Source organism: Falco cherrug, chromosome Z, assembly GCF_023634085.1.
Source record: "Falco cherrug isolate bFalChe1 chromosome Z, bFalChe1.pri, whole genome shotgun sequence".
Classification (NCBI taxonomy): Eukaryota; Metazoa; Chordata; class Aves; order Falconiformes; family Falconidae; genus Falco; species Falco cherrug.
The window spans coordinates 44376146-44520324 of record NC_073720.1 but is presented as its reverse complement, the minus strand read 5'-3'; the positions used below and the strand labels follow the sequence as shown (position 1 = coordinate 44520324).

Genomic DNA, 144179 nt, shown 5'->3' with positions numbered 1-144179 from the left:
AAAATACATTGCAAAATAAACAGTCAAAATGACCAGACTTGAAAAGGTGTGGGTTCTGGTGTCACTGACAAATCTGCTCTTATCCCATGCCCCACTACCAGCTCACAAGCTGTAGTTCAGTGCTTTGGTGGATAGAGTAGGTCACTGCTGCAAAGGCTTTGCATTCAAAGAAAAATCTATTTTTCCAGCCACACCTGTGTTTCCAGATGGCACCACTTGAGTACCAATATTAAAAAAGCTATTTCAACTAGCTGGCTCTTCAAGCAAAAAATATCTTTTCTTAAAGACAGATGCTGTTTGAGGCACTGTACTGGAAAAGACAAAAGTAATTTGTGATGAAATTTTAATCTGTTTACCGAATAAAACTTGTGGCAGTATGTTTTAGATGGTATTCCAAGATGGTTTTTGCTAATAGCATTAATAACCCCCAATATTGCCAGCATTTGGCATTTTTGCCTGTGCTCTTGCCTAAGTGTTTTCAGGATTCAGATCTATGTCCCTCTGAAGGTTTTGGCAGTTGTCTGTGCCTTTTTTTCATTTACTGTAGTAAAACATGCAAGAAGTAGTGGTTTCTGAAGTTACGTTGTTCCAAATGGGCTCCAACTTCTCCTGATTTATCAGATTCAAGGAAGGAATGAGAGATTACTGCAAAGTGCAAGCAGGGAGATGAGAATAATGTAGCCTTAGGAAACCCAAGGCTTTGTTCCAGGTCTATGGATGAGGACAGACAGTGTGAAGCAGAAGATGAAGGTGCATATTGAGGTCTGAGTGACAAACAGCACAGATGGATCTCTCAAGGTGCAGTATGCCCTCAGAGCCTTTCAGGAGAATGAGTTCTTGTATTACTTGGCTGCCTACCTGCTATTGTCTGGATGGCAATGGATAAGATCTTGCTGAGGCCTGTGAGAATGATTGAATTCAACCTCAGGCAAGAAGGTTGCAATGATATAGATAATTTGGTCCCTGAAGTGAGCTTGGTGGCCTCAGCTAATTCAATTTATGGACTGCTTTCCTTATTGCGGAAATCCTAGAAGAAACTTGCATTCATCAGAGGCTTGATCTATAAAAGGTGCTAAGTTTTGCCAGCTCCAATTAATTTCATGTTAGGCTGTAGGTGCTTTCACCTCTGAAACTCAAGCCTTACATGTGATGCATGAAGAATCTGCCACATTCAGTGTGTCATTATCCAGAAGCATAAAAATTGTTGAAAGACAGGGAAAAAACCAACAAACCCAAACTTCATAAAAATTCATTGAAGTCCATCATTGTTATCTAAGCAGCATGATAGCATAACAATATGTCAGTTGTCACTTTGTAGCATGCAAGTTTTATTCCCAAATTACTCCAGTAACCTAAATAAGAAAGGCAAAATGCACAAAGAATATGGCCATCTGGAATACATAATGTGGAAAGATCTGCAATGCATTACATGGTCTGGAAAGTGGCTGGTCGAATTCCAGAGAGCTAAGATAGACTTCAAAGTCTGGCCGCACATCAATGAAACTGCTGATCAGCTCAGATATTTAAAGTGGGTGTAGATGAATGAATTTATTACATTTTTTATCTGTTGCATTCATATGGGAAAACATGACTGTAGACAGGTTCTCCATTGATTTCATGCTTGGTTCTTTTGTTTTTAACTGTATAGCATATTTTAAAAAATTTACATCATATTACAGTTTTACAAAAAGACTATTTTCCCATCATTTATAATGCCATTGTACAAAAGAAAAAAAAATAACCCCCAAAACCTGTAAAGAGTAAGACATGACTCAAATACTTTAAAAAAATAGTTGGACAATTTTAATTTTTAAGTAATGAAAGACAAATCAGGCTGGGTCTCCAGCTTTGCTTGTTTTTAAACCCCAAAACATCCACCATTTGGGATTATTCATATTTTTAATTCAGAAAGCTTTGTCCTGAATTAATTGTTGTGTCTGACTTATTTAGTCAGACTTTCAGCTTCCCTACCTTTTGTTGGAGTAAGAGAAAGAAAGATGAAGTCATACACTTCATTGTTTTCCATATGTTGATCCCAGGATCACATGCATCAGAACCTGGATTTGATGTGTTCAAAGCATATTTTACCCACCCTGTGAATGAAACCATGAATCTCCAAACTTTGATCATCTTTCATGGGACAATGGGATTATTCGGCTCTTCCTTTCTTGAATATTGTCGTTCTTACAATACTTCATACTTATATACAGAGTCTTTCATGAGGCTCTCCAAATGTAGAACTACTCTAACCAAGCATGATTTTACTATTTTACTTATTATTTAGATGCTATATTTAACTATAAGTAACAAACAGAAGATTTTTAAAATAAAAAAATGCTGCTCATGACACTAAATTAGAGTATGTCAACTTTTGTATTGAGCATTCTTCACTATGTAATTGTTTCCTGTTTATGCAGCACAAGTATTAAGTATACTGAGAGGAGGACAGTTTTTAATTGACTTCTAATTACTATGCTATACATGATAGAAATTATAGTGTAATACATGCTTAGTACTGGCTGCAGTGGGGTAAGAGAACTGTCCATGGGAAATGAATCTGCACTTGGGTTTTTCAGGTTTCCCAGAGCCCATAACAAAAACCCAGTATGGTTCATGCAGTTTCCCATCCTCCAGCTATGCTAGTACACACTCAGGAAGATGCAGCAAAATGCCTTCAAATGCTGTCAATAGATAGATCTGCACATACAGCCAGCAGAAATCACACTACACTATTAAAACTGTCTTTTCATTTTCAGAAAGATAACTGTCTCAAAATAGTGAGATACAAATTGCCTTGGAAGGTAAACTATTTTTTCCATTAACGAAGTCACTGAGGAAGAAGGATGTGTTCTGTCTGGCTACCTCTGTGTGCAGGTTTGACCTAAATCAGTCAAGTTAGTGGAGATTTGATGCTGTGATGTGGATGTGGGAAGAAGAATGGGCAGGAACAGCAGCAAGAAAACATGCCCATTACTGAAAGGGTGTTTTGGTTAGGGACCGATAGTTGTTACAACTAGAGTGGACTTAGACTACGACTAGAGATTACATGATTATGGTAACACCGTCTCCCTGCTGAGGGCATTCCTCCAAAGTCCTCTGTTGCCTTTTCGGCAATGCATTCTTCACCAAAGCCTCAAGAGCTGAGGTCTGAGGTGATTTACCTCATTCTTTCCAACATCTTTGAAACAACCATAAAGGCAATCCCTATGGTCGTTTGGCTCATCAGCTTCCTGTTTCTTCTGAAACCCAGATGTAAGGAATAATCTAATATAGCTGAAGAAAAAAAAAAAAAAGTTGGCTAAGCATTTCAAAATCTTCACACACCACAGAAGTTTGGGTGTCATTTTCCTCATGTTTCATTCATACCTTTAAAAGAAGAGGAAAGGAAAACATGTACTTAATCAAAATCCCAGCTGCACTTCCTGAGTGTTTTGCAGATGGGAAGATTTGGAAGACAGTCTGATTTTTAATCAATGTTACATAAAGAAAAGCATCTGCTTCATGTAGCAAAAATGTACTCTATGGGCCTAGTCGTCTGACTTGGCTGCTGATGGCATCATTGTCTGCATGATAGGGAAAGTATGGTGGTAGCACCATGCACACCACCTGGGCAAAGGATGACCTGGGGTAGAAAATATCTAAAACTCAGTGCTCAAGACTTCATTTACCACACCTTGGTATTAGAGACTGGATGAAAAGAATAATGTGTCATAAAATCCATCAAAAGATTCTTCATTATAGAAACAGACCCAAAACAGCCAACTGTTCAAATAGCTGACATTTCCAAACATGACTGCAGACAAGGTCTAAACCTTGTTGTCTGCTTGCAGTCTCATTGTCTTTTAAGCAAAGGAGTGTGAAAACAAAAATGGCTTGGATAAGTTGGCTGGAACATTTTATTGCTCCATACAATGTGCTATTTGGAAGTGAAGGGATTCCTATTTGAGGAGAAGAAGTGGAGCTTTATTTGCATTTGAGTAAGACTATGAGTACACTGGCATGATTTATTATAGTTGTTTTCATGCTTTAGAAAATAAAATTACAAAAAGCATAAAACCAAGGTGGTTTAGGAACCATGAATAGAAAACAAACATAACAGTTGATATGACAGATATATCAGTAACTTGGAAGCTGGCAGCCATCCAGGAAATATTTGCAAATTATTTTGATGTTTACAAAAATAGGTTCACTTTGAGAATGAAGCATCCACAGAAAATAAGTATTTCCTGGATAACTACTTTCCAAGAAAAATAGTTCAACTGTCTGTACAAAGGTATGATAAACATGCTAAACTAAGAACAATAACAGAAACCTGAGTGCAATAATCTGCTAAAAGGTCTGAAGCTCACTGGATGTGTCTACTTTGGGAAGCAGTTGGGAACTCAGGCCAAAAGCTGTGAGCATTTAGAAAGCTGAGAATTGCTCCATTATAATGGATTTGACTTTAAAACCTCTCCAATCCTACTTTATAAATTGGACTACTGAGGGCTGCTTAGCAAAAGCATAAGCTAATATCATACCCCATCCTCAAAGAAAGTGCTAGCAGGTAAGTGGAAAAGTCTTTGCAGGGCAGAAGAAGCCCCCAAGGCACAGGGATCTGTTGCAGAGTAGTCACTAGGAACAGTAGTCATTTTTTGGAAGCATTTTCTGGAAGGCCAATATTTTGTTTTGGCAGATGTTAACCCAGTAAGTTTGAAGGCAAAATAAAGCCTTGACTTTCTTATCAACTAGCTACTGCAATATTAGGAGTATACCCAGACTTGCCTGTGCTTGTTAAAAGATGTTATTCCAAAGACTCTAGAGTAACTTTTGGAGTCACTTTTAAGGATACTAATGATAGATCTTTCAAAGAATTTAAATTTAAAGAAAACCCAAATTACCTTCACCACCATTTAAAAGAATAGAGGGGGAAAATAGATGTATCCTCTCCTTGCTACCAAAAGGAAAATTGCTGTATAGCAGCCAGAAAAAACGATCTGACCCTCCTTCTTCCTGGGGGCAGAGTACGCCTATTCCCCTTTCCCAGGAGCTGCAGCTTCTAGCTCTTGCCTAACACAGACGTGGGTTTTGAAACAAAACTCTGTATTATGAAACTTAGGAAGGGGTATGTAGCAGAAAAAGTGCCCATATATAAGAAATATATTAAGGACAGCACTGAAGAAGAAAGGGAAAAGTTGAGAAAAGTAGTAACTAACTCATCTGAGGTATTCCTTGGGCTATAAGGCCTTGCATATCTCTTAAAATCATAATATACAGCAGTTAGTCAAGACCAAGCTTGCCAGTCAATGTTTACTGAAAGTCTGAATGCAGGACACTTATCTGTTGGGTTTAGTTTTATATGCATGCCTTTCCCTTTTGTCTTCCTGTCCTGCTTCATGTTTTTCCTATTCTTGTTTTAATGTTCCATTTTTTAGAACAGTTTAATAATCCTTCAAAGCATTTAATTTCCTCTTTGCCAATATAAGCCAAAACACAGGCTATATGCCATTTGACTGATGTTCGACCATAAGGATTTTTTATATCTTTACACACACACACACATGCACGCATGCATGTGGGCACGCGCACATACACTTCAAAAAACCACCAATCTGTTACAAATCTGAAAGCAATCTTCAACCCAAATTCCTCAGGAGCTCATTCAGGGACTTTTTCAATGGCAATAGGAAGAATAATTCTTGTGTTCACAATTATTTAATGGAGAAATATCTAGATGGCTTTCAGAGCACCATCCAGCAGAGGATTGTGTGTCCCATTAAAAAAATAAGCTTTCTTTGAGAAGCACTGATGATGAAAAGCTGTACTTATTTTGCCATGCAAACTATGCTATTTATTGTGTGTTCCCCTTAGGAGGTGACATGGAAAAATGACCTAACTAAAGTCTTCTGATCTAATGCCCAAAATTTATGGCATTATGTGCTTTATATATTTTAATTTAAAAAGTCTTTCAAAAAGGTGCATATTTAGACATAAAAGAACCCAAATAATTTAAAATAATTACGTTGTAAAGGTCAGCTCTTCATAAATGAAGCAATGAAGCACACAGAGCAGGAGCAGAGATACACTGTCAAGCAGGTACCCCTTTGTAAAGCTGCATTCCAGCAAACATTTAAAAAAGTAAGTCATAACATCTTGAAGGGATATTATCTTTCTGTGGTTGAAGTCCCTTTCTTTTCTCTTTTTGTTGGTTTTGAGGAAAATCTCATGGCTGTTAGCACGTTCTCATGGCAGTTTTGCAACAACCGACCTCCGTGTGCTTCTACAGTCCCCGGTCCTGGGCTAGAGCTATGCAGTTCCCCCACTCAGCCACAGCCACGCGGTTGGGTGAACAGCCAGAAGGGAAGAAAGGGCACACAAGGGGAAAACCCTGTGAAAGCTTAATTCTTCTACAGCCCTTCTCTATGGTGTTTTCCTTTGTAGCCTGTAGAAAAAAACTTGCAGAGCAATAAAGAGCTCATTTCTCCAGATTCCAACAGTATATGGAAGGTTTTATGCAAAACGCCCCATTTTTTTCTGAAAGTCTGACATAAATTTGCATCTTCTCCAGTAATTTACTTCTTTCTGTCCCGAGTAAAGAGTCACAAACATTGCTATTTGTTTCTGATATTCAAAAGGCTGTTCCACAGCACAATCAGTACATGACACGAGGCATTACCCAAGCAGCATGCTGCTTTTTTCCCAAAAACCAGCCAGCAAGATACACACGATGCCTTTTCTTCGTAGAGAGGGAAGGTCACTATAATATGAAAAGGAAGCCCAGAAAGAGTACTTCTTCCAAATAACCCACACTCAATCCCAGATGAGCTTTCCTTACATCTTTCCTCAGGGACCCCCAGCCTGGCTGCATACCAGCAGAAATAAACAGAAAAACTGTGTGGCTGTGTGTAACACACCTGCACTCTCTCAGGAACACAATTTAAGTGTGCTGCCTTCTACTCCAAAATGTATTTGGCAGGATGCTTACTAACTGTTTTTTTGTTTGTGTTTTTGAATCTAGTTCATAAAGGATGCAGGAAATAGTGAAGCTCAGACTCCAGCCTGAAAGAAGAGGATCAGTAAACACATATACATTTTCTACTTTATGTCTGCTTGAAGTATGATCATTTTTTGTCCTCAGCAGCTTCACAAAGATGTCACAGGCTCCCAGGAATGGACTCGCCCTGCCCAGACACAGCATCAGGTCCTTTCTGACCACCAGGTCTATTCCTAAAAGTTGCATATGGCTTTAGAGGAATTGCGTGTAGCTAAGACTATTTCTAAGATGTAGATTTTGCTTTACAGGAATTATGTGTAGTAAATATTTTCAAGGTATATAATTTTCCATTGTCCTTGTACTCTTCTGAAAACATCAATATAATGGAAAAGTGAAAAATTACTGCCATTTTAGCTGTAGTCTTGCATTCTTGAGAAAATTCAGCTCCCCTGCTTTCCTAAGTGCACTTTATCTCATAGAATTAGTTTGAAAATGACCTTTAAAATCACTAAGTACAACCATTAACCTGAGAATACTAGGTTCATCACTAAACCACGTCCCTAAGTACTGCATCTACACATTTTTTTAACAATTCCAGGGATGGTGACTCAGCCACTTCCCTGGGCAGCCTGCTCCAATGCTTGACCACCCTTTCAGTGAAGAAATTTTTCCTAATATCCAGTCTAAACCTCCCTTGGTGCAACTTGAGGCCGTTTCCTCTTGTTTCTTTGGATATAGACAGAAACAGAACAGCCAGGGCTTTAAAGACATACAAACCTATATAAATAGCAGAAATAACTTTTGGCTCTGAAATTCTGTTCACTTTGTGCACCCAAGTAAATTTATCAGCAAGAGCTAGAGTATAGGGTGAAAAAGACTGGTGTAAATCAGACAAAACTCTGTAGCAGAAGACTTCTGTCATGTAGATGATATTCCACAAATGAATGGAACTTTTGAAAAGCTATTACTAGCCCCATGCTATTCATCAGAGAGAGAGCTTTTTTAAACAGCTGACTTGCAAAGCTTAATGCTACTAACAAACGTTTTCTTAATAAAACCATAATTAAGCAAAGACTTCCTAAAACCTACATTCCCTAACAAATATTACCAGATGGTTTTTGTGTCTAAATGAAGGCTTTTAGAATTAAAAGTGCATTCCATAGGTAAAACAGATTTTTAATTTATCCATTTGCTCCACCCCTTTTGGGCTCAACAAGGTACTTTATAAAATAGGCACAAGTTCTGCACAGAGATTTTGTCTTCTCAAAGTAGTTACTTCATATGTTGTAGTTACCATATAAAGCATTTCTTTTCTGAAATGAAAGGTTTTCTGGTTTTCTTTTTTCTTGTGAAACTGAGAGTCTTGCTGAAGCTTTTTCTTGTATAATGTTGGCTCCTTCTGTGCTAGTTAATAGGTCAAAATGTTTGCATAAGGTATTGATCAATGCACAAGGGTGAGACCAAACCTGAGCTTTTGCTTGGGTTGTGCTGCATGAAACAGATTCAAAACATGCTTGAGTTATGACCTCTTTCTTTCTTCAAAGGGCTGTATAACAGCTGAGATTACCATAAGCTTGGAATAAAACCTAGATTTTATTAGAGTATGAAACCTAGAAAACAGGTCCTTGATTCAGTTCCCATCTATATATGTGTGTAGCTCTGCTCTCTAGGGACAATAGGCTGTAATGTTTTTAATAATTTAAGTAACCCAAAGCCTGTTTCTTAGTCTAGATATTGGGCTGTCTCTTAACTCAGAAGACCAGTTCTTCAGACAGAACCCCAAAGAGCAGAAGAATGAAGTAGAAAGGCTATTCAAGAGCTTCTAAAATAACTGATAAATGTTTTTCATATTCCTCTATCTCTGTCAGGTTTGATGTTAAACATTCTCTGGTTGACACTGGCTACAGGAATTTCAGAAATTTAATAAAGTCATAGTTCTGCATTGAAATCATCCATGGTGTGAGCTAGTTGAGATTTGAAAAATGATGGGTTTACCTGCTGTATGGAAAAGCCAAGAAAGTTCTACTTTGTGGATTTTCAAATGCATAAAATATTTTATTGTTACTACAGTTTCTGCTCTGAGGTGTGTTTCTAACAATAAATCCATTTTAAAACTCATTCAGGATGATACAGAACACAAGAGCTTCTGGATGCTTGGAATTATGCATTTAAAATATATGTGTGTTTCTAACTGAGCTTCAGAATACATTGCTGTCCTTTAGCTAGTATGCATTTAGCCTATCAAATTACAAAAATAAATTTCTTCACTGTCTTTTTTTTTGCAGATTAATTACTCCCTGACAAATAAGTATAGGTATACAATATATTATAGAATTCTCTCATTGCTTTCCCTATTGTGGACATCTAGTTATTGCTAGATTTCTCACGTGTGGACAGAGACTGCATGAAGTATCCTAGGTGTAGATATCTGCATGTATCTTAGGAAAAGCAGTGTCACACAGTCATATTTCAAACATACAAGTGTTCAGCTACAAAGAGAAATAAGATATTAAAGATGGGTTGTGGGTTGCTTAAGGAATTTTTGTGTGCAAGCATTGCCCAATGAAGAGAGTAAAAAAAAAATTGTTCTTAAAGTGGAACAACTAAATGTACCCAATAAACCGTAAATGACGCAAACACATCTGGCTTCAGGTTTTGCAATGCACTCCATAAATGAATTTTGATTAGTCACAGGTTTACAAATCTACAAAGCAAACTTGTGTCCAGTGTCTTTTCATGTGGAACCCACTTAAAGTATTCCACTGAAAACCTTGCAAAATTTGTATATCCCCAGCTCTGTGAACTTTTGTGGTTGTATCTGAACTACACTTTGATCTTTATTTTTCTCAACATAAAGCAAAAAGCAAAATCACAAAGCTAAAGTTCTGTATGTGTAGAAGCAGGAGAAAATAATCATGTGAACAGACTATGGCTCCATGGCCAAATTTGCAGAGGACTACTCCTTTTTCCCCCCTTTCAATGTACAAGAAATCCGTATATTGAAACACAGGCCCAAACATTGGAATCAAAATTTAAAGCGTGATATGCATTCACTTTTCTTATTTGACCAACATCATATTAGAAACTGAAGTTGTTCTGCAAAATTTTATCCTCTGGAGTAAAGCCATACTTTTAGGCTTTACTCATGCTTGTGTTGTTCCAGATGGGTTGGACTCCTTTTTTAGAAGAATAGCTTTTGGAGTTGAAAAAGAAAAAAAAGTTTAGTCTGTGAAGTAGTGGAGGGAGACAGATTACCTTAATAATTTATAACCTTTATATAAAATGGAATAATAAAAGCCCAACTTTTCTTTTACACAATGTACAGTTCAGATTTTGGAGTCAAGCAAGAAAAGTGGCTGTGCCTGTGTGTTTTTAAAACTTTAAGCCAAGCATCCCAAAGCTGCTTAGATCTGTATTGCTGTAACTAACATTTTTGTTTCATTTGTCATTAAGAAAACCATCTCCATCTACTACTTTGCTATGGCTCCAGGACTGTCAGAAGGAATTTGGGTCCATATCTGGCAGTAAGAAGGTGATTTCAGTAGAGAGGAGTACAGAATCACATGTGGCCAAAGGGCAGCCTTGAGAAAAGGGAAAGCAGGAAGGGAGGGTGCTTGAAAGGAGGTCTCACCTGCAGAAAGTGAATATCCAGTCATTCCCTTCCTGATGCTCAGTAAACATTGTGCCCATCAGAGCCAGAACTTCAACGTGGCTTTTCTTTTGCTAGAAGAAACAGAAGAAAATTTTCCCATAATGAGTTGTGCACTTCAGTGCAACTGGAAGAAGTAAGCAGAGGAACTTACTGGCATACAGTTTCCCAAAAGGACAGAAAGCTGTAGGAAGTGAGGGGAACAGAGGATCAAAAACATCCTTGATTTCATCCTTTACCTCATCTAGTCTGGTTTATCTCTTTGAATGGTCTGGAAGAAATGATATGTGTAACCCATTTTGTGACGTTTCAAATATATCCCAGATCTCAGCCCTCAGTGAGAGAGTGGGGAAGTCTATTTGTTTATAGGGAAATGTGATAGCTGCAATTTATGGTCTGAGAAAGTCACTTTAATAACTGATTAGTGAGTTAGTGGGTTTCTGGTACTCTTCTTCTGCTAACCACTTTTCTGCCATTAATTGAGATGTCTCATTTTATGACTTCAAAGATGCTCAGAAAAATACTAGAAGGCAAATGGACTAAGAACAGCCGATAGAGCTGGATTCTAATATAAACAAAACAAGAACAAATACAAGTACTATTTATCCCAGCTAGAAATTTACCTTTTAAAATATGAAAATCACCACTAAACTAAGCTGTTGTTTCCATTGCTTAGGCACAACATTAAAAAGTTATTGATTTTAATAAAGGTCAGATTCTTTCACGATTGGAAAACATCTGTCAGAGAAGTTTGGTCAAACCAAATAGGCATTTCCACAGTCCATCACTGCACTGGCCAATAATAATAATAATAAAAAAAAAAGCAAGAAGCAGCAGATGTTGAGATCATATCTTTGCCTTTTCCAAAGCTGCAGAAACAATCAGATGAGAAGACCTGTTCATAATATGTTTGAAATTGATTGAGGAGGCTGAAATTATTTTGCATAGCATTGTTGCATTCCCAAGGTCATAAACTCCTCTCCACCTGAAATACACCGTGCCACAGGTTTTTAGTGGAAAGAAAGGAGTTTATGCGGGAAGCCAGAGACAAGGCTCAAGGCTGAAAGAGTGGAAACGACAGGATGAAAGAGACAACTGAAGAGCAAAAAGGAGGGGCAGGACTTTTCAGACAGGATTGAGCTGTGTTGCACAGGTATGCAAGGGAGTATAACCATGACAGCTACATGATGAGTGGTTTGGCAATGTCAAAGTAAGAAGTGGTAGCTACACCTATGGCTCTGCAAAGCTCAGCCTTCTGACCAAGCTGTGCCACCATGGGCACCTCTAGTGTCATATTGGATTCATAGCCCCATGTGTGACAAGGTGTTGATGTGCTGTGCCTGCAAGGGTGGAACAGAAAGCCTGGATACTCCACTCCTGTCACAGGTATACTGAGTCACAAGGCAAGCAACTGAAAGCCTACAAGGCTGAGAAGATCTGCTCACTCCAGCAATGGACTTCAGGAGAAGTCTTCTAGACAGCCTGGCTTTTTGGCTGTGGAAACTGCATGGCACCCATCACAAAGACCCCATTGTGCTGTGCAGTAATTGGGTCCAGGCTCATGCAAGGTGGTGGGGGGGGGGGGTTCTGGAAAAAAAACCAAACTCAGCTCCCTGAGAGAGACTGGGTAGAGACTCCAGGAGTTAAACTGAAAACAGACTTGGGTTCCAGAGCCGCTAACAAATATGAGTAGATGTTAATCTATTTTTGTACACAAAGCCTGTCTAATGTAGCTTGTAATGGAACATAAGATTAGATGAGAAGACATGTGTGTGTGTTGTTTCAGGACTCATTGGTCTCCGCTGCCCCACAGCAACTGTTAAGCAGGAAACAAGTCCTAGAAGGTACCTTCTTGCCTGCTGGCATTTGTCACACATTCCAAGACACAGAATACAGGTGTATGTAGCACAACTTGACCTGCACAATGATGAGTGGCTGGTACATGTGGGGACAAGGTAGACATCTTCCTGACTAAGAAATGGTGAGTCCTTCCATGACAGCAAAAAGCTTAGAAGGTCTGTCTGGGGCATGCATTCAGAAACCCTCAAACCTCAGTGACTTCTAGAGTCATGCCATGATCTGCCAAGCAAAAGAAGAGGATGGGTCTCAAAAGATTTCAGGGGACATGGCTCTACCCTTATCAAAGTGGAGAAAAGACTTGAATACCATGATTCTATAGAGACCCAGTCAACTCAATTGTAATGTAGTCCTCAGAATGGGAGCGTACATGAGGTTCCAGTCATTCATTTTTGACAATGAGAAATTAAATTTCTCATCCCTGCTTTTTTTCCTCTGGCTCCCACACGTGTGGGTTGCCTGCAGCTGCTTTGCATTTGTGGGAGGGTTTGACTGGATCTCCAGAGAAGTGTCTAGAGGCTGTCTGAACTCTGGTCCTGGCAGAAGATTTTGTGATGAAAGCCCAGAACTGGAAATGAAGAGAACCCATGCTGCCAGCAGTGTGCTGTCCTGTGAGCCCAGGCAGTCTGCTTAAGGTTTCAAATAAATTCTTCAGAACTGGAATAGTTTCACTCCCTCGTCTCTTAGGAGTGGCTCAGATTGCACGGATGCAGAAGAGGTTGAAACAGTGTGCAGACCACTTCTGCTCCACAGTCACAAACCCAAAGACAGGCCTACTGTTGTTTTGGTATTGTGGAAGGACAAAGCAATTAGCATTACTGTAGTTCACAGGCTAAACTGTGTCCCCTGGCTCCAGACACTTTCACTTTCCTAGGAGGAAAACTTCTCTGGGGCTGGGTTATTTGTCCTGTCTAGACAGGCTGAGAAGAGGCCTTGTACAGCCATCCTATCCCATGAGACAATGGGGGAAAACTTGAGGGTTTGGCTTTGCATGCAGTGTTTTTCACCTGTAGAGAGATGTCATACCTTCCCTGGGCAAACTGCTTATTAGCTATTGGCTTTTCTATCTTAACTTCTCAAAGCAGTCCAGTTTCTAGAGAGTCATAACTGTGCCTTCAGAGTTGTGGGATCTAGCATCGGTACATTTCTTAGGAATTGTCCACATCTCCCTGCTTCATTTTTCATTATTTTGGATCCTTTGCATAATCATCTCCTCGAAGGCTTAAAACAGATATTGAAAAGAAGATGATGAAATATATCCTTAGGCGAACAAATAATAGAAGAGTCTGGAAATGTGATCATGTCTTTTCGCAAGCCTGTGTTATTTCATTCATCCAGACTACTCAGACTTGCTATTATCTTTCCCCCAGTTTTACTGTGGATAAAGATTTTTCCTGTGATGAAACATTTCCTTTAATTCAGCAACTGATATCTCACTAGATAAGAACTATCCAGCTACATAGTGAGACACATTCTTGGCCTGCACCTGTCTGCAAAAAATAAAAATTAAAAAATATATATGTGGTTGTTTACAGAGAAGCCTGTCAGCACTTGCCAATTAGAAGCAAAAAACTCAGTCTGAAGCATGGGACAGAGAGAGGATTAATTAAAACTATTGGGAAAGAGTGATTATCTTCCATACATATTTCTGATTGCCTGGTGGTATGATTTCTTGCAGTTGAAAGACATAAATGTGATAGGCTGCATTTAGCAAAGTGTTGAAATTAGCTGATTTTTTTCCTTTTTCAACAAAATTCTTAAACAGATATTTAATTTCAAATCAAGTCCTTCAGAAGTCAATGGCTGATACACCCAAGGTTAGTCACATGCCATCTTAGTTTGGGGAATAGACTGCCCTACTGAGGTTCAAGGATAAGAGTGTATTTCATATGCTAGCACCTATCTGGATGATCATGGTGGTGGTGATGAGAGTATAAACCATTTGCAGCTGTGTCATAACAGTGCCAGAGGGATAGTTTGTGTTATGTTGCAAACAGAAAGGTAACCAAAAGCTTAGAAAAACCATCAAACCAAAGGCTGACCTAGCCTGACACCCTGTCTGCAGCAGTGTCCAATGCCAGAAGTTCAAGAAAGAGGCATATTTGTATTGAATACTTTCCTAATATCCAACAATAAGCAGTTCAGTAATTTCCTGGGCCTTCATAAGCAGTAGCCCAGATCTTTGTTCTCGGAATTTGTGCAATTCTTTCTTGAAACCCTGCATTCTTAACATGCACACTATCATGAAGCCCCCTGTGGAGCACCCCAGCTTAACCGCACACTGAGTGCAGAGATATTTTTGGGTTTGTTTTTGTCTGCACTCATCTCATGTGATGTCCCTTGGTTCCTGCTACCTGCTAGGAAATGGTGAATGCTCTTTCCCTAGTATTTTTTCGCATTGCACTGATTATTAGCAACTACCAACAATAACCCCAATTGCTGTTCCCATAGTGGTCTAGTCTATTCAATTGTTCCTTGAACAAAAGCATTTGATCATTCTTTTTGTTTTTCTCCTTGCCTTTTCCATTTTTTTATGTCCTTGAGGGACCACACTGTACTCCAGGTGTGAGAGAATAAAGGTTATACAGTGGCCTAAGGACATCTTCTACCATGCTATTTATTCTTTCCCAAATAATTCCTAGCACTCGATTTGCCATTTTCACCCATACAGAACAGTAGTTAATTTTATTTATTTATTCATCTGTAAAAAACAAGATCCTATTTCCATACAGAAACAGGTACACCAGAGCTGCTCATACTATAAGTATAGCTGGAACTTTTTTTCTCCAACATGCACCAGCTTACAGTTATCTAGGCTGAATTTCATCTGCCACTTCCTTGCTTTATGTCTTAGTGCTGTGAGGCCTTTATGTAGTCCTGTTTAATCAGGCTTTATCTTTACCCCCTAAACAGCTTATACAATCAGCAGTTTCTAATATCTTTCACTCCCTTTTACAGATCAGAAATCCTTGTGGACCCCCTTGCCTCCTTCCACTGTGAAAAAGAACTATTAGTTCCTGCCATCTAATTTTATCCCTTTTTCTAGTCTATGTAAGCCTTATCCATCTTATCCTGACACTGCTTAGCTTCATGAAGAACCTCTGCTGAGGGGCAATGCTGCTGTCTGATACCAAGTCAAAAGCTGTACATCCTCCTTGACACGCTGGCTGGTGAAACAAGTAATAATGGTGCCTCAAAATCCCATTGGTCCTAGCTCAGGTTCAGCCCCAGTTATCAGGACCCTGTTAACATCCTCATGAGCATAGGAGTTCGGTAGCTCTTGGTTCAGTGCAATGATGAGGAGATGCCCGTGCCCTCTATCCCTCAGGAAGAACACTCCCTTCAGTCCCAGACACTGTGGCAAGCAGCAGTCCCAGCCAGTGTAGCCTCACCCTACCAGGTTCCTCACAGGGAGCTTTTCTTAGCTTATTACAGACCTCTCAGCCTTCCATGCGATCTATCAGCCAAACTCCTCAGGTATCGCTATCATCCACACTACCCTTCCACCTTTAACTTCTTGCAATTGTAAATGTTCATTAGCTCAACATACAGCATAGCTCCTGTTCCAAGTGTTCGTCATAGTGACAGGGCAGTTGTTTCCTCTCTTTGGGTTGTGTGAGCACTCAAAGAATTTTTCACCCACAGGGCAATTGCTTGTGGAAAATTTAGCATATTTGGGCAAGTGTTAACTAGAAACAATTGTGTCATCCTCCCTGTCACTTCATGGGAGGGCAGTTATGGCAGAAAAAGTAAGGGCACACTTCACTATAGAGAAGCCAGGTACTTTATTTTCAACAAAAATGGTTTAGAACCAAGGTTAAAAAGATATTGAGAATATTTACATGTTGTGGGATTATTTGACTGAAAAGCTTTTAGCCATAGCAAGGCATACAGTGGTTGGCCCTAAAGTCATGCCCTCAGGTAGCTCTTTTGCTTGCTTGCTTCTCTTGTAACACCAGAAACTACCATTGTTACAGGTAAGTAACGTACACCATCTGAAAACCAGAAGTGACCGTTTTACATATTTTTAGCCTTGCTGTTCTGGGGATAGTGTCAGGTAAAGTTGAGTTTAAATTAAAATAAGGGCCTTCGTGCATGGAAGCTGAGAGTTAGGTCAGTCACTTCTCTGATGCCCGGTTCCAGGTCTGAGATAAAATAGCCACAATCTAGTAAAGACACTGGTCAGAAAGTGAAGTTGGGAGAATCTGAGCTGAAAGGAATTAGACTTATATTTGGCCATTGCGGCCACACTAACAATATCTGGACTGTCACCGTACCTGACTGAAAAATAGAAGCTTCTGAAATCTCTTTGATACTGGCAGATATGTCTCCACTGTTATATTTCCACTGCTTATTTGCCTGCATACTTATTAACTTGTTGCAAAGTATTTGAAGTCTTTACCACTTTTCAGGGACTAGCACAGTGCCAGTAGAGTGACCTCCTATAATTCTAGCTGCTTCCACAGCGGAAAATCAGAGTAGAAAAAATATTTTCTTTGTGGAGAAGCATTATTTACTCACAAAAGCAAAAGCAAATTTCATGCTGCTTTCTTCTAGAAGAGTTTCCCCTGGTGGGACTGATGGGGACATCCTCCACTCATCAGATCATGGTTTTCTCTTCTGGTGTTTCCATTTGCTGCAAGTCGTCTGTCAATAGAGTGAGACAGAGAAGAGGAAATAGCTCTGTGCTGGCTCTTCAGGTTACCATTTACAAAGGTCTCCTCTTTGCATTTTGGCTGGTTGGTTAGGAAATCTTCTCCCTCTGAAAGGAAAAAGTATCCTGGGATCAACATATCCTTAAAAAGAGATTCTGCGGTTATTTTCCCCTGACGCATGGATGCAACAAGGTCTACACTCAGGGCTTTTTTTAATACAACATGACAGGTCACAGTAGATTCCAGCTCAAAACCAGCATTTTCTCTCCACCCCAATCTATTTAGCTGTAATGAAAGAAACTTTTGGACTATGAGATAACAACGTGTTACCTATGAACATACAGGATCATAAATATGTTATCATAAATCTGCAGGAGTTAAATAAAACTAAGAAAATTGCAGTGTCTTTATTTCACACCACATATTGCCCACAAGGCAATCTTGAGATTGCAGATGCTGAGATGGTAAGAAGCTCAACATGTGCAGTGGAGAAAGCCAAAAACCCTGCCTGTGAGTCTGAGTTGTGTGCCATTGCTATACCACTGTGCAGTCTCTGAAGTCCAGGTTCTCATTAAGTTCAGTAGACTTTGGCTGTGGTCTGAAATGCACAGTGTTTATATATATATATATATAAACTCATATGCATGCTACATCTTCCCTCTCATCAACCTGCAAATGGCTGCAAGCAGCTCTTAGGCCAGGATAGTCATGACTCCAGAGCCATGCCCATTTTCTTTCGGCTTTTAAACAACAGACTCCAAACCCCAAATCTGATCTTCACTTAGTCTATGAGCGTTCTCCTGCTCTGTGGAAATCATCTGGAGACCTGGGAACCACACTTAATCTTTCTGCTTCTTCACAGCCTCTCAAACCCAGGCTCTAAGCACTGCAGCAGAAAGCAGAGGTGTTCAGGGCCAGGATCTCAAAGGGTGAGGGCTGTGTTTGTGCACAAAATATTTGAATGCACACTCACTGCATGCTTAATCTCACTCATGTGCAGGAGAAGAGGGGTGGATTTTCATTTGTAAGACAGCCACAGCGTGCCCCGAGAGCTCATTTGGCTGAGGCTGCCATCTCCCACTTGTGTCCACCTGCAGTTTGCTTTTGTCCATTTTGCTGACAGCCGGGGGGAGTGTGCAGCCCCAGGAGGGATAAATTAGACTTTAGTCTTTGACAAGTTGCCCTTGTGTCTTTGCTAGCCACCTGGGCACTTCCTGTCCTGACATTGCCCCTACACTACAGCTTCTGCTAAGGCTTGGGTGCTTTCAGCCATGGATGATACTCCAGTGTGAGACTTCATTTCTCTGTGCCCACATGTAGCATGGAAGGTGGATCAATCTTTCCTCCCTCCCACTGCAAGGACCTGAGGCCAAAGGATCATGCTGGGAGAAAATCCACCCTGGTCATAAGCACAGAGAGGTAGATTTTCTGCAGATATGTTTTAAATAAATGACACCATACCTCAGGGCATTTTTTAGCATGATATTCATCCAGGTGCTTTCACCACATAAATGAACTACTCTCCTGAATCTTACAGAAGAAATAATAAATGTAAGAGGAGGGAGAGAACAGACAGTATGCTCAAACCATTGGCATGGTCTTTACTTGAGACAATTACACTGACTTTGTGCCCTTTTTGGCTTCATATTGTATGGGTTTCACGTAAATCTTTCTGTTTCATTCCTACAGAGACATTCGCATAGTGGTTCATAGGTCCCCTGCTCTTTTCTCAGCAATGATAGGTTGTGCATCAGCCCCAGAGTTTCTCTTTCGTTCTGCTTCCAGGGAGCTCTGAAAAGGAGATTAGCAAATGCTGCAAACCCATCATCAGTTGCATTAGCCCACAGGGAGACATGTTGCAATGAGTGATATCCGAGGGTGGAAGATATTTATCTCTATGGCCGCATGAAGTTTACAAATACACCAGCTGTAGCACAATCACCCTTTTTCTGGCTGAAACAAGTGTACTGTATTTTGAAGATAACTGATAAACTGTCAGACTTGTGGTCTTTAAAGGGTTAAAAGGCCAGAGGCAGTGTGAGAAAGCCTTTTTTTTTCCACATTTCTAACAAGCTGAACAAAATCCAGGCCTTGTTTAATGAGCACATATTTTATACAAATAAGCTCAAACGAGCTTACCCATCTCTAATTAAACTAGAAAGGAAGCCTTTGTCCTAATTGGACTGCATAACTGAAGAATTAATTGTGTGGCTGCTTAGAATTGCAATCTTACAGCCCAATTCACAGAAAATACCTTCATGGTAGGACATACTATATGCAAGTTTGTTCGTGTCTTTTTACTAACACATAAGCCCATAGGTGATTTTGATGCTTTGATTTCGTTTTTCAAAATAAAGACTGTTCATGCAGACATACATGGGCCTTAGTGGAGGCTAAGTACAGTATTCCAATATTCTAATTAGGTTATGAAAGGATAGTTCTCCATTGCTGTAATTAGGTACTCGGTTAACTCCTACAGTGAAAATGCCATGCTAACTTATTTACAAATATCAAAAGGGTGACTATCCCACTGTCTTAGCTAGATCTGCAGAAATAAAAAGCATGGCATGGGAATTTGTATTTCCTTCTAGTAAGGCCTGGCACTGTGCATGGCATCACAAGAAGATCAAGAGTTGTTGGGGTAGCATCTGTTGTGTTCAGAGAGTGCTCATTAAAACAGAGGAGGAACGTTGCTAAGTGCCTTCTCCCTGTGAATCTTACAGGTCTCTCCTACTCCATTTACCAACCAGAGCGAGTTTCGACGACCAACCATGCTGTACAGCCAACTCTGCTGTGAGAGAGGAACGACATGCACCCTGCCCTGAGCATTGCCAGCAGGACTGTCAGTGCAGCTCCCACTCCAAGTTCTGCGCCGATGATATGTGAGACAGTGCAGCACAGCTGTCAGACACAAGCCAGGGCATGCAGCAGGTTGGCAGTCATAGGAATCTCACTTTGGGTCGTAAACTAAATAACTTCTATAGGACCCCCACCTGAAAGCTTGCTTCTCTCTCATCAAGCTCCTATGACTTCAGTTTAGTCCTTATAAAGTAGTGTGATTTAGGTGCATGGCTGTCTTTTGCACTTTGCTGTGAACAAGATGTTGAACTACTTCAAAAAGGCATGAAGTTCCCAGGCACACTATTGAGAAAAGGTAGCTGTGAAAACACTGCCCTTAGTGCTTCATATGCCTTAGCACTAGCAACAATATAGGGCTAATGTCAATTTTGTATTGGCAGGGGCTGAGTATTATGTAGGTCAAGACTTGAATATTTGGCTGCATGTGAATGTGAACAACAGAGAATAAACTATGAAGCACTGAGTGATAAGTTTTGCAGGCTCCTTCTGATTATTCTGCTTGCTAGGAGAGTGCTGTTCTGCAGCATAGGCAGTAAATATGTGTTATATTAACTGCTCAACTTTTGATTCCATTTGATCTTTCAACACATAGGAAGTTTATTTGTTAGACTCATTTCTTCTTCCTGTATCAGGTTTTCATTTAAAAGTTTCAAAAGCGCCTATCTGTCTTTTCCTTATTTAGAACTTTTTATTGCTTGAGTCATGCCTGTTTTCATTTATTTTCCAAGATGTATGTGGAGTGGACAGAAAACCAGAGGATATTCCTAAATTAAAGCCACTAAATAGAAATGCAGACCTGAATATGATACAAGACAAAACCAAAGGCCTTCAAAAATAGTCTGTATCATACAGTCACATACATCCTGGAAATGCACAGAACCTGGTATAATTTTTCCTTCTGGCTCCAGAGCAAACACTTCCTCTCAAACAAAACTTGTACCAGGTATGTCAAAGGTATGCATGCACTTTTTCACATCCTAAATTAAAAGGCAAAGAACATGAACTACAGGCACTAGAACAAGAACCAAAGCATACTTCTTATAGGTGAAGTTCTGCTCATAGCACTGTAGAGTTCCACTTCTAAACCACCAGCACCAAGACTTTCTGCAGTTCCGGGTCCATGCTGAGATGAGTGCTAGGACCATAGCAGTTATCCGTCTTACTAGCTGGGAATTGACTTCTAACATATGCCATCAAGAGCATTTGCCATGATACTGGGATATAAACAGAGGTAGCAGCCTGTCTACTCCTCATTTAAAGGGAGTCCTTATAATGAATCTCCAATGAGCGTATAAACCAGCAGTCATTCTTCAGGTTTAGTAACTAAATCTTAAAGTTCGAACCCCTCAGCTAAGGTTCTGTGGTCTGTAATGAGTCACTGCTAACCAAACACTTCTGTTATCATTTTAGAGAGAGAATGAAAATAGGCTTCGATCCTCTTTGCTTTTCTATGTTCACTCATAATGATTCACACCCAGAATTTTAAATAGATGCACAAAGAGAATGAATGCACCTCTTTGTTGCCGGTAAAGCAGTACAAAAACATCAAATCTACTTTCTAGGATATTTTTTTTAAATGAAATTCTGAAGCAGTAGATTAAAAAAAATGTTTACTTGTAGGATGTGTGGACAGTGTTGTCAAGGGCCTGGGGAGGATTATAGCATTGTTTTTACTCTGTACAACTGCCAGTGGTATGTGACCGCAATAATGGAAAAAGAAGTCCCCATGTAAAGTATCAGATGAAACATGAGCTTCTCTATCCTGTATAAAAGAGCTCAATGGTTGCAGTCCAGTCAGTAACTTAAATGAAGAGTGCACATCTCTGTTTGGTCTTCTGTGGGAAATACTTTGCACGGCCAAAACCTTGACACATAATTTGGCGCGGCTGGCCAGTCTGCTGCAGGCAGAGGAGACTGGAGCAGTCCAGAGACCAAATTGACTCACAGTGATAGGGAAGACAATTGCTCTCTTGAGAAATGTCTAGTCTTTGCCTTGCAGCGTGTTTGTACTATCTGAGCCCTGTCAGTAGGGGAAATAATACTTTACCGAGTTTAAGGGAACATATGTTAAGAACTTCTGGGTTTATCCATGGGAGAGAATCATTGCAATACTAGGTAGCAGGCAAAAGGGTACTTTTTAGCCACCACTCTTCATGACTACAGCATCCTCAGGCAATTGTCAGTGTTTTTAATTTAGTCTCTTCAAATTATTGTGTAGCATTACTCATTGCTTTCCCAACGCAGTCTGTATATCTTGGCCTGTAGTCCATCTATCTCACCACAGGAATGAGGAGTTAAAATCTGCCATCACTCAGAGTGGTGTAAATGCTGAGAAAGTTCTTGAGGCCAGTGGAGTCATACTGGATTTATGCAGATGTAAGTGACAGCAAAATTATTAAGTGTCTGTTTAATCCCAGCAAAATTCTATGTCGTTTTATGATTTAGGCTCCAGTCCTCAATTTTTTGTGTTGGACAAGTTGAAACAATATTTGACACATTCTTAAACAGCAGGGTATAATTTATTACAATCCAATTACAAAAGCATCACAAGAGAAAGGAATCAATTAGTTAGACTGGGAGGGCATAAAAAGCCACTGATAAGATACACAGAGCCAAAAAGGAAAAGCAAAAAAACCTCTCAGGGTCAAATACAGGAAGGTCTTGCCTCTTCATGAAACTAATCTTTCTTTTTTGGTTGACAAATGATCATAATTCAGCAGTGTTGGAGAAGCACCTGCCTCTCTCCAGGTCTTGGGACAGAGGCAGCGTGTGTTGACTCTCTAAGGCTGCCTGAAGGTAGAGCAGGCCCAGACTATTTTTGGAGTGGTATATTGACACTGATTTATGTCTGGTATGACAGATATGGCAGAGAAGACAGACTTTTTGTTAAAAGGAGGCTCTCACAGAACAGCATGTTCTGTGTAACCCTCTGCTGTGAAAGAGCTTGGGGATACAGCGTGTGCAATCAAAATGCAGCTGCAGGCAACGTATGTGATAAGTGAAGACATGTTGAGCATGGGCCAATCTCAGGAAAGCTGTAGGTGATATTTTCTCTGCATATAGATGAGGTCTGCCAGTGGTAACTTGTGTCTTGAACCAATTTCCTGTTCAGAAATTGTACGCTCAGAAATTGTTCAGAAATCATAGGTTGTGCCTGGAACAGCACCTTCCTTCACATGAAGGGCCACTTTAAATTATGGTTGTGGGGACACAAAACCCCCTAAAATGTCTTTGCATGGTTTGTGCTTTTCTGCCACAATGAGAATGTGAGTTCATCATGCAAGACTTTCTGGAGCCAATGTAAACGATCCAAGCTGTGCTGAAAGCATTACAACTGTGCCTTTCTCACACCAATGGAGCGTTGCCTGTGTCTCTTTAGAAAATCACATCTTCGCTTGGTGCTGCAGCTAGCACATAGACCTGGAAATGAGGAATCACTACCTCATTGTGTGCATCACCCCGTCTGGGCGCACCTTCAAAATGTGACTGAAGAAAAGACTCTGAGGTGGCTCAGAAAGGCATCAGCCTTTCCTCTAACACCCACTGTAAATGCTGTTTCTTGTCCTTTGCATCCCTGTCTCTCTCTTACTCCGTACACTATTTCCAAACATCAAAACACTCTTCAGCACTGATAGAGACAGTCTCCAATTGTTCAGCTTAATGGCATGAGCCTTCTTCTTGGCTGCCTGTTGCCAACATGCCTCCTTTGCTGTGATGAAGTTTTCAAGAAAGATCTTGCACCAACATGTCAAACAAGGCAGCCTCTTTCCTGTGCACTCTAATTTAAGTCTTTTAGTTGCTGGTGTCCCGGTCACAGAAAACCTTCATAACAGCTTGTGCTTGGTTAGTATTTCAGATTGCACTACTGGGAAAAAGGTAGAATACAAATCAGAAAAGACCAAAATCTAAAGCAAATGGGGTACAGTCAGATGGCTCAAGAAAAGAAAGAAAACATCTGCAGAATCTAAGTTCACCTTCTTGGTGAGAAAAAGTTTAAAATTACTTTAAACTTTGAAGTAATATCTTTCATTAGCCTAACTGTGAAACACTAAAAAAACCCCATAGGTGCTTTAAAATAGCTTTTTAGAAGTAGCAGAAAAATCAGAGCTGTTCTTTTAGCTTGGTTTCCTGTGAGTGTGATATTCAGACAGTTACGTTCTGTGAGTGAGTGTGCATAAATGCACACTAATAAAATACGTGAGCGGGCAGAGGAGGTAGAATTTATCAGTGCCTCAAGGTGAGAAACCTTTCAGAGCTGCTTTTGGAAGCTCACCTTCAGGGCACAAAGTTAGAGGAAAGCCCCCTGTGGCAATTATTTTTTTCTTCTGTTAAAATCAAAATTAGAAGAAAAGGATAATTTTATTTTAGCTAAGCTGCACAACGGAACTGCTTGAACAAAAAGCACACAAAGATAAAACACATCCTTCATTCTGCAAGGGTTATCTTCTAATTTTTTTTTTCTATCAGGTGGTACACAAACCCAGAAAAAAAAAACATCTGAGTCCTATCCTTAGCGGCCTACTTGTCATCCCCCACACTCCAGCTGTGTTAGTTGAAATGGATAGGTGGGACAACAATAAAAGATGCTGCAGCAGACCCTGCTTTATGAGACAAAATGAATACTATGTTCATGGTCAAATTCTGGATTCCTTGGCATCTCTACCCTCTAGATCATCTGTTTGTTCCTGATTGACGTAACATAACATGAACTAATTTGGAAACTGCCAGCGAACACCCCAGCTTCTGTCCTGTTACTTCAGAAAAACAGTAAAAATGATGCAATGTGATCACTGATTCAGGAGAGAAGACAAAAAGTAACATGGATATGAGAAACCGAAAGATGATAAGGCAAAGTTTAGGAGCTATGACACTGCCTACTGCTTCCACAGTTGCTAAGGGATTTTAAGATTTGAGGTTCCATTGTTAAATTGCCTCTGACGGTAGAAACTCTAGACTACTTGAACTTTCATCCTAGAAAGAAAGAAGATCATCAGACTGAATGAAGTTTTCAGGTCAGTTTTGTCCCACAAGCTTGCCCAAGGCAAAAGACTTCCTCAGTATGCCCTGTAATTTGTCAAAGTAGTATTGTGCCAAGTTCCTTTGCAGAAAGAACTACAAATCATAGAATCACTTGCATAATAATGTATAAAACCCAGATGTTTCCAACAGAGACATTGGCACTTTTCCTTAGTAGTAATGACATCATTAGAAACAATTACAGATCAATAAAGCTTTACCTGATTAGCAGAGTAAGAGTCTCTGTTAAGAGCTCTGCTAAGACACCAGTATTGCCTGGTACCATTAATTTTTTTTTTTATTTTACCAAATGCTTCTACACTTACCTTGCTCTGAAACATAATGTTGTGCATGTAGGACTGCTTAAACAGAAATTCTTCAGTTTATATTCAAATGAACAAGAACATTCTGTAATAAGTTGCAGTAGGAAAAAGGTGTCTCCAGATTGTGAAGCTGGATTTTAAGATCTTAACTAAGAGGAATCATAGAATCACAGAATTTTCAGGTGGGAAGAGACCTTAAAGACCACCTAGTCCCAAACCCCCTGCCATGGGCAGGGACACCTTCCACTAGACCATGTTGCTCAAAGCCCCATCCAGCCTGGCCTTGAACGCTTCCAGGAGGGAGCATCCACAGTTTCTCTGGGCAACCTGTTCCTGTGTCTCACCACTCTCACAAGAAAGAATTTATTCCTAATATGTAATCTAGATCTACTCTCTTTCAGTTTAAAGTCACTCCCCCTTGTCCTGACACTAGATGCCCTTGTAGAAAGTCCCTCTCCAGCTTTCTTGCAGGCCTGCTCTAGGTACTGGAGGGCTCCAAAAAAGTCTCCGCTGAGTTTTCTCTTCTCCAGGCTGAACAAACCCCAACTCTCTCCATCTGTTTTTGTTTAAGAGGTGCTCCAGCCCCCTGATCATCTTCGTGGCCCTCCTTTGGATTCATTCCAACAGGCCCATGTCCTTCTTATGGGGGCCCCAGAGCTGAACACAGCACTCCAGGTGGAGTCTCACCAGAGCAGAGCAGAGGGGGAGAATCACCTCCCTTGACCTGCTGGCCACGCTTCTTTTGAAGCAGCCCAGGATACAGTTGGCTTTCTGGGCTGCAAGTGCACATTGTTGGGCCATGTTGAGCTTTTCACCCACCAGCACTCCCAGGTCCTTCTCCTCAGGGCTGCTCCCAATCCATTCTCTGCCCAGCCTGTATCGATACTGGGGATTGCCCCAACCAAGGTGCAGGACCTTGCACTTGGTATTGTTGAATTTCATGAAATTAGCTCAGGCCCACCTCTCAAGCCTGTCAAGGTCCCTCTGGATGGTATCCCTTCCCTCCAGTGTGTCAACCACACCATACAGCTTGGTATCATTGGCAAATTTGCTGAGGGTGCACTCAATCCCACTCTCCATGTCACTGACAAAGATGTTAAACAGCACTGATCCCAGTAGAGACCCCTGTGGAATGCCACTCTGCACCAGTCTCCACTTAGACATTGAGCTGTTGACCACAACTCTTTGAATGCAACCACCCAGCCAATTCCTTATCCACTAACTGGTCCACCCATCAAATCCATGTCTTTCCTCCAGTTTAGAGACAAGGATATCATGTGGACAATGTCAAAAGCTTTGCAGAAGTCCAGGTAGATGATGTCCGTCACTCTTTCCTGATCCATCAACGTTGTAACCCTGTCACAGAACTTGTCAGGCATGACTTGCCCTTAATGAAGCCAAGTTGTCTGTCACCAATCACGTCCTCATTTTCATGTGCCTTAGTACAGTTTTGAGGATGATCTGCTCCATGACCATGCTAGGCACCAAGGTGAGACTGTCCAGTCTGTAGTTCCCTGGGCCTTCCTTATTTCCCTTTTTAAAAATGGGGGTTACATTTCCTCTTTTCTAGTCCATGGGAACTTACTGGACTGCCATGTCTCCTCAAATACTATGGACAGTGGCTTAGTCACTTGATGTGCCAGTTCCCTCAGGACCTACAGATGCATCTCATCAGGTTCCATGGACTTGTGCACCTTCAGGTTCCTTAGATGTTCTCAAACACGCTCTTCTCCTGCTGTGGGTTCTTCATTCTCTCAGTCCCTTTCCCTTACCTGGGCAATGTGGCTGGAGCACCTGCCGGTGAAGACAGAGGTGAAAAAGTCATTGAGTACCTCAGTCTTCTCCTTGTCCCTGGTAACCAGGTCTGCTGTTTCCTTCCAGAAAGGGCCCATGTATTCCCTAGTCTTCCTTTTATCACCGACATACCTATAGAAGCTTCTCCTGTTGCTCTTGATATCCCTGAACAGATTTAATTCTGTCAGGCTTTTAGCTTTCCTAACCTGATCCCTGGTTGCTCAGACAATTTCTCTGTATTCCTTCCAGGCTGCCTGCCCTTACTTCCACCTCATGTAAGGCTTCCTTCTTGTATTTTATTTTGTCCAGAAGCTCCTTGTTCATCCATGCAGGCCTCATGGTGTCTGTGCCCAGCTTTGTCTTTGTTGGGACGCATTGCTGCTGTGCTTGGAAGAGGTGATCCTTGAATATCAACTAGTTTTCTTGGGCACCTCTTCCCTCCCGGGCTCCATCCCATGGTACTCTACCAAGCAGCTCCCTGAAGAGGCCGAAGTCAGCTCTCCTGAAGTCCAGGTTAGTGATCTTGCTGTGCATCCTCCTTGCTGCCCTAAGGATCTGGAACTCTACCATTTCATGGTCACCGCAGCCAAAGCTCCCCTTGAGCTTCACTTTCCCCATTGCCTTTCTTTGATGAGAACAAGGTTCAGCATGGCACCTCTCCTCGCTGGCTCCTCTATCACTTGGAGAAGGATGTTGTCATCAATGCATTGCAAGAACCTCATGGATTGCCTAGGCCTTGCTGTGTTTTCCCTCCGACAGATATCAGGTTGGCTGAAGTTCCCCATGAGTATCAGGGCTTATGGACGTCAGGTAGCTCCTATCTGCCTATAAAGGGCCTCATCCACTCAGTCTTCCCGGTTGGGTGACCTGTAGCAGAGCCTCACTATAATGTCGCCTGTCCCTGCCCCTGCCCTCCCTTTAATCCTGACCCATAAGCTCTCAGTTGGCTTGTCATCCATTCCCAGACAGAGCTCCATGCACTCCAGCTGGTCACTGACATGGGGGGAGACACCCCCCTCCTCTTTTCCCCTACCTGTCCCTCCTAAAGTGTTTGATGCTTTCATACTTCCAATTTAGAAGATTTTTTTTTTTTGGTATCTGTTGTTACATCAAGAAGCAAGCATGATAATAAAAGCAGAATGGAGATAATGTTTTTACTTAATCTCATTTTCAGCAAGATATTGCAATAGTGCCTTTCCTTTCCTACTCTGCCTGTCTTCTTCACTCACCACACATCACCCTGAAGTGATCTTTCCCTGCTCCTGTTCCTCCTTATGCTCCTCTTCATGTTCTTTTCATCATCAATGTGCCCTTCTACTTATTTGTTTATGAAAAAAAAAAAAAGGAAAATCTCTTCCATGGTTTGCTTCTGGCCTTTCTCTGTCAGTCTTTATTTATTCTGTTTTCTACCAAAATTTATTAATTTACCATTTGTAAAAGACTGCCAGCTGAGTAGGGGGATGAGTATGCCTTTGGCTCCTGCCTCTTTCTCCTTGGCATGGGAGGAGAGCTAGACTGGATGAGACAGCAGCTACAGGGTGATGCCATATGCGTGGTCTAGCTCCCTTTGCCATCTTGAGAAACAAATGCCAGGCAGTGAAGGACCTCGAGCACGCAGAGCAACATTGCACTCTGTGTCCAGCATTGGAAAAGAATTATACACTGACAGTTTCTGGCAAAGCTACTCAGGCAGGGCTCTTGTCTTTGGTTGGCTTTTTGCCCTTTAACACTTCGTGAAACTCATGGCAAAAAGTAGGGACACCAATACCAGGAATGCCAGCTCATATCCTCACTTTTCTCCTGAGGTCTTCCTGTGCTTTTGCCAGAACCTGACTCACTAATGATGCATTTGATAGGTAGCCCGACAGCCAGAATCCCATGAAAATGCCACATATCTGATTGGCTCTCCTGCTTGCTTGTATAAGCAGATTTTTAACAGTAATGCTTTCCATTCCAAGGCAGTCACTGTTTACCCTGAAAAACATGGCTGTACAAGCCAGATATGGATCACTTTATTTTATCAAGTATATGCACTAAAATCAGTGGAGCTACTGGTCTGCTGAAGGCTTTTTGATCAGAATGAGGGTCATAGTTCTCTCAGCCTAACTCCCCATGAAGGTGGAGGTACCCTGCCTTGTAGGGGCACACTGGGTACCCACAGGAATGCTGCAACAGTTCACCGAGCCCACTCCTCCATCTCTGACAGCGGCCAATTACCACCACTCAAGCAAGTCGGTAAGGGCAAGCATCGACAGTACAGGGGTGCTGCAGTTTTGTTCCAAATGTGGTGTCTTTGTGCTGAAACAAAGATATAAAATTAGGACCTAGTGCTGGCCATGTCCTAGTACTTCCACACAATGGAGCTGATTCACTGGGACTTCAGCTGCAAGAGTTAAGATTATTCTGTGCAACAGCCGCATCAGGTTAGCCGTGCGCCTCTGTGGAGACACAAACCCTCGGTGAAAATGGAACAGTAGTGCCTGTATTTCAACAGCTTCCAATTTAGATGCTGACAGTGTAATTGTTCTTTGAAAGATTGAAAGTATATCCTTAAATTCAGCAATGTCAAACAAAGCAAAGCACAAATCTTTTGATGCTTAGTGAATACATGGGGCCAAATGTGGTTTTCAGCCAGATTTTTTTTAACTTCGTTGTTTAGTAGGTTTACACAAGTATGACTGGAAACAAAACTGTCTCTCAAATGCTGATCTATATTAAAACTCTAGTCGATGTGCACCTATGTTGGTAACAAATATGCTGGTTGATATGTTTTTTTTTTCCAGTGTACCTGGATGTAGAAATATTTTACCTATTGATTCTTTTACAGGTCAAACATCCCTGTTATTATTTTTGAAAGCCCTGAGTAGCACTGGTAAATCAAAAGTTCGAGCTGAAGCTTTACAGGAAAATACCAACATTGGTGTCCTTCATCTTTTCTCACAAGTCCAGTTAACATCAGTAGTACCTCCATCTACAAAGTGATTCAAGGTCGTGGCTCAAGGCTCAATATCCCAGGTGATGACAGATAATAGAAAGTTGGAAGGAGCACACCACAGCCCATTTGTTTTTTCTCTTTGCTCTCTGAAATACTTTGGAGCACATTTGAAATAATTAAAATGAATAGAGCACATCTTGTTTCCTAAAAAAGTTTTAACATTTGTGGTGATTGTTGTTTCTTCCTGAGAGACTGCTACCTGTACCACCGGTCTGACTGAGTCCTGTCAGTGTAAGGTTACTTACACAGGCTGAATCAGTACTTATGTTAGTGGCAGTCATTTGCTTCAGTACTTTTTCCACAACCAAAGGAGCTTAAAAAGACAATGGAGTGGAATGAACCTCTGGTAGTTCATCCAGTGACATTTCATTGTATACTCTGTCAGAGACTAAAAGAAATGAATGGGAGGAATTGCTAACGCTGCATACTTTTAGGCAACCAATAAATGAGTCAATTAACTAGTTGTGCCTGGGGTAATTTCTCTAGAAGGTTTAGTTGCCAAAGTTTATAGCAATCACAGAATAGAAGGAACAAAACCAAGCAGAATGATTAAGTTGTAACTCACAGAAAGCACAAAGCTGAGTTGTCTCATACATATATTTGCAAATGCATTTGGAGCCATTTTCCATTTTGAAACGTTTGTAGTACAAAGTATGCGTCTTGAATAATGCCAATACTAATTTCTCGATAAATTTTGGTTTTGACATTGAGGCTTTCTGGGCTTACTATAAGCAGCCAGGATGAACAGCCCATCATACTGAGTTCTCTTATCCTGAATTGCAATGGGGCAGGATGGTTGCTGTAGGGTTTTTTCAGTGGAGATGTCTCTGTGCCATTAGCTGATGCATGTGCCATTAGCTGTGATGTATGCAGAATGATGAGGCAAATATAGGCATCCTTTTAGGTGCATCTTAGCAACATCAAGGACAGTGGGAGAGGGTGCTGCTTGGCTGAATTTGCCCTCTGTCTGACATGCAGAGCAAAACTGAGGACCAACACCTTTGCAATTCTAGGCAGAAATGTTTGCCTCTTGGAAGAAAAGCATATTGGAATACCCACAACAAGACTGTAAACAATAAAGAAATGTCACTACACTCATTCACTATAATGACAGTGTTTTAGCCATAAGGTGTGATAAAAATGTCTCCCCTTAGCCCATAATAAACACTGCATCAAGGGGTGTTTGTGCCTTCAAGGGAAGAGGTTATGGTATTTTCTTCTTTATGCATAGTTTTCCTCATCTAGAGACAGCACGTCTTCATAGCTGTAGCAAAGAAAGAAGATAATCGAATTTTGTCAACAGCTTGAACTCACAAAATTGTAGGTCAAAGCCAGAAGGGCCAAATATAACCTAGTCTGACCTCCTATGAAACACATGCCATAGGAAGGCAGCCAGGCCCTATAAGCTATGGTTCCCTTCCCTCGCCCTCTCTACTCCCCCCAAGAACAGCCAATACAGTGACTTTACACTGCTGTCAGCGTATTACCATGAAAATGATGCATTACTCTGTGAATGGCAAATCAAACCTGCCTTCAATGGTCTGGGTCCATATCTCAAAGAGCTGCTACAGATCAATTGTACTAAAGAAAAACACACACACACGCACGCGCGCACACACACACACACTTCCACATCACAAGAGAATGGGACTGCAGTAATTGCCTTATGGGCAATGGGGTTAATAAAAACTACCTTGCTGCACAGCTGTTTAAATCCCAGTGACATTGTTAGAGAAGCAGTTCTGCCTTCCAGGTGTATAGCACCTCTGTACCTTGGGGGCCAAGGTACAGGTGTGCCATTCTAATTTCTGGGCCCTCAGACTAAAAGGAGCTAAATCAAAAGAGTAAATTCAGTCTTAAATCAGAACAGTAAATTCAGTCAGTACCTCACAGGAGAAAGCAGAAAAACATTTATTGGCTGAAGATTCTGACTTTTCCACTTTACAGTAAAGGCTAACACCCATACATTAATCAAATAACCAATGTTTTTGCAGCTCAGCTTCTCTCACAAATTACATATCTTCCACTCATATTCCTTATTTGCTCAACTTTTGCTATCCTTGCCTGCAGTTATATACTCCTGAGTACATAACCTCCTGTCTTTCCCTCCTAGTTCATTTCCAAGCAAGCAAAAAAGTCCCCCTTCGTTTTTGACCGTGGCTGTTTCTACTTGAGTTGCTGCTGCCCCCAATGTTTCTGCTGCTCATAACTTCAACTTTGATTCAGCAATAGTGATAAGCCACAGGCTTTGTGCTTTGATAGATCTCATACTGGTTAGGTTGTAATGTTTAGAAGCTGGGTAGATCTCCAGCCAGCCCCTCAGACTGCAATTAATTTGAGTGCTGGGAAGTATTGGGAAGGTCTCTGTTTGGGATGCTGTTTCAGGCTCACCAGCCTCTGTAGCAAGGAGGACCTCAGGGATTTATCAATGAATCTAGAGTACTTCAGGGTTCCTTGGTTAATAAAATCTAAAATAAAATATCAGTTATCATCATTATAATTATACAGTTACCCAAGTTAATCCAATCTGATTAGAAACAGCCCTGTGGAGAAACCACATGTTTTGCCTCTTTTTAAATGGTTACAGTGGAACCACTTTTCAGAGCTTCTATCTAGGGAGGGGGAAAAAAAAAGCTAAAACGAAAGAAAAACACTGATTCAGACTTTTAGCTTGCTCCCCTGGGTGATGTGGGGAAGCAGTGAAGAGAGAGAAATGTGTCTTGCTTCTCACCTTTTCCCCATTTATTAAACTCTAATATTTCTAGCTACAAGAGGGACTAAATAAAAACCAGGCACATACTATCTGTGGTTTTTTACATTAGAACAGCTGAAAACCGTCCTCCTTTACTAGGAAGTGTCTGTATTTGCCAATAATTCTTTGTGTCTGACTCATTTCCTTATTACCTCTCTCTCCTCCTCTGTTTTCCCTTAAGGGATTGACTTTCCCCCACCTCAAACGAAAATAATTTCTTTGGCATATGAAGGTCAAGGACAGATTTTCTAATGTCTGCATGTGTGCGTGCCTGTCTCTCTTTCCTTCTCCCTCCTTCTATCTGTCTACTTTTCTAAGGCACCTATTCTTGTTGTAGGTTCCTGGATCACATATAACAAGCTTTGTTCCACATTGGTGCACTTCTTTTTTTAAAAGAAGATGAACCCAGATATGACACTTAAGATTTCCACAGTTACTGATGTGACCAAGAAGCCTATCTGCAGTATGCAAACCTGACCCCACAGCCATATTCTAACACAAACCAATGCATGTAACAGCAGGAAACATTTATTTCGAGATCTCTCTCAGCTCTTGAGTATCAAAGCAGTCTTCCTTCTTGGTGAATAGTTTGAAGGGGCAAAAGTAGCTTCAATGGGCCATTCTCTCTCATCTCCAACAATACAGTATGACAAAGAACGGTAGCATGTCCACTGCTCTCTATTTTAATGGTGCACAAGTGGAATCTTGAGGGATGCTCTTTGTGCATTACATGGGTGCTGAAAGAGTTTAACACTGCCCATTTACTGACAAATATATGACGTATGAGATACAGAAGTTAGAGCACAGCAAAAAAACAGTGGTAACATATGTAGAGAAGACAAGAATGCTTCCAGCCTTGAGTTTTTATGATTTAACCAGCAAGAAAGCAAGGGGTGGAAGACAAAAACTGCACCCTTATTGCTAGCTAAAGAAATAGATGCCAAGGCACAGTCAATGCAGAACAAGGAAAAGCCAAGAGCAGCGCTTTTTCAGCAGGCAAGAAACTTTTCACATCTTCAAATCCTATTATGCAGTAGTTGCTTTTTGTTTCTGCTCTGGGAGAACATTCGTTCTCTCCATGTTTTTTCTCATTTACATTTTAATTTACTAAATAATCTACAGATAGGTTATTCTTTCTGCAACATTCAGATGGTTTTATCTGGCATTGTGTGTCATCTCAGAGGTAACCAGTAGAAAAATCAGTTGATTAGGCTAGGGTTGAAAGCAACACAGCTGAAGAGCAGAAGAGTGACCAGGGAAGACCTCTGGAATTGCTATATCCTGTAGCAGACTGCTGGGCTAGGAGCACATTTCATCTCTTATAATCAGAGCTCAACAACAAGAAAAAGCTCAAAAGTGAGTAGTGATTTGGGATAGTCATCCTCAGACATTGTAATGGAGCCTGGCCTTCAGGGAACACTAAACCTTCTTCCAGAAGGTCAGATGGGCTTTCAGTATCTCAAACTGGGGAAAACCAATGGAGACATTAGCCATCATTAATCACTTTACAAAATCAAATTCTTGGGGTGCAGGGTAGCAGCCTAAAAATATGTGTTTTTCCAAACTCTGGCCATGCAAACGTTACTGGCCAGGACAGTGCATTAACCACTTGAAATGCTAAGTAAACTTTACAGCATTTTATAGAAAGAGATACTGAAATTATAGACTATAAGTCTTCTCACAAGAACATCGACTCTAAGAGTAATGCTTATTCAGTCGGGAACAGTAAACATGACTGCTACCAAAACACACCTCCTGCCAGTAGTAAGCTATGCAGGTTTTTATTTATTGCTCCTAGAGGGTTATTCACACCATCAAATTTGGACATCTCACTTAGGCATGATTCAGAGGATCAACATTACGTTCCTACAGAGTCAACAAAGAGAGATGCTGGCACTTCCCAGGCACAGGGTAATTCTGTGTAATTAGGGCAGATGTCTAATGCAACATAAAGTATACAGTTTGCATGCTTCCTGCAAGGGCCTTGCTGGAATTCTATGACAGAGGCATGAAAATCCCTAGCTGTCCTGGGTGGGATTTTGGGGTAACAGAGGTCCTGTGGTTTCAATTTTTCCTTCCCCTGCCACCACAGTCTCATCAGCCCATCAGACCCCATCCTTTCATTTTTGCTTCTTACTCCTGTGGCCACTCTGCACTCTGCTAGCTTTGCATGACAATCATGAGCCTCCACGTAACAGTGAGGGCTGTGGAGAGCAGTGGGGGAGGTGGGGGGTGGCACAGGGAGGGACAGGCACATGCATTAAGGATGCAGACACCCATGCATAGGTGTGATGAATGTTGTGGATGCAAACTGCAGCTGTTCCTCATATGTCCTGCAGCCTCCCTGAGCAGCAGCCTTGACTTTCCCTTGTTCCCTGCTTTGCTGTAGCTGTCCGTTCCCGAGATGCTTTGTAAGAGCTGATAAACCCTTCAGGAAAAGGTAGCGGAGTAACCTATATAGTTATGGTCTTCAATGTTCAATGCATAAGCTGAATCAAATGCCTCTGCAGGCACACTACAGCCTGCACAACCTTTCCATGCATTTTGAACTTTTTGATAACTCGCAGCAGGAACTATTCAGGAAATGTTTGCTCCTCCATGGAAAATTTAGACAAAAGTGGCAAAGAGGAGCTTTGATGTCAAAAAAGTAACAACTCTGCAGAGAAAATGTGACTATTATTCTTTATAAAGACTGAAGAAATAGGGTGAAGAAACAGACCATGAAATGCCATAAGTAAAATTACAGATGTTTTGGCCAGCCCAGAATGCTATAGGCCTCATGCTCAGAGCTGAAGTTGAGAGCACGTGAAAGTGCACAAATGCACTAGTTGTAAAAACAGAGATTACAAAAGCAAAAACTGCCTGGCTAAAGGAGGACCTCCAGCTCTCACAGGGCCTGGGAAAGTTAACCCTACCTTTTGTAGGCTGCTATACCTTTAAAATTGTTAATATAAGTTCAGCAAAAGATATTGCCCTAGGCATGACCAATTTGAAATGCTGTATGCGCATTCACTATGTTTTAAAATAACAGTCCGGGTAAATTATTCCCATTTGGACAACATCTGCTCTTTCACAGTTCCCTGCACTCTGCTGTACCAGAAATGAATGTGAATGGAAGATTTTGAAAGTTGCCTTATTCTCCAGAAAAACCATTTTACCCTACTTTAAATAAGATGTATGATAATAATGCTTTGCAAGTGAATTTTAGGTTGTAAAGGTTTAGAGTGTTTTCTTTTCTTATGACTATTGCACCATGTGGTCTGGATATAAAACTGGCTTTGGTTACCAATAGCTTTAAACTGGAAAATAAAGCTCTGCATGACTCAACGATGCTTGAAAATGATTTAATCACGTCCCACAGTAAAATTTTACAATTAAAGAAATACAATATATTTTCTTAAGTTGAGCTCAGTTTTGTTAAAGTAGCAGTAAAGGAGAAGCACTGGAAGGGTTTATAAGCACGGTGGGCAAAATGGTCCCACTCAGGGCAGGGCAGAGGCTGCTGTACATGGGAGCACTATGAGTTGATGGGGTCCCATAGCTCTTAGGAAGCACTGACACCCTCCCAGTCCATCACGTTGGGATGACTGGAGGGTGGTTGTGGTGGTGAGACCTGTGTGATCATGGAAAGACAAAGATGGTTTGCAGAGGCCCACCAGGCAGGGGAAGACCCTGCTCCTCTCATGTGGTCATTTCACCCTCAGTTTCTTGGTGTTTAAATACTATTAAGCCTCTCTGTTGCTTGCATGGGTCAGTTATCCTGTGCTCATCACCATGCTGTCTTGCAGAGTAGAGAAGCGCCTCTGCCCCTCCAGCATGTCAGGGACAGTCATAGTTTGGCTTTTCCCATGGAAACCACGATTTTAGAAAGAGTTGGGTACACCATCATCAAAGTCCTGGTAAGTTCAATTCATAATTCTCTCCACAGACATGGATGCTTGGGTTCCTAGCTTCTTGGTTTTCTCCTTCATGACCCAGCAAATCCAGCTTATTGTCAATTGTGGTAACTGCTCTGGGACCTATCTTCTTGGCTTGAACTGAAGAAAATTCAGCAAAATTTCAGACAAGTGCAGACCAGATGCCATGCTTTGAACATTATGAAATCTTGCAACCTCATTTAAAACAAGAAATTCAGAGTAAATTAAATATAAGGAGAAAGGACCTTTCCTCATCTTCAAGATCAGTCTTGGAGTCTTGTAAACTCTCTGCCTATGTACAGTTGGTTCTAGTATCATCACCTTAACAAAAGTTATACATGAAACCAGGATCATTTGGAGCAGAAGACAGTTGTGCTTTTACATCCACAGAGGTGGAGGTGATCCTTGCAGAGGACTTGGATACACACCACATAATGCATGTGTGTGTGGAGAACAGAATGTCAGAAAAGGAAGTGAAAATCACCAAGAAGTGCTGGACAAGTACTTTTGCTCATACAGCTGATAATTCTAGATAATAGTCATTTTGGCTTTCCCTTCAAAGTCTCCAGCAACAGAAAACTGAAATCAAAACGGGAAAAAGAAGACGAAAGAACAAAATATTAATGATATATTGAAAGATTATGCACGCAAAACAATTTAATCCATAACTGAAGACAAAATGATTGCCAACTAATATTTTAGTCAATCAGTATGTCTCCCTGCCTTATACACAAAGGCCAGTGATTAAAGTAAGTCCTACTTAGATTTAGTAAATTTTCTATTTCAGAGTAGAAAGAGACAATGAGTAACTCCAAGATATGTATTTCGTGAAGATTCAAATGCCTTGTGTCAATCTTAATATCCACTAAGAAAACAAAGAAAAAATAATCTGAATATCATGTACAGAGAGGAACTTCGGTTCATATTACATGAAGGTTTCGAAGCCCTGAATACGTAGACTGGTTCTTTTAGAAATGAAATCAGGCTTCCTAGGTGTAGAAGACCAACAGAAAGAACCTGAAAGAGCAAAACAGCAAACAACTGTGCAGAGAGAGCAGCAGACAAAGAGCAAGTGCCTATTCTTTTTCTTCTGTTCATTCTGTGATCATCCATCATAGCTCATAATAGTTAGTGCAATTAAATACCTATTGATGCTTTGACTGAAACAATAATGCCTGCAGCAAGGGAACAATCAGGAGCTCCAAACTACAAACCCTGGTTTTGCATATTTTTTCTATGTTTCATTTCTTCGTTATTAGAGTTCTGGTAGCAATCTGGTGACCTGAAAAGTGCTGGAAAGTGCAGTGTACTGTGGTACAGCGCAAGTGCAGTGGCAACTGTGGTAAAAATCCTGGATTCCCTGTTGTTTCATTTCTTCCACTGCAGAGGGGAAGAAGCTGCACTTTGACATCAGTTTGAGCTCTTGGAAATCCCATCTACAGCCTGTATTACAGGATGAGGATCTTGACATTTGCCTTGATGTGAAAGCCTACTGCAACATCAGACACCCTGCATTACCCTCCAGGATACCAAATGAGGACCTCCTGTAAGTCCTGTGGGCATTTTGTGAGCCCTGCAAGGCTGTCTCAGAGGCTGAATGGTGTCTCAGGTGGAACCAAGTGCCTATGTCTCATCTGTGGCATCTTTACTATCATGGTGGTAGATGCCACACTTGGACCCAGCTGGAGGAGGCTGGTAACTGGGCCTCACCTTTGGAGACTAGATCTGGTTCAGGCATGCTTTTTCTGAGAAATACTGGAAATATTTTTGACAGCTCATATAGCAAACATTTTGAAAAGGTCTAGTAAAAAACTGAGGGAGAGACGCTGTTGTTGATCTATAGCAACACAAATGATTAAACATCAAAAATTCAGTGTATGGGACAATTTTTGAAGTGTTTTCATGTTTTCATTCAGATAGTTTCGAACCCAATCCAGGTATGAACCTTATGCCAACTTTCTTCAAAGGTAGCTTTAGAATAATTTAAAACCTATCTTAACTCATAAAGAAATTAATAATGTATTGGTAAATTCTAAGAAAATTCATTCATACCTAAAAAGCATGTCTGATATCTCTGGGACTGATCTGCTGAATTTTTCACACATAATAAGAGTGATTGTTTTCCTTCCTTTCAGTGTAAAGCTTGGCACATCCATCGTTATGGTAGATCCATAATTTATTCCCTTTAGGTTAGTGATTGTAGACTGGCAGTTGGAGTCTTAGACAGACTATGAGGCCAAAAAGAGCATTTTAAAATTCTTGATAATGTAGAAATAAAGTTAATAAAACTCTGCCAGTAGCAAACACTTCAGCTTCAGTGTACAAATTTTGGGCAGCTAGGTAACAACACACTTCTGACTTGTAAGGTTGTTTCACTTTCCGAAGCAGTAATTTGGGAAATGTAAAAATATATTGATAGAAGTGAATGCTTGGTATTATGTGACAAATGCCTCTTTAAATATGGAGCTGAATCTTTCGTTTACTCTTCTTGGTTTTTTTCTTCTCTTTTCTTTCATTTCGTTTTATTTCTTCTGAAATTTGCAGAATTATCACCTATTGTCATCTGCATGTATGTTCATACTTGTCTGAATGTGAGTCAACCATTAGCCTGTAATTTAATTGAAAGTTATAAGGTGTATGTTGGGCTGGGTGCTGAGCAGCTGTGTGTTATCCCTGTGGCCCTGAAACAGAAAAAATGGGCAGCATTTCAAGTGAATGTGAAGCCTTCTTTGTAAAATAAAGTCAATGATGAAAGAGAAAGTTAGTTCTCTTCAGCTTCATGAAGTCCCACGTTATAAGTGTGACAAGTTTTTCCACCTTGGTTTCTCTCTATGAATTGATTAGAAAAAGTTCTATGTTTTCAGCCGCTGATGAGCTAAGGTACACTGCAAGAATTACACAAAGTTAGGAAGCCAACATGTTAAAGGAACTTCCACAGTTATAGTTATTCATAGACTCAAAAGCATGCACTTGAAGAACTAGAAATAGAATATTGATCACCATGCAAGTATATGATCTTTCTTACCCTTTAACACCATCAAAGAAAAGGGCCATAATGATGGTTTAATTCTTATCATAATCCAATTTCTCTGTTTGTATTCTTTATTGTTATACTTGATAAAACGTAAATACGTTGTCCTGTGTTTTACCATAAACACTGAAATGGTTTACTGGACCAGCAACTGAACGTACCAGCTTATGTCTCTGTGGCCAATACAGAGTCACCTATAAAAGCTTATTACATTGTAAGACTTGTTCCCTATTAATTTAAGCAGCATGACGTAAAATTCTGCTAGATTTTTGCTTTGGGTTGTGTTTAGGATCTTAGCTATAAAGAACAACAAGGTTCTTCCTGCAGAAAGGCATGGTATGGCTGTCCCTCTGTGGAGGAATGGAATGACTCTGACCCAAAATTCAGTGTCTTTCAATGATCTGCCGTAAGGGTAGAGCAACCTAAATGAAGACCCTAGTCCCACATGGGTGATAATGCCCTGTGGCCCTCTCAGTTCCTGGTGGGAGCACCCTCTAAAGAAAGCCCAGAATGCTGCCACCCAAGACTTCAGAAAGCTTTCCAGAACAGTGTGGACAAGCTTCTCTATATCTGGAAATACGTATTACATGCTGTTCTAGTCCACCTTCCCTGACCACTCTGAGACTGCCATTAGCAGAGGGCATTGCCCAGATACTTGCACAGACAGCTGGTGCAGCCTGGAAATAAATAAGAGCAGCTGGAAATAAAAGCAGCCAAGAACCTCGAACAACAGCTACCAACACAAGCTGAGATTTCAGTATCAGTAATGATCAAGCCTGCATGCAACTGATCAGTTGTGTTCCAAAGAAAGATCAGTAATATCATGAAACATGAACAAGCTATGGAAGTATGCACTTACCCAAAAATGTCGTGATTTTCTGGTGGCAGGCACCCAATAGTAGATTTAAATAAGTTTATACCTTACATGAATTAGTAGAGCTTTTTCATTACTTGGCAAAGGACTAAAACAATTGTGTTTGCTTATTTTGCTTTTACAATGATTTCCTAATTGCAAGCCATTACTGATGTATTTTAAGAACAATTTGCTTTGTTGCTGGATGCTAAAGGCAAGTAAAATACTTTGCTTAGAGAAAGTTAGAAATTGCTTTATTTCTCCTGCCTTGGGAATTACAGATGTTTCAGTGTTCTTTGTGCTTCCGTTGCAGACACCGACCTTTAGCATTTGAATTATTTTAGCCCAAGGATAAAAAAAAAAAAAAAAAAAAAAAAAAAAAAAAAAAAAGGTTTACTTCTTGCCAAAAGTCAGTGCATCTTTGGTTTTGGGGAACAGCCTTGTTTTACAGCAGGAAAAAATATTTAAAAATACCCTGGTACTGGTTAGGAACATATTAGTACAACACTAATTATAAACTGGAATGTGTCAGAAATAAATGAGTTATGATCTGGCAAGGACCTGCAAACTATAGTCAGATACTTAATAAAGTTTAGACATGCAGCTGTGAAGACTTCTGGATCCTTGCCACCTTTTATTAGAGTGGCGCCCAGCAACGCCACTGTAGTTAAGGGTCTGTCAGCATTTCCATTATAAAACCCCATTTTTTTAGGGCTTTGTAACTTGCCCATTTTAAATCACATCAAGCTGAAACTTGACATTAAAATTGTCAGGAATAATTTCTTTTAATACAAAAATGTTACTTACATTTTCGCTCTGTCTTTGTTTTGGATTCAGAGAGGTAAAGAAAATAAAGTAAGTCCATGACATGTTTTATTAGAAACTTATTTTTGTCATACTTGGGGAAAAAAAAAAAAGGCAGGGCTTGAGTTTGAAAAATAAATATTTTTAGCCCCTTAAGGCTGAATTCTGCTCTTGGTTTCCCACTGAGGCATAAGCAGAAAGTACAAAAGATGGCATTACATCCTAGTCTCTGAATCTACTGTCTTGAATCTGACCTGCCATTTTATATGAATTAACAAGACGGTTTGAATAAAGCACCAGATGATTATCAGCGTTGTGCTTTGTGATTTTTTGTGTTTATTTTTTTTTGTTCTATTTATATTTTAGATCTTACAATAGAATTTTTGTTTCATTTCCAATTTGTTTTCTGTTAAGGACTCAGGTAGTTCAGTCTGATGTTTACACACACCCAGAGCAATGCAGATTCACACCACCTGAGGACCTGCTGCTCAGCTAGTTAAATATTTTAAAAGGATTGTTTTTCTCTCTGACCTCCTCATTTCTGCCTTCCTTCCTGATATGAAAGCAAGGAAAATTATGCTAAGGTCACATCTCATTTTTGCTCTGTATGTTCTGTGCAGTTGTCAGGATAGGTATGAGCTAATGAGCTTTCTTAGGGATCCTTTTTTTTTGTTGTCTCCTCTTCTGCTTTTCTCCTAACATACATTAAAAAAAAAAAGTTATTGGACTGAAATTTACCACTTGTTTGTGTTGATCACATAACAGGAAAATGTAAGAGTTTTCAGTCTAGGTGAGCCTGAAAATCCAGAAGGGTAATCAAGGGTCTTGTAGAGATTGAGACTTTTTTGTGCTGTTTTATTTCATCAGAGGGATGAAAAGGAGCTTTGTTATCCATTGAAAACATCCTAGTAATTGAGGAAATCATTCTTTCCAACATCTCATAAGTGACAGGCACCTGCATATGTTGTCAAGCCATCAGCTGGTCTCCCTTTTCCAAGTTATGCAAGCAACCGAAACAACCAAAACAACAAAAGATACAATAAGCAGTGAGGCCTAAAGCTTTAGGTGTTGGACATATTACATCTATCAGCCCACAGCTGGTTCAATGGTTGCAGCCCCAGCCCAGCCAGGATACCTGTGCACCAAATCTGGCTATTCTGGGCAACCTAGGGTCAGAGCATTAAGCAAACCCAGCTACTTGACCTGACATTCCCCATAGATTTACCCTTATATCTTGCTCCTGTCTCTTTAGAGATGGTCTCCCACCTCTTTAGTTGCAGCTCTGGTTTACAGTCCTAAATTTGGCACATCCCTTAGTTCCTGTTGTTCCCACTCTCTCTGTATCCTATGTCTGATATCGGTTCCATGCCCTCAACCTTCATCCAAGCCTAAGCATGACTGTCTGCGTCCTATCTGATAATCAGATATAGTGATCATAAGGGACCAAGTTTGGGTGGTTTTAGCATGGCAAATTCCAGGTCACATCAGTGGCCTTAGCAAAGGAGTAAGCTAATGTGTTTGGTTTGAGTTTGTGCTTGGCTGAAACACATGCAGGGTTAGTTAACACAGCTCAGCTGATGCACAACTGGTTAATCCACTTGTTACATGATAGTGCATCTGAGACCTACCTTTGAAAATCCAGCCTCAAGCAACCCCTCCCTCTCCTCCTGTCCCTCCCAAAATTGTCAGAGTGGTGAGCATGGTCTTCAGTTCCCTTAGTGATTTGTCAGAAACAGATCAGTTAGCTATAAAATATGGCTTTCTAACAAGCAAAAATAATTACTTGGACAGAATCAAATCTGAAGGACTGCAGCACACGCATGAGATTTCACAAGTAGCAGTGGCAGGAGTCTAATACTGAAGTCATGGCTTTGGTGAACCGTCATTCCCAGTAACTCCAGTCAAGCCAAAGTCTCACCATCAGGATTCATAAAGTCAGAGAACTTGGTACACCTGGGTGTCTCATGGAGTGGCCTCTTTAAGCAGAATGTAACTTCCGCACTTTGCCATTTTGAGTTTCATTAGACAGAGTCTTCTTTTACTTCAAGCATTACATTCTCACCCTTTAATTTACCTGTTTTATTAAGGCATTCATTCCCACCTTCCCCAGTCCAAACACAGCAGCTTAATGGCATTTTTGCTCATGGTGTAAAATCAAAGGTGTGGATTATCAAAGTACTAAGTGCTGGGTTGTTTTCCAGGCAGTCCAGGAGTACTCATCAGGCAGCACTCGAAAATCAGGCAGGTTGCATAGAATGGCCTAAAATATGAGACCGTGAAGGTGATGGGTCAAGCCTCCAGATCCTGGTCATGCTTCAGGGAGTGCTCTGAGAGCCAAGCGATAAGCAAGTCCCCACTCGCTTGCTCCCCCAGAAGGGAGGGGACTCTGACAGTGCCAAAATCATGGCAATAGGCAGCCCAGTTTTCAAGCCTTTAAAGCTTGGGAAAAGCCTTTTTTGCCCTATATACTGGTATGTTCACTCCTTCTCCTCCAGTCAGAGGGGCATTTTCTTGCCATGTTCAGAGGGAGCTGATTAAAAATGGTTTTGGCCTGGAAGAAAATAAGAACTTAGTCTGGCTTAAGCTGTAACAAAAGTGTCTGTATTTTTTCTGTATTCATAATTCAAAAAGTAGCTTAAAGTCTTAATATCCAAACATTTCTAGCCTCTGAAAAGCTGTTGATAGGAGAATGTTAGAGCAACTTACTGGAGCAAAAGTGTTCTTAAAACTGTAATGCTGGTTGACCAGGTCAGTGGGAACAGTTGTGGTGGAAAAATATTTTGGTTTTGCCGTGGCAGTTGACCCCCAGGATCATTCCTCAGAGCCCATCCCCTTGTGCTCTTTGCTTGGTGCTTGCACGAAGGAAAGGTCCGGGACAGGCGCAGGCTCAGACAGGAGCCAGGCATCCACTACAACCCATGAAGGCAGGCAGCTCCCTGAGGAGGCTGCAGTGGGCCCTGAATGGCAACATCACAGACAAGATGGGTACCATTAGAGGGCTTATAGACACTGAGGCCAAGGAGCGCTTGCTGGGCTTGCGCTGCCCGCAGGCAGGCTCGGCAGGCAGGGTGGCAGCAGCAGGACTTGGTGGGTGGTGGCTGTGCCCAGAGCAGCTCCTCATATGCCCAGGGGTGTCAAGCATCAGCAGCTGCCCACTCATGTCCAAGCATTGAAGGACAGAGTTACTGTGTCACACATGGGCATACTGAAGTGTTTGGGCATGATGGAAAAAACAAGACTGATGGAAGCAAGAAATGTGCTGTTGAAAGCTGGGGAGATGGGGTTTGAAGGGAGTACCCCTCACTTCCTACTTACTTTCTTAGTGATGTTCCTCCAGACTTTGGGAGAAATTGTTCCTAAAACTACTTTAACTGACAGTACACAAAGATTTTGTTTAATAACTGCATTATCCTGTAATGATGGCTGTAAGATACTAAGAAATTGTATCTATTATTCAACTGTGCAAAGCACTGTATAGCCCAATTTTAATAATCTTTTTTTTTCATGTCACATAACAGTCTTGTTAAATTTTAAGGAGGCTGTTTGCAGCCATACCTTTTGTCTCTTGAGTCACTCATTTTCAGATGACTGTGTGAGATGTTTTGCTGTTTCCCTGTCCAGAGCTGCTGCAGAAACTGACCTTTGGCTAATATGGTGCCAATTCTGTGGTTCCCAGAAGGGGATTCCTTTGTGTGAGATGTAGTGAAATCAAATGCAGAGAATACTTGCTATGGAGGAAACCAGAACCTGGGTCAGGCAGAATCAGAGGCTGTCTCATTCCAGATCACTGCACACAGCAGCAAGCTGCAAAGGCAAGCCAAGTGCCCACATAATAATTTCCACTAATGTCACCAGAAGCAGCCTGTGTGTACACAGTAAGTCAGTAGATGGAGCATGAAAGTCAGCCTAGAGGAAAGAAATTAGCACATGAAGGGCCATATTGAGGCAGCCTAAAATCCACCAACCTCCTTAAAGATGATGGAAGAGAAACAAATTCTCATGTCTTGAGGAAGGTCCAAAGCACAGAGTGACACAGAGGTAGTTATTAGGAAATATTAAGTGCAAGGAGCTGTTCAGACAGGCTTGTTATTCAACATGGAAAACTCAGTAGACCACAGAAAAGAAGCCATATCCATGAACAGCAACTGTTGCCATCAGTATTATAGCGAACATTTAACTACCATGAATAGGTAATACTTGTTTTGAATTACCATGGTCAGCTTCATCTGCTATGCAAAGGCATTGGCTTAGCTTTATAGAGCTACAGATAACATATAAAGTAGAGACAACAAGACCTAGCACTGCTTTACTGTCACAAAATGAACAGATGAAAGAAGAAATCTTGCAGTTCACATCAGTGTATATGTCAAAGTCTGGGAAACCAATGGCATTGGAATGCTGAATGTAAAAAAGTTGGCAAAGCTGTCAAATTCTGACACTTTGAACTAACATGCATAACCAGCATGAGCCTGTAGAAAACCAGCAAGTTGCTGAGATCAGTTTCTGGTAACGATTTCTAGCAATCTGTCCTATATGCTTCCCAGGGAAAGCTTAGATGCAGCAATCAGAAGAATCGATCTATTACAGACCATTAGTTATTCCAGTATGTTGTTCTTTCGTGGTCTGATGAAGCTTTAATAAGAGACAGTTCTGCCTCTTCTGTTTAAAAGCTTCTCAAGGAAGCAAACAAACAACTCCAGAGAGACTCAATTCATATTTACACCGGGGCCCATTTAAACAGCCTGATTAATGCAGAGAGAGTTAAATAGAAATGAGTGTCACTAGAGCCCTGTAACTATTCACCCATTCTCTTTTGCTGCATCATGCTGAGTGTCTGTAATAGCAGAACAACTAGGTGGGAGATGCCAAGGAGTCAGCCTGATTTCTCCCATTTAAGGACACTGCACGCAGCCTCTGGGCTCAGCTGTGATTCCCACTTGCAGCTCTCTACACCACTCTGGTGGTTTAGAGGGACTTTGCCCTTCAAAGCTGCCTTCGATGCTGCCAGCATGTCTAAATGCCTCACCACACCATTACCCTTTGGCTGCCAGCACCGTCCTGAGCAATCCAGCGTTGCTGGCTTCTCCAAGTGTCTGAACATCTTCATCTGGAGCTGGAAGGGCTCAGCCTTACTGAAGAGGACCTCAGTGTTGCAAGACTGTGTTTCTTTGTGCTGTTTCTAACTGCCATGTAGGTCTGCAGAAAGAGAAACAAGTGTCCTGTTCTCGGATGGATACCATTTAAGGGAAGAATTCAGACTTGTGAGAACAACCACAGCTCGGACATGTGGCGGTCTGAAATACAGCCATTTTCCATTAGGGGAGGCTGAAACTACAAAAGATAAACATGTTTGGTTTTCATTTCATAAATACTTTATTAGGGATTTAATTTGACTACAGTACTTGCTTAGGGCAGGCTATGGATGTTAAGATTATTTTTTTCTTATTTTAATGTCCACAAATCAAGAGAGTGGCTGATTTCTGCCCCAGTTCATCAGTAGCAGAGTAGTAGATCCATCCATTCACTGACCCTCCGCTTCCACCTCTTCTGCTCTGTCCTGGGGCTGGGGATCTGGCTACAGCAAGAGAACAGGTACAAGGAAAAGCCTCCATATTCTGGAGTTTAGAGAAAACTCACATAAATAAGAGCTGATGTTCAGGATACTGTGCAGATCACTAGTGTCTCCTTTTTCCAGTAGTTACTACCATGCTTTCCAGGAAGCACAAAGTCTGTCTGGAGCCATAGACTCTGGCAGAGGCATTTGAAAGGTGCAATGGGAATATGACACAACCAGCTCCACCTGCCTTATCCAAAGCTTCCTGAAGTGCAGTTGGAATGTTTGGACACTTAATAAGCATTTCATCAACTTCTCAAACTGGGTTTTAGCTTTCTTTTTATGGCTTGTAAGTTTAAGTGATATCGAGCAAAATTATGTTATCTGTGCAAAACTCAGGGCAAATTTATGAATAAACAGAAGGTAGCTATGTGCTCATCTTGTTCTCCAGTAGTCCTCATAGGCCTAAGCTGTCTCAATGCCTCACCACCTCACCTTCTAAACTGTGAATGACTGTAAAACATTGCTGTGGTGGCTGTGGTAGTACTACTGAAACAAACCTAATTTAACAAGAAATAAGAAGGTGGTAATGAAAAACAAAAAAGCCCCTAGATATATCAGCTGCAATATATGCAGCTGGCAGGCTGCCTGTTTTAGGATATTCGTGAAGGGAGGCATTGTTCTACAAAACTTGAGAATACGAACATCATTGCTAGTCACAACTGCAGGGACAAGGAAATTGATGCTTTCTTCCCTTGTCAGAACATGTGAGTAGTTTTGCCTGCTTTTGCTGAATGGATACGGGTTCTTCCCTCCACAGAGCTTGCATGGAACAGGAATAAAAGGTTCTGGAAATATAATCTCATTCTGGATAATAACAAGCAAAAAGTAAGAAAGAGAGGATGCCAGCTTATCTACTTTACTGCTCTTTCTGAAAACAGAGCTAAATATTGTTGGGAAATTTGTGCTCTTGCATTTCTAGGACAGAGTTCTGGGCAGAGTCTCTGTGAGAAGCATCTGTTGATCCATGTTAACTGTCAAGTAACTGATTGTGTTTTAAGGACATTTTTCTTCATATTGATCTCTGCTGTGATGATATATTATGCCCTTCAAAATGTCATACCAATAAATTACATGAGATCTGATCTGGTAAAGATCTGATAATTTTTTTTATCCTGAGAATGCTACAAGTATTTGTAGGTAAAATGTGAACAACTAGGTCTCTTTAAGAAGCAGAGCTGAGAAAATGTGAACATGCCTTGTTTTCAGCATGTTTTCAAGAAGTGGCAAAACTACACATTTCCTGTCCATCTTGAGAGACCCTAGGCCACAGAACAGCCAACACCTGGGAATTCATAATGTAAGGCCTCACACTGCCATGCACAAAATGAAATTCAGCTCCAAATTGCAGATGAACTTTAGAATGGTATACAGGAGAGACGTAAGCTATAGCCTGCTTTCAGTCACCTGAGCTAGGGCCACAGAGGCTAACTCAGCAAGGACTGAGTAAAATCTAAAATGAGAAATTAGCAAAAACTCTGTAACAGAGTTTCTTTTTTAAACCAGTCTAGAAAAATCCTCCAGCTGTGTCAAGTAGAGCTTGATCCAGAAGGCAAGATATAAACTTAGACACTGAGAATAATAAAGAATGTTTTCTGTATGTTTAAATATCCCAACTTCTGTATCTGCCATAATGATAAGCTTCAGCGGGAGTTTGTGGGTGCTCAGCAGGTGCTCAGCTTTCAGGCTTTTGCCTTGTGTGTTTAATTATAAAAGCAGTGGAAGAGTTTTGTATATAGAAACAGCAGGTCACTCATATTAGAATAACTCAGACCTAAAGATGTCTTAGTATAACTGACAGCTGGGACACAATATCTCTACTTCAGGCAGCTGATATGAAAGGGCTTTGTTATTGAACAGCATCCTGACACCAGTCAGGGCAAAAGAAGAGAATTAGCTTGGCACAAAATGGTGTAAACCTCGAAATAAATGCAGTGCAAATAATAAGGAAATCTGGGAAGTCTGCCAATACAATGCTGGTCCAATTGGCTAGTAAGAACAGAGTTAATCCTCGAGATACTCTTCGGTGCCCAGAATTCATTTGGATGTATGAAGCCCTGAAATATTGTTTCTGCTAAAGCTGTCTTATGGAATGATTACCTAGAGTCCCCATAATCCACTAACACATTTACTTGTTATGTGTTTTTATTACTCTCTCCTGCTGATGTTGCTGTTTCCAATTAGAGATAGAACTCCTACCATTGGCTGTTAATAACTATTTTGCCTTGAGACATATCTTCTTTGCTAACTGAAAAAGGCAGGTTAATGGTGTCTGCACTATAGTATATTATTAGAAGTGAGTTTGTGAAGTAAACTCCCAGTGACTCTAATCTCAGGAATGCTGACTCCTCCTGAGGTCAGTAATTGGGTATTTTGGAATTTGCCATAGCAGCAGGCCTAAGCCTGTCTTCAGCCCCCTTTGAAATTTGGACCCTGAGGTCAGCAAAATAATTGGTTCATTTAAACAGAAAATTAGAAAGTGAAGGGTCCACTTTTCCCCTAGTGTCTAACTTCCAGTTCACCAGAGTTTGAGATGTTCCTCTCTCCTTTAGGTAATACAACAAAGTCAGTCACTGTCCTGTTTCATTTCCACAGAATGCCTTGCCACTTTGTGTTCCCTGTAAAGCTCGTAAGTCTTTGGTTTGTCATGAGCTCATGAGACAGTTAGTGGAGCAAGGCATGGTTGCTATCTATACATACACTAGAAACATTTTTTGCTTTCACTATTTGACCATTACAACAACACAAGATCTATTTCAATCTTTATTTCCAGTTTTCATCCAGTTTTGTATAGTCAAAAGTTCTTCCTGCTGCTCTCAAAGTGTAGCTTTGCCTCAAGGGCTTGCTTTTGAACCAACCTATGGCTTTGGTCTCAAAATCTGTATTATGAAGGAATTCAGCTATAATTATTAATCAGTAGTCACCCTGTTTCTCTAGTGTTTGAGAGTTATTTATCCATATTCCTGCCCTATGCTCTTTGACCTCTGTTACCAAGTAAATCTTCAGTAATTTAAAGCTGATGATGTCAAGAAAATAGTAGAACAAGGCCAGGATAAGCAAAGACATCAGTGTATCCTTCACTAATGAAAACACTAAATACAGTTGATAATACAGTTGAGCACGGTTGAACAACACAACCAAAGTGAGCCATAACTAAAATTGGAGAAAAAGTACAGGATAAACACTGTGGAGCGAGCAACACACAGCAGTTTGGCTATTGTTTCTGCCAAACTAAAAATATATGATCTTCCCATCAGTAATTCAGTGCACATGGTTGCTTTACAGTTTCAAACTTGTAATAATTGCATAAAAAGCTCTGAATATGTGTGGTCCCTTCTCCTAAGAAAGAAAAGTGCCACACTGAATCTAGGTAGTGTTATGATTACCAGCACTCTAGAGCAGGGATACTCCCAATATGGCTCATGTTAAAAGTAAATGTCAGATCAGGTTCCCACCAACAGCCAGGCTGTGCTTTAAAAGTGTTTGAAAGTGTCAGGAATGAATTTTGGGTCCTTGATCCTGAAGGTCAGCCTGGTACTGCCTTGATGTGAGTTAAACCAGAGCACTAGTTTTTGCAACTTGTTTGGACTAATGTTAATAAAGCTATATTAATGATAATTTACACTTGTAGGGATGAATTTTGAAATTCTGGCTTGATTTTTGCTTGGGTCTCTTTGAGGAAAAATCTCCATTCATGTTTCCTGTACCTTATTTATTTTCACTTTTTTTACCCCTCTTTTCTTTTTTGCCTTAAGGTGGTTTTCATTACTAATGTCATCTTTGTAAACTATAAATGCTTCCCTGCTGAAAGGAATGAAAAATGGTTTTGCAAGTGGGAATGCCATGAGCAGGGACAGACACTGGAATTTTTCCCATATTTTTCTCATTTGCCATTGTTTTTTGTTTGTTTTTTCCTGTGTTACTTATGACTTAAACTTTCATTTTCCAAGAAGTTCTGAAAGTTTTTATTCCTGCCAGATTCTGTTCTGGTCAACAATGGAGTCAGGATTGAGGATTCTCTGCAGTCTTCACCACCCACATTCTATATGCTTTGTGATGGTGACAATGTCTATTTTGAATTGTTAGGCACCTCAAATTATACAGAATGTAAGGCTAAAGTTATGGAACCTTTGCATACTTCTTATGTTATTTTAGGAAGGATATTAAAAACCAGCCTCTTCCTAAAAACAATTACATTCTTCCAAGCATTACTACGAATAAAGAAAGGTATTACAATGCATCCGTAATACCAATTGTTTTCTTTGTCGCTAAGATTCCTGGCTCTCTATACTCTACTGTGCATTTCTTCTTTGAAGCCTGGTAATTCAATGAAAAAAAAAAAGGAGCCAGATTGTGGATCTGTGAAGAAGAAAGCAACACCACAGCAGGTGGGGTTTTCACAGGAATGCCTATAAAATCCTCACTACTGAAAGCAACAACAGGATACCCAATTTGCCCAGTGCTGGAGATTTGTTATGGCAGTCAGCTTTCTGTCAATACAACAGGGCATCAGCTACATAACAGAAAGAAAAAGAAAAAAAAAAAATCCAGAGGATGTTTGCTAGGCACAGAAGTTCCAGTTTACTGTTTCTGCCATGGTAGTACCTGTGGGTTCTGACTCTGAAACAAAATTGCATCTGCCACAGTCTGGGGGGCTGGAGACAAGGGTGCTGTTAGAACATACTGCTCCCACACTAGTACAGTGACTATGCTGGCTCATGCCACACAGGTTAACTGGAGGGTGAACAATTTTTTGCTGGCTAACAGCTCTCCAATGGGTTGCTTTGACAGCCTGGGATTGCTAAGGAAGCATAGAGCCTGAAAATATCCACCTCCCTAAGACAGGTTCCCACTGTGGCTGATAGGGTAGGGGTCAGTATGGTGACGATTTTATGGAAGGATCAAATGCTGGGGCCAGAGCTAGTGGTTTTCTGCTGCTTTTTGTGCCTTGAGAGCTGCATAAATCAGCCAAAGGAAAGGCAGGATCTGCCTCATGGGAGAAGTACCACCGAAGACGATCTGGGGAAAAGATGACTTTCACACCTGGGGACTGCTAAAGCTTTACAAATAAAAAGTAAAAGGTGGACAGAAATGTATCCAGACCTGCTGGATGATACTGGTTACTGCCACTCCTGGTTCCTGCAGTGTTAATGATTCCATGGACACCTTTTTTCTGTCTGGCAATCTTTACCTCGGCTTCTTTTTGGAAATAAGTCCTTTGTTCTTAACTCCTCTCTTTCTGCATTTGTTTGACTAAGATTTCTGTGGGAAAGTTTGAGATTATCTTTTATTTCACTGGTAATGTTTCACCTTTTTCCCTGCCCCCTCCTCATTTTTTTGGACAGATCTCATTTCCAAACAGATGTCTCTCATTTCTGAAAGCAACATCCACATACTGAAGATTTCTTTTTTTGTCTCTCTCTCCTCTTTCTTTCTTTCTTTCTTTCTTTCTCTCTCTCTCTCTCTTCTTTCTTTCTTTCTTTCTTTCTTCTTTCTTTCTCTCTTTCTGTCTCTCTCTCTCTCTTCCCCTCTTTCTAATCCAAGTCTCTGTGAATGTTTGACAGGTCTGTTCTGAAAAACTACTTTGTGAATTATGATTTATAATGTTTTTTCTACCACTCCATGCCTGCAAACACACACACCAGAGCCCCGGAAGGCTGGATTTGCATGTAACAGGGTAATAACAGAGCTTATACATAATCATCTGCATAGGCAATTAGGGCATGTATGTGTACAGATGCCTGGCAACAGGTGCATAGACATATTCCTTACATCCAGGGCCTGAGACCTTGGAATGTTCCAGTCAGAGGCTGGCAAGCTGCAGGGCCCTGCTGCAGCTTGAGAAGCAGATGGTACGAGCTGACAAACTACTTATGAGGAGCACTGCTTCAGCATTTGGTACAGCCCAGCCTTCCCTACATATGCACATAGGCCAGCCAAACTGGCCAGGGAGAAAAAAATCACTTTTGTCATAGGATGTCCAGGTATATGGTTGCTGACAGTCCACACACACAGTACTTATCAGCCCATATTTTTACACCATAACCAATTAACAGCTATGCCCAAGCGAATGACTCTCTGTGACACTCTGCCACGGTTGTAAGCATCTGTATTTTGAGATGTTAAAATGTTTTTTTTTTTTACTTAAAACAATTCCAGGTCAGATTTTGAAAGTTGAACTTTGAGTATTGATCTCTTCAGTTCCTGTCCTTGATATCAATAGGTCTTGCATTTCTTGAGCTGTGCTAGGTGTCCAAGTAACACTGAGGATCTGTGAAATACAAACATAACCAAGACCTTGCACAGACAGCTAGCAAGGTCTTGGTTATGCTCATATATGGACTCCCATGCAGGAGCAGGGCTAGCAGAGACTTCTAGTCTGGCCTCCCCAAGGCTAAGGAAGTTGCAAATACCTGATTGGCACTGAACTCATTAACAAAAGAAAGCATCGGTATCTCTGAATGGTCCTGGGCTCTCCAGGGCCTCTGAACCTGACTGGGGTGACAAGGGCACCGGCAGTGCTCCTTGGCTGGGAGCTGTGTGCCGGGTGTGGCAAGGAGGTCTCCTGTCCACCTCAAAGATTGTAACCTGGGTAAACATTTGCTAAAAGCCATCCACAATCTTCCTTCTAAGCCTACAGGTGTCATTGGCAAATGGGGTTGGTCAGTTTTGTTGAGGTACTTAAACCCTCTCATTGCAGGCTCACAGTGCCACAAAGATAAAGACATGTTCTGTGCATACGGGGTTTGTAGGAACCTGAATGTATCGTGAGAAGAAACCTTTGATTACTTTACAGTCCATTTCTGGTGCCCAAATTAATTAGGAGATACTGAAGTCATGGCAGGCCTAAGGAGAAGAATTACATGTCTATCACCAAGGTAAACCAGTTCTATATGTCCCACACATCCCCCTCATTATGTGACTGGCTTCCCACAGGCAGCACTAGCTTGGGATGTTGAGGGAACGGGGAAGGAGAAACAGAAATTTGTTTTTATTTAAACCTACTAAAAGACAGAATACATTCAGAGGACCTATTCTGAAGCTGTTCAAGTTCATTCCAAGAGGTTTACTGCACAGCTTATGTAGAAAGCAGCTGCCAGCTTTTCTTACATACCTCCCACCCCACTCCTGACCAAATCTTTTCATAATCTGTAGCCACAGTGCAAGGATGGCACCTTGCACTTCTTTCAAGGTTTGTTTTTTGGATATTGAAAACAGCTGCCTGCCTCTGCCTAAGAAGCAGAGTGAAGCCTGCCCAGCAAATGGGAAAAGTGAGCAACAAAATCTCTACAGAGCTGACAGATGGAGTGAGAGCTTATGTTTATACTGTAGTTACAAGCTCACGCTGAGTCCTATTTTTTCTCCAGATGCATCCATTGCAATGTAAATGTGCCCAACAAAAATTAAGAGGTACTCTGTGCAGTGTATTATAAAGCATTTTGTAAGAGCAAATAAAATAATCAGCCTCTCAGTCCTAGCATCTATTTCCCTATCTTTCCTCCTAAGAGTCAGTCTCTCACCATAATATCAGCCAAATTGTGTAACTGAGCAATACGGTTATGCAGGACAGGCAATGTAGCAGTGTGTCACTTCAGTGTTATGAAGTCTGCCAGTCTGTGCCAAGGTGCCTTGGAAAGGCCCAAGAAAACAAATGGGCTTCAGCACATCACAGGACTGGGCACAATACACTGTGTAATCATAGCTGTATAAGTGCATTTTGACCCCTCTGAAACACTTTAAGCTCCCATTCTTGTCATTAGTATTTTGTAAAAAATCAGGCTGCAATACTTTTGACAGATATTCATCAGCTCTATGCAAACACAAAGAAGATGAGCCTTGCATTGGTATTAAAGCATTTTCATAGACAGAAGCAAATTTTTCTAATATAAATGAAACTTGCTTTATTTTATCAGTAGAAGAACAACCAGGGCTACAGAGGCGTTATCTGTAAGATGGGAAACGAGTGCAATTTACTTCGTCAGACATCGACCCCCAGCTAACTTGTCACCACTGAACTGTGGGACTCAGTTCTGATACACCAGGGAAAGTCTGGGTTGACCCTAAGTAAGCCTTAAACTTTGTATAGCTTCACATGGATGGAATTGACTCTATATGTGTAATTGCAAAAGAAAAAATAATTTGCCAAAAATCAGTCAAAATGAAATATTTCAGTTCATTGGACTCTTTGGCTTATAGAAAGAAGAAAATGTTCCTGGAAACAGGGAGTCACTTTGAGTCTCTGTTGTTCATGACTTGGAACGACCTTCTGAAATACTGGGTACAGCCCAATCTTCAGAGTTTTCATGTGTCTAATACATGAGTACACAAAATTTCTAAGTTCATGAGGGACTCATAATGTTGTACATTAGCATGTACAACAGCTTTCACAAGTCCTGTAGAAAAAAGGAAGTAATATACGTTTTTGTAAATGCATTCCTCATACTTTTTTTTTTTTTTTTTTTTTTTTAAGAAAAAATATACAGTTTGTGTCAGCTGCGTTCAGGTGGTGATCACTAAAAGAGATTTCTGTCACATAAAAAAGTTCTGGACATCTTCTTCATGCTGGATAAGAATACTGCAGCTGTAGGTCCTCTGAGGAACAAATCGGGGTGGGTCCTGAGGGTGGGAATGATGCATGCAATGGTGGGAACAGTGCCCAAAAATATTCTTACCACTAAAAGGGAAAACAAAAATACAGGAAGACAGTAAGAGTGTCCAATTGGAACAGCACTGTCAGTGGGGACTGCTGGTCTAACACATAACGGAGCTGTAGGCACAAAGCTCTCTACCTCTTTATTTTTATTTGGAAAGGAAAAAAATGCCTGTTGCCAGGATCATCAGTGATTGTTATTCTTCATTAAAGCCATGAGACTTTGGAAAAACCTGCCCAGCTCATTTTTTAAAAACAAAAATAAATAAGCCCTACAAGTACCTAAAGGGAGGATAAGGTTACTTATTATTGCTTTAAAATTTGTTTGGTGCCACGTCAAAGCAGCAGTAGGTATATTTTAAAGTGACAGGTCTAAAAAATATTGTTCTTGCTCCCACCTGCCCCTGAACTCTCTCCACTCCAAAAGAAGCATTCTCCGTTGATCTCCAATTAGTGAGCTGGAGTATTTAAAATTCAAACAAGGACCTTCTTCTCCCTCTCATACTCATTAGCTCACTCCAGTCTTCCTTAGTCAAGGGATTTTCTAAAGAGTCCATTTAGGAGTGCTAATAATAGTAATTAGAGGTCGAGAAACCATCTTGAAACTTGACCCAAATTTTCACCCAAAACTTGAAATGAACACAAATCCTTTCTGAGTTTTTAAGGAGCTGGGAACTCCTTCAAAGAAGAAGTTCGTGACTTGGAAATTTTCTTTTTAAAATGTTGTTTCATTCCTGCATACCAAGCCCTTGAAAAATTACCTAAGCAGAAAGGCTGCTTTTTAGGAAACTTCTAGAAGCATTTGTTGTGCTGTTCTTTTGCGCCTGCTCGAAATGCATGCAGTATTACTGAGCCTATTGTAAACTGTGGGCCTCTTTTTATCCTCATTCGCATTTATTCTATGCCAATGGGATGATATTAAATTACCTCCTGCACCTCCCAGGAGACCAAGCTTTCTTTCTTCTACCTTTTTCATGTCACAGATTCCAGGCTGCCCCAGTCTCCCACAGATAGCTACAGCAGCTCAGTAGCTGCTTTGATATACAGCTTTTTCATACAGCTCTGCGTGTTCTGGTCTGTAGCTCAAAACAGTTAAAGTAGCAAGCAGCCCAGGAATTCCTCTTTCTTTCATGATAAGACATTCAGCCACACATCATCAGTGCTCAGATAGGGTGGCTCCTGCAGCCTCCATGTACAGGACAGATGCAAAAATCCATACTGGGAGCTAAATTCTGGTTCACTCACTCCAGTGGAAGTTACTCCTGGATCCTGGGGCAAACAATTCTATGACTCTAAACAAAAAAGCTCTAAGGTCCAATGTTTCTACTATTGGTTTTGCATCATCCGCATCCATTTTTCCTCATGTATCTGTCTTCAGGTAAACAGAGCATCTGTAGGAAAAGAGTAGTCAAGCCTGAACTGGGCAACACATGCTCTTTTCATCACCCAAAGAAAAGTTGGAGCCTTCTATAACTGTATTTATATGACAGTAATTTAGATCTTGAACTACACACTGACCTTCTACACATATTCTTAACCTTTTTTAGCTATAATGCAAGCACTGGGTTTTATTATGACCTTGCACTGCCTGAATAGTTTGTCTTGTAAATCTTATGTTATGGCTGTTCCTTAAAACTTCTAGAAGTGTATTATATATTTTCAATTCTGGCAGATTACTCTGGAGGAAAAGGTTTCTCTATCTTGCAAAGGACTTCTAAAGTTATTGGCAAGCTTTACCTTGTAATTTGGATAAAATAAGAACAGTTTTGAACCTTCAGCTGCAAATCTGAACCAAAGTTTCCTTGAGATTCGTAACAACTCAAACAACTTTACATATACATACATTTATCAGAAACAGACCTGGTCCAAAATAAGAATTTCTTACTGCAGAGATATTTTAATATTTGGTTTTGTCCTGAACTGAAACAAAATGGCAAAATGGCAAAACAATGTACAGAATGAAAGGCAGGGAAAAGATTGATTCAGAAATATCAAAACATTTCAGCTTGAAAACATAAAAAAAGAATTGTTCTGGCAATGTCTAAATGCTTCATTTAAGAATTTTCCATCCAGATGGAACACTTCAGCATTCTTAAACCCAATTATCTGATATCTGGCTGGGCTTACATAGGCCTTTTTGTATCAAAGCTGAATTATCAAATATGATCACCTTACTTGCTGGAAATAAAGCTGTTGCTTCTAAATGGTGCATGAACTATGCACTTTTTTAAAAAGGTCCTGTTTATACTCAGATTACGTGAACATATTTTCTTTCAATACTGAGTCACAAAATGTTTCTGTTATGTAGATTCTCAAATAAGGTGTGCCTCCTGATAAAAAAGAGAAGGAAAACCAAATCATAAACGATGTGGAAACTCCAAAAATGTAGCTGTAGGTAGTTATATTTACTCATGCATACAAATGCTGGGATTCCAGCATGTCAGTGATTAAAACTGATGAAAGTTTAGAGCAAGAATAGAAGAAGCTTTATAGAGAACCATCCGAGTTTTATACACATTTTGCAAAGCATTTCTGAAAATGTTATTGTTCAAAGCGTAAAATATATGCAGATGTACATGTATACAGTATAAACTTTCCTGCCTTTCCTCTTCTCAGTTCCATTGCTCAAATAACAAATGTTATTTGTGATGGGGTCAGATTACATTAAACTGCATTTATATTAGATTTCTGGAGTATGGGACCATACTTGCCTAAGTATTCTTTGAACACAATGTATTTTTCTCAGAGACCATAATGGGATATTGACTTGAAGATCTTTTTTGGACAAAGGCCTTTTGATTAAAAGTGCCTTTATGTTAAAAATGTTAATGTCTATAAAAATTATTTAAGTAAGGGAATTTTTAATTACTGAGCAAGTTTTAATTTTTCAAATAACCCTTGTATAATCAATATGAGCACTAATTTCCTTAGCACCAGATATTACTCTTTTAAGTAATAATATCCTAACTTGCACCAGATTGATATTATTCCTCTAGTTTTTAAAGAAAAAAAATAATTCAAGATTTGATTGGTTGATTGATCTTTCTGTGCAATACCATTGCAAAAAACATACTTGAAATATTTTTAACCACATCATGGATGATGTGAATGTTAAGGGTGAGAAAACTTGGGATCAGTTGTACTTACTGTGTGTTTTATACATAGCTCCAACCTTAAATGAATAATATCCTGCCTCAACATATTACTTCCACTAAAACAAATAGCATTATTGGATTTTGTGTGGCTGCACACTAGAAAAAGTCATGAAAATGTTCTGAATAAACAAAAAAAAATCAGAAAGAATTATTCATGGCAAGTGATAGTAAATCCATACCTCACCTGCCATCTTGAAGAACTGTTCTACAAAGACAGGCAGGAAGCTTGATTAATGCAATTTTTACACAATACTCAATAAAATCTCAGTGCTAGAAAGCCACTCCTGGTCTCCCACAATTGATTTTCCTCTCATTCACATTGCTGCAAATCAAGAGCTCCTCTGCTGAACTCAACAGCAGTACAAAATCAGAGCAAGGTGAGTCAGGCTGTGGGTAACCCATGCTCTGCAGCATACAGAGTTCACAGCCTTATAAGCAGTTCATAAAATTTGTAAGACTTTGCTCTGTAGGCTGTGGACAAACTAAAGTTTGAGCATAAGACAGCATGTACTTGACCCACTATATCTGCACTCAATAGCATCTTTGCTGATCAGCAGACTCTGACTAAACCATATGGCCCTTATCATGTAGGTCAGCAGAAGACACTGTACTTTTTCTTACTTTTTTTCCTTTACTTTTTCCTCTACATTTCTTACAAAAGTACATCATGTACTTTTTTCTTACATTTTCTTACAGTACAAAAAAAGACACTGTTCTTACTTATAGAGCAGTGTCACATACTACTTTGGGTAGCCAGAAAGGTTTGTGTAGCTTTTATAGCCCTGTGTGGTCAGTCCCACATCCCAAATCAAGTCCATAATTATAAGTTATCAAAATCTTGAGTTCTTGTTCTTTGTTCAGATATATTTTTAATTTGGTGCCAATATAGCATCTAGTTTAGAGCAGTAGGATGGAAATGAGGAATGGGGATCAAATGGTACCTGCCAGTGCCCACTTGCTTCTGCCAGTGCCCTGGAGCCTACTAGCTGCACAAAAGCCTCTGATTTCAGCCAGGTAGCTACTGCAGTGGACTAACTCACTAACTTCTGTATAGCAAGTAAAAGTCAGACCATGCCCTGATTTTACACATTGAGCTCTCTGGCACCGTGGCTATATTTGCATGGCTCCTGGTCTTTATCAGGGGTTGCATAAACAGCAAACAGCAGTCATCGTTGCCAGTGGTGTGACCTGTGATTCTTGAACCCTAGGCCGGCACACACAGCTACCCTATGGATTCCTCTAAGAGCAAAAGCAGATAAAGGCTGACTGTGATACAGTATTAGAAATCCTGCTATATATCCAGGCTGTATGGGTCTGACTAACAATGAGCAAATTGGGTTATTTATTCCAGCAGCTGAGGCGTAGACAATTTGGATGATATGGGAATGAATTAGCTGAGTAACTCTCAGCCTTACATTTTCAGTCCTTCTGAAGTACATACTCTCCCACTGCCCCTACCATGCCTATCCCAGACATAACTGTCTTCTCTGAAGATTCATAAGGGCCTGCATGCAAAAGTGACAGCAGAGAGGAAATACTAACTGCACAAACATGAAGCCAGGGCAGTTCTGAACATTTTGAATATGTTAAGGCCAGCAGCATCCTCATTAAACTCTGATTAGCAAGTGGACTTGATCCAGGCTAATTCATGACTGAATGGGATTTTTTTTTTTTTTTTTTTCACTGCCAGTTTATCAGAGGTAGGCAATTAAGAGCTCACACACCTCCGGGTCTTGTAGGTTTTTTTGAAGCAGGGATCTCATACCAGCCTTGCAATAAAGCCTTATTGTCCTTGGGACAATATTCTTCACTAATCTCACTTCTGGCAATTTACTTTTTCTTGCTGAGCAGATTTAGAAACAAAAAACATTGAAAGGGCATGGGAGGAGGAATACTCTAGGGCTATCTAATTCCATCTCCAAAGTGGGAGTTTTCCATTCAACTTCTCTTTTAATGAGAACTGGATAAATAAACTTTTACTGCAACACTACTTTGATTCAAGAGGCCTATGAGGACCCAATTATGTATCCAGTGGGAGCGGGGTGGCAGTCTGGTTTTCAAAGCAAATGCAATGTAGCAATACAGGCCCCTTGTAATTATGGCTTCCCTACAAATTTATAAACCCAGAGGTGAGCTTTGCTTTGCTTATTCTTTAACTGCAATTATTACTTTTCTTTCACTTTCAACGTGTTAATAAAGCTTTCCCACATTCAGTGCTTGGAGTTATTTTTCCCAAGCCCTAGGAACACGAAGATTTAACTGGTAACCAATCATCTGCTTCACTGAAAGGGACACAGTCCAGTCTGGTCAAAGATTAACTGAAGAGCTAAAATGTTTGACAGACATATTGAGGGGGCCACGTCCTATTTTGCACCTGAGAAAGTGGGAGGGAGACAGAAAGAAAGAAGGAAGCTAAAGAAGGAGACGGAGTGATTCAAGAGAACAGAGGGGAAGAAACAGTAATCAAACAGTAGCCTGGCTCATGGGAAGCACCCTGTTTATGTCTTTTGTCTTCCTTTGCAGCTGTCAGTATTACACTCACAGCACTGCGGCATCTTCCTCTAAAGTGCACCCAGATTTGCCTACATGATAACCCTGTTTAAAAAAAGGTAGAGGAACAAGCATGCTCAGTGATACATTTTACAGTCCTGGTGTCTCAAAAGTCCATGTTCAGTGGGTCGCAAGGAGAAGTTCTCCCTTCCCATTTCTAGGCTCCTCAGATGGATAGGAGCAGTGAAGCCAGTGTGGCAATGATGTGTAAGTGGAGGTATGGGATGTACTGCATCGCGTGTATGTGCGGCTAGAGGGAATCAGGACAGTTACTTCAGCTCCTTCTTTTTCAATGGCACACGCAAGTTTTTATGGATACAGATAAAGGTAGGGGTTTAAGGCTTAAATTTAACGTGGTTTACATATGACATACATGCATCTACACGTATTTTAAGTACACTATTTTTCTTTACTTATTAAAGCTATATAAGGTGATATATTATATACACAAGTAATATGATGTAGCCAGTTGCATATATAATTCAAGTATGTTAGCCTGACATATGTAGAGTTAAGTTAGAAAAATAATTTATTTGTTGAAAATGCAGTTTGGGAGCATGGCAACCATTCATGATTTAGTCTTTGTGATGATTTGTGGGATTTGCACATGTATACTTTTTCAGTTGCTGTTGATTTTTCTGGAGTTATGATATTGATGTCTATTTTGATGCCCGTTTCAAGGAGCTTGCAGTATATATTACATCATTCCCAGAACGGATATAGTTGAGGTCCATTGGACTAACAGAAAGACATGCTAAAGAGAAGAGGAGAAACAATCACACTTCTTCCCATACAGAGGAAGGATTTTGCAAAAGTCATGAGGCACAAGCTGAGCTAAAGCCAGAGAGTCTGACACAGTCATACAAGATGTTTCCAGCAAGAAAAAAGGAATCGATAGGTTCAGGGAATGGCCTTGCCGTAGAAACAGCAAAGCAAGCCTGATAAGCCAAACCACTGTCCAGAGTGCATGGCATGAGCTGTACTGAGAACTGCAGTTTGCCCCCATGACAAATACTGTTTTAGAGCAGCAAGGGAACTGGAAAGGGAAAGGCAGGGCAGTTTATACTGTATATACATGCATCTGCCTGTATTTAATCCTGTGAAGAGTAATGTTTCAGAAATACCCTGTGTGTATGCACATACATTTTTGCGTGTGTCCAAGTCTACTTTCTTCAATCAAGTGTCTCTCGAGGTTTAAACAGTATGTAAAATATGACATGGGATTTTGGAAAGGGTGTATTTTCACTGTATCAGTGTTTGAGGATTGAGCATTAGTCTCAGGAAGACAGCAAGCTGGACTATAAATTACAATTCCCAGGAAATTATGCTATACAGTGTACTTCTGTCCCCAAGTGTATTTGTAGAGACTCCAGCCATGAGCTACTCCTGGACTTCTTTCAGATTCCAGGGGCTTAAAGCATAGGGCACCTCACAGATCTAGAAGCCAAGCACAAAATGAGTGGTTATCTGAAAACGAGCAACACTTCCACCAGCTGTGCAGCAGAGCAGTTTATGCTGAATGACTTTGATCCTTCAGAAAAAGAAAAAAGGAAAAGAAAAAAAAAATCCACCTCAGAAAATAATTTGGAAGCAATTATTTAGAAACTCCAAAACATTTCAGTGTGGGAATTCACATGGAGACACGGATCAATGCCCTAGTCACAACATTGCAGAAGAGAAGTCACTCACTCTTGTGCCCACAGGAGGTGATCTGGGTCTCTTCTCTCTGATTTGCAATCAATACCTGATTTTCAAGAACAAGCTGCAGCATATCCTGATACTGTACTGAATTCCCCCAGTAACTGCAAGAAAGATGTCCATTTCTCCAGGGTGTCTAGCCACCACTGCATGGTATCTTACTTTGTGTCTCTTGCATAATGGAGTAACAATGGCATGAGAAAAGCCTGAGGCTGCAGCCAGTTTCCTGCCCTTGTCACCTTTAGGTGAACACTGGATTAACAGCAGCTCGTTTTCTAGTGTGTTGTCTTTGTTTGCAATAGCAAGAGATAAAATTTCTCAAGAGTTTGAAGCTTGCCTGCAGTTAAGAGCTATAAATAGTAGAACAGGGGCACAGGCATCCTTTCCTGAAACTCAGGTTGGCTTCTAGACAAGTAAGACCCTCAATGTGAATAAAACTCAAGTGCTCACAGGCACAATCAAGTGATAGGAAATTTCACTGAGTTGCTGTTGAAAATTCAGGACAGTTGGTGACTTCAGCCTGCATGACTGCTTGAATGTGAAACTCTCCTAAGGCTAAAAAACAGCTGTTCCAAAATGCTGAGCTGTCCTGTAGGCACTCATCTCAGAAGGACCTGACTCCTTTCTGAGGAGGTCCATGATAGGAAACTACACACCATCATTATGAGCCATTATAACCCATAAAAGCCTTAGTTTTCTAAAATACTGAGGGAGAAGTGGGGAACTCTGTGTATTTGGCATACTCTTCTTTCATGACTGGCCATAGAGACCACACACATGATCCTGGTTTGCAATCCATTGACCACTGAACCCAAAGTAAGCCCCTTTACCATATTAAAAAAAAATTAATCCAGCAACTCCTTTGTGTTGCATGAATCATTCCTTCATGAATAAGGTCTTCAAGGATTTGCCAAATCAAGGTTTTAGTCAAGTGTAGTGTGACAAACTAAGAACTACCAGACAAGAGCCGTTTCTCATATCTTCTGCTAAAGAGTTCACAAGCATCGGCCATGACTTTGGCAAGGAAGGTGGTGCATCTAGTCACTGTAGCTAGGCATGCTCATAGTTCCTGACCTCTAGAGGATTCAGTATGTACAGCTGACCTCTCACTGCTTCCATTTGGGTGTTTCAGTTCCTGATTCTGATATGTACCTAACACCAGCATGGTCATCTCATTCCTGCCCACACTGGATAGCTGCAAGGTGTCAGAGCTCAGCCCATAGTTCAGCTAGGATAAGTTCACTGGTAGAGTGATCTCTTTTTTTTTAGTGGTCTCCTTTTAACTTCCAGAAATCTTATTCTCTTAATTAAATGATCCTTGTGGTCACTGAGATACAAGCTTGTTTAAAAGAAACCAAACAAGCACATAAAGTGCCTATCTGAAGCCAGTGAAATAGTATATCAGTTATTATTTCCTTATTCTACTCAGAGCTCTCCCCCTTGTCAACACCAGACCCCCTGAATCACCATGCAGAAAAACATCATCTGCCAACATCAGTTTCACAATTTTAGTCCCTTTTGACATGAAATTCCAGCTTCAGTAGCCAAAATGCAGGAAGGTAATGGCATGAATGTGCAGTAATACTGTGCTGTCCTGGTTTCAGCTGGGATAAGATTAATTTTCTTAGTATCTGATGCAGTGCTGTGTTTTGGATTTGGTGTGAGAACAATGTTGATAGGACACTGAAGGTTTTAGTCGTTGCTGGGTAATGTTTATACTAAGTCAGGGACTTTTCAGTTTCTTGGGCCCTGCCAGCAAGAGGGATGGGGGGGCACGGGACATTGGGAGGGGACATGGGCAGCATGGGTGACCCAAAGTAGCCAAAGGGGTATTCCATACCATATGATGTCCTACTGAGTATATAAACTGGGTGAGAGAAGAAGGAAGTGGGGGACATCTGGCATCATGGTGTTTGTCTTCCTGAGTAACCACTACATGCGATGGAGCCCGGCTTCCCTGGGGATGGCTGAACACCTGCCTGCCCATGGAAAGTAGTGAATTAATTCCTTGTTTAGCTTGCTTGCGTGCACAGCTTTTGCTTTACCTATTAAATTGTTCTTATCTCATCCCTCAAGTTTTACATTTCTTTCCGACTCTTCTCCCCATCCCTCTGGGTGAGGCAGGGAGTGAGCGAGCGGCTGCAGGGGGCTTGGTTGCTGGGCCGGCATTAAACCACAACAAGTGTATATTGTATTCACTCCTTTTACGTGACATCAGATGTGATTAACTGTGAATTTCTGGTTAGAAAGCTGTCAGGAAAGGTGTAACTTACCTCAAGAAGCAGCTATTAACATCCTGTTTTAGCCAAACTTCATTGTTTTTTCCCCTTACACTGGCTGTACATTGATACCTCTTTTTCCTCCTGCTCTAAGCTATCACTGCTTGCTCACCAACTTTGGGTTCCAGCTCCAGTAACAGCATCGCCTCACAGGAAATGCTGAACATGTCCACACTGAGATCCCAGTGCTCAGAGGTGTGGTTAAACTGTTTATCCAAATTAGGTCATATTACCATGATGACTGGAAAGTAAAATAGTTTCTTAAAGTAAAAGCAAGCTTATTTTGCAACCAAAGATCCCCATGTTACTGAACTCCCTATGGTTGGTACAGGCAGACTAACACCAGGAACAACTCTGAGGCAAAAACTTCATTCATCTTTAAGAAGAATGAAAAATGAAAACACAAAACCAAATGAAGTTTAAACTCTTTATGGGGTTCTGGTGGCACTGCAGCACATCTTTGCAGGCCTGGTAGCCTATCACCATGTTCCCTAAACTTCAAAGTCAGTCTGATCACACACAGAATTTCACCCAGATGTGATATAGTCCTTTGTTGTTTTTTTTTACATGTGAGCAACTGTGATTTTTTAATTCATTAATTCATTATTCAAGTTTTTTTCATTAATTTTTTTCATTAATTCATTAATTCATTAAATCAGTTTGTCAAATCATGGTAGATCAGGAGTACACTAGGGAAAATTTGAAGTATGGAAGGGTACATGTGCTTATTCTGCCTGTAACATGAAAGACAAAATATACCCACATTGAGAAGAGACAAGTTACATGGGGTGGAAAGTTTGGTTATTTTCTAAACCACATGAAAAGTGCATGAAGAGAAGCGTTGACCTTTGGTTTTGGAAATGCCAGATCATATCTAGCTATATGAAAAGATTTTTGCCCAATTAGTGGAAATATATTGAAATCACTTCTTTTTGTAAAGTGCCATCTTTACTAACAGAAATCTTCTGAATGCAGTATGCTTTCAAGAGCTGGAAGACCTTGAATAATGAATCCTTTAAGAATGAGAACCTGCTCATTTAGGGAAAAAAAAAAAAAAAAAAGAATGAGAAAATACACCTCTTCCAAATTCCAGTAATAGTGGCCATATGTTGATTCAATTTTTCAGCCTTTAACCATCAGCCATTACTCCTCAAATACAAAGGTGGTGTGCCCCGTAATGTCCAAGAGTAGTTAGGTATTTAGTCTGATTTTTAAAGGCACTGGGTTTTAGTAATTCCAGTAAAGTCAGCAAGACTGGATAGGTGTTTTGCAGTTGTGAAATCTAGAGTTAATATTTTGCAGCCATTTAAAGGGGTGTCTCCAGTTATAATTTCACCTAGCTCTAAAACCAGTGTGAAAAATACATTTTCTCCCCAAAATAACACAAATGTTTTAAATTATGAAAATGAGCCAACTATTTAGAATCTAATTTACCTTCAACTTGCTTTGCTATGTTTATGTAGTGTTTGCCTTTCAGCTGGGACCTAGCCATTTTATTAGCCAATTTTGCTTTTGAGTTCAGTAATAACATGATGGAAAATAGTGCATACATGCAATGGAAAATCTGGACCCCAATTTATTTTTTTTTTAACGCATCTGTTTCCATTGGGAGTGTGGAGTGTGGGGATGTGGAGAAGAAAGAATTCTGTTGCTTTTATACCATGTTAAGTTTTTCCTGAAGATCTATTTTGGGAAGATATTTCTCTTTCCTTTGAAATTCATGCAAACTGCCAATCAAGCTTACAGAGTCCTTCTCCTATCTGTCTTGTCTGCCAGTTCTTCTTATGTCCTAGGACATGCCATGCACATTAAAAACATGTTGTAGGGAAAGGGGAGGCAGTGAGCAAGAGCAACCAGCCAAACATCACACCCAAAAGGGCAGCTTGAAGTAAGACAGAACAAATGAAAAAAACCACCCTGAGTTCCTTTCTGCCACCTCTCCTAGGATGCCTATTTTTTTCCTCGTGTAATCATCCATTAGCTTCACACGGCAAAAGACGACAGCTGAAAAAACTACAACCAAAAGAAAAACATGATAGAGAGTTTTGACAACCATAGAAAAACAGTTTAAAACAAGCTGAGTCTATACAGACAATTCTTTAAGCTCTGTTCATAGAGAGAGTTATGCTCCATTAGCGTGACATTTCATAGAGTACTCTCCAATAAATATGTGGTGAGCCTTGCAGTTTCCCATGAGTGAAGGCTTCTGATCCTGAAGGCAGGAACAGTGCAGCTATTACTCTGAGAGGACATAGCCACTGGAGTGCAATGGAAATAACATAGCACCAGAAAGGGACTGTGCAAACATGGATGTCTCTCTAAAATGGAACATGACATGTAGGCAAAAAGAATCATGTCTACATGCATATCTGCTGCCTTAAATTCAACCAACTTCATAACCACCCTCCTTTTGCATCCTGTGACATAGTTGCAATTTAAAATTACCTTTCCAGCACCAGGAGCAGAAAGGACACTGCTTTATTTCTAAATCTTCTGGGCCAAATTATGGCTGGCATACTAGACATCCATGGGCTTCAGGGTGCTCAGTGTGAACAATTTTCTTCCTAGTGCTCCCAAGTGGGAGGCAGCTGCAAGCTGGGTGCTTGGGTAACAAGCTACACTGTTGGTGACTATGGAGGCTGGGAAGAACAGAAGTCCTCACACTGGGGTTACCAGAACATACTGTGTATCAATAGCATGATGAGTCAAAGTTGCAAATCTCTTGTCTCAACCCAAGATGAGTCTACTGAAACTCCACAGATATTTACTGTGAAGCCTCCAAACAGAGACTTTCAAATACCAGTACCATAGCTGCATCCAGCAGTGCTGCCATGTGATGTGAGGTTTGTCTCATTAGTGCTAGCATAGACCAGTCCTTGTGATTCCCACCTGTACCACAGGCTGGCTGGAGGCCAGCAGGCTCCATCCAAGACTGCAGTGCTGGACTGGGCACCCAGATCCATGCTTATCTATTATTGTACAAATACAACCCAAAGATGACCTGTTGGGTGGGGAGGTACTTTCTCTTTGCTTCATTCCTTGTGTGGGCTGTCTTGTTGAATGCATCTGACTCTGCATCAAGCACATGAGCTATCACTAAGAATTTATTAGCCTTGGGCAGGCTCTCAAAAGACATCACATAAGAACATTCTATAAGAGAGAAACATATGTTTATATCTATAAAGCATGTGTATCTGTAAGTGTATATATATTTACATGCATACGTATAGACCAGAATCCTAGATCTGATGATAGCTACTAGAAGATGAGAACAGGGCAGCAACAGAGTAGTCATTTCCCTGCCAAAACCCAGCTCTCAGCTTCCTGATACTTAGGAAGTTAATAAACTGGAAGCTGCATGTGCGTTTTTATGTTTTAGACCATGATGATTCTTTTCCCCCCAAGATTCTGTCTGATCCCTCTTTGAATCCATTTGTACTTTTGGCCATTGCCATACAGTGTGGCAATGAATTCCACTGTTTAATTGTGCATAATATGAAAAAAAATGTTGCTTTTTTTTTGCTAATTTTATTTCTGCTTGATAATTTAACCAGAAGCCCTTTTTTCCAGCTCAGCCACCAACATGTTGTGTGATTTTGGACATCACTTATAATCTATGCCTCAATTTCCCTTCTGCAGAGAATGAATAAAAGCATTCCCTCATGCAGACTCTCACCGAAAACAGTAAATACCACTTTAGCCAGATATATACTATCACTATTTTAGCATCTAAAATTATCTGACAAAAAGATTTGCTAAAAAGGACTATAACTTCTGTGGGAGTATGGTCAGGTAAGGCTTAACAAAGGCAGTGGAAGGAGGTCAGAAGCCGACATAAGAAATGCAGCAGGCAGTTGTGGTTTGCAAGAAAAGGAGGTGGCTACCTTTGACTCCAGAGAATAGAACACTTTTCGTGGCATGGGCTAGTAGACAAAGATGGCACAGACAAACATTGTTTTTCAGTGCTTTGAGAGGGCCATACAGATCTGCATGAGCTTTCTTTTTGAGGCTTCAGCAAGAGGTGGACACTGAACTCCATTCAGAGCTTCTGAAAGTGACATTTTAAAGAGAACCAACGCAAAGAGAGTCTGGTTTGGGGCTTTCTGTGAGTTTTGTGTTTGTCTCAGTCTCTCTGGTTTCTTTGAATCCTGAAGGCAAGGTGGAAGTGCATCTGCAGTTGCACCCTGAAATGGGAGCAGATGAATATTTTTCCCATCCTCAGCCTCCCACTTATCTCTCTCCCATATATTCCGAAAAGAGATTTTATGGCAGACTCCTCTAGGCAACAAAACTGATGAGAGACGACGGAAGTCCTTCAGGAAACTCTGGCTGCTACTGTTGGGGTGCCACAGGGCCTAGGGCTCCCTGGGGTGGGTGGTCCCCTAGGGGCCCATCAGGGCAGGGCCTGGCAGCTAGGACCCGTTCCAGCACCCAGCCAGGCGTGGGGCAGCTGGGGGGCCGCGGGGCAGCCCCAGCCCCAGGCATCGGGCTCCTCCCTGGCCCAAGCCTCGGGCTGTGGGTAGACCTGTCTCAAGGGGCCCACAGCTGGGCAAGGCAGGGCTGTGAGGAGCTGGAGAAGTGTGGCTGGGGCAGGGACTCTGTCTGGCCGGTTAACACTTAATAACCTACAGGCTCTGGACAGCCTTGAATTGCAGGTGCCCCCTGATCGCTGGTATTTTCTGTGTTTCTAGGTGGTTTTGGCAACAATCTGTGTACATATGAAATAGACGCAAAAATAGATACAAAAACATGCTGGCAAGAACCTTAGGTGCTGAGGCCGCAATGCTTCAATCCCAAAATGTGCCTTTACAAAGAACAGCAATTACGATGAATGCTAACCAGTTATGTAGCAATTCTAACCTTCATAAACAAGCTGAATCTTTCTCATTCAGCACATACCTCCTCAAAGGCTTGTAGAGTGGACATAGGAGGAAGGCAAGCCTGCCTTGCTTATGGTGGTTTCAGCAGGCATGGATATGGGTTAAGGAACTTCAGGGATGATACAGGCTCCGGTGATGCCAGCGGCAAAATTCCCAGACTTGAAAAAGCTTGGAATTTTATTCTGAAAGGAATGCTCTTTCACTTAAACTTTTAATATTGAGTGCCCATTCCTCCCTCAATAAAAAATTCTGTCCTTACTTGCTGCAGAAATCACAGTTAACTCTGTACCATCTGCACGCTCAATAGCAGGGAAACTGAACTCACTGCGGGCTCAGAAATGGGCCTGAGCAGCACCTGAGGCCAATCTGTCAGAACCCCTTGCAAAGGCAAGACAGCTTCAGCTTGTGAAGACACAGAGCATTTTAACTTTGCTGATGCTCTTTGTCTGCAAAACACGTATCATGAGAAAACAGCCCTTTCTCTCAGACCAATTTTCAAAAGACCTGCAGCTCAGGGTGACACAGAGTACACTGACTCCCATATTACTGACTGTAAGGACATCTGTTTTTCTCTTGTTAAAAGATGTATATACAAGTTTCCACAGTCTTTAAAGCCATTTGACCCTAAGTGTACTGAGAGCACTGATATATGTGTCAGTAATGTAGCTGTAGACAAGGACCAGATCCGCTTCCAGAGCGTTTTTTGACAGTTTCCAGGCTTTGCTATTGAAATGCAAGTAGATGCTGAATGTGGGAAAGGCTACAGCTATGCTGCTTGGCTCAGAGCCCAGGACTGAAAGATTTTGGTCCACTTTTCCAGCTGAAAAATGTAATTTACTTCCTCCCAGGACTTCAAGCGGTTACATACTCAGCTGCGGAGAGCAAGGGTAGCTCCAGGGAAGTCAGTGGAACTGTAGGCATAAATTGTAGCTCCATATCTGACAAGTATTATCTCTTAGCAGGCAGTTAGCTTAAAACTCGTTAAAGAGAGATCAGACACAACAATCACTAGCAAGCAGGAGAATTTTTTTTTATTATTTTGTCTTCCTTACATTAATCTGCATCAAATAGTGAGTATTTACCCTTAAGATCAACTCCCTCCGTGAACTGTATAGAGATAACACTTCTATTAGTGCACAGAAATTGTAAGGGAAATTTGGGCAAAGAAATTGTTGATCTGGAAACTCTTGAATCAATTATCAGAGATTCCTTTGCTGCTACTTGCCTTGGGTTTTCTCAGTTTATAAAGTCAATCTCTCAGTCAACATTTTTAAAAATATTACCCTGAATTCAATATATTGGGCTATCAGGAAATTATCAGAATTTTACTACTAGAGCATAAAAAAATAAAAAGTCTTGCAATATGTACAGTTACATATGGATAGCTCAGTTCAGGGATTTTATTTTCACAGCATCAGCCATGCAGAAGGTGGAGGTGTTTTGGTGGAGCACTTTGGTTAACAGATCTGTATCGTTTTATTTCTGTTTTTTCCATCTTAGAATGTTCTTTGCATAGGAGTTAGGCACCACTATCCAAATAGGCCAGGGCACTATGTGAGTGGATCTGACAGCTCAGGTTCTTCCACTAATCCAGGTCAGCATCCATCCCAGACACAGGCTTTATCCTGCAAGTATTTGTGAGGACACGCAGCAGGAAGTGCCAGGTTGTTATCCTCCTTTGCAATAAAGATAATTACTAGGCGTTGTCTTTCACTTGGAGGTAGATCTGTAGCTTCTTGGGACTTGCTTCTTTACTCAAGGGATTTAAAAAAAAGTGTTATGAGACACTAAGTATATCTATCAAAACAAGGACTGGCATTCATGCAAGTGAGGACCTGAGCTTATTAGAATCATAGAATCACAGAATCATTTAAGTTGGAAAAGACCCTTAAGATCATTGTATCCAATTGTTAACCTAACACTGCCAAGTATGTGTCTTTTTTAGCTTTCTCTCCATGACTATGCAAGAATAACTTGATGAGAAAGTAGAGTGACATCTGGGACACACAACCACAGTCTTCTGAGCTTTCTGGTCACCTTATGCCTTTCATTTAATTATAGCACTATATAATATATATAGTGTATATATATATATAAAATATATATAGTGTATATATATATATATATATTATATATATATAGTGTGTGTGTGTATATATATATACACACTATAGCACTTATAGGACCATAAGATAATTCAGGTTAGAAGTTCAACTACATGCTTAAAGCAGGCATTGGAAAGCTTTTCTTAGGTCCTCCCAAAGCCCCTTCTCCCCTCTCCTTCCCTCTTTTCCCTTTTCCCTCTCTCTCCTTGCACTGACATTAGCTTTGTGCAAGTACTCCTGTCGCACACTCCATGGCTTTCACTGTTTTGCCTGTCATCTCTGGTGTAGGCAAGGGTCACAGCCAGTAGCAGCTTCGGATCAAGTGTGCAAGGTCTGTGAAGTCCCCAGGGGTCTAGATATTCTCCAGAGTGAGACTGAGCAAGGATACTGCTTAAGCAGGAGGATTTTCCTCAGTCATGGCAAAGCAGCCGGTGCCAACCAAGCAACATTTCTTTAGTGTTAACAGCCTTGCCAGGCTACATCCATTTCTCAGTTAATCATGTTTAAATGAAGGGGAAGAAAAGAACAGGCCTGGTGCACCCATCTTTCCCTCTCTCCCCTGCTGCCTAGGCAAGTCAGGTAAGTGCAAAAAGCTCTCACAGATGTTACTTTGCAGGTGTCACAGATGGAAAGTCCGATGTCATCTCACCCTGGCCAAAGACAAGCACATGGTTCATCATGGAAAACATCCAAAGAGTCTAGAGAGAGGAATCAAGAAGAGAAAGTGAGATTTGCAGCTTAGTCTTCACATGTAGAGCTAAATAGGGGAAAGGCGAAAAAAGAGAGGAAAGGAGAAAGGGGAAAAGGGGAGCACTGACTGAAAGAGCTGCTCATTACTAAGTAAGTGTATGCTGGAGTCAGGGTCAGTAACAAGGTACTGTTCTTGGCAAGGTTTGGACTGTGGACGGTCTCTTAAGGAACTGGTGACGGACTGCAAAGTGTTTTTTCCTCTTGGCCATTTCAGACTTTCCTACTTGCAACCAGTGATGAGCAATTCTAAGATTTCTCGCAAGTTTTACCCAGGGAAGTATTGGAAAACACATTCTCAGCATCCGAAATTTGCCAATATTGCTATGTAATAGTATTTGAGGGTTCTTGAAAATGGTTGGCTCTGCCTTGTCTGGAAACACACAATGAACAGTCTGCCTTTTGATCCTTTAGATTTGGGGTTTTCTCTAGATAACCATAAGAAGCATCACCTTGAGGCTCCCTGCTGAAAATGTACTAAGTGCATGACTTACTAGCTAATCTCTTTTGATTCCTTTTATAGTCAATGTAGAGAAAAATGTAACCTTGGAGAAACAGAAGAGTAAACAAGTAGCTGAGCCAAGCAAGGTAATGCTGAAGCTGTACATTCATGAAACTGAAGTCAGGTCAATAGCAACTGGTAATCATTATCATGCTATTGCTGTTGACTGGTCTACATTAAATGAAGATAAGCAATGAGAATCATACTATAAAAATATCTTCCTGTTTGCCATTTTAAATTTTATTGACTCACCAGTAAGGCCAAAGACTGTCTACACCTAAAATATCAACAGAATTTTGTTGACCATCCTAAGTATTTCTGTACTTAACGTGCTGCTTACAAAACAGATGGAAGGTGAGTCTCTGAGAAGCAGAACTAAGTTGGGACATCTTGTTTGATTGGTGGAATAGGAAAGGAAAATAGGATGTGATATATAACATGAACTTGACATACAACTATTTGGTTATCATTTCAGCAATAAGACAACAAAGTGCTGGGGTGTATTAATTACTAGAATAATGTGAAATGTGATTTAAATCGAATACTGAGGATGACTGGATTCAGGATTGAACTGAGGATTAATTTCCCCAAGGAATATGATCAGACGTTGGATCCTAATAATACTAGTAGTAATTAAGTTAAATACATGGATTCCTGCTTACTACAGCAGTGAAGTATCCCAGGTGTGTTATTGGACACCAGATAATGCATAGCTGTAAATTAAATTTTAAATTCATTTATCAGAGTTAAAAAAGACATCTGAGAAGCAGTTCTTGAAATCTTTCTCTATGACAATACCTTAAAATGCCAGTCATCTCGTCTAGTTCTTCCAGGCCAAGAAGACTGTGAGTATTAAAGGAATAACAAATTTTTAGGAAGGGCTGTTGGGGTGTCTTTGGAGGACTGGGGTTTTTATTTTATTAATCTTGTAAATGCTTGTGAAAGGTTTCTTCTAGGTGATGTCTACTTATATCCACTGGCACAACAACTGAAGAGAAGTAGGGAGCAGCAACTCTCCCACCCTGGTTAGCTCTCTACTGCCTACAAGATGCAGCTACTCCTTGGCTTTCACTTGAGGATGGCCTTGCACAGACATCTGCACTTGCTCTGGCCTCAAAAGGGCTTTTTTGTGTACCTCATTGAAAGAATTTATGTTGGTGTCCAGGCTGGACTTTCACTCCTAACAAGGAAAGATATTCACTTTTCACTGATGCAAATTAAGTTGGTGTGAGAAGTATCACATTTAATAACAGAAAGACTTATTCACTGCTCTGCAATCCATTGAACAGCCAGACAACAGACGGGCTGCAGATCCGCAATTACCTGCCATAGTTTGACTTGCAACTTAACTGATTCCTAATAGAAGACTGCCTGTATTTTATTAGGTCCTTTCTTATCTTTCTTTTATTTTTCAGCCCAAAGAGATAGCACTTCACATTCTACATGAAATGTTATACAACTGGGTAGGGGAAGAGGAAGGTTTTCTATTTTCTTATCAATACCATTTCTTACCGTTATGAAAGAGAGACTTTTTTGGTGTGTGAAAAACAAGAATGCACTAGCCCATACGCCTGACATAGCTGGTATGTGAACATGTGTGATAACCCAGATTTCCAAGCATTAGCAAGTTCTCTATAACCATTACTTCATCATTAGGCCATTAATTTCATCAAGTAGCAATTTTTATTAATGATTACCATAAAACGATGTCTGCCATACATTCATTCTTGCATAATTGGATTATCTATATTTAGAATAGGAAATAAAAATAAATTTTCTGCCTTCATATCCACCATCTGCACATTCATTTCTTATTCAGCATGATAGATAAGCAAGTATACCATTAATCAACGTTTGATTGCTAGACCACAGTCATGTCTTTGACAAATTAACATAAAGTGTAATATTTTCATAACTACCACACAAATCCAAACATTCATGAGTATGAGAATAATAGCTATTAGTAAAGGTCTTCAAGTCAAACTCACTTCAATCTTTGTAAAGGAAATTACTAACATAAACTGTTTATTATGTTACCTCAGGGATCATAAATTAAAAAGTCTGTCAAATTCTAACCCACAGCATAGTTGTAACTATCACACTTGCATTGTTCATGTTGATATGCTGAACAGCCATGGATCACAGCAATAGGCTCTGGCACCTAATTATTAATTATAAGTAATCTGAGATCAGTCAAAGAGCTCTGTGTTTGTTCTGGGCAGACGTAACACCTCATGAACTCTTCACAGACAACTTGGTAATGAGTCACAAACGTTGGGCAATAGGTTAAAATAATATCAATTCTGACCTAACAAAAAAGAGGTGTAATATTGGTTAATATCATGAGTCTTTTGTGCATTTCTGCCTCTAGGTGATTTGCAATTTAACTTTGACTATTTTTCTTATTTTTTTGCCATAAAGAATCACTTTATGTTAGACACCTCCAGCCCTAAAGCAATATGAAAAGGAAAGCTTTAGGCAGGATATGCACACTTTTCTCATCAACGTGAAGATGTTAAGAGCAGCACCTTCTCTGTTCACAGAGCAGATATTGCTGGTAGGATCAGCAATAGAAAAACAGAGTATTGTAGAAGCTTAGTCATAGCCACAGGAGGTACTAAATGTTTAAAAACGCAGCACTGCAGACTATCTACAAGACAGGATGGTGACACAGGAAAAGAAAATATGACAAGAATGGCAGAGAAACAGAGGGACAACTTCATTCAGCTGTTACAGGAGGGGCTGAGAAACCAGAGATGGAAAACTGTCCCCATCTCTGTGGCCTCAGGCATGTAATTTAATCCCTTCTACTGCTCTGTTGGATAGTTCACCCAGAAGGGGCCCAGCAAGTACCATGGATCTGCAGAGCAGCTATCACAATTGTCCCTAATTTCACTTGATGATCTCAAAACACATCTAAGTTGTACATCCACATGAAGAACCTGCTAAAGCATGTTGCAGCTTTTCCTACCCATATGCCCAAAATTAGAGATACATTTTTTCATTTATAAAATTAGCATAATGCATACATCTCTACTCAGTCATCTCTACAGTACATAGGACTGTCTGATATTTATTCTCTTCTGTTTCCAATTTTTCATTCTAGATTGCTCTGTATACTTCCTAGACTTTTACAAGCCTAAACAATGAAAAGTCCTTACTGAAAACCCCAAAAAACAGCGTTGATAGTTTTTTGAAGCTATTTATTAAAAATATCTCCTATACTTTATAAGACTTCTGTTTGCCTGTAAAATTCAAAGTTTATTAGAATAAGAAGAATGGTGAATTGGATTTATCTTTGATTATGATAAGCTATGATTACCTTCTGCTGTGTAGCACACTAGACAAATACTAGGTGATAAAGATTTACATGTGTAGTTTCAATCTAGCACAAGATTGCTATTCCTTTAAGAAATCTGAATCCAAAAATCATGAGATTGGCTTAAAGAGTATGAGGTTTAAAGAAAGCAATACCTTTTGGTGCTCTTTCACATTTTGCTTTTTCTAGGAAGTGCTCAGGTAACATTTTTAATCTTTTCTCTGAAACTGTAAAGATTAGAAATCTACACTCAAAGGAGTGAAATATGAGCTTCTTGCCTCTTAAAACATCTCTGGGGTTTGGATTTTAAGAAACACAGCAGCAGAGCACAAGACTTAGTACAAAACCATGAGAGTTTGCCAGGCTGCCTGTACTCCGCAAGCCTGTTTTTTGTAGAAGTCATCTGGCAGAGTAAGCACCGCTGAAAGAGCTAAATAAAATAGTATGAGAACGCTGAAGGCATAAAGATGGAAACATGGGAATGTGGGGGGTGGGGTGTTTCTGAGTTAAGCACTTGCTAGGAAAGGCTTATGGGAAGTAATGAGAAGGAAAGTGGGGGAGTGGAGCAAAAGTTGTGGAATGAGTGAACCGATTCTTGTTAAGTTTATGGCCAATTAATGTTTGCCATACTTGGGAATCAAAAGTTTAGCAAGGGTTTCTCTATATTAAAGGCAGTTCTTTGAACAATAGAGCCCTTTTTCTGCAATTCACAGCTGTCAGAGATCATTTCACTCCCTATATAATTCAAAAAAGTGATGCTTTTAATTGGCAGCATAAACACTGTTGGGCTAGTGTGTACTGAGCTTGATTTAGATGCTCAGTGTATGGCACAGTTCACATCTGTCAGGATTTGTAAGGAAAAGCTGCATAAATAATTCTAGACTTACATTTGAAAACCAGGAGGAAAAAATAGGATTTCAAAATGGTGCATACACTAGCTTTAAGATTACATGAGCCAGACAAGCAAGAGTTAAAGGTGAAACTCTATCCTAAAGACCATTTCATAACAGTTACTTACCAGGTGAAGTGTCACTATACATAACAGGGCTAACATAAGATGGAATGGCACCTTAACCCTGCACTTCCTGCCCTTTTTTATGTTTCTTTTGCTATTAATATATTAATGCAGTCTAAGTTTTATTTACTAACCAGCTTGACAATTTGCTTATTTGTCTGATTATACTGCTTCTTATAAAACATTTAGCAGATAAGAAGCACAAGCCTCTGTGCTACTCCTCCCATGTTATTTTGTATTTGTATTTTTTTTCACTGTCACAATTAAATCAGAGGTACATCTGGACCATTAACTCCAATGTGAAGCAGACTTCACAGCACAGGCACAAAAAACAGGTTAGTAGAAGAGCACGGAGCGGCTGAACACACTGCACCTGCAAATAGTGTCTACCCCTGGTGAGGTTGATTTGATGTCCAGGTACAATCTGGACCTTTCCAAACTCCAAAACACGAAGATTGCCATGAAATCCCTGAGGTTTGTTCATAAAAAAAAAATATCTATATTTCAAATAGAAGGAAATGTTCAAAATCAGCAATGGCATTTAGGGAACAAATGCTTGTTTATTCTTCCTTTTCTGTTGCTGTGGGATCACAAGTACCCATCCTTCCTCTGGCACAGATCAATACAGCAAAGTAAAAATCCACTGAACAGTTTGCCTCATGGAAAAACTCATTCATTAGTCCAAAACACTGTAGCTGCTTTTGCAAGCTGTAAATATATTCTATCAAAATCTAAACAGTCAACAATGTTTCAAGAACATTCAGTATCATTATATCTCTCAAGTTTGCTCTTGAAATTGAGTCTTTCAGTGGATGGCATCCCCTTAGGCTCCTTTGCCTCACTTCTGCAAGGTGTGATGCACTGAAGTATACAAGGATGGCATTTTTAGCAAACATCCTCATTGAGGGGGATGGACAATGGTGAGAAATTATAACAAAAACCCAATAAAACTTGGATAAAATGGAAAAGTGAGAAATCTGAATCTCCTGAAAATTAATTTCATCCATGGAAATTGATCAGTGCGGACTTTGTTATTCCTAACTAGCATTCAGAGCTGAATCACTGCATTTGTTTTTGAAATAGTGATTCAAGCTGTTACACTAGCTCCTTTACTGAGGAAAACTTAATTCCTGCCCCAGGAAGTTGAATTCAGTGATAGACAGAGGTCATCAGTGAGTAGTAAAGGGATGATCTGTACAAATCAATGAAGTTTTTGACAAGCATCAGAGTTTTAAGATACATCAAAAAATGAATGAGTGGGGACTTTGTGGGCCAGTGCAACATTAGGATAGTTGGATGAAGACAAAGGAGACAAAAAGGTTTGTTACAGGGCATTGAGCAATGTGTTATGGGAAACCATGCCAGGACAGGCGGTTGGAAGACAGGACTCAAAACTTGCATTGCTAGACAAACAATCTTATTAGTCACTTTGGAAGAGGTAGGGGAAAGTCGGTGCGTAATATGGTTATTTTAGACATTGGAAAGAGTAAGAGGAAAATTACAGGACAAACCCTCTGTGCAGAGGACAGAATGGCTCAGAACATTTCATATTTCTTGTGCCTCATAATTCTTGTGTCTCTTGTGCCTTGTGTTCACTTAATCAGGACCCTGCATAACAGGCACACTGTCCACAACAGCACCACTATATTCCAGTCTGCCTCAATATATAGGTTCACTTGGCCTAGAAAACCAAATTCCCACCTTGTGGAAAAGCCTAAATTATTTCAGACTAATGGTTCCTCTTGAAGCAGCACCAAATAAAGCCAAACACTTATTTGTTTTGTGAAACAAAATGTGAAAAAAGTGTAGCTTAGAAAACTCAACCAGGAAAGACTGAATATGAAAAACTTGTAATCATATTAATATAGGAAAAAAAGTAATTTCAGTATTTAATTTGAAATGTCAGTTTAAATAACATTTGTTGGATCTGGCATTGTAATTTGAAGAACATTCCCAGCTGAAACAGTGAACTGAATCTAACCTGAAATGGGGATGTGACATAGAAAATGCTGCCCCGTTCTTTAGTTACACTGATTTCATACTCATCTGTACAGACTCCCATATGTCTGTGATTTATATTGGAATGAAAGACCAGTCAGTAAGTGTTGAAGCAAGCGTGGAAGTATCAGTTGTATGCACCTTTCATGCCCTTTTAAAACAAAACCTGTATGGCAAGGGCAGGAGTAGCGAGGTATTAGTTGTTTACAGGCACATTCTTGACATTAGGCCATCAGGCTTTTTTACAGAGAGAAGTCAGGAATGTGCCCTGTGAGTAACAACCCCTTTACCATTATGGAGTGTCTCTTAAAAAAAAAAATCCTAAAAGTGAAAAACATTGAAATTTCTGCAGGTCATACAGCTCTAACCATTTACTAGTTGGAGAGAATTGTACAATTTAAATCAATTGCTATTTTTAAAGAATTGGTTGCCTAGATGAAGTGTACTGAACACTGGAACCTTTGTCCACCCAGAAATGCAGTGTACAGTTACCTAAACCAGGAGCTTATTAACAGGGGTAAGAGATGCACGTCGGCTCAGTCTCCCCAGAGTGCTCTTGACAGATGTTCAATAACATTTGCACAATTCAAAAGAGGTGTTCAGCATCTCACAGGAGCAAGCAACAGGAATCCAGTCTTGTTGCCCAGAAAGTAAAATGGAAAGTTCCCCTTGCTTTGAGTAGGACCTGAATTTGGTGTAAAAATACAGAAGTACTAGTACTAACTTTTCCAAAGAAAGTCAGTTAATTTAGCCCTAAAAATATGAAGTGAAGCCAAGCTAACCGCACCTGCATAGTCCTCACATGAGGGAATTCAGAACAATGCTGCTCTTGCAGTTGATCAGCCTCACTGCACCTCTATCCTGGTGTGAAATATGGGGGAACTTTATTATGCCTTACAGACCCTCCTCTCAATTAAGCTGAGGTCAGTTCATAACAGTCCCATTGCTATCAATGATCTTAGTCAAGATTTACAAGGGTGAGACTGGGAGCAGAGTGAAACGTATGCCTGAGGAAGTTTTATGATCTTATTGTTTTGTACTTTCTAGTGTCAAAAGTGACAGAGGCAGATTCCTGGAATGATTGCACAGGTGGTGTTAAATAGCCATTAGCAGACTACAGGCATAGCTTAGAAGTGATTACTTGTTCAAATAAGTGGTTTCAAAATAAATAACTGTCAAGGAAGTATTACACCTTGTGTGGAAAAGAGGAATGTGGTGGAAAAAATGCAGCCTTAGTATGTATTTCATTATAGTATGCATAAGGAGAATTAGCAATACCATCACAGCACCATTTTGTGGCTACAAAGATTTTTAATTTTGCCACCCTGCTTCTCTTTTCCTGATTACTTACTGGTAAAAAGCATAAAATGTTTAGCTACATTTTTTATACTTTCTGTTAAACAGATCAATGAACTCTCTGGTTCTTATGCTAAAGGACTACAGAAGAAGTCTTATAGTTGCTTGGCACTGAAACCCAAGCAGAGGCTAAATTGCACAAGGGCATCATGATGGAAAAAAGCCTTATGAAAATGCCCGACTTCTTAACATCACAGTCTCACATTTGGCAGCCTATTACCACACCCGCTGTATCAAACAGGTGGAATAGTTTTGAAGAGCAGTTTTGCTTTGATGAGGCTAACAAAACCTTTCTCACAACAATGAAGCCTTCCTAAACAAAGGATTAGGAACAAGTGGAAAGGAAATTAAGTCTTGTGCTGCCACTCATCATTTTTGCCATTGAAAAACAAGAGAGTTGGCTTACTTAGCTAAGCTTCTTGTTGCAAGAAATTTTCTTAAATCTGATTAGGATCATTTAGGCTTTTCTAATTACAGCAATCTCAGAAAGTTGTGCCCATTACCTGTTTACCTAGGAGTTTTCTTCTTGCCTTTTTTCCCCATACAGAGTGAAAAAAAGTTCTTGTATGGCTAAAACAGGCAGAGGCACGTTTTGCATCCATAAGAAATGTCAGTATAAGGTTGTATTACAGAATTGTGTAGGCACCATGCTGCCAGTTCTCAGACCAGAGCCCTGAGTTGTACTCTCAGAGAAGGCAGGCCACTTGTTAATTCCAAGTCTTAACCTCAGTGAATGGGGCTCGTAGTGACAGTGATGCCACAACAGCTAAACCAGGGCCTTTTTTAATCCTAGGATGCTTTTGTCTTTGCTCAGACTTAGCAGAGTTGGTCATTGTGTGTTTTTGTCACTGGACAAGATGATTCTTGTGGCATTATTTGGTTTTATAATACATTCTTGAATTCACAGTTTCCAAATGTATCTTCATTTCACCTATACCCTCTGGCTTCAGGAAGATCACTCTTTTCTCTTGTCAGGAGTTGGGCATGCGATAAATGCAGTCATGATTCATGTCAAAAATAGAATGTAGTGTGATAAGTGTAACTGTTGTGCCTGTATGTATCTGGGACCCGTATCGCAGTTGTGGTGAATGGGCGCTTGTGGTTCTCCTTTGAGACAATGTGATGGCTTCCCCTTCCCCTGAGGCAATCCCTGCTTGGAAAAGCGCGACAGAGGAGATAAGGAGAGCAGCCAGGGAAAGCCCGCCGAAGGAGACAAAGACCCTGAGATTCAAACAAGTGCGCCAAAGAGGAGCCAATAGGAGGAGAGGGTGTGCCCTGGCGGCCCAATGGGGAAAGAGCAGGACGAACACCCGGCGAGAAGAGATTGGTCAAGATCCGGGGGTAGAAGACGCTGCTTTTAGGACTCAGGGGTGTGTGTGGTGGAACTAATTGAGTTCTCCGCGCACCCAGCGCTGGTTTTGCTTATTGTTTCCTCAACCTAAATTGAATGAACCCAAAATAAAATTGTTTTAATTGTTATCGTTTATAACAGGCATGATAAAAACATGAAGCTCCCAAGATCTTTTCCTCCTTTAGGCACACAAATATTAAAAGATACATTTGCAGCTTTGGATGTGAAGCAGCTACATAACATAGGTTGAGATTCACTGAGAAACAATTAAATCCCTTGTAAGGAGAAAGGAAAGAATGTAGTACTTCTTTGCTCATAAATCTGTTTTTAATTAAAGGATTACTTACCTTTTCAGAAAAAAGGTATTGATTCTGTGTCCTCCTTTTTCTTCTGGCACCTGGGCCAGGGAGGAGGCAGAATTGAATAGGAAATATAATATTTAAGCATATGAAATACAATTTTTTTTACAAAACTGTAATCTGTTATCTTGTGGATCATGAATTGAATGTGATTTTAAGGGAATCATTCAGCACTATACTCTCTCAATCAGCATTGAACTGGTATCCCAGCATGGTATTATTCCCAGGAAGTAGCATGGTACAGCAGGGAGCATTTTTCAAGCATCAATTTACATATAGGCTACTCATTGCAGTTAAGTGCTACTAAAATACAATTACAAACTGCTCCCAGTAAAGTTCATGTTTGATAAAAACCATAAGTATGCCTTTTAAATATTAAAAGGTCATTTTTTTTTGTTTTTAGAAACATCGCTTTTAGAAAAGAAAAATAGAAAACACCTGGAATCTTCATAGCTATTCTGTACACAACACGAGGTCCATCAGAGCCATAGCATCTCTGCCATGCTTTTTTGAACCAAGATGACTGACAAAGGGCTATCAGCTGGCTGAAGTGACTGATAATGGCGATAATGACAAGTTAGGTGGTGCAGATAATTCAGTCTTCTTACACACTCAGCAGCTCACATGGAGCAGCTGGGCACAGTCACCTCTGCTTCCCATGGCCAGTCATGTGGATGGGGCAAAGTCTCAAGAAATTCAAGGACCAGGGTAGGTTTGGTCTGTGTTGCTCTTTAAGACACCCTGATGTGAAAGATGAAGTAGGGTAGAGCCCAAACACTGTACAAGCTCCACTAGTGTTATCTGAGAGCCTAAACAGAACAGGAGGGTGATGGACCTCAGGTGTTTCTGCAAGTCACAACTGGGACCAGTCAGATGAGGCAGATTTGGGCACCCAGGGACCAGTCATATTACCTCTTCTTCTACATACCAGCTAGGGATGGTTTTGCAGTCAGGATAAAAAAGTTTTTCTAGTTCCTAATGACTGATATTTGCTGAGAAATGGATAGATATGGTGTCATTTGCTACAACAAAACCTTTGATTTTCCTGTGTCACAGTAAGCCACTTGGCGACCTCTTTGTCATATCACAGCAGTCGACATGCAGACACTCTTCTAAGAGTGCACAAGGAAAGGCTGGAATCCCTACTAACAATTTTTCCATGTGTGGCAAGCTAGTAACCAATCATACCACCTTAACACTGCATGTTGCATGGAAGCACAGAAAGAGATTTTTTTTCTCACTAGAAGGTTCAGCTTATACTTATTGCCGTTGAGGAGTTTGTGGCCCTGATTTCCAAGAGGTTTTACACCAGAAGTGTCTTCCTGAAGCAGTGTCTGGAGCTGCCTGCCTCTGTGTGGCCAAAGGGCTTGTGGCATAACTTAGGTAATAAATGCATCTTTCAACTCTGTACTTTTCACATCCAGAATTTCCAGGAAAGCCTCTTTCCAGCAACACCAGGTATCTTTCAGGTTTTTATTATCATTACGTGGTTTAGCCTAACTTTCTGAGTATCCTTCTGACATTCATTTTTCAAGATTTATTCAGGACTCCCTCACTTCCACCATCACGCTCACTGCAAGTTCTTGATTCCTGAATGTAATTCGCTTAAAAGGTTAAGTTATAGCACTTATTCTTAAGTTATGCACTTATTGGGCATTTGATGCCCAAAATGACTCATTTTACTTTTCATGCTGCTTCCTGAAATTCAGAGGTCAGTAAGGACAAGGAAACTGTAAATACAGGTAACACCAGTTTGAGAGTGAGTCAGATATTCCCTTTGTTAAAATAATCTAATGATAACAATATGTTCCTTCCTTACCACAAGGCTGAAGATTCCAACTCTATAATGAACTTCTTGGTGGCTATGTGACCTCTTCCTGTGTATGATCCTCAGCTAAGGTGCAAGTATTAGATGTTTGCAGGAGGGCAGGAGAATATATCCTCGAGAAGATACTTCCCAAGATACGATATCATCCTTTCACCCAGATAAGTAACAGAATCAGAGCATGCCTTTGATGTTGTCAGCTTTGGCTTTATCCCTTTAACCACTTCTGAAGATGATCCAGCTTCCTCTGGATTGCATTGGATGTAAGTTTTGGACCTAACATTTGGACACCAAACTTGTTATTTAATTTGGAAGATATTAGACACCACTTTTTATGCAGCACTGGAGGAAAATAGAGTCCAAGAACACCTTCCTGTGTAGTTCTCAGTAACAGGGAATCCATAGAGGGAGGTCTGAGTGAGTTCCAGGACTTGTGTACGAAATTCAAACTACTTTTTTGTAGTATCTCTAAGATTCACCTTTTCTTAGAAATACCTACCTACAGTTAGGCATACTGACTGTACGATTCACCCTGTTGATGTGTGTTTACCAGCACTATCATCGTAGAACTATTTTGAATCCTTTCCCTAGCAGAACGAGAGATTGTTAACAACACGTATAAGATGTCTTTGTGTTCTGTTAGAAAGCTCTGGACTTGCTGAAAGCCTTTCTAAGACTTGTACAGCTTTTGAGTTCTTGTTGCAAGTGAAGTTTGGATCATGCAGGGACAGTTAAGATCATAACCAGCTGAAATATATTTTCAGTGGAATTTCAGTAAAATTGATAGGAATTTACAAGACACAGAATCCATTAAAAAAATAATAAAAAAAATTGACAAACTTAACCCTTCTCAGCTTTTGGGCATTTCTAGTTATAAAGTATTTCAAAGTTAAATTTTTTTTCAGGTAGAATTCTGATTTGGGAAGCAGTTACAATTTGTGCATGTAAGGCTGGGTTAACTGATGAACTTCCAGTGATTTCAATATTACTGATGTGCTCCAGCTGAAATATCAATGCAGGCTTTGGAAAGTTCACTGATAAAACTGTGTATCGAACAGAAATAAGTCCAAGCCACAAAGTTTGATCTCTCCTATTGTTGCAAGCTCCTTAAAATATAAATGCATTTGGACCTTGAAACTTGACCAATGCCGTGATGGAACTGTGGTCCAACAGCAAACCTCAGATCTGTGCTTCTGCAGCACTCAAAAGTTTTAGCTCCAGAATTTGGCTCCATCTTTCAGTTTCAATGTTTCTATATACTCGAGTTGCACAGTGTGCAGAAGAATCTGGGAAAAGCCTGAGCCATTTAAGTGCAACTCCAATGTATTTAAAAGCAGCTTGGGACTAATTTTTCTCCCCCTCATCCTGCTTTTACATTGATGCTGTTCTTTTTAATTCTGTGTAGTTCTTTTGGGGTTACATTAGTGTAAGTGAGAGGAGAGTAAGTCTAATTTACTTAGCTACATACCTTCCCAAAGGACACTTTAAAGTTTTAGCATGTATTCTTCTTCATCTTTTTTTCCTTTTAATCCTCCCCAAAGCTCAAAACATCCGAGAAGGATGAACAGAGAAAGTTTGTGTAACGGGTGATCTTTCTTTAGATAACTTATCACCAAGACAGTGGGAGTTTTTTATTCTTTCCACCCTGTCAGTAGGAATTGGCTCCAAGATACGAGGGATTAGACAAGCTTTAATGACAAAGAAACACCCAAAAAGAATTAAAAGAAAACAAGAGCCTTTACCCAAATCATGTTGACTATAATTTTCTCATTTCTTCATTTTTGTTGCAAACAAACATTTAAAAGCACGTATTAAAGAGGCTGTTAGGTGGATCCAGCCTGTTGTACAGTTAATCACTTTTCAATATTTGTTACCATATTATTATCTTCTCAAAAATTACTTAAAAACTAGGTGATTTCTTGACAGCTAAAATAAGATGTCAGAGACAAGTTGTTGCTGTTTTCCCCCTCCACTTTTTTAAGAACAAATTATGAGGTAACAATGGAGGACTGCAACTAGCCCTTTGTCCTTTGTAGTCAGGAAAGGTTGTTTGTAAAGATGCCTTGAGTTAAATTTCCTAATTATTGCACAGTTAATCAGCCTGTTGGTTTTATACTTACAGAGTAGTGAGGTAGTGTTTCTGAGTGTTTCTGAGTACTGAGGTAGTGTTTCTGACCACTGCATCATTTAAATTACTGGAACACAGAAATTCTCACACCAACACAATGCATCTGGAAATGCAGCAGCTCAGAGCAGCTGCCAGGCTGCCTCATTAAACAGCCATTTGACGGAAAGCAGCCAGCCGGATCCTAACACTCACCCTGGCATGCAGTGGCAGCTCTGCATAGGCATAGGACTTGAGCTCAAAGACCTCAGAAACATTAACTCAAATTAAGAAACAGAAGTCATCTTAGGTCTGCAATGAATGCCTTGTTCTTTGATGGTCTTAGATATGCTACTGAGCTGTGCTGGGGGGAATGCTGGTGATGTCACCAATTTCTGCATAGAAATTAGGAAATGCTTGTGGACTGTGATACTAGTAAACAAAACTGACTCCATCAATTTAAATGCCATTGTCCAACCAGGAAATATAGACACACTGTATGACATGACTATGCATGACCACATGATGTCTTTCAAAAAAAACCCAAAAAAATGCTGATGAACACAGCTCAGACTTTGAACATTGAAGAATCCCTAGCAGCAACTTCTAAATTGCAAGGGGGCAAAGAATTATCCATAGGAGCTACTGAGCAAGTAGTATGAAATAATAAACTATTTTAAAGACTCAGAATATATATAAATGGTTTAAGTGTTCATTAATCTGCTCAGTATTTGTTGACTGTTGCTTACACATTCTTTCTGACAAAAAACTCTTTCCTGATCATCATCCAGCTCAGAAAGGGCATAAGGATCATGTGCCCTATACAGTAACATATAGTTGAAGATAGCCCTGAAACAGCCTTTCTAGACTGAGTCGTAGCTTTCTGGATCTCCTTGTTGAGGCAGGCTTTCCACAGCACAGATGTAGCACCCAGAGTTTTTGGAGCATTTGCACAGCTCCAAGATCAGCTCATATTTATACAAGTCATGATGCAAACTTCTAATTGTTTTTAATTTAACTGACTCCCTTTCACCTGGCAACACCCAGCTTTGCCTGCCTAAGTCATTTTGGTGGTGACTAGTGGGGATGGTTAACTGCCAAAGCTTCTCTGAGATGGGCAGTGTGAGCAACATGGAGTTAAAAGGCTTGGTGCCTGCACCATCTCTCATCAGTCCCCACCTGTGCCACTGCTCTGGTGGTCCTCTGGGGTCATGATCTCCCAGCAAGACCTCTCAAGTAGTGGGAAGGCTACATACAGGGAGACAAGGGCCTGAGCAGAGTCATTGGTGAAACCCCAAGGCCATAAGCTCAGCCAGGCTAGACAGCCACCTCAGGAGATGTAGAAACCAGCCCTGTGGGTTGGCTGTGTCCATGGTCCCCTGGAGGTGCAGCTCATGGTCTCTTGCCAACAGTACTGTCCCACTGAGGCTCTGCTATGGACTTTGGAGGACAGGGAGCTCCTACCCAGCTATGACCAGAAGTCCTGCTTTTAATTGAGGCCACCACACCTGGCAAGGAACATTGTGATCAAAATTCTCAACCCAGGGAATAGCTAGTCTGGAGCTGAGAGGCAAAATTTTCTTTACAGATGCTGCAGCAGAGAGAACCCAAAACTTACTGCTGTTTTTCTGAGTCTTTTGTATCAGGCAAGAAAGGCCAGAAACAAAATGATGTAAAATTACCTTCTGGACTATCTTGGTGCACATCTGAAGCTGCAACAACTTTGCTGTTAAGGCCAAGAAATGCCTTCTCGCAATACTGTGAGAGCATTGGCAGCCACCAGCAGGAAAGGGACCAGCACAAGAGCCTGGTGTCTCACAGGGACAGCCTGGCATTGCTGCTTTCAGGGACAGACCAGCCCCTCTGAGCTCAGCCCTAGGAAACCACAGGCAGGAAAACTCCGAGACTGCCTCGAAGAACACAGCATTTCACTGACAAACTCATCTAAGCATTTTTTTTCCCCCCCTGTTAATGGGTATCCCAGCCATCAAGGCAGTTTGGAGGTTAACCATGAGTGTAAGAAAGTACTATAATTGGATGCAAAGGTCTGAACACTCAAGGGATAAGAAACACTGTTCATTCCAGTAACATTTTAGCAACTGTTGACTGGTGGAAAGTAAACAGATTTCAAAAAGTGTCAGCGTGCCATACCACTGCATGCCATTCCAAGATGAACATTGTTCCTAAATATATTTCCTGTGAGTGGAGGAGGAAAACAAATCTAATTTTAAAGAAATAAAACCAAACCAGATGTGCACAAAAGTATGTTATAGGCCTTTTTTTTTTTTTTTTTTTTTTTAATAAAGGTTTTTCTTTACTTTAGACATACCAAGTCATAAATGTAATCTGAGACCTGGCATGGCATTCGTTACCACCCTGTTTAGCGCCCCTGCTATCCTTTGTAGCTGCATGCATTTGCCAGTTTCTCAGAACACATAACTGAGTGTGGGAATGCAGCAAATACTTAAAGCTGATGAAGGCCTTTTAGATTTATCAAAACCACTTGTGTTTTCATGATTATGCAAGGTGTGATGTTGAGCTTTGGCATAGTATGAAAAGAAGCTGACAGTACATGTAACTCATTAGGCTATTGCCAAGAAACATACACTAAATGATCTTCACATCGAAGGCCATCTGTCTGCTCAGTTCAGTGCTAGTAGACATTTCTGGAATGGTTTTACATACAATTAAAATTCCTGATTGACAGGTCTCCTGTTTGTTAGTGGTCAATGCCATTATACATACTACTTTATCACACCCAGTACTGGAATATGAGTAACTCTAAGACAGAAAGTCTTGCTGGTCTGTTATTGAAAAACAAAGACTTCTTCCAAACAGGAAAATAGTTTAGGTAAGTATGAATGCTTGCTCAAATTCCTTTTTTTTTTTCCACAGGTGTGAACAAGCATGTCAGTTCTTGCAGATTGTCATCTCTCTCGCTACTCATCTCCTTCAGACTGAGACTTTGGGGGTAGGGAACTATGATGCTGAGGGTGCTCATCCCAGAGGAGATTTTAATTGTCTTTTTTAATTGAAAAAAAGATACCAAACCCTGTTCAAATCAAACCACATGACACAAAGAAGGAATATCCAGATGTTAGCGCAGAAACAGGTATGGCAAGAAATAAAAGGCCACCAGAGTTAATTCCCCTGCTGACCCCCTCATAAGAGTTATACAATACATGTTCATGACAAGACAGGTCACACAGTCCCAATGAAGACACGCACACACACACACACCCCACACACCATTACTGTTACCATGACCATACACCCAGTCTTTGCAATTGCCCATACAGAAGACTGTACCAAAAAATCGTTTGAATTGCATTTTGCACACAGTTATGGTAATTACATGCAAATTACAGAAATACATATTATGAAGTTTTGACTCTCTGTACCTCCATTCAGGTTAGAGATCAGGCCGTGATAGTGGAATATGGAAATTCCTATTCAAGATACTCTTATATCTTGTAACAACTAAGGATAAGGATAAGGATAAGAAAGAAGTGTTTCAGATGATATTATATTGTCATTCTGGTTAATGTTATACTGGGAAGAAAGACACCGAATTTTTTACTATGATAGCACTGCAGCAGGCTGAGATGGGAATGCCAGAAAAGTGAATTCTGTTAGCACAAGTCAGTAATGTCTTTAAAGTGAGAAAAGTACTCCCTAATAAAGTACGTGGTAGCCATAAAGCTGCTGATACCATAGCCATTAGCCAAACCCTCAAGAATCTCTTAGCAGCTGCCACTGCAGAAAGCTGTAGGGCCAGCAGTTGTGTGACACAGCAGCCCTGCAGATGACACAGAGGATCTGGTAAGAATCAGGCTTTGCAACTCCTAATTCTATGTCCTGTGATGGGTAATACAACCTGGTTATTGATTAATGCTTCCCAGGGCTTGGCTCATGTCAGGTAGCAATGGATCAATAGCTTTCTAGCTTTTAATGTGGCAGCTAAGCTCCTCGTTGAGATTTGCACATACAGCCACTGAAACAAGTTCCTGTTCCTGTGCTCTTATATTATTTGTTTTGACGGGTATGTTACCAAGTCCTGACCTCCACTGCATCTTCAATTAGAGATGGTAGGATACAATTCCTTGCTGTTAGACATGCAGCATACTTAATGACTGCTTTGCCCTGACCAACCTTTTGTCTCCAGCATACAAGAAGTACCTACACTGAGCTAGAAGCTCATTTCTCTTTTCCCACCCCTTTCACTCTCCTTCTCCCTCCCACCAGATTGTAGAATTCAAGATGAGGATGCAAGCTGGTATCCCTTCATGAACAAACAAATAAAACTTAATTCAAGCACAAAACTATTGATGGTGGGAGGCACTGGACACTGGCAACTTTCTTCACCTGTCCAGCAAATAAGCCTAAGAACAAGTGGAGAAATGATACCTTCCTTAAAAGGAAAAATATACAAAGTGCTAACAAAGAGTTAAGTAAATTTGCATTACTGTACTCATGTGCAAGCCTAGTGTGACTGCAGGCCGCCCGGAGCTGTGCTTGGGTGGTCCTCTACAAATTCGTATGCAGCAATCTATTAGTAGTATCTAGAAGTGATTTATGCAGCTGTCAAGCTGCCTTCATCAGTACAAGTGAATTGTGGGCACCATCAACTAATGCAGACTCCTTCATAGTGTCTAAAGTAAACGAGGGCCAAATTAAAAGAAAAACAGCCCAAGGTACCACCCACTCATCTTCTCAGTTCTTTAATGACAAGTTCCCTCTACAGAAAAAACATACAGCTGCTCATATGAGACCACACTTACAGAGACCACACTGTCTAATCACAGACAGCCTGTGAAAGTCAGCTTTCAGGGGCTTGGTTGGAGCAAGGAGAACAGGAAAAGTTGGCAGAGTTCCACCAAAAACTAAAACAGTATTGATGGCAAATAAAATTGACACAAGACCAAATCAGTTAGCTTTCATAATAAATACTGATGCATTATTTTGTCAGAGAATAATATGAACCATCTGATGATGATATAATACACCCTTGTAGCATGTGTCTGTGACTTTGTTTCCAACAGGAATCAGTGCTGTAGTGCATCTTGGTCCAGCCACAAATGCTAGTCCTAGCTGGCAGCGGATCCAACCCAACAACCTCAGGTTTGCTGCTCTGGGTACGCAAACACAGTGGTGCTTTGCAAGGGGGCAGAATAGCATCCCTGAGTCATGTGTGAGTGAAATGTCAGTCTTCACAGTAATTTTTGACTAGTTTATGTGAAAATGAAGTGAGGAATACTTCTTGCCCAAAATAATATCGATGAACAAAAAGATCAGAAAAGCAGGCATATGCATACAAACACTCTTACACTTCTTTGGAAAAGTTGTTTATATTTGATTCCAAACTGAGAAAAAATTGTTCCTTTCAAGACCAGAAACTTGACCACTCTGAAGCATAATTAATTGTCACTGATTTTGACGTAACAGAAAATAATACTTTCTCCATAGAATTACAGTCTGTCTTCATAATTATACATGAACTTCCAAGAGTCTTGCACTCTCTTGAGCCAGCAGAATGGGGAGAGCTCACGATAATAGGGTCTGCCTACAGTTCAGCTTTACAGAAAACATTTTTAATATTGCATTTATTAAGAAAGCAGAATGAAGGAATCACTTGTGGACACTGGCAGGGAAAAAAGTTGTCCATAAGCAAAATGTCCATTAACAGCCCTGTTCTGTGCAAAATTATCTAAGTCTAGACAATCCAGCCAAACACTAATCTGTGATTGACTAAACTGTAATAATCCCCAGTGGTTCCAGCTGATACCTCCCGAACCACAGCCCCTTAAGAAGATGCCAGTCACCTAGAACTCAAACAAGTGCTGAGTTGATCTTGTCCTCAGTCTTTTTAACAATTTGCACCACAGTGGAGAGGAGGAGTGATAAATCATGGTGCTTTGCAACATCCCTCCCGACCCAGTTGGCATGGCAAGGACCAGCATGGGACACTGAAATGAGGAAAATGGTGCTTAAGTCAAAGCCCTGTGCTAGACAGATGGAGACAGGTGTCTTCACGTTCATTTCACCAGCACTACCTGTGCTGCCAGAAGTAGGAAGTAGGCAGGAATTAAGAATTCCCTAATTAAGGAATTAAGAGTATTTTAATTAACTTAACATTCATGTCATGATTTTAAAAGTTTTGTCTATTGCACTCAGACTCTGAGAGATTTTGCCACCAAGTATAAATGTCCTTAAAGGTCTGTACCTTGTACTTATACCCTGCTCTTTGGGACATTTTCTTTATCTCTGGCACTGAACATGGCGTGAACAGCTGCAGGGGCTGTAGTAGTGATTGTGGCCAGCTTTCTTTTGTGATTCCCCTCTTTTTTTCATTATTGTTCAGTCCTGAATTACTGAGCTTTGTCCTAGTCTGAAAATTGTAAGTATTTTTCTTCTCTCCCTGATGGGCCTTAGACATAGCAGCACAAAAGAAATCTCCAAGCCATCCTAATTTTCAAAGGCGCTCATTTGCTGGACAGTTCCTCAGTGATCTGACAGGGAGAGCAAAAGGGAGCTGGAAAAGGCACTTGCTGCTGTTTTGAAGTAGGCAGAAGCACTGAAGGGTCCTGTCTTGGTGCATTTAGTGCGCTGCTAGAGAGGGCAGAGGAAAGAAGCATATGGAAACCAACAGTCAAAGTACCCCAGAGTGTGTCCCATAATTGCCTTGTCCTCATTACTGAGACTATGGGCAAAGCTGAGCAACTGCAAAGGGCTTTTTTTTTTTGCCATTGAACTTAAACACCAAATTGTTTCTTCCAGTAGAGGAATTCTGATGGACAGACCCTTTGTTTTGGTGTTGAGGTTTTTTTTATTTATAATGAGACGTGTTATGACTCATGAACTGAAGATAGCACTCATTTTCCTACCACCATGAAAAGGTTTCTCAGGGTTGGTCAGATGTGGGTGGTTCCTACACAATATTAAAAATGGGGGTATCTGTGAGCTAGGTCTTGCAAAATGGTGAGAACTCTGCCTCCAGATTGTAATTAAATACTTAGGAGCATAACCCTCTGACTAAATAGTGTTGACAGTAGCAAAGACTGTGTCTAGTTAGTGGTGATGAGTTCTTATTAAGAGTGGTGTCTCATGCTTCCATCCAGAAATGCAGAATAAATGAGACCCTAAGTGTCTTTTATAGGCAGAATACTGAGACACATTGGTAACACAGTTCTATGAAGGACAAATTAAAATGATAAAACATCCCTTCCCTTTGGCAAAAGTCTGTTAATTCATTCTTGATGCACCACAGTAATTATATAGTAACCAAATTACTTTCTACCGTATCATTTTCCCTTTTTCCAACCATTACTGTATTTGTAAATACTTAGTAAATCAAAAAAGGAATTTTATTGAAATCAGTCTGACCTGGGATTAGCTATTGCAGAAGTCAACATGGAATCAACAGAGGTGCCTGCAGGACCTTACTGCACCTGAGAGACGTGTTCGAGACAGCACCTTTCTACTGCTAGTGATCCGAGCCATCTATAATGAAGAAGGCAGCCCTCAAACCACACAGTTTTACTGCTGGCTCCTGGGACAGCCACCAAGGTCCTTTGCTGGAAGAGATGAAAGAATGTAGGTTACATAGCCCTGCCAGTACCACGTGTGTGTCTATTTACATGGTTTGGCAAAAGAAGCTGGGATGTCACATTTTTAGAATTAGCTGTTCATACCTACCAGATCTGCAATATAGCAGAGATTTAAGAATCTACCCAACAATATGACCCACATTATGGAAGATGAAGCCACTTATTAACTTAATTTTATACTTCTTTGAGAGCTATGCTACTTGTCATGATTGTATTTATTCAGGTGCTCATTCTTTTCAATGAAAAGAGAAATGGGTGCCTTATGTGGATGCTACAAGTGTTATAAATTGCAATTTGGTGAGTTTAAAGCATGTTCTTAAATATCTTGCCAGGTCAGGATTCTGAGGAACATAGATTCAAATTTTAATGACAAGGTAAATCTCTTTGTGAATGAAGAAAAACATAAAATGTGTGAATCTGCATCTGCATATATGTGTCTGTGTGAAGAGGGGACTGGAAGTTCAGAAGAATGTTCAGATTGCACAATAGAGAACAACACAGTGTTCCCTAAGGTACCACTGGTGGCACTACATTCCAGACCCAGGGAGGGCATAGCTGTGCCACTATGGAGCCATGCCTGAGCTACCTAGCCATGCTACAATGTAAGACTATTTAGCCTGGATGTCCAACTGTGCTAAAGTAGCAATACTGACTGCAAGACAGTATGGGGTTGAAGCCCATTTGGAAGACCTTCACTACGACTCTGCACTGGGTGGTGTGATGGCTTGGGTCAGTTAGATGACATTCACAGCAGCATGAATGAGTAGGTCCTAACCAAGGATGTCCATATTAGAGCACAGAAAGTATGGGACCCCTTGAAATCTCATCTGGAGCAGTAAATGGTACCAATGATCCAGAGGCAGGTAGCATCAGGGCTAACGTAGTCATGACAAGCAGATGACCTTAAACAGGGAGATGCAGTGGAAGGATCTTAGACAGATGGAGATGCTCAAAAGAAGAGGACTTCCAAGAGATGTGCTAAATAAAATATTTTTTTAAAAAAGAAAAGTCATTTCGAACACCGGAGAAAAAGCCTTGGTCATGAAAACAAAATAAGACTTTGGTGCCAAAAGCAGATACAATGGCTAAAAGTCAAACTCACCATGTTGAAGAGATCAAACTCAGCAGCAGAAAAGGGAAAGGAGGAATAAAGAGGGCTGAATTCAGTCTGAAGTATGTTTTCAGGGGACAGAGAAAGATGCCTAATGAGAAAAGTAAGGTCAGAAAAATTTGTCAAAGTTTCCACACCAAACAATTTGTTCAGCCAACAGAACTGTAAATCAGAGATTACTTTTGGCACAAATATAAATGAAACCTTCTATTCAGGAAAATATTTTTCATTGTGTGCTGTGCAACCTCCCGTTAATAGAGACATGTTACATCCAGGACTAAAAACCTCTCTAGAATGTTCTGTAAATCAGTCTAATTTTACCCATAATGTCCTAGTAGCATTATCAGTATCTCATCTTCCACAGCTTCTTTTCCTCATGTTTGTTTCCCACAACACCATACTCAAAAGATACAAGAGATTCTGGCAGCTCTGCAGCAAACTAGATCCATTAAAATATATTTTGCATAATTTAAAAATGGTTTGCACTGCCCCACCAAAAGCAGGCATACAGATAGATGATTTAATCTGTTAAAAGGGCAGAAATAAACTTGGACATGTGAATATAGAACACTTTCTTCTAAGAACTAACTGTACCTCAAAAGCATATAAAATGAAAAGAAGCTCCTATGAAACTCTTTTATGAGTGGATTCCAGAGCAGCAGCAGGATGAGAATACCAAAAATAGTCAGGGCTCCAAGTACTTTGTTAAGAAGCACTTTAAGTTTTCAATATGGTTATTATTTGCACCACACCACACTCTCACGAAATAACAGGCAACTCTTAATTTAAAACATTTTTCTTACTGGAGCAGCTACAGTAGCTCTCATCCATGTAGATACATGCATGTATTTTTCTCCAACAGCAATACCCATTAGAGATGCTGTCATATTTGGACAAACAAATCAGATTTGTTCAACTCTACACTCTTTCCTATAGTCACAATGTTATCTTGTGTAATTCATGACCGCAACTGATAAGGTCTTAAGCCTTGACTTTGGCCTGCTCATACCTGCCACACTAAACACAAGGTAGATATATCTAGCCCCTGCCTCAGTCTCCCTTGTAACCCATCTCAGGCTTTTCAAATTACAAAGATTGTAACACAGCCATTGACCTCAGATGTGCCACCTAGCAGGATCTCTGTCCCCCAGCAAGGTAAAACAGTGAACAACCTCTTGGGCTGCAGCCTGTGCTGCTTCCTCATCCCACCGTATGGTGTGCCAGATGCAACCTCAACCCCCTCCTCCTGTGCCAAAGGTGTTACGCACTAGCAAATAGGAAACTGGAGGGGCTGGTGCTTACAGGAGTGGGGTTTCTTTTCTGTTTCAGCTCCTCACTGCTGAAAGACACTCCTTCCACCTTCCTCCCCACAAAGAGGACAGAGCACCCCCCTGGAGTTTCTGTGATGCCCTTCAGCTCTCTCACATTGCTCCAGTGGCACAGAACCACTTCATGTCAGAGACATCCCAGCAGTAGCCTGAAAGATTATCTGGAAGTAAGTTATACCGCTATAACTTAACCTAAACAGTCAACTTTGCAGCAAAGCCTGTCTCTCTGTTACTTTCTTTTCTCAGGAGTGCAACTATTTCCCCAATGCTGGCAGATATCACAGCACCTGAAAAGATGGTATTATGTTGGCCAAAAAACGCAATCTAAACATAAACCCAACATGAACACCTTTTAATCAGCATAATTTGCTCCTGTGGGAAGCCAGTTTAAGCAGTGAAAGAAAATGTCTGCTAGTACAATAACGGTTTCTGCAGACCAAAGGTATTTAAAGGGAATTTTGCCTTGGCAGATGGGTGATGTCTTGCCATGCGGGAGAAGACCTGTCACGAAGCTCTGGACATAGAGCAGAAAATGACTGAGACCCTTCCTTGAGTGAAGAAATGTTTTTTGTTTAAATCTGAAGCAGCTCAAAGAAGTAATGAATGATCAAAGGGGCACTGGTTTCCTTCCATTCGAGGAAATTATTTTAGCCTTTCTGCTGATTTCAGAATCCCTGCAATTGTTATCTTGTCCAAAATACACGAAGACGAGCCTCAAAGCTACTGGGTGGTATTGCAGTACATTTTCTTTGACACAGGTGTGCTTTTAGCCAGCATACCCTCTCCAAGCAAAAGCTGTGTGACCAGCCTGAACAGTTGCAGGGACTGAAGCACAGAGCTACTGGCAGGCCTTCCCTGGGCCCTTGTCATCCTTTAAGGAAGAAATTGTCTTCAAAACTGAACTTTTTAGTTCTTTTCAGCCATTAGAAATGAAAAAGAGGGTTAAAACAGCCTGGATTGGGGGGAAAAAAACCCCACTGTGCAACAGCTCCTGGCTGTCTTTTAGGTTACACAAGTCTAGAAAAATATTTGTATTTAAAGTTGTTGGTTGGGAGAGGCCTGGTTTTAGTATTAGTAGTATTGGTGGTTTACCCCATTTGCCTTTTTAAAATCTCTTTCATTACCAAAAGCTTGAGATAGAAATGGTCTACTAAACTTCTAGAGTGCATAACTGTAGAAGAGTTGAGTGACAGCGAAGCCTGAGTGCTGTTTTGAAGTGGGAGTCACCTTTGTTGGGTACAGACCAGACCCTTGTTTCAGTTTTGTGAGATGGAGGAGGAGATCACTGAACACTCATGAGCTACTGTTAAAGCCTAATGATCAGTCTTGACGTTCTGTGAAACTTAGAATGAGGCAAGGACCAAAAATGTATGTTAAAACCCATCATCCAGATGATTTACTTCAGGCTTTTCAAATTCTGATGTTTTTTTTCATGTGGAAATGATGCAGCACTGAATTAGCTAAGACTGCTTCTCTAGGATGCTACAGATAAGTTGTGTAGAAAACAAAACAGTGTTTACTACAGACAGATTAAAAACATGCGTGAAAGTAGGATTTGTTGTTGGTCCAGATGAGTATTTTACTTTTAATTTTAGTTCTAATTTAACTGTCTAAACAAGGTATGGTTTGTCCCCCCTAAGTGTTTATTTATGAAAGAAAGGAAACAGAGCAGTTGAAAGACAATGGCAATGCAATTAAAGAAATGGTATTACCTAGTCATCCATGATGTGTCATTCATTCTATTTCATTCCCACTTTCTCTCATCTCTCCTCCAGTCTTTCAGCTGCCAAGAGAATCTCTATTTTTCCTCACCTCATTCCATGTGACTCATATTTACTGAAATGCAGCCATGGATCTCTGAAAAATACCCTGATGTCCACCCCACAGCTAAAAACAAATATTTGTCAGATTTCTATTATAATAAAGACTCTTTTCCAGATAATTTTATTTCAGGTTTCTGTCTCTGTGGTGATAAGGAGGATGAAAATATTGCCATGAGCATACATGCCTCCCAGATGTCATGTGGCAATTGAACACTACAGAATCACAGTATGGCTGAGACAGAAAGCAACCTCTGCAGATCATCTAGTCTAACCCCTGCTCAGAGTAAAGTCACCTAGACCAGGTTGCTCAGGGCCATGTCCTGTCAAATTCTGAATATCTCCAGTGATGGAGACTCCACAGCTTCTGTGGGCAACTTGTGCCAGTGTTCAGCCCATTTCAGAAAAAAAGTTTTTCCCTGTGTTTACAGGATTTGAATTTGTGCCCATTTCCTATTGTCATGTCACTGAACACCACTAAGAAAAGCCAGTCTCTACCTTTACACTCTCACATCAGGTATTTATGCACACTGGTGAGATCCTTCCTGCAGCCTTCTCCAAAGGCTGAACACTCCCAGCTCTCTCAGCCTGTCTTTGTATGGGAAGTACACCACTTGTTTAACCATCTTCATGGCCCTTCACTGGACCTTCTCCAGTATTCCCATTCTGTCTTGTACCAGGGAGCACAGAACTGGACCTAGCACTCCAGATATGTCTCATCAGATATGTCACAAGTGCTGAACAGAGGGGATCACTTCCCTTGACCTCCTGGCAATGTGCTTCCCAGGAAGCTGTTTGCTTTCTTTGCTGCAGGGACACAATGCTGTCTCATGATCAGTTTGGTGTCTACCCCTAGGCCCTTCTCTGCAGAACTGCTTTCCAGCTAGTAGCCTCCCAGAATGTCCCTGGGGTTGTTCCTGCCTAACGGAAGGACCTTTTATTTCCCTTTATTGAACTTCTTGAGATTCTTATGTGCCCATTTCTCCAGCCTGTCCGAGTCCCTCTGAATAGCAGCACCACCATCTGGTCCAATCACTCCTCCCCGCTGTGTATCATCTGCAGACTTGGTGAGGGTGCACTTTGTCCCCGTGTCTCAGCTATTAGCGAAGGTTTTAATTAGCATTGGTTCCAGTATCGATGCCTGTCACACACTACTGGGACTGGCCTCCAATTGCACTTTGTGCCACTGATCACAGCCCTTTGAGCCCAGAAGTTCAGCCAGATTTCAATCCCTCTCGGTGTTCACTTATCTAGTCCATACTTCATCATCTATTAGGATGCTATGGAAGACAGCATCAAAAGCCTCTCTGACATCAACATAAACAACATCCACTAGTCTCCCCTTGTCCACTGAGCCAGTCATTTCATCATTGAAGGCTATCCAGTTGGTTAGGAGTGATTTCCCCCTCCTAAGTCCATGCTCCCAGTCATGTTCTTGTCCCTAATATACCTGTAAATGGTTAGTAGTCAGGTATCTGGCTATAATCGAAACTTAACTAGAAATTTGTCAAATCAAAAAAATTGTATCAAAGAACTAAAATTATATGGAAAGCAAAAGATAAGGACCTTTGTTGGATTGCTTCATATTTTGTGTATGACTTCATGCTTCATGACTTTTACTAATGATATGTCAAGTCAACATAATACGACAAGATCAATTTAGTTTCTGTAGCTGATCATGCGTTTTATTCTAGCCCCCATTCTCTGTGCTTTTCATAGGCTTTTTCTTCTGGACCAATACATTTTAGACTACTTTCTAATTGCTCAGCTTCAGCTAGAAGACTGAAGAGTGTTTCTATAGTATTCCAGCCTGCAGTGGGGTAAGAAAAGCAATATGTCCTTACTAATGTGTCTTCAAAACCCTCAGGAAGAAAATGTAATTTACTTGAAAGCCTCCCACCTCTTGTGGGAGGGATCCAGATAGGCTATTTTATAACAGGCAATGGACACTGTCCTTTATCTCTCAATTTAACACACACCATTATTTAAATATAAAATCATATCTGCCACTGTCATTGTTCCAAGCTGCATTCTGGAAGGACAAGTACTTTCTGCAAATGCTTAAAACTTCATGTGCCTTTGGAAACCATAGGTAGGATTTCATGGATTAAGGGTAGCCTTTGCTGTTTAGGCTGCAAGTTACAAAAGCTCTGTCGTGTGTGAAATGCCCATGAGCACTCAGCAATACATGTTGTTATGAACCATGGGTATAACAACAGCATCACGGGCAAAGGATTTTTAGGTTTCTGTACAGTAAGCTATAGTTGCAGGGGGTTTCAGGGTCACAGCTTTGGAATGGGCACTTGAGTTCTAATCTAGGCACCAAAATCCATTTGGATATGGTCTTAGACATGCTGTTGTCTGTCCTTGCCAGTAGCATGGAGAAACATTTGGATGCAAGAATGAACTTGAATAGTCTGTGCTTCTGCATTTCATTAACCAAAATCCTTTTTTCCCCACACATTTGATACCTAAGAAATGCTTGGGTGATGCAGGGTCCAAATGACTCTCTTAAAAACTACAGTCACAACATGCAAAGCCTTGTTTCTGATGTAAAAGATAATGCGTGCCACTAAAGGTCCTTCCATAAGTTTCAAAGGATCTGGCCTTGCTGCTAAATATAGTATTGGTCATATCTTTCATGTAAGAGAATCACATCCTCCTTGTGAGAGAGCAGATCTGGTGCTGATTGTTCTCTGACTGTAACTAGGATAAGTGAATGCTCTGTTTCTTACCAGAGTGCTGTATCTGTTCCTCCTTTCAAAGAGTTCACCAGCTGCCTTATGGCTCTCAAAGCTCAGCCAAGAGGGTGGAGGAAAGGGGATTAGCCCAATAGTTTCAGTAAATTACACACATTCATCAGCCCCTTGACTTCTACACTCAAGCTCTTGCCTTTTATGGCAGACCCAAGGAAAATGATATAATGGTATGCTGTACAGCATGTGTATGTAGGACACTGGAGATATATTTCATAAATCTTTAGAAGTCTTATTTTGCAAAGTTTTCTAAGGGAATTTTGAACTTACAGCCTGATAAGCAATTTCAATACAAAGGATAACTGGATCTCTATCAGAAGCTATGTGCTCTCTCAGAGCAAAAGAAAGAAAGAAAGGTGTGGGTTACTGAACAAAGCTCTCATCCATATGCAAGTGTGCAAGCAGAGTCCATAAAATCCTGCTCTTGATGTCAGTAGCAAAATTCTCATTAAAGCTGGGATTTTACTCTGGGCCTGTGCTAGAAAACGAATTTGCGTAGCTGTTATTGTTTCATGCAACAAAAAATGAGTGGTTTTTTAATTAAATGATAGTAGAAAGACACCATTGTCTTCATGTGGAGGGAGCTATTGTGAAAGGAACTTGCAAATTAAATCCTTAGCACTGTTTCCAGATTTTAATGTGAGTTTTGGGAGGGATGGGAGATTCCTGTTGATACATTCCAACAAGTGTTGAACTTTCTTTTGTGTTACAGAGCTCTGATCGTGCAGCTTTCTCCATAGGACTTCAGTGGAACGTCTCCAATTTCTGCTAAGTATGGAGTTGGCTAAAAAAAGTTGCACAAAACAGCAAATTGAGTATAATCATGCCTAAGTGTGTGGGCATTTGGGATCTCATCCAAATGAATCAAAAAAGGAAGTTGTATGGGCCTGATTCTCACCTCACACTTTCTCTATCACCAAGTCATGCTGTTATAAATCAATGGATGATTTGTTTTCTTGCTAGATTCTTTGCATAGATACTAGCAACACAATGCATTAAGCACTACCATTTTATGCTCCTTCTACCAAGGGAGCCCTAACTCTCAGTACCATACCTTTAAAATTGTTTTGCAGGAAAAGTAGAAAAAATGCAAGCCTCATTCTTATATTTTGTTGGGCCCTAACTTGATATGGTGGTTGGCTTTGATCCCATACAGCAGTTTAAGTGGATGACAAAGGAACATATTTGGGCTGCCTGACTGCTACCAATAAATGCAGAAGTGCCAAGCCACATAACATAAACCTCTTGAGAAGGCATTAAGGTTGTACGACCAGTCAGTCACCACCATTTTCACCACACCAATCAGCCAAACATAGTATGGGCAACTTAGCTTCCTAAAACGAATTAACAGGAATTCGTGACTGATATTAGTGCTTCTCGAAAGTCTTTCCTACCATCTTCTGTAATCCTTCTTCAAACTATACTATTCATTATAGGCCATATCCTGTGTAAAGTGAACCTATGCAAACATCCATAGGACTACCAATTCTGAATCTTGCCTTGGATTCACAACAGGATTTGGGTAAGGGGAAGACGGATTTGTTCAAATCCGTACATTTCCACACTTTAGGACCTGCAAATCCATGTAAACTGTTTCTGACACAAAGCCAGCAAACCTGTTCTGGACAAAAATAGGAATGGCTCAAACAGCTCTGTCATACAACTTTGCTTTTTCACTGTTGTGAATAAAATTTCCTTTGTCTCTTCTACACTCTGAAAAGTGTCTAAAAACATGTATTTATTTTAAGCTAGGCTGGCTCAGAATGGTTATCTCTCAGTAAAACTGCTTAATTTTTTCTGCTGATATATTTGAGCCTGAGTTGAGAGACTTCTAGAAATACTGGTTGGAAAGGACTTCTGAAGGTCATTGAGTCCAATCTCCACCTCAAAGCAGGATTATTGCCAGCACTAGACCATGTCAACCCCCTCTTTACTTTGCTGCTGTTTTCTGGAAGTCAATTACGCAACCATGGTGTCTTACGACCACAAAACAGAACAGAAGTAAAAGACTCATTGAAAACATCCAAAGGCAGACAGGGAATAGTTTGGTCTGGAATTTAAGAGGGTTTCTTACTCTCTGTCATCAAGAGTTTATGTGTCCAGTGATAGGCAATTAGGGAATGGGCAGTTCAAATGTGCTTCATGAGGCTGCTGAGAGAACAGTGGTAAGCACCCACAGCAGAGAATTAAAATGAACGTAAAACCCAGTTCATGTATGTAACAAGTTCCAGTCACTGGGTCAGCAAAAAAACAGCCCTCCTCAAAGATTTATATCCTGCATGAATAGTTTACTGCTCTTTTGGGAGAAATGACCTAACCTGGCACAGGACAGCAAGAGTGAACAACTAATCTCTAACAAAACTCCAGCAGAAACACTTGCACTGAAAAATAATAGAAAACACCCTAGATCCTTTTTCCTTCAAATAAGTGGTTTAATCTGATTAAAGGGCAGGTGAAGAATGCTCTGTTTAGAGAACTTCAGTTGTGGTAGGTAACATCTGAAGGATTGTTGATTCCCTGTGAAATCTTTCTTTGGAGATGGCTGGCATTGTGATGCAGATTGGGGTGTGCTGGCCTGATGCTGGGATGTGTCACACTACATCTAGGACCAACAACACCCGGAAGGCTGGAAAAATCAGGCAATCCTGTAAATTCAGGGCCAACAAAATCAGTCTTTCTGGAGAAGGCAGCAGGATGCTGATCAGCACAGCTGCACTGAACTGCCTTGGACCCCAGCAGCCCTGTCCTGCCCTTCACCCCCAATGATTCCTCCTTCAGTATCTGTTCCAGATAGTTTTTTGGCAACCTCTGACCCATCCAGATCAGCTGTTACCATCCCACTGATCTCTTCACAGTGAGGCATATGGACTTGGATAAAGTCAATCTGCTCCTACTGGAAGGAAAGCAGGTGTGCAAAGGGGCGCTGGGGACTCTGGTGTCTGGCAAGGAGGACAGAGCGTTGCTGATAGGATCTTTTGGCTGTACTAACTGTACGCAGAATCACTCAGATCTGAATTATTCAAGGGTAGGTTTGTAGGGTTTTTTAGTGATAAATGTTTGCTGCAGACCACCTGTCTGTATAACACAGGAAGAACAAAACTGCAGTTTTGCAATTTTGCAAAACTGCAGAATTTAGGGATTTGCAGAGATCTGCAGATCTACTTTATTTTGTCAATGAAATCATAGCACTGAATCCCCAAACATATAACTTCTGCTCCATCACTCAATGTGTTTGTACCTAATGTATACACCCATCAATATATAGCCTTGTAGAATACTTTCTTATCTATCCCCTGAAAGTGCTCAAATTACTTTGTACATGTATTTAGCTTCTCAGGGATTAGCAGTGGGTTATTCTGAGATGTCTTGAATTCAAGGATGTTAGAGACGTTGCGGGGGGCTCCTGTGAGTTCAGGATGTTAGAGTTCACAGTTCATATATGAAGCATATGAATCCCAGTTTAGTCTGAAGAGACCAGCAGGACAATGGGTTTGTCACACATGCTGAGTCGTTGGAAACACAATCACATGAGGTTGGAGTAGTCGTCATAACTGATGTTAGGGTCATATCTTGTTTCTGATGAGTTTCAGCTGGTCCTGCTCTGGAAATATAGAGCAGCTGTTTTTCAAAGTTTCATAAAATGCTGTATAGGCAACAGAGATGGAATTCTAGAATAACTTTACCTAGAAGATCCTTTAAGCTTACAAATTAACCATAGATCCTCTTTAGCTATATTACCATCACGTTCATGTGGCCAACAGAAAAAAAAAACAGACAACCAAAAGGAGCATTAGGATCACAGAGACTTATTTTTTCCAAACCAGGAAAACCTTGCCCAATAACTTCTGCACTGCGATCATAGTTTCTGTTTGAGCTTTACACATATCTTTTGGAATGGATATCCATTTATAATTCAAAAGTATCAGGTGGGGGAAAATGCACTACATCAATACCCAAATCACTCCAAAGCTTAGGTGGTTTCCCTTTTAAAGATTTGAGTTTCATTTTTCTGCTTGTCTTATTCCAGCTTTCAATCATTTGACATCAATATGATTTTTTCTGTTAAATCAGACTCTGCCATTATGTGAAGAATTTTTCCATATAAGTATTTCTGGGCTGGAATTAATTCAGTTCTAAATCTTCTCTTGGATAAATAAAACAGACTAATTTTCTTAAATCTTAATCTATCAGGTTTGTTTTATAGACCCTGAGTTGTGCTTATAAACCTTTCCTGAACACACTCCAGTTTCTGTGTCCTTTTTGAATTGAGGACATGAGGTCTATACTTTGGTAACACTCTTATTCATGTTGGAGACAGAGATAATACCCCTTTTCCTATTGTGATTGCCTCTTGCTTCTGCAATGAAGAATGGCATTCACAAACCTAGCTGCTATGTTGCCATAAGACTACATGCTTCAAGGGCCACTTAATAGGGTTTTATTGTATTTTTCGGATTGATCCACAGGGGGAGGTTCCATATTTTATAAGGATATTCTATCCTTATTGGTTTTCTAGCATTATAGTCCAGCACTGACATATTGCTCTGTTTGCCAACTGACACTTATCAGCGCATATAACAGGTGTAACCTTGCAATTATTTATAAATTCCACATTTTGGGTTTCATAAGTTCTTCCAGTACACTGAAAAATCATCGAGCATTGTTGGACCAAAATCAGATGTCTGAGAAGCATACCAGGAATGATCTTCTAGCTCACAGTTTCTCTATTTTCAGTTATTTTCAGGAGACTTTTAATACATGTCTGTTATACTCTCTGTTTTTAATACAGTGCTAGGTCTGGAATGTGTTTCTTTTATCTGTTACACCAAATGGGACTCAGTCAAATATTCTGTTGTTTCTCTTTGCTACCAACACAACACTAATAATGAAAAGCTCGTGTAGGCTCTGTAGTACCCTAACTGTGCTGATTGACTATAGGACACAAACATACCAGATCTGGCTCCATAGGACTTTGGTCAGTCTACTGGGAGCCACTGTTTTCTGCATAAAAAGGCACTAGAACTTAGACTGGCTGATGTGCTCCCAAACTGCTTAAATGGCTATTGCCAGTCCCCCCACATTTCACTGGCAGATGTCATAGTAGCACAGAGTAAACCCTAGATCTGTTTTGCGCCATGATGGTGAAACACAATCATCATGACAATAAGCTTCCAGCACTATCATCTTTCTCAAAAATCGAATTTCCTCAGAAAAGACACCAAGGTTATGTTACAAGGCTTGTTATCAAAAAACTATCCTAAATGATTTGCTGTAACAAATTTTCTGCAACTTCCTTAAAAACCCACACCAGGCCACCCAGCTGTATACACACTGTGATTATCTTACTTGCTTTTTCAAATATTAGCATTAAATCAGAATGTTTAGTCCTTTGTTACTCTCTCAGGGTTGGTTTATAAGAAAATCAATATTAGCAGGTTAGAAAACCTCTTTCCAGCTAGAGCGAGCTGTATGAACATCTTCCATTCTGTATGTCGTAAGTGACCATTTTACCGTCAGAAATTTTTTAGAATTCCTCTCCTTATCCCAACCCTATTAACCAGAGAGTTTTTTTAACAAATATTTTTAATCTTCCTTATCAGGTACCTCCATTTCCAAGTTCTGACTACCCATGAGCATCACATGTGATTTCCATAATGTTTTTGTTGGTACCAGGTTATTTCTTTATTGTTATTGTCCAATGGTTTGTTCATTTAGCTGTTATTTGCCTGCAGGACCAAGTGAACAGGTTTCTGGAATCCCAGCAGAGCAACTTTCTCATCATAAAAGCATGCTACACGTGTTGGGGCATGAACCCTCACACCACATCTGATACATTCAGGGACAGACAGCGAGGGTATGGTATGTACCTCCTGCATGCAACAATGCTCTTGAGACAGAAAGAGTAGGGGTCCCAGCACAAACCTGTGGGCACATCTTGTCACTCAGTCATATCCCTTCCTGCAGGCTCTGCTGGCATCAGCAGATCTGATCTCCTACCTGCCATAATCTAAGCTTCAGCATTTCATTTGCATTGGAAAAACACCCTGTGATCCTGGTGCTTACCCAACGCAGTTCACACAAAACAGTACCCCCTGCACCATGATGAATGAACGGTGTGCCACAGACCCATACATTCTCTGGCCACATGAGAAATGCCATCAAAGTGGGATGTCAGACATGTTATTTCTGTGCCCAGGCAGAAACTGCCAGCAGCAAGAGGAGAACCACAAAAAACAAGGTGGGAAAGCATAAGCACAGCTCCTATGTGGCATGAATTAATTCTGTTCAAGTCATTTTGCTTATTTCTACCTCTTTACGCTCTCTTGGTGTTTTACTTAATTTGTTGACAATTAAGGACCAGCTGTACATTTAAAACCTAGCTTCAGCTGAATCTTGGGAGCTGCTGTCTTGGGTAACCTTGAAAGTGAGGGCCAAGGGCCACATAACACACCTGATGTGCAGTCCTAGTGAACCATCTTGGAAAACTGTACAATTTTATGAGTCAGCTTGCTATTCCTTCTTCCACAGAGACTGCAAATTCCTTTAAAGACGGATGTAGACCAAACACGTGGTAGAGGGTTCAGCAAAGTGAAGGTTATCTTTGGTAAACTGCACTTCTGAAATGCTTCAATTAATACTTTAGTTGCTTTTTTAAGATATTCTAGAGGAGATTATCTTACACAAACTCAATAAAAAATACAAAGATAAATTACTGTAAAGGTAGTGTAAATAGTTAAGAAATTAGTCTTGTGGCATTAGGTTACATATATTATATTAATAACTAGGAGCAATGTTTAAGAACATTGTTTTCAGCTAGAGGCACCCGGTTGAGTTTAACGTGTAAATAACAAAGAGAGACTCCACTATTTTCACTTTACTGTGCAGTTCATTAAAATTAACCACATGATGTAACTGTACCTCTTCTACCCAGGCAAAACAGCAGTTGTTGATAGCTATCCATTAAGTTTTAAATTTTGCAGAGCATGTGATTTCTTGAAGTTAGGGAACACATTTTCCCCATCTCAAGATAAAACCCTAGTGTAATTCAGTACAGGGTGTGAGTTCATGGTTTCTCTTTCTCTGCATTATACTCAGTCCTGAGTTAAGTATTGTGCCTGGATAAATGATGTATTACTGGAATGATAATATGCTATGAGCTATGAGTTTAACTTGCCAGATTAAAGAAGAGTTTCTTGTAAGAGTCAAGGAGAAGTAAGTAAAACAGTTTGTTGCCATTTTACTAAATAGATCGAGCTGCCTTTTTTCCAAGGCAATAGCTTCCTTTTTTTCCAAATACCAAGCTGATTACGTGATTTTTCAAACATTGAACAGAGCTGAAAATCAACAATTTGTCTTGGGAAAACTTACATAAAAGATTTCAGCATGTTGAACCAGGAAGAAATGTTTCATTTGGAAGCAGTTTGACCACAAACTATGGCCAAACTCTGGCTTTCAAAAAATTGTGTTTCAGTTGTATGACCTGTCTGCTCCCACATGGCAACTATGTAACTGTGTTGCATTACTTATTAGGCACTGTAATCTGACTGATCCTTCATGGTGTATCATGGAAGGATTGTTTCCATTACGCAACCCACCAGAATGTCCTGGCAGATGGGAGGTGTCATGTGGCAGCTGAACTACAATTTCCATGAAGCATCACAGCTATGAAGAAGTTTTTAATGTTGGATGGAGCAAAGTAATGTTTCCCATTGGAGATGTAGGCAAAATTCCTTTTGATTAAAAGTGTTTTGCTATTTCCATATTGAAAGAGGTAAATCAGCCTTCACCTCACCCTCCCAGGCTCAAAATTTCACTTTCAGAATAAAAAGTTTGCAGAAAGGAAACCCTTTACATGTTTTAATGAACTACATCAAAGAACAGATTCTTTATTAAAAATGGTTCAAAGGCTGAAAAATCCTACTTCTAGAGTAGAATTCAGCTCCTAATATTCAATCTACATTTGTTTTAAAATTGTTTAAATTGAACCAGAAGGAATTACCCTAGCCTAAATTAGGTCAATATAGTTTACCAGTCAGTGTCCACACTAATGGTTTGGCCCCATCAATCCTAGCCAGTTCAGCCACTTGGAAACCATTTTATTCTGAAGTAGTCTTACATTACAGTGTATTTGTACAGTTTCAGTAATATAGGTTTTGGCCCAGTATGGATACAGGTTAATAATCTTGTGGTGAAGTAAAAGCCCAAAGCTATGTTCAATATATACTAGCAGAAAGCTGACATTCAAAATGCATGACCGATCTCTGTAGTGTCAAAAAACGATGAAAGAAACATTATTTTTCACATCCCCATGAAGATGTGAGAGTCACTGGAACAGTTTCCAACCACCAGGGATGGTTCAGTAGCCACACACGAAGATTTTGTTGCAATGCATCCAGATGTTTTTTTAGATCTGCCAGGAAGGGAGAGTCTTCTTTTTCTGCCACAGCATCTCCAGACCTCTGCCGGGGCACAGAAGCAGGTCTGAATCAAGGTCTGGATTGATGGGTACTGGTCCACAGCCATGCTGCAAGGCTGGTGTGAGCACTCCTGACGATATGCAGCTCCCTGGGGATGAAGAGGCACCCCTTGCCTCCAGCCTCCCCACAGTGGCTCTTCTCAGCCAAAGAGCCTCAGCCTGGGAGGTAGGACATGTTCAAGCCCTATTATAGACCCCACTGCCCAGACACCTTCACTGGTCATCAGAAGCCTCACCTGAGCCAGGATTTTTGGCAGTATGTTTGCATTGTTCATAGCTGCACTATCACAGCTCAAACCAGGAATGACGTGCACTACTGCGAGCCACAAAGTTGCAGAGAGAACTTGAATTCTGTGTATTCTTTTCATGTCTGAATACAGTAAGCAGCCACATAAATTCCTGCAAGGAGTTTATGGTAGACTGGCTCGGTCGATACAGCTGGGTTTTGGTTTGCTAAGACTGACCTGATGCTGTTTACTGGCTAGAAACTTAATCAGAGTGATTCCACACAGTTCCAGCCTACCAGAAGCAGATCCTGAAGTTGCTATGGCAAAAAAGCAGACTATCCCTTCTTGGAAGCAGCTCAGAACACAAGAGCAATACTCTGGAAAACCATGTCTAGCAATCACATGCACAAAGTGTGAGGGGGAGATTTTCTGCTGTAGCAATTACCCAGCACTAACATTAAAATCAAGGGTGCTGGAACTGGTTTATTCCTTCTGTCTCATAACTCCTTTCTAAGACTTTTCTCCAGAAGGGTCTTAGCTGGCTGCCTGTAGAGCCAGCAGAAATTTTTCCATTGGCTTTAATGTGAGATGAAGCAGAGCAAAAGGAACACTGCAGCAGTGTCAGGAGCCACATGATCATGATCTATACACAACTCCACCAGACCATTGCCCTGTTTCTTTCAAGTAGCAATGAGAGATGTCAGAAGTAATTATCTTGCACCATGTTAATCACCTGTCTAGAGGGCATTAGGACTGCACAGGTAATCCTTCTTGTCTGTGTCTGTCTGGACACAGTCAAGTAAAACTGCTGTCTATCCTCTAAACCCTTAGGCTGTCTCAGATTTAGAAGTGAGCAGCCACATGGATCTGCACCAAAATTATGGAACAAGGTGGAATCATCAGCTAACCTTTCACAAACTTTATCAGCTGCTTTTTCTGTTCCTTTCTGTATACAAAGACTTCTTACACCGAATTAGGTCCTCCAAACAAGTAAATGGGGAAATGTGAGGTCTGTTTATCTGCCAAGGCTCCTTGAAGAGCTTCTACAACAACTAGAACTTCTTATTGAAAATAAAGGAGGTAACAGAAGCTTATAATTTTCTTATAAAGTGTCATAATTTTTACTCATATAAAAGCAGAAAGAATGTAGAACTAGGCTCCCCTCTGTTTATTGAAGTAAGCAGGCCTAGGTTTAACCAAAAAAGGATATCAACAAAGGTCTTAAGCCTTCCCCCCACCAGTGCTAGTTCTTCTAATGCAATTCTGTAGTGCAATGAAATGTCTGCCATGAAAGCACGGGCAGTTTATGCAAGACTCTCTTTCTCCTTAGTGCACATATGCATTTTCCTTCCAAAAATCTGGGGAAAGTCTGCAGTGTTGCAGAGCAGCAGTGTACACATGTCTGAGTTTGTGTGTGAACACCTGACCTGCCATGCAGCCCTTCCTGCAGAGCATGTTGCACTCCATAGCAGTGGGCCAGTGATTTCCACTCATGTTGAGGCTACATCTGTCTTTGTGATAAGGAACTGAAATATTAAGAAATTACTCTAATATTTCAATTTAAATGATGGTGTAGTACCGATAGGATCTATCCAAAGACTTCTTCCCTGTTGCAGAGTGTTTGTTTGGAACAAGATATACACAAAGGACCGATGGAACATACAAAATGCATTGTTGCAAGATAAAACATTGCAAACAAAATGTTCCTAAAATGACTGGGGTTTAAGCTATCATTTTTTAACATAAGACATTGTGACAGAAGCTGGTCTGAGGCAAAGGCTTGAGGGAAAGCCAAGACCATTTGAAACTGTGCCACAGGTGTTTCATGTTTAGTGATGGGGATGGAGGATAGCAGAAAGGACACCTCTGCAACAAGCAGGCACACAAATCACTGTGCAAGCTCTTCTACTGCATACAGCTAACTGGAGTTTTATGCCTGGAGCCTTTTTTAGTGCAAAGACAGCAGATGTAGTTAAAGCATTCTGATAATTCCAAAATGAAGTCTTTCAATTTTACTTCAGTTTTAGTTTTATTTAATGGCTCTGGTATTTTAAAAAAGGGATTGAATGAAACATCTCATTCTACAAACAAAGTGCATGTATTTCTTCACTTGCCCAGCCTTATGACAATCTTTTAAACTTTCTTGGAGTTAACAGAGAATTTTTTTCATGTTTTTGGTACTGCATGTCAGTTACAAGTCATGGAGCAAACTGAGTGGGAGACATGCAACAGTAAAAAGCACCACCGAACAAGCAGAAGAGCTAATTCTCCAGGCCTTGAGTAAGAAAGCTACACATTTTGAGTGCAAAGTGTGTCAGCACAGCATAATAAAGTAGCATGCAAGTGTAGTTGTGAAGGAAGCACAAATTCTGACAGGGGTAAGTGGAGCAGCGGTGTGTAACGAGATGGCCCTGAGCTGTTATGACTCGAGCTTCTGATCCCCAAACCAGCCCTCTCAGAACTAGCTTGGACCCTGTGATGTACATCAAAACCCATGGTGGACCCATGTTGTGATCCATGGTGACTTAAGACAGGCCAGCAAATACACTCCAGAAGGCAATGTGATGAGAGTGGCAGTTAAGGGGAGCCATGAGCCACAGCATCACCAAGAGCCTGGGCCTAGGGAGCTCTGCATGGATGGGACATAAGGAGGCAGCAGGGAGCACAGGAGGGGCCAAGGAAGGCCCTGACAACTGCTTTGCCAGAGGAGAAAAAAAGAGAAAGAAGGTGCCTCTTCCAGAGTGAAGGAAGCTGCAAGAGCTGAGGTACAGCCCCAAGGGCTACAAGTCAAGCTAAAAGTAAGGCTACACGGAAAGCAGAAGATGGCATAAAGATACCATTCAAGTCATGAACCTTGGTGGCAAAGAAGTGGTGGTGACATAAGCACTGGCAAAAGAAGAAGTGAGAGAAAAAGTGATAGCATGAGATCTCTGTGCATATGATATGGCCCATTGGTGTCCTTATTTCGGCGACAGGGAAGCTGCACCATGTTAATATTCAAAAGCCAGAGGAAACGTAAGACGTTCACAGTAATCTGGGCAGGAGCGTGCATGCAGTCTTCTGCTAATAGCTGCTCACCAGTTAATCCTGCAATTTACTACAGGGCCCACAAAACTAAAAAGATGCTAGTTATCTGAGTATAAAAAAACTTCTTGAAATCTTTGTGAGAAACACCTCACCTTAAATATACATGCGTTTCCATGCTACTCTTTTCTCTAAATCTATAGTGGTTATTTCAAGAGGTTTAATTTCCCATGAAAAGAAAGATAAAATTAGTCTCAGTATTTACAGCCCATAATGAAGGCCATAATAAAATAAGACACATGGCCTTGCTAGGACTGACAGATGTCAAAGTGTTCTGGGCAGAACCAGAAATTCACATGCAGGTGGCTGATATTCAGACATGCCTGTTGCCCCATTAATGAGTTACATAGAATTACTGTCAAGTGCTGGAGACTTGCCATGTTGAATATGTAAAAACTGAAAAGGTGTATTTTCTCAAAGTTTATATTTGCATATTTTCAAACTTAGGTAAATGCGTATGCCAGTAAGTATATGTATGGGTTTGAGATCACTGTCTGCAGTAGGAGACTGAAGTGTTGCTGGATTGGAAAATACATGTTTCTTTGTCCTCTTTCCAGGTTTTCACATCATTCTTACTCTAATAGTCTCCTTCCATCAAAATTCTGACAGAAAATTTTCCAAATATTTCAGTCCAAAATACCTTCACCAGCAGTATTTTGCACAGCTCTAGCCAAAATGCACATTTCCCAATGAAATTTTATACCTTGAAATCCTTGGACAGTCATCTAACCATGAAGGCATTAACTCCAGACCCATTTCTGGTTTTAATTGCATTTCAGAGAAAATGTTAATCCTTTAATTACATAGCATGTTCAACTGACAAAATGACTTCCCTATTGTTGAAAAACTCCTTGTTATACTGCAGGCTTTTGATAAAATGTGGGCCCAGGGAAAAATGATAAATTTATTATTGAGATGATTTTTCATATAAAAATTCAAAAAACCCATGCAATCCTCTTTAAGGGGACTATTACACAGCCACAGTGGTTTCCCACTACGCAAAGCTAACTTCCTCTCTTCCTGGAACTATAAAGCCTCATGGTAAGCAAGCTTTGCTCTGAGAGCCACAATGGGGAATTTTCAATTATGCACAAGGAATTTAGCTTTTTGTCCTTCATGCACCTCTTAGAAAATTACATCCTCCCTCCTGATTGTAAGGTTACAGCAGGCTTCCAACAGAGGTACGCATCCCTCTGAGAAGGGACAGCAGGGAAGCCTGTGGCAGATAGGATTGCATGCAACTTGTTGAAATCCTGATTTCGAAACAGCAGGTCTAAGGAAGCAATGGCAAGTAGTAAAAATCAGATCACATGCAGCACTAAGCAATGGCAAAAAATTCATATTACTGCACTGGGGTTTCAGGAATAATTAGCTGAAGTCATTGGGCATTATTTTGTTCATTATAAAGGGCTACAGATGAGAACAACTGGCAACATGAAATACTGTCTCCAGCAGAAACTGGAGTTACCTGCCCATCATTTCTTAATCATGTATGCAGGGTAATCAGATCCTATCCCAGAATCTTACTGAGTCCTCTTCAGTAACGTGGTCCAACCATTTGAGCTTTATTATCCTCTTAAAGCTAAAAGCCCAGATCTGGCTGGAGCAGCAGGAAAATGTAAGGCACAAGAAATATTTATTCACCATTGGTCAGTGAAAAATAATGATGACTTTCCTACTGTGCATTAACAGATAATCAGTCTCCAGTCTACTAGCTCTCATCCTATGTTCTAACTGGGGAAAATTTACTAAAGATTAGCACTGGGTTAAGCTCCTACTGTCTAATCTTATTACATAGGGTTGAATGTGTTTCACTGTAATAAGCTAAGAGGTTAGGACATTAATCTACTGTAAACTAAATGCTCCTATGAAATGTGATAGAAGAGATGGTAAAGAACTTGCTTTACTGCATTGCAGTTTTCTTGTATTGCACACAGTGCTTGTTAATGAAGACGAAGTTAAAGACCATGGTAACTGTGCCTTAAAATTGCTATTCATGCTTTTGGAGTTTTCCTTCAAAACTGAGGATTTAACCCTGAGAACGCCAACAATGCCATTAAAACATAATACGACTTGCAACATCTTTGTGTTATTGACAAGTTCATGACCTATCAGAGAGACACGTCTTGACCAATGACAGAGATGGAAAGCGAATAAAGGGGACAGAACAGAGCAAGCTGCATGTGGTTTGGGGCTTGGTTTCAGGCAGCACGAATGTCTGATTGCTACTGAGTTATGTATCAGACCTGGTACTGCGTTAGGTCTGAATTAATTAGTTGCACGCAGCTGCACATTGTGTAAACACAAGCATTACTTTCCCCTCTGACTCAAAACCAGCACCTTTTATTTCAGGCTTTTTGGAATTAATAGATGATTGCCCTATGGGTAAAGAGCAGAGGGAAAATGAGCAGGAACATTAGCATTCAGTTTTTTGCAGATTTGAGAACAACTCAAAACCTGGGATTAGGTTATCTAGATGTTGCTTGGAACAGCGGGCGGGGCAGCCAAAATAATGCTAGCAAAACTCTTTGACCTCTTTAGATTCATGATCACCTTGCAGGTGCATAATACTACTACCGATCCCATCCAAAATACAGATCTCTATGATACCACTTTGAAAAATAACTACAGCATTTAAATGACAAGTGCAATGAAAATAATGCCATTTTCTAACTACACAGAACAAGTTGTATTTATTGTTCTTAAGTTTCTAGCGATGTTTTACTCATCAGGAATATTTTGTCTTATCAATATGCAGCTCACCTAAGCAAGCTGTGCCACCATTAAAAAAAACAGTTTCTTCATCCTTGTAAATGATGCAGCTAGAGATATATTGGACATGATTCAAATCAAATGAGGTCACAGAATAAATAGAAATTAGAATAGTGCTTCTTAAAAGCAAGAATTCCCCATGTGGATTTTAAGTACGATCCCAAGAAATGGGCCAAAAATGAGCCTCCAGATGTCACAGCAGTATGTTGTATAACTTGGGCCACGCCAAAGATCCAGAGCCAGAGCCACAGCCCTTCTCCCGTCCTCTTCATCATGCTCTGGGGAGAAAAGAGAACTTAAAGCTCATGCCCAAAGGGGCCTTTTCTGCAGAAAAATAATGCAGCTAAAGCAGAGTTCCTCAGCAGCACATAGGTTTCCATCATCTGCTTGCCATTTCCTGCTAGGGCAGGGAGTTGTCGGGAGAGAAGCTGGAGCTTAGGTTGAGAGAGAAGACTCTGCTAGTGGATGCAGAACAGAGACCGCAAAAAAGGGCCCTGCATGAGCAAAGTGTTTGTGTCAGCCCCTGCCCAGGTGAGGGTTAGTGAGGTATAAAGGCAGCTTTGTCTTCCCTTCTGGTCACAGTGGTCAGACCAGATCACATCAGTACATACTCAGTACAGTTGCTTATGCGTTTTGACACTCTCCAAACTAATGCTCAGGCCTGTTTGAAGGACACGTTCTCATGCTCATCCGTAAAGTGAATTGTGATAAAGAGAAATAAAGAGTTCACAGCCAGGGGAAAAAATCCAATCTTTCAACTTGTGCCTTAAAATCAAATCCACTAAAGCTCACACCAACATTTTTTTAGCACACCAGTGGAGCAGGCACCCAGATTCCAAGTGTTTTATGTGGTTCTCATTATATCTGCCTGCTACAGCCTGACTTTATTGCTTTGAAAACATGTAAACCTCTTCTTACTATGTAGGTAAGCAAACCCTGGACGGCATTACCCAGGGTGAAGGGAAGGGAATGGCTTAGTGGCTAACCTTAACACGAAACCAAAAGCTTGTGGTAACAGAGCAAACAAGCTCCGTGGTTGGGGTCTGTCAGTCAGATTGCTGGTGGACAAGCAACTCTTAAAATGTAATCCTCATCTCAGAATAACCCTCACTTACATACTCTTACGAGTTCATAAACTCCTGTGGCTGGGGAGCTGTGGCGAGCAGCGCAGCTGGCAGCCCTTGCAGTGGCAGCGCCCTGGTAGCAGGGCATGCACTTTCTGCCACCTAGAGGAATCCCAGCAGGTTCCCAGTGGATGGAAAAATCCATGGCACCAGGATTTCTGCTCCGAATGCACCCATGCCACTTCTTCCACGCAGAAGGCACCTCAGTGGCCAGCCCCAAGCTCCTGCCGATGGGACGTGAACCACAGAGCAGAAGCTTTCCAGACACCAAAGAATTTCTACCCTTAACAGCAGTGCCAGGAAATAGACCCTAATTCCAGGCAATCAAGTTTGCAAGAAATATACAACCTATGAGAGGGACATTTAAGTGTGGCCAGCAAGGCTTTTGTGAAGATTCATTCATACCCCTCACAGCCCCAGCCCCCAAGAGGTCCACAATACAAAATGAGCTGGACACCAGCTCAAATGCTCCTGCTCTTTTCCTGTGCACCACCAGACTAAATCAGCTGTTCTCAACAAGGAAGCAAAACAGGACCGGTTTCACAAGGCACCAAGACAGATTTCTGGGAAAGGAACCCAAGCTCATTGTTCATGTTCAGCAGCAGTGATGCAAGAAGCTGGCTAGAGGAGCTGGGGGTAGATTCCCCAGTAGTTAATAGGGCCATTAGCTCCAGGGCCTCCACAATATTTCTGTGACACACACCCACATCTACATGCAAATCCACCATAGTGAAAGACATGTCAGGGCCTCCTTCCTCCTAGCTAGGAGGTGGTGACAGGAAGGATTTAAATCCATCCATCACTGCTTGCAGAAAGCAAAGCCTCTGCAGAAAGGGTGTGCTCATCTGCAATTATAATGGCCAGCTGTAATTCACTGCTGCATGTAATTAAAATGCCAGCTGAGTCCTGGCATGTCAAGTGCATGGGTGTTTCAAATCAGATAACCAGGTGGCAGCTGGCAGTGACGCTGCAAGGCAGAGTGGAGAGTGGGTGGTGTCTGGCCGTGTGGGCTGTGATGGGACACGGTCAGAGGCCCAAAACAGAGTAAGGGGACTCAGGAAGGCAGTGGGGGAGCAGAGATAGAGCTATACAGGCATGGAAACTGGGCATAAGTATTTTTGGAAGCCAGTGGTCTAGCTGTGGTGGGGGCTGGGACAGGAGGCCGGGGCAGGGGTGAGATGTGTGCGAGCAGACAGAAAGGGAAAAGACTAAGGAAAACAGAGCAGAATTACTAACTCGTGGATAGGGTGCGCAAAAGCCCTTCTAAGGGAGCCTCCCTTCCCACAGCAGCAGGTCCCACTGGCCCCTCCAGCAGACTGGGGAGCTGCAGCACCTGCTGCTGAGCCCCCGCTGCTGGCAAACCTGCCAAGGAGAGGGTGAACTGGAGTAAGGACAGTGTGAAGCCAAGGGAAAAACTGCAGCTGCAGAGGCAGAAAGTATACTCGCTTGCTTTGGAGCCCAGAGAATAACACTGTTCCTCTTCCCTGGGCTGGATTTCATCTACCTCCAGTGCAGGCTCCACATGCCGGAGGACAACCTGATGCTGCTATCAGTTACTTTGTTAGGAAAAAAAGGGGATTTCAATCACTTAGGAGTGTAGGCCTTTTAACAAGAAGGAGCTTTTCGGCTTCATAACAGAGCTCCATGGTCTGCTGTTAAGGTCTCCAAATGGCCCCAAAAGTAAACACCCAGTTTCTTAACACTCAAAGTGTATGCTGTTTGGAGGAGTTTTGAAGCAGAAGGTGAAGCTAGTTTTGATCTAGTCTTAAGTAACATGCAGGAGCTAATTCAGCCACAATGAGAGCTCACGTCACTGACTAGTAGCAGCTGTTACAGTTGCCATGCATGGAAGGACTAGGAAAGGAGCAATGTTTTATGAAGGTTGAGGTTAGTTACATAGGATTGATAGCTTAAAGGAAGTAAAACCCCAAGAAGTAGTTTAGATATGGAAGATGACTACTCAGAATCAGAAAATGTATGCACCACTGAATAAGAAAGGAAATCAGAGAAGCAAGAGACTTATCAATGTAAGTAGATAGCAGCAGGGTTTTTGAGGAAAAGAGAAAGTCTTCAGAATTTAGAAATTTGACACAGATGAAGTCAATAAACAAGAACATAAATTAGAGCAGGATCTAGGAGAGAAAAGGATTAAGCTGGATTTTCTATGGCAAATAGCATAAGGCTTAAAAACAAACAATACCAGATCACTTAATTATATCTGAATCCGCAAATCTGTGAAAGAAATGGGAGAGGTCTGATGACTGGACAGGCTATATAGGCTAATTAAGGGAGATTAAGATATCGATAAGAAGATGTGCAATTTCTTTGCATTAGTCTTCACTGCTCAATATATTGGCACAGCTCTTAACTAGTAAAAACAATGAAATATCTGCAAAGATGTACGTGTCAGAAGAAAATACATGGAAATAAATTTATCATCTGAACAGTTCCAGATGACATACATCTGAGGCTTATGACAGAGATCAGGAATAAAGTAGTCAAACAGGTAACAAAAATAGCAGTTGTTGTCCAGTGGGTTGGAGATTAGATAATGTGTCTCTAGGCCATAAAAAATAAATTATCTTAATCCTAGTTATAAACATTTGCATTATATCACTGGTAGCACAGTCAGAAATGGTTTGCTTCTTTCTCAATGCAAGCATAATCTTGATTTATAAGCATAATGTGATGACTTTCAGGGGCAGGACTTCCCAGAGGGAAGAAGGACCCACCTCAGACTCAACATTCCCGGAGCCCGTCACTGTCTTTGGGATGTGGATTGAGGTTCAACTTTTGAGTCTCCTCTTCCTCCTACTGAAAGAAAACAAAAATTGTCAGAAAGAAAGCATGCAAAAGTGTCTTCTATAGCCTTGGATTCTGTTATTTTTTATATTTAGCTTTTTATCCCCTCTCACAACTCTCAATTTTTCTGTAAGTTCTAGGGGGGGTATTTTTTATTTATTTAGTGTTTTGTTTTCAATTTTTTTTATCACTTTATCTCCATTTTCCTCTTTCTGCCTCCCTTTCTCTCCCCTACTGGCCTGGGCAAAACACAATATGACCTAAAGTGTAGGGAAGTCTATGTTTATTTTCATACGCCAGTGTTTATATATTTAAAACCCTGGATATCAGCACTATCATGTATATCCTGGAATCATGTGCTACAGAGCAGTTCTAAGATTAATAAAACTCTCAGGCCTATAACCATGTCATAACAGATTCAGTTTTATTTCTATCTAAACAGCAATATTCTCTAAATTTTTGTTTCTTTCATATGTCTTATTTGAAGTGTTAAATTCAAAGTAACTTCTCATTCAGTATGAAACAAAAAGATGGGAGACTTCTTTTTCCATAAGACTAAAGGAAGTGTTTAAAGAAAATACACTCAAATCTGAAACACAGCAGCATGGTCCACTGCAACTGAATTCTACTCTTTTTCTATCTACAGTCAACTGACAGCATTTTTTTTTTCTTTTGCAGACCTATAGTCTATCTAGTACTGACAGATGACAATATCAGATGTGAAATTCCTCACTTGCTGAGTGAGTCTCACCCAAGTCCCCTAGCTCACTTTTTGATGGTTATTAAATTGAAGTTCAGTTGAAGCAGGAAATGTTTCCATAACTAAGAGATGTCTTTTTTTTTTTTTTTTTCCCTCTTTGCAAAATCTGGTATAATAATGAATAAGAAAATTCACAAGATGTCCCTCTGTCACTGTCCTTCCCTGGACTAATGGAGTGCTCCAGCACAAATATCACTTGAGTAGCGGTCTGTGGCATCGTGCTCCCTGCCCTCTGCTGCTCGACCCTCCTCAGGACCATGTTCCAAGCCGGGTTCTCAGACTTGCCATCCCCAAATCTCACCCCGCTTCCTGGCTTTCTTTCTTTTCAGCTGAACTATTATGTGTCCATCTGGCCTTGAAATCTCCCTGCTTTCTCCATCTCTCAAGTTCTCTGTGAAGCCACATGCATGGCCTAATACTGCTGTCAGTAAGGCTCGTTCAAAACAAATCTTCCCAGACCAGCATTCCTAAGTGGTTTGGAGCAGATTTTCATTTATGCTACAGCTCAGTGTAAGCCAGAAGCACACGCTTTTGTGCAAATGGTAATGCAGTTGTACAGATACGAGCTGTACTAATGTGCTACCCTGCGTGAGGCTCTCAGCCAGGCAGCAGCCGGCAATGGCAGCAGCAGCAGCAATTACATATAAGCAGAGGGGCAGCAGTGGAAATGGGCTGAAGTGCTTCCCCCTCTGCCTTCATTTCTAGTGTAACCAGCCAGGGGAGCCTGGGCACAATTTAATCCTTCCAGCGTGTACCAGGGCTTGCTCTCTGTTTCCCCACAGCCGTGTTTCTGAGGAGCAATCCTTCTCTGGTAGCCTGCGTTGAAACCCGTGACTCGGTTCTGCAAGCTTTAGGGGGATTTGTCATCACACCCACATAAAATCCCAAAATATCAGAGGAACAAAAGGACACAAACAGCAAGAGTGTTCTCGTGCCTCCGTTCCAAGCATGCAGTTCCCATTCACAGCTCTGGATCTGAAAGCTCCCTGGCAAACGTCCTTTTCACATTTTACACCCACTGATTATGGGTGTGGGTGTGGGTGTGTTACTGCTAATACCCAGCGAGAGCCCATTTTTGTTAGATGAGAGAAGCCTGCTGAACTGATATTTTGGAAGCCATCATGTGACGTTAGCCAAATGCTAACGTTATTTTTCTTCACCCACATACCGCTGCAAGCCAGAAAATGAGGCAGCTGCCTGCTGCTGCTCTAATTTTGCCAGGCTGGCACCACAGCACTTGCAGCCTGCCATCAGCTCCAACCAGCTCACAGGTAGCAACAAGCATGTATAATTCACATTTATGTCTCAAGAATAAATTAAGCCCAGCATTTTTGAGGCTTTCAGCAAAACTGCCCCACAGCCCTTGGTTTATTTGCTGAATTAGAAATGTACATGAAGAAAGCATCGGTTAGTAAGAAAGACCAGGGTCCTTGTGTGTATGTATTTCAGGGTAAAAGCTTTTCATCAAAATTGAAATATCATTCAGAAATTACTCCAGTGGGATGACTTCTCTCTTTACCAACTAAATTTTAAATGTATTTTTCTTTTCTACTTTTGGTTCAGCCAGGTATGTTTTGGGTTGTCACGGTTTCATGGGATTTAGTGTCCTTGACACAGTAATGTTTCCAAAGCAAGTAATTTACTCAGAGCATCTAGAGATTCCAGCTATTGTTTTCTCTTCTTCCTACCTAATAAAGTGTTTGCATAACAAACAAAAAAGGATATTTTCCCCACAAATGCTGATGCATGTGGCTCACCTGGTGTTTGTATTCCTGGCATGATTCTGCTGTTGTGTTGCTTTTGGGCAAGATATTTTCAGAAATTAGACAACGGGAAGCAATTTAGTGAGTTTTCTCCCAAGAGCTCAAAGACTTGAACACAGCTTTCTAATGGCTTTCAAAAGAGTATTTCTGTATATCAGTCACGCTGACATTTCTTTATATCAGAGAGTTTTAATAGTCCATAAGGTTCCAATTTGTCATTAATATTTTTTTTAATTATATAGAAAATAAATTTAGTGAATTTGGAAATAGTTGTGGATATTACTAAACAACATTTCCAAGAGAACATCTTACCTAAGTCAACCAACCGAAAACGTGAACAGAAAGAGAAATAATTTTAATCTCCAGTTCCTTAGTAGCACATTTTGGAAAGCAGACAAGAACTGAGTCCCAACTGCTGTCACTAATAAATGGGGTATGAAACAGCTGGACAGCATATTTTGGGACAGATTTTTCTGCACACTTTCGCAGCCACAAGCCAAGCTCTGAGCAGACAGTCAACCAGAGCCTCCGCTCACATACATCAGCCTGGTTCCAGTCAAATCAACAGACCTGTTCCATGACACCCAAGAAGAGATCAGGTACCTCATAAATATGGGGGGGGGGGGGGGGGGGCGGGGCAGGGGGGGGAGAAGTTATTGTAGAATACAATAGAAACACCTTCCAAATTCCAAATTCTCAGTTTTAAGATTCCTTCTTTCAGGTTGGACTTCCCCGTCTCACTTCTGTCCCATGCAACTGCAGTGGAGGCAGCTGTGTTGGTGCTCCTTCCTTAGACACCTGCTGGGGCCACTCTGCTCTTCCTTAGTAGCCTTGGTTCCTTAGTGCTTGCTGTTCCCTGCAGCACTGTCCTGTAGTTACAGCAACTCCACTGAGTTTCAAAGAGCTACATCAGGTTTACACAGGCCGAGGGTGGCAGGGAGAGAAAGTTTCAAAGAATGGTTTATTTTATTTAAATTAAGCCATCTCTGTACCAAAGGACTGCTCCAGGGCGAAATATCTACAGATGTTATTGAGTGTATTTTCACAAAGAGGCGCACAGTGTGTGCAGGTTGGGAGCAGGAGGGAAGCAAAGCCAGTCCCTGGACACATGCACACCAACCTGAATCTGAGGACTGTGTTTCATTCCTGCATGTCATAGCCAGGAGCTGAAGGAGCACAGTGGCCTGCCAGATTTGTTCCCAGGGATTTAGAAATCAGAGTGAAAGCTAGCAACCATGTTTCTTGGTCTAAGTACCAAATACTTTTTCATTGTTTTCCTGTAGCAAAATCAGCTGTAAAGCCATTTTTACATTTCCATTTAGATATGAATCTGTCATATGCTCAAGCCCTTGGAAAAGCTTCTGTTGGCTTGACTAAGTGTTGGATCATGCCTTTAACAATGCATCAGTGTGGAAAAACTTTGGGGAAAAAGAAAGCAGAGGCAGAGACAGGAAATAATTTCAAGTTTTTCTTGGGTTTTCACTTGCAGCTTTGAGTTTAAAAAAATTATTATCTTCAAGAACAGATAATTTTTCTCTTTTCAAAGCTAGGGTTTGACAAAAGCTTGGTGAAGGGAGCACTGGGGATGGCAATGGCAGTGCTGACAACAAAGGTCCTATGCACATGGGGCTGCACTTCAATATTCTTCTCCAGCCAACAGGACACCAAGGAACACCCGTATTTCTTGTTTGGGTGACCATTGGTAAAAATGGGATGTTGTGACTGGACAGTGGTGCATACAGTCATAGAATCATAGAATCATTTAGGTTGGAAAAGACCCTGAAGATCATCAAGTCCAACCACACACCTAACACTGCCAAGTCTACCACTAAACAATGTCCCTAAGCACCACGTCTATGCGTCTTCTAAACACCTGCATTGTTGGTGACTCAACCACTTCCCTGGGAAGCCAGTTCCAGTGCTTGACAACCTTTTCAGTGAAGGAATTTTTCCTAATAGCCAATATAAACCTCTGCTGGTGCAACCTGAAGCCATACATATACATATATACATGAATGACATAATGAGAAATGTAACTGATAACGCTAAAGGGCTGAAAGAAGTTTTTCACCTACCTGCTCGACTCCTATGCTACTCGCATGTTTAGTAAGGCACATTCTCCTTTCATAATAAGTTCTAGAAGTTTGAGGAGGACCTGTTTTCTTTTCCCAGTGCAGGCAAAATATATGACTTCATGTATCCTTTGCCCCAGATCTCAAGAGCAATGGGATACTCCTGGGCAAGTTAGCTGCTTGATCTTCCCATCCTTTGGACAACATTGTCACCTCTGGAACAGTGTGGGTCAGCTAACTGGAGCACTTTGACGTAAACACAGCATGGGCTTTTAGTTGGATGTGAATACCACATCCAGCCTTAACTAGGGAAACACGAAAAGCAATCACATGGACCTCAGATTCAGAGAACCTACAGTTACTCACTATTTTAAAATAATATTTGTATTTACAGGATAAATAGAAGGCCTGAGTGTCTGTGTATGATTTACTGGTTACTGACTGGTTAAACATCTGTTTGCTAAGGTATGTAGCCATTGTGATCTTCACAAAATGGAAGTGCCCTGGTTCTAAGAGCTGAAAAATAGTGACCTTTGTACTATTTATAGTACAAGCAATGCCAGTTTCTAAATCCACTTAGCCACCTAAGTAATAGTCTTTAATTTGAGAATCCAATTCATTTTCCACTTTAATAGGTACATGCAGTGACAATTTGAGACATAGCAGCAGACATTGCATTTGTAGCTAATTAAGAAAACTGGATTGAGCCCAGATGTGGATTATGCAAAGTGATTACTGGTGTTCTGTTGAAGCTGATAATTTTGAAAGCATTTCCTTGTGTTTGTTCGCTTTTCCCAGTAAACCAAGATAAAAAAGTTTCTGAAGGGAGGAAAATAGGTTTCTACAAAGTAAAACTGTCAATGGCAATTATTTCCATCATTTCAAATTGACATATATGGTAGTTAATGACTGGGTCACAACCATTCTTTCAATCAAAACTTGCTGTTTAGTTGTAATCCAAAGTAAGTACTGCAAATAGTTTTCAAGTGTGGAATGACATTAAATGTGGAACTCCATACAATTCTTCCTAATGGAAAAATCTGTGAAATAGTGACATTTCTTTTTTATTGGGGAAGAACAGACAACATAATAAACACTAATTGTTAGAGGTAAGATTGTGCTATGTTTAATTCCACCAAGCTGCTGAAGTGAATGAAGCTGTTTGTTGAGTAAGATGCCAGTCAACCTGAGGAAAGGAGACAGAACCAGGCTTCCTAGAAGCAAGAGAATGCCAGCACTATGCCAGGACCTTTGATACAACATCGAGAAGTACAAAAGATATGTTGCACAAACAAGCAACAAAATACTTTTAAATCTCCTTTTGAAAGAAAATTTATTTAAAGATTTTTTGATAAGTTATCAAAGTGCCATCAGAATATTGGGGTGGCAACTGCCAAAAAAAAAATGTAAGCAATTTCAAAAGGTATTTATGCTGATTTTGTGGTGGGAAACTCGCCCATTGCTTGATTTTACAAAGCTGAGAAGTGGTTTGGCAGTATCCATAGCAGCTTCTGCTTTCTCTCTTTTTCTCTCCGTTTTTTAAGGTCTACTGATCTTATTGTTAAATACTAGCAATTCAGCACAACTGAGCCTTAGAACTGGGTAAGAAACCTTCCAAACAGAAATATTGCCATTCTGCAATGCAATCATTACAAATAAATATGATTTTTAAAAACAATATGCCACTCCTTGATTTTTGTAATCACCTGTTGAATGAATCTTCTCTAGTTATTATAATTATGCTGACAAATATTGCAGAATAAGTATAAAATAGATTTTGGTACTGAAACAGAACAGATGGAATTTTTTCATTTCTACTCTGCCATGGTGAACTAAATTGGATCTCTTAGATTTTCTGTTTCTGTTCTAAGCACATTTAGGTTGATTACACAAAAGGGAGTTTTCACACTGCAGCTTTCTCAAGCTACCATCCCTGTTAGCAGAGCTCACATGGGCATTGCAATTCTCATTCCTACCAGTAACCTCCACCCCATAAAAACCTCCTCCTGCAGCACTTTCTGTTCGCGCCGGTGTTGTATCTGTGATCACCTGCTAAGGGACTCTGCAACCAGATGTGGGCCCAGTGAGTGCCCAGCACAGAACCAGCCCCCTGTGCCAGACTGGTGTGAAGAGAAGTGAGACGTTGGACTGGACCTCCATAAGGTGGTAGATGCTCCTTCGCAGCTTGTTGCAGTGGGGGTACCATTGCCCCTGCAGCCTCCACCTGAAAGACTTTGCAACCAAAGAAAGAGCTTAGAAGCAGATGCAGGCAGACTGTAAGCGCAGAGCAGCAGTAACTTGGTAGTGGTCTCAGCATCCCCAAAGCTCATCTGCTGTTTGCTTCTTGGAGGCACCAGGGAAAACGGATGGTGTTAAAAGAAAACAAGGCTGGTTTAGGGGTGTTTCCCACAAGTTCTTTTTGAACAAGAGAACAGCATCATGACAAACCACAAAGGCATTTTTTTGTCACTTAGGGAAGTGGTGAAAACTCAGTCATCTGGGAGATTTTCAGCTAATTCTGGACAAGATGAATGTATGGTCAGACTGGATCTTGGGTAAGCAGGTTGGTGGATGATGGTGTCTGCTTCCTTTAGTATTTTTATTAAAAGGAAAACCAGCAGGCATGGATAACAAAAGTTGCACACTGTGGACATTTGTTAAGATTCAGAGCAGAACTATGCTGCATTAAAAGACTTGCTAGCAAAAGGGACTTTATAATGTCATCTAAAGCCAAAACACAGGCATTAAAAAAAAAAAAAAAAAGTAGTACTGAGAGGGTAATAAATAATTATCGTGCACAGGACTGACCTATGCTTAATCAAAGTGAGTGCAGATAGAAGAACTGGAGCTGCAATGAACTGAATTTCGCTTGTGAGCCTGACTATTGCCCTCACTGTGCTGAACTCACAGAAGTGCACATACAAGATATCATCAGAGAAAACAGGGAAACTATACTCAGTATTCATTAGTCTGGTACAGAGCTTTTACCTCATACACAGACATATGCTGTTTTTCCATGTACTCAGAAGCCATCATTCTGTTCTTTGCTTAAATTTTGGCGTTAGAAGAAAACAGTTTTTATTTTCTCAGTTAAATATTCCCAAACATAGCAATATATGTGAAAGAATGTATTAGTATTTATGTGTATGAGATCAAGAAATAAATCTGTCTAATAAACATAATATTCCATTCTAGTCATATTATTTAAACCTTGATAATAAGTTTCCTAGCCTGTTCTTATTGCTTGCATTGGCAGAAATGCTAAAAGCAATTAGCCATAGAGAAACCTTTCAGTTTCAATAATTTACAGTGGTTTTAGTAGCTCAGCTAAAGATGTTTCTAGGAATACACAAGAAAAAAATCTGCTCAGATATTCATCTTTGCAATACCACAATTTAGCTCATAATTTTTACTTTGATAGCATCTTTAGAGACTGCTATTGCAGCATCAGCAAGTGACTCTTTCCTATATACAGCTCTTAAAAAAGTGTGTACCTCCTGATGCTGATTTGCAGTGGGTTATTGCAGGACAGTGAAGCAAATATTCTAATCTGGAATTGGCTTTTTCAAAGATTTCTGTGTGTATGGCTTCATCACAGGTGCTAAGAATTTCTTCACAGTCTTTCATTTCTTTAGTCAGAGAGATCGCTGCAAGTAAAATAAAGCTCTGTTTTCCCTGTGGCTGCAATAATACCCACATAAATCCTACAAAATGGAATGTAGTGGTGGATACAGTCCTGAAGTATTTGGGGTGACCTAACTTTTATTCTCAGACTTGTGCAGAGAACACATGAAAAGGTATAGCAAGGTACCTCGGAGGGGTGTGCTAGACCTCCCACGCTGGATGTGAGCCACATGACCTCCATACAACTCTTCCTTTACTACAGTCCTTTACATCAGGAGACCCACTAACTCTGCGCTTGTTTCCACAGCTCTCTCACACCGGCTATGCACCACAGTCCTGCGGTCCCCTCCGCTCACCACCCTTCCACAGCAAGTCCCCCTCGAAGCATCAGTGGGATCAGGCCCCAAGACTTCTCAGACCTTCCACACTGTAAATTTTGGATGGTTCCAACTCCAAACCAGGAATCTGACCAGATTTTCTTGAAAATGGGCCCAGTTTCATTCAAACCGTGTTACAAACTTCAACAGAGTCTGGGTTTTGACTTTCTTGTGAAACTTGAAACCACATGTGTTCCACATGGTTTAGGTTTTTGTTGTGAATATCTTACACAGCTCTATGGGAATAGCCTTTTCTTGTGGGCTTTTAGCATTTCCTATCCCAGCCAGAACCATAAAAAGCAAAGGCTGGAAAATATGAAAACTACAATTATGGGGAAAAAAGGGGGACTTAACTTTTTAAACCTCAGATGTTTGTGTTCATTTAGAGCACGGAGAGAAGTTTTGAATTAATTCATGTTTTATTTTAACTGTTAGCCTTAATTAGGTGCACTCCGGAGAAATCACTTCCCCTGTAATATAAAATCATGGAGCCTGTGACACATGGAAATTATAAACACTTTGGAGTGACTTGGGAGATGGGTGTTGACTTTGCAGCAGCAGACGAGCAAATATTTACAGTACATTAGGCTTCACTTCACTTCTAAATTATTATCTTCCCCTTTGGAATAATCTGTTTTCCAAAGACAGATTGCGACTAATGCTAGTGCCCTCCTCATCCATTTTGTTGCAGGCAGCTATTTTTCCTTCATTTCTGTCTTCATGTTTCTTGCTCTAGCTCTCCGCAGAGTCAAAAAAACTGAGGAAATCCTTAATTTAATGTCTCTTTTGTCCCTGAATCACACTGTGGACTGGCAAATTATTACACTTCTCCAAGACTCAGCCTGCTTTTTTTCAGAATAAAAATTCAGAAAGAAAACCAATACTTAACTTGCCAACAGAGGTATTGATTAATTCATAACCATAAGAGGACTTTGAGATAGAAAGTGATATATAATGTTAATTAGTGGTGTTATAATTGCTTATTCCAAAAGCCCAAAGAAGCTGTTACTTTACAGATTACTTAAATTAGTGCTAAAATATTCCCATCTTTGATCTCACAGGGCTCACTTATGGGAAGTTAAATACAACAAAAGCAACACTATGACATAAAGGAGAAGAAATAATTACATATGCCATTTTTATTCCCCTGATATAACTCCTGCAGTGCATGATGTGCTATTAGATTTTGCAGTAATAGTACAGCAACCTGGCTTTGCGCTTACAATAGCTAAAACCATCTGTGTACGTGTAAAACCTTTGCTGGCAGGTTTCCATGTGCGGTTCATGCATTCCTTTGCCTCTGCAATTTGAAGCTGTCAAAAACTAATTAAATAATTATGTGGTTGTTACTGCAGCTGTGCGTATTCTTCATTACGTTATAAGGCTGCGGTCTGAGGCACTCTCCTGCTCTAAGTTTCAAAATATTAGTAATGGAAGGTGTGTTGTCGGTGCATGTTCAGCTGTTGCCAGAAAAAGCAGAGAGGGAAGGGAACCATCTTTAATGTCAGTCTACCATCACACTTTATACTGTAGATTCCCTGTGTACAGCACAGCGGTGAAAATACGAATTGGCTTTGTTAGGCAGAATTTGGCATTGCCTCTCCTAAGTACAGGACAGAGAAAAGTCCCTGCAGTACCTCCACAGTGGATGCATGCCTGAAGCATCTATAGTGCCTCTGAGCCTAAGGAGGGGGGGTCTTGGAGGGTGACAGGAGAACAAGGCTGAGGCTGTGGAGAAGACCCACTTCCTTTCCTATCCAGCCAAGAGGGGACTGCTCTCGGTCCTGCTCTTGACTCACTCCCTGACCCCAAGGAAATCAATCCCTGGGCCCACCTGCCCTATCAGTAAATCATAGATAACACCTCCTCCAAGAACACATTGGATGTGTTTGTTAGTGGTAGTAATTCAGCTTGATCTCAGGCTGAGGGTGCTACCCAGATACAGCATGGCATCACAGTATTCCTTCATTGGCAATGATGCCAAACCGCCACATCACTACTCACTAGCATTAGATTTTCAGAACAGATTTACAGAACAAGGAGTTGTCACTGCAGTGAAATAGTCCCTGGCTGTGCCCCTCACCCTCCTTGTGGAAATTACTTTTGTAAACAGGAAAACAGAAAACATAGCTATTATTTACATTGACTAAAATTGTGTATATGGGCACCACAAGTCAGCCCTGTGCACATAACCCTGCCTCTTGTCTCCTGACCACAGTGTAAGACAGAGAAGGGTAGCAGTCCCAAAGGAGAAGGCATCTGAGATCACTTTTCAGGACTTCTTAATGAGGCAACTGACGCAGCCTAAATCGAGGTAGTGGTGCTCTTTCCAGGCCAAACCAGCCCATACCAAACATGTTTTTCATGCCACAGAAGAGGTACCCTGGTTGCACATGCGGTGCACAGCTATTGAAGGAACAGGGAGTTACTACTCATAATACAGTGTGTCTCAGTTGTATTATAGTTATGGAACAACTTCACTTTTAATAAGGTTTTCCTCTTATTTATGGAACTGTCTTATCACATCAGCAGTTTTCTGCTCGCCTGAATGTTCAAAAATACTAATAAAACAAAAATTCCAGATGTTTATTTTCTTTAATATTTTTCTTTTATGTACCCACACAGTATAATACATGAGTGCAGATGCTTTCCTCCTAATGTCTTCATATAATTTATGACTATCAGTCTAGATGCCACGCAGCCTTTCTAAGTGCACTAGGCAGCCATGACAAAGTTGTTTTAAAATCACCTGTCACCTAAAGCAGCCTTTTTTGTAACAGCCTTTCTCAGACTTTCCCTCAGAAAGCTTACAGGTTAGTCGTAGTAAAAGTCCTGAAAACGAAAACTAAAACAAAACAAGCTACTTTCTGAAAGCCCAAGTCGGATCCTTCGAGTTCACAGGGGCTACCAGAAACCAGTGCGTGTCTTTGGGTCCCTCGTGTGGTCTGGAAGGAACAAGCTGCTGTCATCAGCACATCCTTGCATTATCCCAAACACACCAACACACGGGAACACATGTATGTTCCCAGAGAGATACAGCCAGACCTGGCACAGACAAAGGATGGGCAAAGATGCTGGTAATCTGTGTGACAACTAGTCCAAGCCCATTCTCATTGTTACTACAACTACTGAAATTCCAGGGAAATACTGAGTAGAGCTGGATAGTGCTACTCCATTTTCATGTTGAAACATGTTTAATTCCACAGTATCAAACTTAATGAAACTACTGCAGGTTACAATCCAACATGCATAAAGTGTATCAAGGTATGACTGTGTTTCACATAACTTCCAGAAATATATGCAAGATTGTACATTCAAGACTTTTAATAGATGTATACTCAGGATGTCGTATATTCAAAATTTGTATATATTGTATATTTGTATATTCAAGATTGTGAAGGCACTCTTCTAAAGCATAGCCTTTGGGATTACTACAAAGTAAAGTTTGTTTGGGTCATTATAAATTTGGGTTTGGTGGGAACCTGGTTAATAATTGAAATACGATAAACAACCTTATCCACTCCCTCTGAGCTTCAGCTTGTTCACAAGCTAACAACCTCAGGAACAACTTCAGCCAAGTAGGCAGTAGCTTGATGTTGCAAATTTGGGGAAGAGAAGAGGAAGGTGAAAGAGTGAGAAAATATTCTTTAAAATGGGTGGTCTTGGCCAAAACAGCAACCTTCTTTTGGCACCTGTCTCCATCCAAGCACCAAGAGATGACACAAGAAAGGCATGTGCCATCAAGTCTTGTGGGCAAGGTGTTTCAGAGGAGCGTAAGCAGTGTTGTGTCCTCCTTCCAGCTGCTCCCACTACTACTGCAGATTCTCGGCAGGCACGAAAGGGTCAGAAAGCTATGAAGCAACAGGTGAGCAAAGAGACCACTGCAACATCTGAAGACATAAAGAACATGCAGGTTTGGAGGAGCATGTGGTAATGAGGGAGGCTCGCCCCAGACGAAAAGGCTGCTTGTTGCAGCCCTGCCTTCACCATCACCCAGCTGCCTGCACTGCCCACGACCATGCTCACCTTTGCTAACAACTTAATATCCTTCCTACCGCCTGAGTACCTGTCACTGCCGGCCTCCCAGATCCCCTACTTCTCCCAGACATAACTCTGGGCAGCTTTGGCCATATTCCTCAAAAAATTTTCCTGAAATGCTATTCCTCCCTCCTTCCCCCTCCAACAGGTCCCTGAAACTGCAAACCATACTTTCCTGCCCTCAAGGAACTACCTTGCTCTCACCCACAGGGAAGTAAAATTCAATTCTTCCTATGCTACACAGAAGCCTTAAACCACTCTGAGCTTACTGGTAATGTTGGCTCACTGCTACGTGTCACAAAGGAACTGTTTAAGGCAGAACTGATTTGCTCCAGACTAAGGGCAAATGTACTAGTACAAATATCAAACAAACTGTCAGTGTTGTGCGTAACAACTTGCATCTCCAATTTTGGCAACCAAACTGCCTACACACTTTCTTGGAAATTAGAAATAATTATATATATCAATATGTCCAGGCAAAACCTCACTGTTTCTTTCCAAATACCCCCCTAATCCACATATCTAATGACCCAACAACAGAAAGACAATCTTAAAGCTTTTGGCTTACGAGTGTCCGCTTTCCTAGTTTTCCCATTTCAGAAATATTTACGTCTTCCTACATTCCTCATATACGCAAGGGGCTTGTTAAACTTGCCTAAATACAATAACTTGATGCATGTGAAAATATAATGCAACACATTTCTAATACTGGATGTTCTGTGAAGTATATTTTGATATGAATATAAAAAACACAGTGGAATTTGTTTGTCTTTTATGTATAATTGCTGTCCTGCTTCCTTTAGGAGGAAGGTAAATCTTTTCCACATAGAGATAATGTGTCTCCACTGCTTGGAAAAACACTCCATAACAACACTAACAATTTCCTAAATGCCAGCACTGTGTCGTTAAAGTTCACTGGAGCTAAAGCCGCATTTCCTCATGTCAGGTGCCCTCTTAAGAACACATAGACTTGCAAGGGAAAACTAGTCCAAAAAAAGTTACCTTATTCAGTAGTCCTCTTTATTCCTTTTTGTTACCTACAAACAGAGCTGTTCCTTGATTTTTTCAGCAATGTCCTCTTTTCCAGCCTGAAATCTTTTCTGGGGAGATTTTGAGGACTTGGAACATCTACATTAGATTTTCAGGTATCTGACAGCCTCAGCAGAGACACAGTACTTCTTCCCAATGGACACCTGAAAATCCCCCACATGCCCCTCAGGCACACAAAGGGCATCCAGCATCCAACCTCAAACATGCTTACAGCAGAAAGCCTGTCCTTTGTCCTTCCCTGTCTATCCAGAGCTGCTAGGGGCAGAAGCTGCTGCAGGGGCACAGAGGACGCGCTGTCTGTCCTGCCACAGTGTCTGGTGCCACAGGACAAAAGGCAGGTCCTCGTGTGAGCCCACAGGGACCACTTCCAACACAGTTCTGTTCACCTGTACCTAAGCTGTGCTGCTACGTGGTGCTGTTCACAGATGAATAATTTTCTGGGTCTTGTCCTGCTTTGTGTTTTTTTGAGCGAGAACATGGGAAACTCCCACCAAAATGAGCAATATTACAAAGCCTTATTCCTCTTCATCTGCCTGTAGCTTCTTACAACAACCCATAGTACAAAACCACAGCCATAACAAAATTTTACTTTAAACTGTAAGCAAACATTTTCATTTTAAACACCTAAGAGTAACACATGGATCTTACACAGCCAGCCTGATTTTTAGAGATACTAAGCACCACCACTGAATTCAGGAGGAACTGAACTGGAGGAAGATCAGTACTTCTGACTACACAGAGTAAACAACACTGAATTTTACAGGCCAGTTGTTACAGGCAATCATCTTGAGAAAATCTTGGTGTAAAAGGACCTTTGGTACATACTGTTTCCTGAATTGTGGTTATTTTCTATTTTTGAAGTCAATAGACATATGTCAGTTCAAATGAACTGAGTATCTGACCCCTCATATTTGCATAATCACATATGCACACATATATGTACATCTACTTGTGCATACATAGGCTGTATTAAATGGAAGTATTTAATTTAATTCTTTTTACAAAGTAATGCTTCTTATAAACAGTAAATTAGGGAAGTCAATACTATCTATATACTTTTTACAACAAGAAATTCTTACAATGAGCAACTTGTCATGTTCTTTACCTCTAATTTATTATAATGTTCAAAAAATCCGTTAACCTGGGAACTCAAAAACATGTGGGGGTTGTAAAACTATCCACCACAATAAAAGACTTACAACATTTTTAGCTAGCTGAGGAACTGGGAATTAGGTTGATGGAAGGGATTATTGCTTAATATTTTCCGTAACATCAGCAATCTTGCCAAAATCCCTTGGTTGCTCTGAGAGTAGGAGACATCTGTTTTATGGGGTGAGCACATATCCTGGAATGTCTGCCATGAGGCAGCGTCACAACCAGGCTTCATTACCCCTTCACACAGTAAGCCTCGTTTACACTTCACAGTGCCATGGAAAAATCACATATTCTGCTTATGCCAGCAGAAGCCTTGTTATAAACATAGTCCTACAGGTTAGAAATTCCCTTTGTCAGTCATTTAGTTCACGTGGGGAACGTCTGCAGGCTGTACTAGCACGTGACCCATTTCGCCATCCACATTGCACCACAGGTTGGCCATGGAAGCTTCTGCTAGGCGGATTTGCCTGCATAGCTGGCTCTCACCTTCTAGCTTTCAGGTTGTGATCAGTAGCACAAAGTTCAGTTGGAGGCCAGGTCCTAGTGATGTGCCCCAAGGGCTGATACTGGGGCTGCTGCTGTTCAACATCTTCATGAATGACCTGGACACAGTGTCCAGTGTCCACAGAACACAGTGTCACAAAGTCTGCAGACAGTACCAAACTGGGAGGAGAGACTGATATGCTAGAAGACATATCGTGGACAGGCTGGAAAACTTGTCCCAGAGGAACCTCATGAAGTTCAACAAATGGAAATGCCAAGTCCTACCCCTGGGGAGGAACAAAGACAGGCACAATTACACACTGGGTGCTGAACTGGCTGAAAAGCAGCTCTGCAGAGATGGGACGTGGGGTCTGTGCACACCGAATTGACCATGAGCCAGCAGTGTGCCCTTGCAGCAAAGAAAGGCAGCAGCATTCTGGGAAGACCACTGGCAGCAGGTTAAGGGAGGTGGTCGTTCCCCTCTACTCAGCACTGGTGAGACATATCTGTCATGCTAAGCCCAGTTCTGAGCTTCCCAAAACAAAACAGACACGGGCATACTGGAGCAAGTCCTACAAAGAGTCACAAAGGTGATGAGGGGACTGCAGCATCTTTTATACAAGAAAAGGGTGAGCAATCTGGGACTGTTCAGCTGCAGAAGAGAAGGCTCCAGGCTTCATCGCATTAGCATGTATAAGTACATGAGCTTCTAGTCTCTGGATGGGTTCACCATCCCATTTTCCCATGTCCTCCCCCTGGTGATGCAGGAAGAACCACAGGGTTGCAAGTGCTGTAGGCCACCAGTACCCTCTCCCTTGGACAGAAAATGTCTGGCTTAATAGCTGAGACACTGGTTGGTGTGGGTGAGGAAGACCTATTCTTATCAGACTGCTGGGACAACTTTTGGGTCGGTTCCTTCACAGCTGAGATGCAGGCCCACAGGGAGGAAACAAGATTATCTTTGTATTCTTGGAGTTATCTGGCCAATGCATTCGTAGCTGGTGCCTCCATATCTGTCCAGATCGTCATTGTCAGGGTGCCGACATATGACATAGGTGCACCTTGTATCAAATTTTGCCACATGCACGGGGTGCACCAGATTTCATCTGGGTCTTTGGACGCCTGATTGTTACCCAGGTTGTTATAGATCTCCTCCGCCACAGCTAATTCTCTCAGATACTGGATACTTCCCTCAACAGTGGTCCATTTGCTTTGGGAATCTGCAGGTTCTTCCTTGAAGGGATACTGGTCCTTCACGCTTGACAGGAGTCACCGCCAAAGACTGAGGACTCCTGCCCTTTTTCCAATCCCTTTGTCAATGGCCTTATCTTTAGGAAGGGATCCCAGCTGCCAGGCTTCCTTACCCTCTAATTCCTGACTGTTGGCCTTGATATCCCAGCATTGGAGTCACTAGCTGAGAATTTGTTTGCCTTGTTGACTGCTAAAATCTTTTCGTGTATCTCACAGGTCACTTAGGGATAGGAATTGGGCGCTTTCTGTCTCATTTATGATCTCAGACTCTTGCTTCCTCTGTTCTGTGACTGCTCTGTGGCAGAACAGTCTACCCCTTCTGGTTCTTTCTCCTGTTCCCTGTTAGGAGAAGCGTCTTCATCCCTTACTAAATGAGTTGACTTCTGATTCCGTAGGTTTTTTTAATTGTAGGGGTGACTGGTACAGTTTCTGGTTTAGCCACAGTGTCTGTTGGTATGTTTTCAGATCCAGAGACCCTCTTTTCTTCTTGAGGGCACTGCATAATATCGAGTAGAGTTTGGTAGGTGCTGGCCAGGCCCCAGCACGCTGCAGTAAGTTGTACCTCCTTGAAATAACCAGGGATTTATTGCCCCCCCGACCCCCCCCCCCCCCCTCCCCCAAGTATGCTATCACTTCATCAGAATCCTGCACTTGTTTGGGAGTGAAGTTCCAGACCACCAGAGGTGAGAAAACCAGAAGTTTTCTCGATATCTGCCCATATTTTCCCACATGCCTTGCCACCCATGACCACCCTGCCGCAGGGCCTGGGTCATATTCTCAAATAGCTTGTTAATCTTAGAAAAAGCCAGAACAGTATTCCTAAGAAGTACCAGTAGAAGTATTTTAACTGCCTAAGGATGTTCAAAATACTGATAAGCTATTGTAACGAAGGAGAAAACATCAAAGAAGAAGGTGGTGAAGGTGCCATTCTGTATTTGCTCCCCAAAAATCCCCTCAGAGCAAGAAGTGCTGTTGTTAATTGTCTCCATCAGATGGTACCTGAAGTAATGTACAGTACAGTAATGGCTTCAGCACAGTCCAAATAACCAGGCTGATCTTGAGGCCAGTGTTTTGATAATAGATCTCCCATGCAAAACACCACTAAGCACTACAGAGCACAGCAAAATGCAAAAAGCCAACACCAATCTGCAACATGGACAGCAAAAAAAAAAGACCATGGCACAGATCAGATAAACTAATATAGGGAACAGATGAATCGGTATCATGATCCACAGCTGTTAACAGATATAAATCTCTTCTAACACACTCTGGTCAAATTTCTGTTATTATCTCAAACCCTTTGTGTCCCACGTTGGGTACCGAAAAGGACTGTTGTGATTTAACCCCAGCCAGCACCTAAGCACCACGCAGCTGCTCACTCACTCCTTGCCCCCAGTGGGATGGGGAGAGAATCAGAAGGGTAGAAGTGAGAAAAATCATGGGTTGAGATAAAAACAGGTTAATAATTAGAAATAAATAATGATAGTAATAGTAAGGAAAAGAGGGACAGGGACAAGGGGAATAAAGCAAGCGAGAGAAAAATAGAACCCAAGAAAAGACAAGCGATGCAAATGAAAACTGCTCACCACCAATCCACCAATGTTCAGCCCATCCCTAAGGAACGCCCCCCCCGCCCCAGTAACCTTCAGTTTTATTGCTGAGCATGACGTCACATGGTACGGAATATCCCTTTGCTCAGCTGGGGTCAGCTGTCCTGGCTGTGTCCCCTGCCAACTGCTTGTGCTCCCCCAGCCTGCTGGCTGGTGGGGAGGGGTGAGGAGCAGAACAGCCCTGGCTCTGTGTAAGCGCTGCTCAGCGACAATGGAAACGTCCCTGCGTTACTAACACTGTTCCTAGCACAAATGCAAAACATAGCCCCACACTAGCTACTATGAAGAAATTTAACTCTATTCCAGCCAAAACCAGTACACCCAGTCAAAATCCTGGATGTTCACAATTCTTTGACCGAGCTGCTCAAACATGGATTTATTAGTGGGGAGCCACCTAATGAAAATTTCCAGATGTTAAAAATGAAGTGATTCAGAACTAGCCAGAGAGGGCATAATGCGAAGGAGGCCTTATATCGGTTATACCTTTACGTCTGGGAGCCTACTGGGGAAATGCACGCAAAGCCTACCAGAAGCTGCACCTTGACACGGAGGAAGAGCAGGACGAAATCCTAAGTGTTTCAGAAGATCGAAACCCACGGTTGCTGCAAAGCTTATACATTTCAGCTTGATTTCTGCTCACTAGATGGCAGCAGATTCAAAAGAATTGTTGGAAAATCGCAACCTGCCCGTGAAAAGAGCGTTTAAAGACATGGTCATGCAGTGAAGTAAAGGTGTGATTGTAAAACGTGACACAAAATTTAGTCTGGGTAAGGAAAACCCCGGGGGGTGGGGGCCAGGGGGGCAGTACAGGCTCCAGCCTGGTCGGACAAGTAGAGTCTTCTGCCACAATTTCCACAGAGCTTGTGCTTTGCTTGCCCTCCCAGGCTGGGGGTTCTGTCGTTCCGCAGGCTCACCAGGTTAAAGCTAGCGTGCCTCCCTGTGCCACATCCGAGCGCTCATTCTCTGTGTCAGTAGCATCTAAGAGAATATGTTAGAATTAAGTTCCCACTCTGTGAAAGACTTTCTTGTTGTAACGTACTTTCACCTGAATACTTTCTTTGCCCTGAAGCACAGGGGCTGTAAAGGAGAGGCAAGTAAAATATATTTAGCTAACCATCATAATTACCTTAAAAAACTCTAGATGACCACCATACTTGATCTTTTCCTGAGGATGGATTAAATTGTCTCAGGTATGCAACATGCCTAACCTGTTACGAAATTGGTAACTTGAGAAATAAAGGGGAAAATTTCATAAATGGAAACGGTAACACCTTCTGCTGGCATGGATGGAGTTGGAAGAGATGTCTGTCCAGGGATGTGGATCTGTAAACTTCATTACAGTTCCCAAAGGTCTGTCAAAACCATTGTCACAAGAATCACAGAATGGCTGAGGCTGGGAAGGACCTCTTGAGATCACCTAGTCTCCACACCTCTCTCAAGCATGATCACCTGCAGCAAGTGCAGTTGGATTTTGAGTATCCTGAAGGATGGAGATGCTGTAGCCTCTCTGGGCCACCTGTGCCAGACTTTGACCACCTTCACAGTAAAAAAGTGTTTTCTGTGATCAGATAGAATCTAATATGTTTTAATTTGTGCTCACTGTCACTTGTCCTGTCAGTGGGCACCACTGAAAAGAGCCTGACTCTCTCTTCTTTACACTCTCCCATGAGGTACTTATACATGCTAATGCGATGAAGCCTGGAGCCTTCTCTTCTGCAGCTGAACAGTCCCAGCTTGCTCACCCTTTTCTTGTATGAAAGACGCTGCAGTCCCCTCATCACCTTTGTGACTCTTTGTAGGACTTGCTCCAGTATGCCCATGTCTGTTTTGTTTTGGGAGGCTACAGCATCTCCATCCTTCAGGATACTCAAGGATACTTGCTGCAGGTGATCATGCTTGAGAGAGGTGTGGAGACTAGGTGATCTCAAGAGGTCCTTCCCAGCCTCAGCCATTCTGTGATTCTTGTGACAATGGTTTTGACAGACCTTTGGGAACTGTAATGAAGTTTACAGATCCACATCCCTGGACAGACATCTCTTCCAACTCCATCCATGCCAGCAGAAGGTGTTACCGTTTCCATTTATGAAATTTTCCCCTTTATTTCTCAAGTTACCAATTTCGTAACAGGTTAGGCATGTTGCATACCTGAGACAATTTAATCCATCCTCAGGAAAAGATCAAGTATGGTGGTCATCTAGAGTTTTTTAAGGTAATTATGATGGTTAGCTAAATATATTTTACTTGCCTCTCCTTTACAGCCCCTGTGCTTCAGGGCAAAGAAAGTATTCAGGTGAAAGTACGTTACAACAAGAAAGTCTTTCACAGAGTGGGAACTTAATTCTAACATATTCTCTTGGATGCTACTGACACAGAGAATGAGCGCTCGGATGTGGCACAGGGAGGCACGCTAGCTTTAACCTGGTGAGCCTGCGGAACGACAGAACCCCCAGCCTGGGAGGGCAAGCAAAGCACAAGCTCTGTGGAAATTGTGGCAGAAGACTCTACTTGTCCGACCAGGCTGGAGCCTGTACTGCCCCCCTGGCCCCCACCCCCCGGGGTTTTCCTTACCCAGACTAAATTTTGTGTCACGTTTTACAATCACACCTTTACTTCACTGCATGACCATGTCTTTAAACGCTCTTTTCACGGGCAGGTTGCGATTTTCCAACAATTCTTTTGAATCTGCTGCCATCTAGTGAGCAGAAATCAAGCTGAAATGTATAAGCTTTGCAGCAACCGTGGGTTTCGATCTTCTGAAACACTTAGGATTTCGTCCTGCTCTTCCTCCGTGTCAAGGTGCAGCTTCTGGTAGGCTTTGCGTGCATTTCCCCAGTAGGCTCCCAGACGTAAAGGTATAACCGATATAAGGCCTCCTTCGCATTATGCCCTCTCTGGCTAGTTCTGAATCACTTCATTTTTAACATCTGGAAATTTTCATTAGGTGGCTCCCCACTAATAAATCCATGTTTGAGCAGCTCGGTCAAAGAATTGTGAACATCCAGGATTTTGACTGGGTGTACTGGTTTTGGCTGGAATAGAGTTAAATTTCTTCATAGTAGCTAGTGTGGGGCTATGTTTTGCATTTGTGCTAGGAACAGTGTTAGTAACGCAGGGACGTTTCCATTGTCGCTGAGCAGCGCTTACACAGAGCCAGGGCTGTTCTGCTCCTCACCCCTCCCCACCAGCCAGCAGGCTGGGGGAGCACAAGCAGTTGGCAGGGGACACAGCCAGGACAGCTGACCCCAGCTGAGCAAAGGGATATTCCGTACCATGTGACGTCATGCTCAGCAATAAAACTGAAGGTTACTGGGGCGGGGGGGGCGTTCCTTAGGGATGGGCTGAACATTGGTGGATTGGTGGTGAGCAGTTTTCATTTGCATCGCTTGTCTTTTCTTGGGTTCTATTTTTCTCTCGCTTGCTTTATTCCCCTTGTCCCTGTCCCTCTTTTCCTTACTATTACTATCATTATTTATTTCTAATTATTAACCTGTTTTTATCTCAACCCATGATTTTTCTCACTTCTACCCTTCTGATTCTCTCCCCATCCCACTGGGGGCAAGGAGTGAGTGAGCAGCTGCGTGGTGCTTAGGTGCTGGCTGGGGTTAAATCACAACAGTCCTTTTCGGTACCCAACGTGGGACACAAAGGGTTTGAGATAATAACAGAAATTTGACCAGAGTGTGTTAGAAGAGATTTATATCTGTTAACAGCTGTGGATCATGATACCGATTCATCTGTTCCCTATATTAGTTTATCTGATCTGTGCCATGGTCTTTTTTTTTGCTGTCCATGTTGCAGATTGGTGTTGGCTTTTTGCATTTTGCTGTGCTCTGTAGTGCTTAGTGGTGTTTTGCATGGGAGATCTATTATCAAAACACTGGCCTCAAGATCAGCCTGGTTATTTGGACTGTGCTGAAGCCATTACTGTACTGTACATTACTTCAGGTACCATCTGATGGAGACAATTAACAACAGCACTTCTTGCTCTGAGGGGATTTTTGGGGAGCAAATACAGAATGGCACCTTCACCACCTTCTTCTTTGATGTTTTCTCCTTCGTTACAATAGCTTATCAGTATTTTGAACATCCTTAGGCAGTTAAAATACTTCTACTGGTACTTCTTAGGAATACTGTTCTGGCTTTTTCTAAGATTAACAAGCTATTTGAGAATATGACCCAGGCCCTGCGGCAGGGTGGTCATGGGTGGCAAGGCATGTGGGAAAATATGGGCAGATATCGAGAAAACTTCTGGTTTTCTCACCTCTGGTGGTCTGGAACTTCACTCCCAAACAAGTGCAGGATTCTGATGAAGTGATAGCATACTTGGGGGAGGGGGGGGGGGGGGGGTCGGGGGGGCAATAAATCCCTGGTTATTTCAAGGAGGTACAACTTACTGCAGCGTGCTGGGGCCTGGCCAGCACCTACCAAACTCTACTCGATATTATGCAGTGCCCTCAAGAAGAAAAGAGGGTCTCTGGATCTGAAAACATACCAACAGACACTGTGGCTAAACCAGAAACTGTACCAGTCACCCCTACAATTAAAAAAACCTACGGAATCAGAAGTCAACTCATTTAGTAAGGGATGAAGACGCTTCTCCTAACAGGGAACAGGAGAAAGAACCAGAAGGGGTAGACTGTTCTGCCACAGAGCAGTCACAGAACAGAGGAAGCAAGAGTCTGAGATCATAAATGAGACAGAAAGCGCCCAATTCCTATCCCTAAGTGACCTGTGAGATACACGAAAAGATTTTAGCAGTCAACAAGGCAAACAAATTCTCAGCTAGTGACTCCAATGCTGGGATATCAAGGCCAACAGTCAGGAATTAGAGGGTAAGGAAGCCTGGCAGCTGGGATCCCTTCCTAAAGATAAGGCCATTGACAAAGGGATTGGAAAAAGGGCAGGAGTCCTCAGTCTTTGGCGGTGACTCCTGTCAAGCGTGAAGGACCAGTATCCCTTCAAGGAAGAACCTGCAGATTCCCAAAGCAAATGGACCACTGTTGAGGGAAGTATCCAGTATCTGAGAGAATTAGCTGTGGCGGAGGAGATCTATAACAACCTGGGTAACAATCAGGCGTCCAAAGACCCAGATGAAATCTGGTGCACCCCGTGCATGTGGCAAAATTTGATACAAGGTGCACCTATGTCATATGTCGGCACCCTGACAATGACGATCTGGACAGATATGGAGGCACCAGCTACGAATGCATTGGCCAGATAACTCCAAGAATACAAAGATAATCTTGTTTCCTCCCTGTGGGCCTGCATCTCAGCTGTGAAGGAACCGACCCAAAAGTTGTCCCAGCAGTCTGATAAGAATAGGTCTTCCTCACCCACACCAACCAGTGTCTCAGCTATTAAGCCAGACATTTTCTGTCCAAGGGAGAGGGTACTGGTGGCCTACAGCACTTGCAACCCTGTGGTTCTTCCTGCATCACCAGGGGGAGGACATGGGAAAATGGGATGGTGAACCCATCCAGAGACTAGAAGCTCATGTACAGATTCTGCGAGGAAAAACAACGGCCAAAAGGCATCCAGGAAAATTACTGCTACAGTGTCTGTTGGGCAAAGCAGAAGGGCTGATCATACTTTTGACCCTGATGAAGGGACTTCTGTTTTTCAGTTACAAAAATCAAGTAATGAAGACTCCAGCCACAAATAGTAGGGCCCTGCCTTCAGCCAGGTGGAGGAAAGGGACAGCTGAGTTTTCTGGGCTGTCTGGGTTCGATGGCCTGGAACATCAGCCCCACAGGAGTATAAAGCTCCAGTGGACACTGGTGCACAGTTTACTCTAATACCATCAGATTACGAAGGGGCAGAATACACCTGCATTTCTGGAGTGATGGGGGGATTCCAAGAACTCTCTGTGTTGGAGGCTGAGGTAACCCTAACTGGGAATGAGTG

At 41.1% G+C, this 144179-nt stretch overlaps 1 long non-coding RNA gene across 1 annotated transcript; it reads right to left on the bottom strand.

Annotated features, from left to right (window-relative positions):
• Positions 1-36253: 36253 nt before the first annotated feature.
• Positions 36254-138273, bottom strand: LOC129734779 (uncharacterized). Its single transcript, XR_008730385.1, has 3 exons — positions 138252-138273; positions 120023-120104; positions 36254-37369 (listed from the first exon to the last, which is right to left on the bottom strand). It is a non-coding gene; the product is annotated as an uncharacterized LOC129734779 (long non-coding RNA).
• Between the last annotated feature and the right edge of the window lie 5906 nt (positions 138274-144179).